The sequence below is a fragment of the Dipteris shenzhenensis genome, chromosome 20 (assembly GCF_047967505.1).
Source record: "Dipteris shenzhenensis isolate YYH24624 ecotype China chromosome 20, Dip_SZ_1.0, whole genome shotgun sequence".
In the NCBI taxonomy this organism is placed as follows: Eukaryota; Viridiplantae; Streptophyta; class Polypodiopsida; order Gleicheniales; family Dipteridaceae; genus Dipteris; species Dipteris shenzhenensis.
Window position 1 is genome coordinate 51,669,441 of NC_141615.1, and position 144,179 is coordinate 51,813,619.

General features: G+C 43.5%; 2 protein-coding genes across 3 annotated transcripts; one reads left to right on the forward strand and one right to left on the reverse strand.

Annotated features, from left to right (window-relative positions):
* Window positions 1-614: 614 nt before the first annotated feature.
* Window positions 615-60,133, reverse strand: LOC147889825 (uncharacterized). Its single transcript, XM_087391702.1, has 4 exons — window positions 59,002-60,133; window positions 35,279-35,356; window positions 1,810-2,496; window positions 615-1,706 (listed from the first exon to the last, which is right to left on the reverse strand). Exons 1-4 carry the CDS (start codon window positions 59,947-59,949, stop codon window positions 852-854), a joined length of 2,568 nt encoding a protein of 855 aa, XP_087247828.1. The 5' UTR covers window positions 59,950-60,133; the 3' UTR covers window positions 615-851.
* A 79,368-nt stretch (window positions 60,134-139,501) lies between these two features.
* LOC147889826 (serine/arginine-rich splicing factor SR45a-like) lies at window positions 139,502-141,993 on the forward strand. Of its 2 annotated transcripts, XM_087391800.1 has the most exons (7): window positions 139,502-139,604; window positions 139,780-139,802; window positions 139,901-139,987; window positions 140,093-140,195; window positions 140,308-140,457; window positions 141,342-141,396; window positions 141,527-141,993. In XM_087391800.1, exons 1-7 carry the CDS (start codon window positions 139,602-139,604, stop codon window positions 141,715-141,717), a joined length of 612 nt encoding a protein of 203 aa, XP_087247926.1. In that variant the 5' UTR covers window positions 139,502-139,601; the 3' UTR covers window positions 141,718-141,993. The 2 variants fall into 2 exon arrangements, with proteins under 2 accessions (XP_087247926.1, XP_087247928.1); XM_087391802.1 differs by lacking the exon at window positions 139,780-139,802 and having other exon boundaries at window positions 139,521-139,604.
* Window positions 141,994-144,179: the final 2,186 nt, after the last annotated feature.

Sequence of the window (144,179 nt, forward strand, 5' to 3'; positions counted from 1 at the left end):
GCTGCAGACAGAGATCCAGATATTTAAAGAGGAGAAGACCAAATGGGCGCAAGAGAGGATTTAACGAAGAATAAGCAAGAGTCTCAGCAAAAACTGATGGAAGCCCAATCCGCTGTGGAAGTCTTACAGAAACAGAACACGGTAATTACTAAGAAGACACAGGAACTGCAGAACTTCTTGGTACCGTAAGCACTATGGTACAGGATATTCAACAGTGGCTGACAGATATGAAGGGTGCCTTGTCCCAGCAGGTAGATCAACTTATGGAAGTTGAATGCAGAGTTGAAAACTCAGAAAGCGTTATTGCAGAGCAGAGTGAATGACTCATCATCAGTGGAGCCCAAGCTATCACATGGGAGCTAAGTGGCTCATGTTCTCTCTCTGATCAAGAGATAAGCATATAAAAAGATGCATGGAAAAAATGATACCTCACCTCTGGATTGGTTGCTAATTGAAGGCTTGCAGTTTACAAAGACAACAAAACTCCTAGATTATATTGCCACAAAAATGAGACTACAATATTCATTTCATCTCATACAAAGAAAAATATTCTTGTCTAAGTCGTACATTCAACATTAATCAAAATCCAACTACCCTAGCTCGTTTACTTGCGTATGCAGTCCCGTTCCCTTGCAACAAATTTAATGAAAAGCAAATGGCAAAAGACCTTAATTTCAAGGCTAAAAGAACGTCAAACACAGTTCCAGTCAAGAGTCTCATGCATGCTTTGATCCTGTTATTGCAAATAGGAAGAGCTCATTAAAAAGCAAACACCATTGCTGCATCTCAATCAAATGTATATGTACGGCCTCTTTCATTCACAAAACATTAAAAATTCCTTGAACAAGAATTTATCTATACCTCGGACCCTGATGAGGGCCCATCCTCTGATTGTAGTGTAGAGGTGTCTGCTCAGATGGCTGCTGCTGCAAAGAAAATGCAGGGGTCTCAAGGTGAGGCTGTGTACGCCTTAATTGCTCAGGTGAGCCCCACATAGGGGGCAGTCCCTGAGCAACATTTCCACCATATGCATTTACAGCTGGTAAAGTGGGGGCCGAAGATGAAAAACTATGATTGTAGGGTATCTGCTGAGAATAATTGAAAGGGGAACCTACTGGTCCAGCTGGAATCCCTAAAACCGGACCAGGAACAGCAGATGTTTGCATTCCTGCATAAACACTGTTCGTTGTAGCTACAGTGCGAAGCGGTAGATGATTCCTCAAGGGTGTCCCAAAACTGGAACCTACATGGGCACCTTGTCCTGATAGCTGAGGCTGACTAGATGAAGGGAACTGTGGTTGATTGGTAAAGGGCATCCCCAGGGCTGCTTGTCCTGGCAGCTGTGGTTGACTTGGAGAAAAAAAATGTTGCGAAGGTCTGTGCTGATAACTGGGGGACTGGTATGCTGGTAGGCGCTCTGAACATTGTGCAGAAGCAGGCAAGGCTGTCTGTGGCTGACTGGTCAAGGGCATCCCCAGGGTTGCTTGTCCTGGCAGCTGTGGTTGACTAGTTGGGGAAGAAAAATGTTGCAAAGGTCCGTGCTGATAATTGGGAGACCAATATGCTGGTAGGTGCTCTGAGCTTTGTATGGAAGCAGACATCGGTTGCAAAGTTTCCACTCCTTGATTTCTTGATGGCTTTTCACTGTCCTGATAATGCAATTGTGGCCCATGATTCCTAGGAGGTCTGTAAGAAATTCCATGTTCCTACAAGCATCACATTTCATAAAATAATTAGCCCTCCTGTACGAAATTCAGTATCAAAAATATGGACACACGTCTAACACAAGGTCTTGGTATAGAGCATTACATAGTTGGCATAGTTGGACTGGGAGAAATTTCCATTCCCTCCTGTCATCTGACGTCTGTTGCTGCGCTCTGTGGGCTGTTCCCCCTGCCTGTCCAGACTCAAAGAACCTTGAGAGAGGCCTGGACTGTTCGCCCTGCCTTCGTCTGAAATCTGTTGTTGACGTCTCTGGCCTTTCCTCCATGAGTTCTTTTGTCCAGATCCCTTCCTTTGACGTCTGTTGTTGACCTTGCTGGGCTGTTCCCCCTGCCTTCTTTTGTCTGAATTCCAGGAGCCTTCCGACAACTTTTCATTTTCCTGAATAGATTTCTCCAAGTTGCCCCTCTTCATCCTTGCTTTTGATCGCTTGAATTCTGCTTCTCTTTCATCATCAGAGAAATCTATTTCTGCATCTAAAAGCTCCTCATCATTCTCACCAGATGCATCATAACCTTTTTTGAACAAGTTTGGGTTGTTCAGCACAAAATCAGCAAACTCCATAACATACGACACCTGCGCTCCTTCCTTCGCCTCCTCCGGCACTTCACTTGCTTCATTGTATCTCACAGCATAGAAGGGCTTCTTTACAGGTCCAAACAATTCATCTACAATACCCAATGGTAATCTGTGTTCTGTCAACCATAGGATCGAACCCTCATTTAATGCCTGCTGACCTTCAATCCCCTCAACAACCAGATACAAGCCCACTACCTGTAAATGATACAAATGTCAGTGAAAGCAAAAATACGGTGCTCATAAATTTAGCAAGGTTTTAACCACTGCACAACCAAAAATAGTCATTTATAAATTTCTTTTTGTGAAGGAAACAAAATCATCCTTCCAAAATAGAAAAGCTACTCCTAGCAAGAGAAAAAAACAGAGAACAAGTAAGCTCCATCCTGTCTGTCTATGTAAGCGCCCAGGAATCCCAGGGGCCAGGGCAAGACACAAAAGAAGCATTAAATACAAAAATCTGGAAATGCCTCCAAGGATGATATGCCAGCTTAACCATTGCATCACTAGTCAAAAAGAGGTCCTGAAACCTAGTTAATAAGAACAACTGCCTGATAATTCTGCCATTCAGGAAGATCCTGACTGGCTGTGGTCCCAAATCCCTTCTTCTGGCAGGCTGTGAGAGTCCCGGCAATCTTTAAATAGAGACGTCTGTAGGGGACGGTTTCCTTCTCCTTTTGTCTAATGGTTGAGGCTGAGAGGTTCCTTGGGCGGTTATGGATACACAATCATCAGGCTTCACACATCATAATAGAATATGCACTGACTATAGGCCAACCATGCAGTTTCCTACCAAATTAAAGTCTCGTAAGACCATACTTCACTCTAAAATGCAGCCAACCCCAACCAAATCCTCCTCATGGACAACCATGCCAATACAATGTTGTAGACACCTGCTATGCACATTACGCTCTTGACAGACCTTCACGTGCTCCCACTCCCCCCCCTGCCCCCCGCCCGGGCACCCTGCAATGACCAAGGCGTAAAGCCTTGTTGCTTTAGTTTGAAACCTGACTACACACTAATCTGTGATCAAAATCTCTATCATCAAGAATTCACCCACGCATGTCATACATCATCTTGAAGCTCTGATCACGCTCTACAAGACAGCTCTCAATCTGACTCTCATATTAAATGCTAGCACAAGAAAGATTGGCACTTTATAATACTAAAATAACCAGCCAATGAAGTCAGCGATACATTGTTCCCAAAGATTGGAGTTTCCAGAAGTTTCTGAGCATTTGCTGCTTCTTTATGAACAGATTTTGATAGCTCTGAAGTCAAATTTTAAAAAGAAATCAGAAAGCAGCAAGCATACACTACTTTCAAGGCCAAAACTCCATTTCCATAATTCATTAGAGTTTGAATTGCTTGATGCTTCCAATTTCCAACTTCCACAGTTCAAAATGCTTTGATATAGCATTGTTCCAAAGTTCAAATTCCAACACAAAAATAGAGCTGAATGGTTGTCACCTTGAAGTCTGGTTCAGGGCTAGGAAAAGCTAAAGCAACCTGAGCAGGGAAGGCTGAAGCAGCCTGAAGTCAAACTGGGCAGTAGGCAGCTGGTTCGCCCATGTGCAGGTTTGAGCCTCAGACCAATTGTGGGGCTGCAAACAGCAGTATAAGTGGAGGGAGGAGAGGTCACTGTCAAAGAATGCGCAAATGACATATAGATGGCAAGGACATGCATCAGTGGCAACACACGCAGACACACACACTCGACACCTTCCAAATTGTAGTGACACTACTTGCCAACCTCCAAGCTATGTCGATAGCCATCCTATTTGGTCGATTCCCACACCAAAATGAACCACTTACTTTATTTTGCAAACCTGCATATCCTACTCGTCCAATATCCAAGGTATGGGGAGACAAGGTCCATATATAATATGCATGGCTTTCCTTTAAAAATTTCAAATGCAAAGGAAAAATATGAAAATTTCATGTCCCCCTCCCACAAAATATAAGGTATATACCTTGAAAAATATGCAAGATTTTAAGATTTGTACATATTTTTCATAATATGTGAGGCCCAAAGGGGGGGGGGGTCTTTTGGATGGGGGGGTTAAAGCAAAAAATACACTAAAATATGAAAACCCATCTCCTTTCAAATTAATGTAACTTTTTTTTATGTCACTTTGTGTCATAAGGACCAATCAGCCTACGTGCCATATTGACCACTATCACCTTCCATGGTGATAGCAATGTAGTAGTGGGTCTGAAACTATTTTGGTTCATGCCCAAGCATCGAAGCTTCCAAGCTCATTAACTCGTGTATCCAATTCACAGGAACACGGTTTACCCTCCAACACATAATGAAAGGCTCCACTCATCACATGGCTCATGTGTTGTCCAACACCCCCAATGTGTCATGACAGTTGGAGCAAGCCACACCTGAGCTTGCATAGAAACCCCAAGTTATCAAAGAACGTCTCCTTCACAGACTTGTCTAGGGTAATTCCGAGCACTCACCTAGCAAGTCTTACCAAAACATAGTAATAAATATCCAATGTGTAATCAAAGTTTAGGATGGATCCAGGTTTTCTAGCTAAGCATGTTCAAGGTCATTCTATGTAATTGATTGTAAGGATAGATGGTGGGAAAATTTTAGAACGTTTAGTTAACCCAAATTATTAGATGAAAATTTAGTTGTTATTTGAAACACATGCCACCCATTAGAATGTGCACGTTTTGTCCTAGATTAGCCTACTTTCTTGCTTTCTTAGCTTTTAATCTATGCTTTTTGTGAATGACTACACTGGACTCTCCTCCCTCGCCCTCACCTTCAGCTTCACTTCCCTCTTCCCTTGCATTGCCTTGGGTGCCTTCTATTGCCTTGTAAATCTTCCAGATGACTTAATTCTTTCCTTAGGTGGGAATCTAGATGCTCCGCAAGTATTGTGAAAGAGATCAAGAGTTGACGAGTTCTTGTCATCATGAGTTTTTTTTTAAAGATGACTTGCCTTTTAACATTGCTCACACCCATCCTTCCTTACCTTTGTTAATTGCGGTGGCACATGCAGGTCCTTCGATAAACCTATCGATGCAGTTGCTCATATCCTCCATCCTCTTTGGAGAAGAGAGGATCAGAGAGATGATGCTGAGCTGAAAGTTGGGTGATTTACCTCTCTTGAGCAAGTCCAAATGGACCCCACTTTGCAAAACAAACTTGAGGATGAGCTTCTCATGTTTCGAAACTCCACTCAAGAGTTTGGCACATCACGAGCAAGACTCAAGGAGGCACAAATGAAGCATGTTACTAGGTGGGAGAAGTATGGGAGGGAAGCACCTAACTCGAGGGTTGTTGCCATAAGAATCCTCTCGCAAGATTATACATCTAGAGCATGCGAGAGAAGTTGGAGGGCGTTCTCCATGATTGTACAACTAGAGCATGTGAACCCTAACAAGCTACTTGTGCAGTGTTAGCACTTAGCCCTGGTATGGCCTTATAGGCTAGTCTTAGGACTCAGTCAACCATTAGGTTGACTTCACTATTCAAACATATGGTTGACTATGGGGCCATATGGGCCACCCCTTTGTACTTTCTCATTATCCATTTGCAAGTACTCACGTTTGCTTCAGCTTGTTGTTTCCTCCCTTGCACTCCACTCCCATTCCATTGCTTCCCACACCCAGTAGTGTTATCAAAGCATCTAGATTCCAACCTCCCTACCACCCTTGCTGGATGCTTCCTTTTGGCATTGGTTCTTTGTTGGAACACCTTGACATTTAGCTGTTGGACGTTTCAATCTACTAGCCACTGCATGTGTTCAAATCCATCGCTAAGGGCCGCCACACTACATTTGGAGCATTTCCATCGTTAAGGAAGCCATTCCAAATTCCCACGCTGCCATCGTTGTACACTGTGCTCCACGCTGCTGCCAATTCGTCCATGCAAAATTTGCGCCACTCTGCAAATTTGTCGTATAACCGTACGATACCTGCCGTACACATGAACTGTATCTACCGTACAACCTACATACAATCCTTTCATTGCGAAGTTGTCCATACACCCCATTGTACTGCATGTGTGATCGTCCGTACAATGTACGGAATCTATCCATACAGATAGGCATCATCGTCTGTACAACCCTGCTTGATTTGCCCGTACATTGCTGTAATCACCGTACAACAGGGTTAACTTGCTATTTGATTATTTCTACGTTAAGCGTGTCATACAAGTGTTGTACTTGACTACAAATCGTCATACTTTGCAATCAACACAGCAACATTTGTCACATTTGGGGCTTTTACAGTATTTTACCTTTGGTGGCTCAATTTCATTCCAAAATTGGGGCTTTTGAGTGCTTTAATGTCAATTGAGGCTGTGACATTTGCAGGGCACTTTTTTTGGGGGATTTTCATTTGCAATGGCAAACCATGAATCTTTTGGGATGCTTGGTGCTGAGGACAAGCCTGATGGAACCAATCCTTGGCAGAGAATGAGAGTGGGGAGAAACTCTTTACCTTCTGCACTGACGGGGGTGAGTACATGTCTTGGGAATTTTCTGAACTTTTAGCAGCCTGGGGATTCATGAATGCACAGTGCCATATACTCCACAACAAAATGGGTTTGTAGAGCATCAAAATAGAACAGAAACAGAAATGGACCGATGCATGCTTAAGGAAACGTATTTCCCTAATAAATTCTGGTTGGATGCAATTATGTGTGCCAACTATGTGCGCAACCGAGCATCCACTCAGGCATTGAAGAGCAGACTCCCTATGAAGCATGGACCAGTCGTAAGCCTGTCATTTCTCACATGCAGGTGTTTTGGTCTCTTGCATATGTGCATGTACACTCTCAATTGAGGCATAAGCTTGATGATAAGGGTGTTAAATGCATCTTCACTGGCTACCACTCACAAAGCAAAGGTTACAAGTTGTTTCAGCCTAGCACAGGCAAGGTGATTGTCAGTAGCGACGTGGTTTTTGCTGAGCATGCCGCTTTACCTTGGCTGGACTAAACACAGCCTTCAATGGAAGCCTCTGATGTGTTTGATTCTATTCCACCTTTCATAGACACAATGCAGAGAAACATGCCACATGCTTCTAGCAGCTCCAATCCTCCTCCCGTTGCTCCTGCTCAACCTAATTTTCTACCGCCCGGTGGCCATGCTATCGAGCAAGAAATTCAAGAGGAAAGGGCTGTCATGAGACAGCAAAAATCGGGCACAGCAAGCAAGCTAAGCCTTTGCCTGCCTGCACTAGAGGTGCGCACAAACAGATGCAAGGCAATTTTTTTGGCTGTAGCTTTGATTGCCACTGCTTGTAATGAAGAGCCACTATGTCATAAGGATGCTTCTGACAACAGAGAATGGATGGATGCTATGAATGCTGAACTTGAGTCCATTCATGCAAATGGCACTTGGGAGTTGTGTGACTTGCCTGCAGGCAAGCGTGCTATAGGCACAAAATGGGTGGGAATGTTGCACTATCACTTGGGCATCTAGTTTGCATATGTTGAGGGGGGTATAATGATGAGTCAGCCCAAGTTCATTGGATAGCTCGTAGAGCGCTTCCAGTTTGCATATTGCAAGCCATATTCTACACCATTGCAGCCTGGCTGTTGTTTCTCCTCCAAGGATGGGAGTATACCATTTGATGCCACCCTTTATCAGCAGGCTGTGGACTGCCTTATTTATTTATGTCATACCCGACCTGATCTTTAGTATGCCGTCTCCCAATTGAGCAGGTACATGCACATGCCTAGTAGACAGCATTGGCAAGCCCTGAAGCGGGACAGCATTGGCATTGGTATAATGATGAGTCAGCCCAAGTTCATTGGATAGCTCGTAGAGCGCTTCCAGTTTGCATATTGCAAGCCATATTCTACACCATTGGAGCCTGGCTGTTGTTTCTCCTCCAACGATGGGAGTATACCATTTGATGCCACCCTTTATCAGCAGGCTGTGGACTGCCTTATTTATTTATGTCATACCCGACCTGATCTTTAGTATGCCGTCTCCCCAGTTGAGCAGGTACATACACATGCCTAGTAGACAGCATTGGCAAGCCGTGAAGCGGGTCTTCCGTTACTTGAAGGCTACACAAAACTTGGGCCTGTTCTATGGTGATGAGTCTGAGTCTGACAATATGGATCCTGCGCATCGAAACGACATAGGTTACCATGGTTGGCTTTGGCATCATCCATGAGTCTCTCACATGGAGGAGACGAGAGGGGTTGGTATGCACAGACACGTAGGTGGCTTGAGAGATTGTGACTCCACTTTGGCAGCCTCCTTTCTAGTACAACTTAGACACTCCATCTATCCCACTTGTGTACCATGAGGTGAACCAGGTCATTTGAGAGGACCTTTTACAGCTACACACTTTTAAAACCTGGTTGGAGCCGAGGGAGCTTCCAGTGAAGCTTAGCTTCTACTTGGATCACTGCCTCCACTTCTCGGAGGGGGGTTTCGTTACCCCTTAGAGTACACGCGGATCCATCTACCGCACTCACTGAGGATGCCATCGGGCAATTTCGAGTGTCATTGCACAGACTCCATATTGAGAGTGGATGAGCTGAGGGGATCCCCAGGAAGGGCCACATATGCACATTGTGTGATCGACAAGAGATTGAGTCAGAGGAGCACTTCCCATTCAAACACCCTGTATACTATGAGATCCGTGGACAACTCTGGCAATGTGAACATATTTATTTCCTACAGCAAGAAGTGAGGGAGCTAAAGATATTACTGGCAGAGGTAACAACTGGACTTCATGTCCTTGAAGGGCTTGGACAACAGTTAGTTATAGATGAAGTTGTGAAGGTTTGCAAAGCTTCTCCCCCTACCCCCCAATTAGTCTCCATAGTCAAGGGTTTAGTGCATACCGAGGTTCAAACAATTAAGAAGGAAGTGAGTGTGGAAGTGGACACAAAATTAAGTAAGACCGACATTCAAGTAGAGATTAAAGAACATGAAGCTAGACAAGACAATGCGCTGAAAATCAGAATAGGGGGACTCCCAGAAGACTAGTACAAAGAGGAGGACACATTCAGTGAAACACTAACAAAGGTCAAAGCAGCCCTCCCCAACATTGAATGGTCGGATGGTGATGAGGAGGAAGATGATAATTCGAGACCAGCTTATATTAAACATTCTAAAGGTCATGCGATCCTTACATTAAAAACAAAACATTGGGGGATTAAGCTTCTCCGACAATCTTATAAGCTGAAAGGTACCAAAGTATGGATAGCCGAGGAGCTTACACAAGCTCAACTCAAGAACAAGGCAACGGAATTAGCAAAGGTCAAGGCTGCCTGGAAAGATGGAAAATGGGCAGTATACCAGGAAGGAGTAGCACTTGTTAAAGAGTTCAAATCAAAACCAAAAGACTCTCAATCTTAAACTTATGTATCGCTAGCTATATATGTGTATGTTTTATCTAGGCTATTTCGTAGGGGTACTTGATAAAATTGATGGAAATGGGGAGAAGGTGAGAGACACATGACTGGAGACGAGCTGAGGCACGAACTGATGTGGATTGATTGATTATCACAGCAAGTACATAGCCTCTTTTATAGGCTGGGCAAGCCTTACATACACCTCATAGATGAGGTCACACACAAGAGAATCTAGATCCTATAATCTAGGTGAGGAATCACATGAGGTGGCACAAGTGGCCTCAAGACTCTTCACACTCACACAACTGTAGGACATTCCTAAGACTCTAGGACCACACACACTAGGACTCTGATTCCAACAAACCCCCCCTCGGAGCTAGGGTGAGAGACTATGACATCATCCAGACTGTGCATCCCAGGCAATCCCAGAGGCTAACAGCTAAGCATAATTCAGAGGTTGAACCAAGCACTCTCATGGCTTAGGTGTCAACGTGATCAAAGACTCAAATCTGAGCATGGATGCATGACCAACTCATAGGTCGAGGGAGTATAACAACATCCTGGAACTCGGCCAGGCCTGATAAAGGAAAGACATAACAACCCCCCCTGTCTCTTAACTAAGTACATGGAAGTAAGTGGAGCCTTTTATAGGACAAGGCACACAAAATGACAAATTATTACAACATTTTAGGGGGACTACCCAAGGCAGAGTACCTAACACGCTTGACTCTAGAAATCCCACTCTTCATCTATCACCTCATGGAGGGATAGACCAGAAATAGCAGCAGTGCAGGCTTGTTCCTCAGGTCCAGAAGGTGTAGCTTCATCGTCTTTGTCCTCGCTCTACTCCGCAACCAGATTGGCATGTTCTTTGGCTTGTACCTTTGCCATTTTCTTGAAGCAACGATCCTCTGGATGGCCAAGTTTCTGACAGTAATTACATTTAAGAGGTTTTCCGTTCTTCTTGGGCTTATTCTTGAGAAAGAATGCTTTGCCAGATTTGAAGGAAGATTTTGCTTTCTCTATAAGCCTACGGTCCTCATCAATGAGATGAGCTACCATATCCTTAAAGCTCATATTGCGGCTGACTCTTAGGACAACAAGGATCTCATTGTACTAGGAAATGTCTTCAATACTGGAGAGAAGTACAGCAACTTGATCATCATCTTCAACAATGGCTCGGATGGCAGATAATTGTTGGAGAATTGACCCAAGATTGCTCAAGTGTTCATTGAGGGTTTCAGTTTCCTTCATCTTGAGATTGAAGAGTTTTTGTTTGAGAAATACTTTGGAATTATTGATCTTATTTCCAAACAAATTCTCTAACTTTTCCCAAACGTCGTTTGCTGTCTTATCAAAATCCACATGGTGGATAAGGTTGTCAGCTAAAGCTAGGCCAATGATAGCCATTGCTTTATCATTTTGATTTTGCCACCAACTGATTCTAGCATCATCACTTTGGGGTTTTGGCTCCTTGCCATTGGTGATATTCCGTATCCCTTCTCGCATAAGAAGAAGCCGGAGTTTTGTCTGCCAAGTTGGGAAATTGCTCCCTGAGAATTTCTCGATGAGCAAGGAGTTTTTTATGCTATCCATTGGTGGGAAGGTCTTAATTGTTATTACAGCCAGTGTCTAAATCCCTTACAATGTTTACTCAGATTTCAAAAAGGGCCCAAATTTTACATGGTAGAAGCTTCAATTATGCCAAAGGAAGACACAGAACAGAAAAGCCCTAAATTTTAGGGTTAGGGTTACTGCAAAAATTAGGGTTTGCAGAAAATTGGGGCTTTTCAAAATTTCCTAGAGCATAGTGTTCTAGCAACACTAGGGGAGCTTCAGAGCATAAAAGCCCCAGCAAATTCACCCAAAAATGAGGCAAAAATCTTCAAAAACAAAATATCTCAGACGGACTGTTTGCTGGTCGATGGAGCTCATGTGGAGAGGCGAACGAAGAAGATCAACAGCGTAGAGCAACAACTCAGATCTGTTGTGCGAGTTGATGGCCACAGCCCTCAGATCGCCAGTCGTCAAGTCAGCTCCATGGCTGGCGCCGTCGCAGGTCTAGCTACGTGGGCAACCAGTTGCGTGGGAGCAGCAGGTTCGGGCAGAAGTCGGAGCAGCAGGTGTTCACGTCGGGTTCACCACGGAGCAGCAGGTGTTCGGGCAGCAGCAGTAGAGACTATATGGCGCGCAGGAGCAACAGCGTGAGCAGAGAGGTGCAGCAGATGACAAGCAGAGAAGCGGGTAGAAGATCCGCAGGATGGCACAGCGTAGAGCAGAAGCGGGAGCAGCAGCGCGGAGATTCCGAGGCTGTTTGGTAGGCGTAGAGCAGAAGCGGGAGCAGCAGCGTGGAGATTTCGAAGCTGTTTGGTAGCCTGCTGTACGGCAAATCGTACGTCAGTACGGCAGATCATACAGCAGTACGACAGATCATACAGCAGCTGCAGAGATCAAGTTGTACGGTGCCATTGTACGGAAGATTGTATGCTGCAGGTACGGTCGTACGGCAGGCAAGCCGTACAGGCTGTACGGCTGATTTGCAGTGGGCTGTGCGATCTTCTTGTAGATCGATGAAGGGGCTTCTGGGTTGACTAAAAGATTGACCATTGGTGAGGCGGGAAGGAGGTAAGGCTCAGTCAGGGAAGACCCGCTCTGATACCATTTGATGGAAATGGGGAGAAGGTGAGAGACACATGACTGGAGACGAGCTGAGGCACGAACTGATGTGGATTGATTGATTATCACAGCAAGTACATAGCCTCTTTTATAGGCTGGGCAAGCCTTACAGACACCTCATAGATGAGGTCACACACAAGAGAATCTAGATCCTATAATCTAGGTGAGGAATCACATGAGGTGGCACAAGTGGCCTCAAGACTCTTCACACTCACACAACTGTAGGACATTCCTCAGACTCTAGGACCACACACACTAGGGCTCCGATTCCAACAAAAATGGCTGCCTCTCCACTCCCTAGGAGCTGCCATGTGCCCACCCTAGCGGACGTACTAGATGGTTTTCATGTTGTCCCATAGACCTCTTGGTCTCCCGTGGACGTTACTCTCTCTCTCTCTCTCTCTCTCTCTCTCTCTCTCTCTCTAAGAGGTCTCCCGTGGACGTGTTACTCTCTCTCTCTCTCTCTCTCTCTCTCTCTCTCTCTCTCTCTCGGTTTCTTTCTTTCTAGAGGATGACTCTGATGATGATGAAAAATCAGCTTAAAGATGTCCTTGTCCATGAGCATCTTGTTGAGGGATATGCTGCTGTGCAGCTTGCGCTACAACAATGCGCCCTCAACCAGCAATGGATCAAGTTGCCCGTGCTAGCTGAGCTCTCTCCTTAGCAACGAAAGCATTAACATCATTGTGTTTATGCTATGGATGCATCGCATCCTTCCTTGCAGCCTACATAAAGCAAGCATATTGCATAGATATTTTGAAGCTATTACTCTAGCATGTTCCATATTACAATTTACGACGACAAAATTATAAGAAACTAGATAGTAGAAACTATGAAAACTTAGGAGTCAAGATACCTGCATGTTGGGTGCGGGAAGCAATGGAATGGGAGTGGAGTGCAAGGGAGAGCAAACAACAAATTGAAGCAAACGCGAGTACTTGCAAATGGATAATGAGAAAGTACAAAGGGGTGGCCTATATGGGCCCAAAGTCAACCATATGTTGAGACGGAAAAGTCAGTGATGTGTGATGCGAAGGCAAGGGATCCCATGATATAGCCAACTACGCTAGAGCACCCTCGTGTAGGAAACAAGTGAACCCACCTGAAGAGGTGTTCGAGGTCAACATCTCCTGATGTCACCTAGAGAGAGGGCCTTGCTTGTGGGTGTGATTGCCCAGTGAGTAAGGATAGCGTAGAGAGTCAGGACATGTGTTGTGGGTGTGCCCACCCCTCGTGAGAGTGGTTGTTCAGTGCCATGGAGGTTCCCAGGCGAGGTATGAAGGGGGGGGGGGGGCTACATATAGGAAGCATCGGGTGTGACAGCCCTAGCATAACCTAGTCTTCGTGGAATCTGAATCTGAAAGAGGTCTGGTACAAATACGGAGGGATGGGGCTAAATAGTGGGCACCTCGAGCTGAGTGAGATGTGGAGATGAGTGGGAGGTCATCCCAGATGCATGCTGAAAGGGTGGCTGACTGAGAAAGATAGGCAAGGGGAAAGATCGAGAGTACTACTACGATTGGTGATAGTATAGGATCAAGGGCCCTCAGAGACGAGATCTGAGTCGATGTCGAGGCTGCTAATGACGCTGAGGATGATCCCATAGATATCCCTGTAGTCAAGGCTGCCAATGTTAGCGGTGAGGTCAATGTCAACACTCTGGTACTAGGCGAAGGACTAGGAGAGGTTGTGGTCGAAGGTGAAGCCGATGTCGATATTGAAGTGGATGCAATGCCCTTGTGGACCGCAATGCTATCTACCTAGAGCCCAGTATTTGAGCACTTGTTCATGTCCTCGATCCTTGTTTGCTTCATGGCTTTCGCCTCCTCCTTGGCTCTGTCTTGGTCTTTCCCCGTTCCACTGTCACGAGGACGCAGTGTACTACGAGATCCAAGGTCGCTACCACTGCCTCTTCAGAGACGGCTCCGGGCTCCTTTCCAAATTCCTCGCCTACCCAGATCAGAGATGCCTCGCGGCCTTCCTTCACGAGGGAATCCGACATAGAGAGTACTTACTCAGGCGACGGCGAGGCTTGGCCACATCATCAGACACCTCTCAAAGAAGGATCACAGAGTTCTTCCCATCGAGTGACATTGATCGTCCAGTCTCTAGCCGCCGACGTGACAGAGACCTCGACCCAACGATCGCAGCACGACACACGAGACATCGAGGGGACACACAGATCACTCTGGGGGACCTCCCGTCATTGTTTAGACTCGGGATACGTCCCACGGGAGTCACGGTGGCTCTGGTCTTGCGTCAAGCCTCGTCTAGGAGACCGAGACGCACGGCACCCCTTGACGGGCACCAACATCCCATCACCGGCTATGCGCCAACCAGGGGGACATGACATACGGAGGATTCCGCTCCGCTCCAGTCCTTTCCTTTTCATTGTTACATCCAAATGTATTTGATTATGTATGATCAGACTTAGGATTCAGCACGGGTGATGATGCTCGTTTCAGTAGCTCCACCCTTACTGTGATTTGTATCAGGTTTTCTTTCAACCTCATAGACCCATCGGTCTTCCGAAGACTCTAATAAAATTTATTTCTCTCTCTCTCTCTCTCTCTCTCTCTCTCTCTCTCTCTCTCTCTCTCTCTCTCACACACGCACACACACGTGTGTGTGAGCATGTGCACACACGCCAAAGAGCTCCAACTGTCATAGGCCAGAGAGTCTCTCAAAGGTGGTAGAGGCCACCATGTAGTGTGTTGCATGAGATAGTGCCACATGGCACTTGCCTTTCTACCCCTCCATTTTCACCACCCCTTGGAGGTTTACCACACAAATACTAAAGCTAACAAACCCACCACAAACCGAGAAGGTGTTGCAAACCAAAATTGTCATTAATGCAAACAAAAGACAATGATGAATTTCCGATGCCATAACCAACTCCTACTACCACTAGCTGAAACAACATGTCACTAAAAAGTATAGGCATTTTCCTTCTCCAAGTCAATTACTTGTTTGTGCAAAGGTTGCAAAGTTATCCCCTTGTTCTTCCTCTTCCACAATGCAGGCCTTCTTATTGGACTCTTTCTACTTCACATCAAATCCACAAATGTAACAGTATTTCTATGTGTCCTCCTCTACCACAGTAGTCACAAACCAAATCTTTCTTCTTGCCTTTTCCCTTATCTTTGACTATAAAGTTGGTTCGCTTGTACCTGCCATGTCAACCTCCGCCCTCCTTTCTTCACTCAGAAGCATGGAAACAGCATCATGAAAAGCCAATGGTCTCTTAGGGCCCTTTGCCCCCTCTTTGGACCAATCAACAAATTCAGCCCCAAGGCAATAATTCCTAGGGGGCCTTACACACCTAGCAACCCATGGCCTTGCCCATTATTTCCCAACGTCCTGCCCACATGCAAGCCTTACACACCTAGCAACCCATGGCCTTGCCCATTATTTTCCCAACGTCCTGCCCACATGCAAGCTCCAAAACTCACACCCTCGTGACAGAACCTCTACTCAGGCGGTACCTACTCGATAAACGACAGCCACGCCCTCCGGGGACAATGGACAGCCTGCAAGGGGATCCCTCGCCTGATCCTCTTGGGAGTGAGAGGTTGTGCTTTCTTCCTGCAATTGGCCCGTTGTCGTTGATTCTTCGTGGCCCACTTGCTTGGTTTCTTTTTTTACCTTTTTCCCACCGCAGTACACCTTCCCTCATAGGGCTCCACCTAGGGAGTCTGAGACCCATGGAACCCCCGGGTCGTGTACGTTTGGGGCTCCCTATGTTCCCTTTGTTCATCCTAGGCAGGGGGGGGGACTCTCACCTTTGGTGCAATCCCTAACTATCTGCCCCGAAGACATTGTCATAGTAGCTCAGATATATGTAGCCTCTGTCGGCCCTCAAGGGTTTCAAGGAAAATCACCTCCGGAAGAAACTCTGGATTCTCTACGACCATCCCAAGCCAACAGACACCATCTTCTAGCCAAAACTCAAGCTGTAGTCTCCGTGGGAGACTCCAACATGATACCAAAAGCCTAACTGATGCAAGCAAGGATGGCTTTGTACTCCCGCGGGAGCCCCGAGAATCGAAGTGTCACCAAGAAGCACGGGACATGGTGGGTCCAAGATGGTGACCGAGGAGCTCAACTGGAGAAGGAAGACGCCTCTCCCGTAGATGGTGACCTCCTGAATGTGGTCCCCTTCTAGTGCCAAGCTTGCCTGAATCCAATCTTTCACATGTCTCCTCGTGAATGTGAGGCCGACTATTCTGCCCACTATCGCCATGTCCTGAAGTGACTGCACTACTTGCTTAACATGTTGCTTATCAGCTAGAGAAAGAAGAACCTTAACAGCTAGAGGGATTCGAGGGTGCTGCCATGGATCCCCTTTGGAAAACCAAGGGTCGCCGCGAATATTCTCTTTCCCCAAAACAAGGAAGAATGCTGCGCTTCGAGCGAAGAGGAAAGGGTGGAAAAGAAAGAAAAAGGAAAAGCCCTTAGCTAAGGATAGCTGGCACAAGCCTTTAGACTTTGAACAAAAGAAAAAGCCTAGAAGAAAAGGGAGGAGGAGGAAAGCCACAAAAAGGCTGCCACTGTAGGATCGATTGAGAGAAAGAGTGTGCAGATAGCAAAGCGTCGCACAAGTCTTAGCCGTCACGTCAAAACTTGGATAATGGAAAAAGAAGGAGTACAAGGTACAAGTACCTAGACCTAGGACTAAGTGTCCTAGGTGTCACATAGGACTAAGTGTCCTATGAGGCCTAAAAGGCACTAACACTACAAGTGCCTATATTTATGCCTACAAGGCACACCATGGCCTATAGGGCATCACTAGAACCACTAGGAGATGGCCTACAAACTCCCCTCCATGGGATGGGCTGAAGTACTTTGGAAACGTCTCAGAATACCTGGTATTTTTTGGTATGGTGGCACATGTTCATCCAAAAGGATATAGCTGCCTATGAATGTACAAGGGATGTCAGATCATGTAACAAAGGGAACCAAGTGTAAAGCCTGTCAAAAGACTTCGAACTTGGGACGAGGAAGTGCCTTTGTAAACATATCTGCTATGTTGTCCTCTGTGGGAAGATAGGACAACTCTATGTCTCCTGCTGACAACAGCTCCCGAACATAATGATAATGAAGTTCAATATGCTTGGTACGCGCATGAAACACTGGGTTACGCGCAATGGCCAAAGCACTCTGGCTGTCTGTGTAGACAATAGTGGAGGATGTCTGGCGAATACCAAGATCTGTAAGTAACTGTCGAAGCCAAACACACTCTACTGTAGCGGTGAAAGCTGCCCTATACTCAGCCTCACAGCTAGATGTGGCGATTGTTGGTTGCTTCTTGCTGAGCCAAGAGATACATGAATTGCCAAGCAAAAAACAATTGCCAGTACGTGACACTCTGGTGTCGGAACATCCTGCCCAGTCACTATCCGTGTAAGCATGCATGGTAAGTGAACCCTGATCACCATAGAAGAGGGCTAAATCCTGAGTGCCTCTGAGATATCTAAAGACTCTCTTCACTGCCTGCCAATGCTGTGAACTGGGCATGTGCATGAATCTACTAAGCTGAGATACTGCATACTGTAAGTCAGGTCTCGTGTGACATAAATAAATAAGGCATCCAACAGCTTGCTGATAAAGAGTGATATCACATGGTGGGCTCCCATCATGAGCTGAGAATTTGAAACCAGGGTCCACTGGAGTAGAGATTGGCTTGCAATCCTCAAACTGAAAATGATCAAGGAGCTGTCCAATATACTTGGACTAAGACATCATGATACCCCCCTCAACATGAGCAAACTGAATGCCCAAATAATAGTGGATCTGTCCCATGTCTGACATTTCAAAAACCTGCTGCAAATCAGCCTTGAAAGCTGCAATTCGCTGAGTATCTGGGCCCGTGATGAGCATATCATCCACATATAAAATCAGCACTAAAAAATCAGATCCACTCCCGCAGACATAAAGAGTGGGTTCTGTGGGGCTATTCTGAAAACCAAGGGATAGTAAGTGTGCATGAATTTTGGCATACCATGCCCTGGGTGCCTGCTTCAAACCATAAAGGGCTTTTCTAAGCCGGCATACCTTATTTTCAGAATTAACAACCTCAAAGCCAAGAGGTTGTGTCACATATACTTCTTCTTGCAAATCCCCATGAAGAAAAGCAGTCTGGATGTCAAGTTGGTGCACTTGCCAATGATGATGGGCTGCAATGGCAATGACACATCTAATGGTAGTAATCTTGGATGTGGGAGCAAATGTCTCCTCAAAGTCAGTGCCCTGTTGTTGGGCATACCCTTTTGCAACAAGACGGGCTTTGTATCGATCTATGCTGCCATCAGATTTCCTTTTTAATTTGTAGACCCACCAGGTACCAATGGCATGCTTGCCGAGAGAGAGATCTACTAATTCCCATGTGTCATTTTTGGCAATGGATTGTAACTCAGCTCTCATTGCATCCATCCACTCTTTGCTGTCAAAAGCATCTTTATGGCACAAGGGCTCTTCATTGCAAGCTGAAGCAAGGAGTGCAAATTCAAGAAAGTGACCATGCATCTGTCTATTCCCTGATCTTGTCCGGGCAGCAAAAGGCTGATCTTGTTTGCTGTCCCTCAATGTATCAAGAAGCCATCTGGAAACTTGCCTTTGCTGTCTATTTACAGCTCTTTCTTCAATGACTGCATCACGAATAGTGGGATCATTTTGTGCTGGAAGAGAAACCTGCAAATCAGCATGGGGTAGTGGCTGATTATTGCTTGGTGGAGGGCCTGCAGGAGGCTCATGTTGCTGATCAAAGTCCTCTTCTGAGGATGGCAGAGGTAACCAAGATTCAAAGGCATCAAACATGTCAACATCTGGCTTAGCTTTGCAGTCCACAAGAGAAGAAGCTGAATGTTCAGCAAAGATTACATCTCTACTGACAATAATCTTCCCAGTATTTGGTTGATATAACCGATACCCTCTGCTCTCCTGGCTGTAACCAATAAATATGCATTTGATTGCCTTATCATCAAGCTTATGTCTCAGCTGAGATGGTACATGAACATATGCAAGAGACCCAAAAACTCTCATGTGTGAAAGTGAAGGCTTCCTGCCTTTCCATGCTTCATAAGGTGTAACAGTCTTCAATGCCCGTGTAGGTGATCTATTCAGCACATAGTTGGAAAACATCACTGCATCAAGCCAAAATTTATTGGGCAAAGACTTGGCCTTAAGCATGCATCTGGCCATCTCCATTGTGGACCTGTTTTTCCTTTCAGAAACAAGATTCTGCTGAGGAGTGTAAGGAGTAGTGCATGAGTGAATAATGCCCCGTGAAGACAGAAATGCATCAAACTCCTTAGACATATACTCTCCCCCCCTATCTATGTTGAGGGTGACAAGCTTGCATCCTAATTCATTCTCAACCATATTCAGCCACCTCTGAAAGCATAAGAAAACTTCAGATTTGGCTTTTAAAGGATATACTCAGCAATATCTTGTGAAATCATCAATGAGAGTCATAAAATATTTGTACCCCCCAATGGCATTTGTCCTCATTGGGCCACAGACATCACTGTGTACTAGATGCAATTTTCTTTGTGAGAGTTTTGGACAATTCTTTTGAAAAGGAAACCGATGCATCTTAACCAAAAGACAACCCTCACACACATGTTTGGAAACTCTGTGAGTTTGAGGTACATCATTTGCCATCTGCTGTGAATGTAGCTTTGCAAGAGCTCTATAATTGAGATGACCCATTCTCTCATGCCAAAGATGAGTTTCAGCAAGCTGTGAATCTGAAATAGCAAATGCTTCAATAGAAAGTGCCTCTGAGTGATGATCAAGGTGATAAAGCCCCTTTTGCAAAGTGCCAGTGAGTCAAGTTGACTTCAATTCCAGGCACAAAAAGAACATTTGTCAGAGTAACAGGATGGCTTGAAATGGATGTGAGCTGCACATCTCCAATTCCTTTTACAGCATATGAAGCATTATTAGCACATGTGACAGTCCCCCCTCGAGGTGCATCAGCTAAAGAATGAAACAACTTTCTGCAAGATGTGACATGCTTGGAAGCACCACTATCAAAGTACCAGGACTGAGCATCATTAGCAGTAAAGAGTGCATCAGCTTTGGAGGGATCAAATGAGCAATGGACAGCTCATGCCCAATCATCCTCAAGAGCATGTGCATGTGAAGCATCTGCTGGCTCATGGGATTCAATAGCATGTGAGGCATTAACTATCAATCCTGCTTTCTTTTTCTCCGAAGCAATGCGCTTCCTGCATTCTGAAATGTCATGTCCAGGCTTGCGACAATAGTTGCATCTTTTCTTCTTTGACTTATCTGCTGTATTTTTAGATGCATGGGAGGAATTGCAGCTGCTATGCGCAGATTTTGGCTTGCCCATAGGCTTGGAAGCCTTGCCTCTTCCTGTCTGCTGTGAAGCAAATGCATGATCAAGAATAATGGCTTGTCTATTAGCTCTACTTTGCTCTTCCTGCAAAAGCAAAGTAACTAGCTGATCAAAAGAATAGTGGTCTGGATTACCCATGGCCACTAATCAAAGGGTTGTAGCAAACCCTTGATATGTATCTGGCAATCCATTCAATGTGGTGCTGACAAGCTGTGAATTTGGCACCACCTCATCAATGTTGGCAAATTGTTCCATGAGGTCCTTGACCTTTGTCAAGTATGCATCCATAGAGTCACCTTCATTCATGCTGACTTCCTGTAATTGCCTTCTCAAATATGCAACACGTGCCTCATTGCGAATCTAATAGAGAGAAGCCAATTTATCCAAAGCATCCTTTGCTATCCTGCAAGACCGGATGTGTGGAATAATGATTCTCTTGCATAAAGCAATACATGAATGTGCGTTTGCATCTCTTGCATCCCATCTTGTTTGTTCCTGAGTTGGAAGAGTAGTAGCAGGAGTGCTAGAAGATGAGGCATCAGGAGGAGTACCCCCTGCAGAGGGACCAGCAGTAGAGGCAACCACTATAGCATTGGCTGGCCTCAGATCAACCCCAAAAACAATATTCCACAAATGCTTTGCAACAAGAATATCTTTAATGAGATAAGACCACATCGGATAGTTGGTGCCATCCAACTTATCATCTTCACGAAGAACGCCAAATAGATCTTGATTGTTCCCAGACATAGCAAATGTGATACCCTAAAAGAGACCTGAAAACCCAAAAGCCTCAAGGCTATCACTGCAAAAAACTAGCTGTCCAAAAATGACAGCAAATATCTGCAAATTTCCGACCCAAATCAAAAGGGCAAATGCAGATCTGACCCAAATGTGACTGTGGCAGGCAATGTTCACTGCAAAAACAGCAAATCTGGCAAAAGCCCCAAATTTATTGAGGGCAAATAGGCCAAAAAGAGGGCAAATGCAGAAAAGCCTTGTTGCTGAAATTTTTGCAAATGTGACCCAATGTATGCAAATCTGACTCAATGTCTTGCAGAAAAAGACTCAATGTCTGAAAATCTGGCTCAATGTCCTGCAAATGTGACTCAATCTGTCCCAATGTATTGCAATCAAAAGAGAAATTGCAGACAAAATCCCAAAAAGATTAGCCTCAAGGTTTGTAACTGCAAAATTAGGACTTGCTGTCCACAAAGTGACTGCAAAAATGCAACTGTCCCAAAGTATAAACCTCAAGAAACAGGCTTTCAAAACTGTTGAAATAGTTTGATAAGACTTCAAACAGTAAAAGGAAGTGAAGGACAGCAAAAGTCCTCAAAAGCCGCAAGTTTTGAGAAAGTCCACACGAGCTGTACGGACAGCTGTTCTGTACGGAACATGTACGGTGCAATTGTACAAATGTACGGAGCAGGTCCAGTGTATGGTGAACGTACAATCGTACGGATTAGGTACGGAGCTGGTACAATGTGCAGATGCAGAGTGTACGGCTGTACGGTAACATGTACTACGCTGTACGGTGTACGGATCGCAGTACGAAGAGCAGTACAAAGCCCAGTACGGACTGCAATACGGGACGAGTACGGAGCCTGTTACAAGACCTTCCGTACACCTGTACGGAAGATGTACGACGATGTAGTTTCAAATCTATACGGCTGCTCAAGTAAGTTGTACGGAACACATGTACGCTCGCACGTGAAGGTACGGCGTGGCTTTGAGTACAATCGTCCATAGCAGCCATACAGATTTGAAACTACATCGTCGTACATCTTCCATACAGGCATACGGAAGGTCTTGTAACAGGCTTCGTACCCGTCCCGTATTACAGTCCGTACTTGTCCGTGCTGGGCTCCATACTTCTCTTCGTACTTGCTCCATACTGCGATCCGTACACCGTACAGCGTAGTACATGTTACCGTACAGCCATACACTCTTCATCCGTACATTGTACCAGCTCCGTACCTAATCCATACCATTGTACGTTCACCGTACAATGGACCTGCTCCGTACATTCGTACAATTGCACCGTACCTGTTCCGTACAAAACAGCTATCCGTACAACTCATGTGGACTTTCTAAAAACTTGGGGCTTTTGAGGACTTTTGCTGTCCTTCACTTCCTTTTACTGCTCTGATACCACTGTAGGATCGATTGAGAGAGAGAGAGAGAGTGCTGATAGCAAAGTGTCGCACAAGTCTTAGCCGTCACGTCAAAACTTGGATAATGGAAAAAGAAGGAGTACAAGGTACAAGTACCTAGACCTAGGACTAAGTGTCCTAGGTGTCACATAGGACTAAGTGTCCTATGTGGCCTAAAAGGCAATAACACTACAAGTGCCTATATTTATGCCTACAAGGCACATACCATGGCCTATAGGGCATCACTAGAACGACCAGGAGATAGCCTACAGCCACAACAAATGTAAACCTCGGCCTGCTAGCACTTCACCAAGGGGCTTGAAAGAGGGGCCCAAAACTAATCAAAAAAGACATACAACAAGGAAAAACAGCCCCAAAGGTCCCTCAAAGGTGGACGGGCAGTTCTTGAAACTTCAAGGATATAACAAGTTGTAATTACCAAGGGAGGAAGCTGCGAGCTCTGCAAAGCTCAGCCACAAAACAGGCTTTGAAACCCAGCTCCAAAACTGGAAGTTACAGTTGAACGAAGCACGCCTTGGAGGGAGCTGTCTCTACCACAGCCTGGGCTGTGGCCAGTCACGAAATGGCCAGTCACGAAATGGCCAGCCAGAAAAACCGCTCCAAGAACCAGCTGTGCTAGCAGCCAAGCTCCTCTGCAAATGTGCTCCCCTCTAATGCCCACCATCTGAAGACCCACGGGAGTGCAATGGGCTGCCATGTGACCTCATACCAACTCCAAACAACGAGCGCAACCCCTTCCAGACAGCATGGGTTGCATGAGGCAAACGCGACCACAAGAGGGAGGGACAGAAGGAAAGGGGGGGGGGGGGGGGGGGGGGGGGGGGCTAGGAATTGTACTTGTAAGACTATCTATGGCATCCAACTTTTATTGAATAGATTGCTTCTCCATGAAAGCACTACTTACCCAGATTAGCCTTGCCTTTCTTGGTATTGCTCTTTCCAAGTGACCAAAACCTCATCCACGCTAGCTCCAATCTTAACCTAATCAATACCAAGTATCCTAGTTTCAACCTTGGTTGTTTCCGACCTTTGGATTATCCCTAAACCCTAGATCCAACTAGATCCTAGCTTTAACCCTAGATCTTCCAATCATAGCCTTGGTCAATCCTATTAGGCACATAACATTCTTCCCTCTTGCAAAATGTACTATTTCTACCATTTGGAACATCCAACAATTGGTATTTTTAAATACCTGGATGAGTCCAAGAACATGCCCAAACTCATCCTCTAAAAACACGACATAGTGTAGTTTCAATCTCATGATAATCACTCATAAGGTTGGAAACCATAAACTCCATCATGCATAGTAGGGACTAGCTACTATGACATCCCCACTAACATCATCAACGCCCAACAATGGGTGTAGACCATAGTATACACATGCTCCCACACATACAAATCCGCACACCCACACATACTTGAGCATCCATAATTGGTAATTTACAATATCGAGTATCCAATCACCACATAAGATACATTTACACCATAAGCTTTGGTAAGTCCAGGTTGAAAGCAACTATCCCCATATGTGATATCCAAAATAAATGCACTTTTGTCACTTCCGTAAATCTTGAGACTATCCTAAAGCAACTCCTCCCGACTATTGGTTTTCCAAAGTCATCAAACTTAACAAACGAGATCAAATGAGATAAAGTCAATTATTTTCTTTCTTCCTTTTTGGAATCCTCTTACCATATATCTCCGTATAAGAGAGAAACTAACCCAAATATTCTTTCACAAACCTATGTAATGTTTAATTTTTGACATGATGGTGTCCCCATCTCTCAATCACCTAGCCACTCCAAGGACCTTTCCCCTTAAAATGGATCGGAGTATTGGAGGTCCCTATCACCATGGCTTCATATACCTTGGGTATTTGCCACTTGTCACATCTAGGTGAGGTTCTATCGCCCTCTCCCTTCTTGTACCTTGCACCACTCTATACAATCATGATTTTGCACATTCTAACAGAGCCCTCCTCAATCATGACTCAAGTCTAGCTTGCCATTGACTTCATCTTCACGTGCTCCTTTCCGCAATCCGTGGCTCCAACTTGTCATTGGCTTCACGATGTCAGCTTCGTTGTCCTTCAACTTTTCACTTGTGCAAATCTTCCATTGGTAGATGATTACTACATCTGCCACTTGTTCCTTTCGTGGGCATTCGTTGCCAAATTTGGAGGACCTCTTGGTATCACACTTTACTTGCGTGCTTTTTAACTTGGGAGGTAAATCCTTTTGAGGGGCTATCTATTCCATTCGTATTTCCTTCCAATTTATTTGCCAAGAGGATTGCCAGTCCGCTTGCTAATTTTTGCCACGTGCCCTACGTGCCACGTGTACATCCACAGGCTGCCTGTCTACTGTCAACTGCCCTGGTCGTCGCATTGCCACATGGCACATCTATCACGCCTTCTATTGCATAACTTCTATGAGCTGAGCCATTCGCGTCAGCTCTGTTCTCTACCCAAGCCCTACTCTTCCAATTGCTTTGCATCAGACTATCCATCAGTATGTTCTCCCTACCGTCAGCCATCCTTGCTGCAGTTCTCTAGTCGATCTTCTACAACCCACACCGCACTGCCACATCATTGGTGAGTCAGCCCACTACAGCTCCCGCGTCAGTTGCAGTTCTTTGGTCAAGCTTGCAACTCCTTTTTGGCCACGTGTCTTACATGCTGACTTTTTATTGCAGCCTATGTAAATTCTGACTTTAATAAACTTTCTTTATTTCTTTCTTTTCACATCGTTGAGTTTGTTGCCGCATCAAACCCCACTTTCAATGCTCTACTCATGACCTCGACCAGTCTATACTTCTACTATTGTGCTCTAATGTCGCATGTCCATCTGGTGAGTGTCTGCACGTAGTTGCACAATCCCTCGGACACCCATCAGCTCCTTGGCTTTTGTGCCCCACTGCGGGTTCTTTGGTCAACTTATTTGTACATGTGTCAATCTGCCAACAATTTTGGAAGTATCTCATTAGCTAACCAAGTCTTCTCTATTAACACATGGCAGAGTCTCCATCAACTCCTTTTCCACGCTCAATAGAGTGAGGCTCTGATAACATGTTGATATTTTGACATGTGGCTTTCAATGGTGGAGCCGTGTCCACAATATTGGAGGTCCCTATCACCAAGGTTTCATATACATTGTATTTGGGCACCCAGTTTGTTATGAAGAATTATTCCCTTAACACATTTTGCCACTTTCACATCTAGGTGAGGATGTATTAGCCCTTCCCCTTCTTACTCATGATTGCACACATTCTAACATGTAAAACACTTAGTGTTTTTCCTAATAGAATTTTGCTTAATCCAATGCATAGCCATTCATGCGCATCCATGGAGATGACCTCGCCAGCCTATCTATAGACAAAGAGCAAGTCATCAGCTAAGATATTAATGAGGCTCTCTCCTTGACTCATTCATGACCAAAGTTGTTGCCAAAGGACAATGTTTCGGAGACGATTGCCAGCATCACAGCCTGGAATATCTGGATTGAAGTTGCAATCTTGTGAAGAACTAATGAACGGGCAGCACATTCAATCCATGGCTACCTAGGTCAATATCTAGCATAATATCATTTACACTCTGCGACCTATCTAGAAGCAAGGCACGCAGAGTTCCAAGAAGACTGCCAAAAGGTGTGACAATTTCTAAATAGCATGGTCTACATGTATCTTCTACAAGGAGCCAGGTCTCCATTGGTTATATAAACCCCCACACTGGCTATTGGCACCTACTTCCAAAATACCCTGGGCAATGAGTTGGGACCTTAAGAGGCGGGCTGCAAGATAACCATCTCTCTTTTCAGCACCTCACGGGTTGCTGATTTTATGTATTGTATTCAAAAATTATAATAGACAGTACTTTTTGAAAAACTGTAGAAACGTTTTTTGTATATTATTTTTCATACATATATACAAAATATTAAAAACACATGTGTGTAATATATTATAAAAGTAGAAATAAATATATAAATATATATTCAAACATACACACAATCGCACAAACATTCATACACACAATTGCACAAATGCAGACGTACATATACGTACGTATGTTTGAATCTATTTCTTTCTTTCTTTCTTTATTTATTTATTTTTACTTTTATATTAAATTACACACGTGCGGGCAGGCAAGCAGGCGTGCGTGCATGCGTGCATGTCTGTGTGTGTGTACGTATCAAGATTATGTATATACAGAAAGAGAGAGACATGCACGCATGCACCACAAATGCACGCACACATATGTACATGCATGCATACAAACATACATATTTGTGTGTGCAAACGCAAGCGCACACGCATGCACACACACATATGGGGACATATCAAGTTTCACCTCATGGCAGTCACAAATTGCAAAACCATAATGTCCATCACTATAAACATGCGATGTCAACACACAGCCTGTTGGAAAGGTCACCTCCCCATCTGAGGAGAGCATTGGGGGGGTGGGGGACTTGGATCCTGAGGGATGGCCACATGGGCAGCAAGATGGCTGCCATGGGGCAGAGATCAAAGAGAAAAAGGAAAGCACTTGGACACATCAAAGTGGCTGCAACACATGGCGTCAAGACCATGGCAGATGACGATGCATACATGGCATGGATCAGTCATCTCCTGGTCACAAGCTCCTGCGAGCCCTCCTCCCTCCCTCCGTAGCCTCTACCTCCCTACCCTCCTCCGCCTCCCTCCCTTGCCCTCGCCCCCCCTCGCCCTCGCCTTACCCCCCTCGCCCTCGCCGCACACCCCTCGCCTCACCCGCCACCACGCCCTCGCCCCCCTCGCCCCTCGCCCCTCACCTCGCCCCTCACCGCCTCGCCCCTCGCCTCGCCCCTCGCCCCGCCCCTCCGCCCGCCCCTCGCCCCGCCCCTCCGCCCGCCCCTCGCCTCGCCCCTCCGCCTCGCCCCGCCCCTCGCCCCTCCGCCTCGCCCCTCCGCCCTTCGCCCCCCCGTCCCTCCGCCTCGCCCCTCGCCCCTCGCCCCCCCGCCCTCCGCCCTCGCCCTTCACCCCCCTCCGCCCCTCCGCCCTCTGCCCTCGCCCCTCGCCCTCGTCCCTCCCCCCCCTCCGCCCTCGCCTCCGCCGCCGCCCCTCTCCCTCGCCTCCGACCTCCGCCCTCACCTCCGACCTCCGCCCCCTTCCGCCTTCCGCCCTCCGCCCCCGCCATCGCCTTCGCTTCCTCCGCCCGCCTCGCTTCGCGTCGCCTTATCCTCCTCCGTCACACCCAAGCTCCATCCTCCGTCTATCTCCCCCCCTTTTTGGTGGCAGCCTCTTCTTCATCAGAGGTCTCGCAATTTGTCTTGGCGGTATGGCGGCTCCCTGCCCGAAACCGGAGGCCCAGTCGGACCCTCCCTCTCCAGATGCCTACCGCGTGATCTTGACAGAGCAACAGTCGTCTCGGGTACAACAGGTTGCCAATGACTTTGCCCTCACTTCCGTCTATGGCAGAGTCATTGGACACTCTCCCTCCAGATCAGCCATCAGGGACTAGCTCCAGTCCACTCTTATGCTAGAGGACAGCCACATCGAGGAGGTGGCCCTTATGGAAAGGGGCATCTTCTGGCTTAAACTCTCCACTGCGAAAGCTGCGAGCAACCTGGTTGTTGGTTCCCCCACTTCTGTGCATGGAAAGATCATCATGATAGTCCCTTGGTACCGAGGATTTAGCGCAACGGACTTTGATGCTCGTTTCCGCATCCCTCGCCACCCAGTGACGCTAGTTTTTCCAGGCCTTGCTGCTGAGTTGCGACCGATAGTCAGGGACCTGGGTTCCCATTTTGGCTGGGTGATGCATGACACTTTCGTCGACGCGGTTACTGCGGCAGGAGCTCCCAGAGTCCGTGTGGCTGTGGCAGACCCTGCGTCCCTCCCTGCAGTGATTGAGATCGTGACAGATGTTGGCAGCATTACTCAGAGCATGGTAGTCACAGGACAGCCAGGCCAGTGCCTGAGGTGTCACGGCTTTGGGCACCTGGCTGCTGCTTGTCCACGATTCTCCAGCTCCTCTCGGCCCCCCCGCCCCCCCCTCTGTCCCCTCCCCCCCTCCGGGCAGCCACGTCAGGAGGAGCAGAGGCAGCCGGAGTTCGGTCTAGAGGTGGCTGGCGGCTGGACCGAGGTCAGAAGGAAAAGAGGAAAGAATAAGAACATTTCTGACAAAGGCAAGGAGGCAGAGGTTACCCAACCTGCAGCAACGCCTCAGAGACCTGACAGGCAGCCGCCCCAGGGTCTTGGGAGAGCTTCTTCTTCGTCTATAGCCCGCCCTCCGCAGCCTCAGGTCCCCCTCTCTTCCGATCCCCAGCTCCCTTCCACTCAGCCCCAGCCCCTTCCCCAGCCGCAGCCCCCTCTTCCCGACCCGCAGCATCAGCCCCCGTCTCTTCCTCTTCAGCCCCCTCCTCTTCCTCTTCAGCCCCAGTCCTAGCTCCAGCCCCATCCCCCCTCCCCCGCCCCTCTCAGCTCTTCTGCAGTGTCAGCTGCTCCGGTGGTTCCTCAGCCGCGGGCAGCCCCCACTCCCCCTCCTCCGCCCCCCCCGCTAGTCGCTTCCGTGGAGTCTGAGTTGCCTACCCCTCAGCCTCCTTCCCCTTCCCCACCCCAGGCAGGGCATCCCGAGTCAGTCTTCCCTGTCTGCTAGCCCGACCCCCTCAGTTGCAGACTCTGGCAGGCCTCAGCTTCAGGAGAGAGAGCTTCCTCGCGACTTCTATAGATCTGGTCCCTGGGATTACTTGGATGTGGCCGACCTCGGGACCTTCCCTGCTTGCCTCGACATCAATATCTTCCTGCTCCGTAGAGGGGCGGATGGGAAGATCGCAGCCTTGGCCCCGAGGGATGGCCCTAGCTTTGCTTTCACCTTTCTCAACGATGGCACCGAGACTTGGACAGACGACTCGGCCTGGGAGGCTCTCAAAGAGCAGACGCACGCTCAGATTTGCTCCTAGATAGGCCCGTCGGGTGGACAGCTTCTCGAGACTCAGTGGTCCAAGGGTGACGTGCGCTTGCGGTGGCGTTGCGCCGCCAAGCGTTTCAGATTGATTGTGATCCTCAGGCCCCCTCTGTCGTGGCCCCTTTCCCAGGATGTCAGAGCCTGGACTCCTCAGAAACTCCGAGCCTTCTACGGGATGACTACCTCAAAGATCTCGAGTTGGCTCGAGAAAGCGTTTGTCCATGGCACCAAAGGCCTCACGCCTTTGCTAAAAGTTTTGAAGAACGAGCAGGATGACCCCGCCTCCCCCTCCAAACCCTCACAAAAGCGTCAGCGCCTTCATTCCGAAATTTCAGCTTCTTCATCGACCTCAGCCGCGAGTAGACAGTTGTTCGCAGCCTACCAGTCCTCATCATGAGCTTACACCTTGTCTCCTGGAACGTGAACGGGTTTCATTCTTCTGGCACCCGTGGTCCTAGGAAGCTCATCTTGAGACAGGAACTTCAGCCAGCAGTGATTGGTCGCTTGGATATACTCCTGCTCCAGGAGCATAAGCTTTCAGTGGCTCATTCCCGTAGCTGCGAGAAGATCCTCCCTGGACGCTCTCACACTTATTGGGAGCCCTCGATCGGTGCACAGGGGAGGAGTGGCGGTGTCTGTACTTCCGTTTGCGAGTCGTTTGCCCAGGGAGTTTTTGGTCATGGTACGTTGATCCCAAGCCGTGCACTTTGGGTTGGCCTAGAGTTGGAGGGCTCCAAAATAGGAATCCTCAACATCTATGCACCCACAGACCTCCGATGCAGAGCCACTTTCTGGAGGACACTCACAGAGATTCTCCCAGACATGGATTCGTGGATTGTTGGAGGTGACTTCAACAATCTGGAGACTTTGGAGGACCAGCAGGGCAGAGGACCAGAGTTTACAGGTATAGCTCAGGCAGAGCAGTCCACTTGGGACTCCTTTATCTTCGCGACAGGAGGTAGGGACAGCTGGAGAGACCCGTCCTTCCGCCGATGGCACGGGAGCTTGGACTTCTCGTGGGGCTTCCGCAGGGAAGGAGGCAAACTCCTAGAGAGACTGGACAGATTTTATGTCAGTCATTGGGCCATCAGCAGAGGTGGTCAAGTGGGTATAGTGCCAGGGACGACACTCTCCGACCACGCGCCTGTGCTCTTATCACTAGACTCGGCAGCTCAGTCCCTTCCTCCCCATTCGTGCAGGATTCCTGATTCCATCTTCTCTAGGGAGGTGGTGCGCAGTAGTATCGGTAGCCTTTGGGACAGAGATTGGGGCGAGTGCGTGGATCTGGTAGAGTCGGTGGCGCAGGCTTTGCAGGAGTCCAGCCAGATTTGCCAGCTCGCAGCCCTTCAGGTTCGCCAGGAGTGGTGGGGCAGAGAGAGAGCTCTTCGTAGGGACCTCGCCTCCATTCAGCGACTCCAGCAGGCAGCTCCGGGTTCGGAGGAGCTTCGGATCCAGGCCCTTCGAGCCAGAGCCCTTCTTGAGGAGACTCTCCAGCGTCGCTCAGAGTTTTCTTATCACGCCTCCCTCTCCTACTGGGCTCGAAAGGGCGACCGGATGAGCAAAGAGTTCTTCAGGATGCATGGCTAGAGGGCAGCAGGTGATCAGCTCCGGAGTCTTAGGACAGCGGAGGGGCACATCGTTACTAATCTGGAAGAGGTCTTGGGGTTGGCTACCGACTTCTACAGGACTCTTTTCCAGCAGGAGCAGCTTGCCCCCCGTACTAGACGTTCCCGCGAGGAGGTGTGGAGGCACATTCCAGCCCTTGTTCAGCCCAGCATGCAGACGACGTTGATGGCACCGTTCACTACTATCGAGATGCAGGAGGCCTTGATGGCCATCGATGGGCAGAAATGCCCTGGCGAGTATGAGCTCTCTCGCGCTTTCTTCACCTCTTTCTGGGATCAGATCCATCAGCCCCTCCTAGCAGCCCTCCAGAGGATTTTCAGCAGCGGACATATGCCAGAGAGCCTCTCTTCGGGTTCGATTTGCCTCATCCCGAAGGGAGGAGACCGACAGGAGATCCGTCAATGGCGCCCGATCACTCTCCTCACCACTGCCTACAAAATCCTTGCCAAGATGATCAGCGCCAGAGTTCGGCCACTACTTCCTGACCTCATTCATGACACTCAGACAAGCTTTGTCCAGGATCGCAGTATCCTGGATAATGTCTTTACCTTCTCAGAGGCGACGGAGTGGGCTCAGCACAGTGGGTCGCACCTTGCCATCCTACTTCTCGACTTTGAGAAGGCCTACGATCGAGTGGACTGGTCCTTCCTGGAGGGTACTTTGGAGAGACTAGGATTCCCAGAAGGATGGATTCAGGGTATCTCAGCGTTATACATGACAGCTTCCAGCAGGGTCATCATCGGCGGCAGGATGGGAGAGCGATTTCGATTTGAGAGATCAGTGCATCAGGGTTGCCCCTCGCTCCTTACCTGTTTCTCTTCTTCGCCGAGGCAATGACATACTACCTTCGGGCGAGGTCGACCAAGATCCGAGGTGTTCGCCTTCCCATCAGGGAGGACACGGAGCTCCTGGACTCGGAGTATGCAGATGACACAGCGATGTACGTTCAGGATGATGAGATGATGCTGGAGAGGGTGAGGCTAGCCTTAGAGGTCTTCTGCTCGGCAGCCGGTGCGAAAATCAACTGGAACAAATCAGTTGGTTTTCTCACAAACCCTGGGGCATGCTCACAGTGGGGGAGGTATTTGGGTTTCAGATGGATCCCGCGGGGACAGACAGCTAGATATCTCGGCTTTCAGGTCGGCCTGGACATCACGCCAGCTCAGCAGTTTCTCCCGGTGCTAGATTCCATTCGACGGAAGCTAGCTTTCTAGAGCACTGCTAAGCTCTCTCTTGCAGGTCGTGCTCTTGTAGTCAACCAGGTTCTCCTGGCCACGGCCTGGTATGTGGCCTCTTGTTGGTGCTTCTCGAGATCCAGCGTGGCACAGCTCAAGAGGATGGTCCGGAATTTCCTGTGGTCTAGGGGGGATGGCCTCAGAGATACCACAGCCAGGGTAGCCTGGCAAACAGTCATTCTTCCGCAGGCTGAGGGTGGCTTGGGGGTCATTGATCCTAAGCTTCAGAGTCAGGCCCTGCTGGGCAAGTTAGTTATCCGCGGTTTGACCCCGGGGGGGCAGACGTGGAAGATGTTACTTCAGCAAGGGATCAGTTCTTGCGTCCCGCGCCGAGGTGGAGAGTGGCTACCATCCCTCCGGTGGATCTTCACCTCTGCACCACTTACTCACCCCCGCTCCCCGCTCATTCGTAGCCTTCTCATGGTTTGGAGGCGACTCCGTCTCAGTCTCCTCTAGTCCCCTCCTAGCTGTCAGGAGGAGATCGACCGCCAACCGCTCATCTGGAACGATCAGGTCAAAGATACCTTGGGCCTTCAACTGGGGGAGAGGTCACATATCCTGTGGGACGGTTGGATGCGGGGGCCAGCCCGGTCCTTTCGAGTTTGGAGGGACACTTACAGACACTTGGAGACCGTTGCTCTAGCAGCCGCAGCTAAAGGTGTCCGTGGAGCTCAGGCGAGACGCACAGAGATAGACGGAGCGATTCCTACCGGTTGGTTGGTTCCACCTGAGATTCAGATCCTCATGCCTGGTGATGACCGTTGGCTTGGACAGTTCACCCCCCGTGGCATCCCACTGGTGGTTGCAGGCCGGATGGACGACACCTCTGTTTCCTTCTTCGTGGTTTTGGGGGACGGCCGACACAGGAGAGAGGGTGTGCTCATCGACCCCCTTCTCCCGTGGCAGAGGGTTCGGGTCGTAGGCCTCGAGGGGAAGGTTTGGCGGATCGATCCTAGTATAGAGCAGGATCAGCTGCAGTTATGGCGACTCTGGCTTTGGGAGGGGCGGGCCTTGTCAGAGCTTAATTGGGACCCAGGTGAGTGGAGATGGCCAGAGGTTGTGGCAGGCCAGGGGCCGACCCCTTTCTTCGCTTACAGCACGACATTGGGCAGGAGAGCTCTCGGGAGGATGCAGAGCCGCCCGCCCACCCAGCGGCCCAGTTAGTATGCTCAGGGTATCTCCAGGCTATTTTTGCAGGCCTTCTGGAAGGCCTTGTGGGAGAGCTGGCGGCCGCGGAAGATCTTCTACTTCCTTTGGCTACTCGCCCACAAGGGTCTTCCAGTGGGGAGCTGGTTGCGGCAGATTGGTCAGGATGGACTTTGTCAGATTTGTCATGAGGACGAGGAGTCACCAAAACACTGCCTGTGGAGCTGCACTCGCGCCCAGGAAGTGTGGAGGTGGACCTTCGGGATCCTTACTCGCGCAGCACCGGAGCTAGGTTTGATCACCTGGGGCGCGTTCTGCTGGTGCAGCACCACACCTGGCTTTCATCAGTTGTTCGAGGCAGGCCCGCAGGACCCCATGTTTCTTATCACACAGGGGACTTGGGGGCCGCTCGAGGGCATCCCGCCGCACCTGGCAGAGGCGGACCCAGGATCTCAGGAGAGGCAACCAATCTGGGAGATTATTAGCAGCATCGCTGGATGGCACATTTGGACCTCGCGCTGCGCGCAGATCCTCGGTGGCACCTCTCTTTTGACTGCCCAGGTCATGACCGACATCTGGAGTGAGATTATACACACATTCAGAGGCCAGTGGGACCAGATACAGGGAGATTCCCGGGCTGGCCGGGAGAAGCGGAGACGTTTCCTCCGAGATTGGGATACGCAGGGCCTCTTCTTCGAGCATACTTCTCAGGGCCTTCAGTGGCGCTATTCACCACCTCTTTGGCTGTTTACTCACACCCGCCAGTGCACAATGAGCTGGTAGGACCAATGATCAGATAGGTCCAATGAATGCTTCAAACATGGAGGTCTTTGCTGTGTCACATAAATAGAGAGTCGTTTCCTAGGAAAGCAGGCCAATATGTTTCCAACACTTTTCACAGATTTACAGCTTACTCAAAATGATTCATATGGGTACAGGGAAGAATAGTATCATGAAGAAAGAATAAAACTCTCATGCAAGTGGCTAGTTGTGTCTTAAACACAACCAGCTATCCTAAAAAATTTGACGCTCCAAACATAAACCTCGGATAAAATCCCTACAAGGCTTTGTGGGAAAGAGCCAAAGTTGATAACGCGAGACAGTTTTAGGTCAATTTGCATACAGTTTGGTTCCCAAGCAAAAGAGAACAAAGCTTGACGTCAAGGGAGTACAACGCCTATTTGTAAGATACATGAATGAGAGTAAAGATAACACTCTACATCCCAAGACCAAACAGATCATCATGACCAGCATGTTGCATTCCGATGAACGTAAGAGCATATAATCCACTATGACAATTGGTACATTAACAGCACACTTACTTTGGGCTTGCACCATGCTAGAGACCGTGACCTTACACCTCACTGGGCTCAGCTTGTGTTTCGTGGCTCCATTCAAAATAATCCACACATGGACAACAAAAAAGTTGGTGATGCTTATCATATATATTTTTCCAGAAACACTTACAGAAGAGATGAATCCAACTGGAATTGTCTTATGATGTGGTTCTAAAGTAACAGATACTCGAGGCACAGGTGGCTGCTCCTGCAAAACACCCAAGTCCAATCGTGAATGCATACGAACCCACATCAAAAGATGTTTTCTTCAGCATACGCAGAGTACTCTCACAAAGCATCCTACTTTATCCTTGTAATCGTAGCCACTTTCACTCTCTATTGGCGATAACATTCCCATACAACCATACAAAATATCGCCAAAAACCAAAAAAAAAACCTGTAAACGTGCAACTGTCTGATGTGCTTTCCACAAGTAAATGAGCCTCCTAACATGCATAGGATCTTTGGTCCATTGTAAGCTTATATACGTTGATTCCAATCAGTGGGCTATGCAAAAGGTGCCAAAACTTCGAATAGGTCCAACTCATGGTAACATTCAAATGAGCTGCAACTGAAAAAGCGTAACAAACTACTTCATCTCCATATAAAAGATATGCCTATAGAACCCTCGGGATTCTGTTACCTTGAATTTTCATGCAAGGTGTGCCTGACAACTCAATCAGCATAGCTGATGAGGTTTTGAACATCGAGCTCTGAAATTCAAAAAGCATCCAATCCCAATAATCCATACCAACTACTTTAAACAAGATAGAGTCGACCCTGCAGCATGCATCTGGCCACACCAAGGGGCTTATTAGCAGAACAGACCCTGATTCATGCTGACTGGTATGACACCTATTTAAGGCGCAAAGGATGTCCCATTTGCTGAGCTCTTCAGCCCCCACATTGCCCTTGCTAGAGGGCCCGTCTTCCCTCCATGAGGGGGTCCTGCAGCAGCTCCATACATCACCCAAAGTGCCATTCATGTGCTGTCCATGTGGCAGCCATTCTTGCTGCCCACATGGCAGCCACACTTGTTTTTGCCTCTGCAGAACCCCGAAGCGCTCTCCTCCACTTTTTATCTTCCCACGCGGCATCTTCTAGCTGGTCATCCTCCCCCATGTCCTCCTCCTGGATAAGGTTTTGGCATCTGGATGGGCACTAGATTTAAAAAAATGGTTCCAAAAATGGGAGGTAGAGAGGTACTTGGACTACTCTCCAGAGGAGGTAGATGAGGATGCCTTTCATCATGACCTGCTGAATGCACTACACAGGAAATGGCAAACAGCTGAAAACAGAGATAAGTTTGAGTACTACCGTACATTTATTAACCCCGAATATTGGGCTACTTATACAGGAAGAGAAACAGCCACGCAGAAGTACATTTGCACACCTATGGCAATACATAAGCGAAGAGCTTTGGCCTCACTTCGCACCCGATCACACCAGCTGCAGATTGAAATAGGAGGATGGAAAGATATGCCAAAAGAGAGCAGAATATGCCAATTATGTGACCAGGGAATGGCAGAAACTGAAGAACACATGGTAATGATATGCCCTTACTATACTCACATCCGGAAAGCATTTAGCTCTCTTCTCGAGGGACATAACAGACTGGCTGATATGCTACATAGCGGGTCACCCCCAGCTTTAGGAACGTTTGTCTATAAGCTTTTCAAGCACAGGAACTCACCTAAGACATAAAGGTAGTTTCTCTTAATACCCTCCCCTCCAAGGGAGGAGTCTTTGTGTACGAGGATTTTGTATTGCTCAGGTCCCATAGGCCGATTTTTTGGTCTTCAGAGGACGATAATATATTCTTCTTCTTCTTCCTATGGGGGCTCACAGGTGGGGAGGTGACCCCTGGACCCCAATAGACAAGCTATACGCTTTAATAGTTAGTGATTGCTCTTGCAAACGATTACCCGAGCTAGAATCCTTTTTAGGACTTGCAAGTACAATAAGCACAAGCCTGTCTCAGTAATGCTAAGTGCTGAAAGCATTTGCCACCTTATTAGTAGACCCTTACAAAATCTAACCTCACAGTTAAACTCTTGCATCAAATATAAGCATTGAGCTTTTCTTCCCCTCAAGTTGTTGAAATTACAGGAACACTTAGTTATCGACATACATGACAAACATAGAGCCGTACAAATAGTATCTCCAGTTTCTTAAAGCATGCATAACTGCACACAGTTCCTTTTCATGCGTAGGCCACTTAAATTGAGGCTGAGTCAACTTTTTACTTTTAACTGGTCTTCCTTCCTGCAACAATGCTGCACCAACATTTAAGTCACCCTGCGTCTGCTGTGATTTCCTATTCAACTGACAGAGCATGCATCGAGCTCTGCCGTCCATACCACCCACTCCGATGTGGTTGTGAACTCGTACCCTATTTCGATCTGAATAATGTGAGATGAGATCCTGATCCATGTTGCACTCGAGAGGTGGATCTGTAGACACCCCGACACTATGATAAAGCCATCCTCACCCCAGTGAAGGAAATGCTCCTTGTATAGGGCCATTTTCAATATATAAGGCTGCAAGAGGGATATCCATGCTGTGTGAATGTAAATTTTCCATAAGTGACCCCAAATGACCTGATGGACCTCCTCTCTATGTCAGACGCAAGATAAGAACGTCCAGTGAGTACTGATATGGAAGTAGATGATGAAGGAGTAAGAACCATCTAGTAGCCCGTGCACACCAACAATGTTCATCCCCTCGTATGCAAGCTGTATGGATGATGAGAAAGCTCTCCAAGGTATTCTCCGTATGCACATGTCTGTCACTACATGACTCGGCCAAAGCATGTGATGATCTGAAATGAGGCATCCATGCGGAGTCTCACTACAAGCTTGGCCAAGATAATGTCATATGGACTGTATCTCTCTCTCGAATCATGTGAGACAGCAGCATGATCTGTAACATCTCAAGCCAGGCAACTCATTCTCTCTAAGGTCTACTGCCTAAAAGGCACCTGCATATGGAGCAGTTCATCACACTAGAGTCTCAAAAAAGGAGAGACTTCATATTCATGTGTTAAACTATGCCTAGAAGCACTCTCTCCAATCTTGACAATGATGCCTACCCTCTGGTCGAACATCCATCTACTGTCACGTTCACGGCAAACTTGTGACCTGTAGAAGTACATCACAAGAATACATAAGAACCGGTTCCCTTTTGAAAGTGAAAGACTCACATTGAAGTCAGTTTGAAGATCATTACCTTGGTGTTACCCACATTGACCCTTGTGTCCCAACTCTTACAAATGGTCTATAAAAGCTATCAAATGTCTCAGATCAAGACCACACCATCAATGTCAAGCAAGATTGATATGAGGATTTGTGGTAGGTTTGATCCACCGCCACCTAGTGTCTCACAAAAGAAGTCACCTCATGTAGAGACCAAAGAGATTAGGGGACAAGGAGCATCCATATATAACAGGAGACATCCCGACAGATGCAGATGCGTGAGCTCTTTGCATCTCATCAAAGAGCCATCATGGAGCTTGGATACGTGGGGCCAGTTCATGCACTTGGGACTCTAGCTCTGAGCACTTGATATCTTCATGCCTCTCGTGATATTTTGCTACTTTCTTTGCTATTTTGTACTAGTATAGCATTTTAGTACTCAGCAAGGGCCTTCGTGAGCCCTTTGCCCCGACCCACAGTGGTCTGTATGAGTTACTAAATTCTGTACGTTGTCCCATAGGCCCGCGAGGCCTCCCGTGGACCTTAATCTCTCTCTCTCTACGTTGTCCCATAGGCCCGCGAGGCCTCCCGTGGACGTTAATCTCTCTCTCTCTCTCTCTCTCTCTCTCTCTCTCTCTCTCTCTCGTGTAGGAACAAGAATGGAGAGGAGTTGTAAACACAAGACAAAAAGAAGTGAACTCCAACTGAAATGTTCAACCAAATGAAGTACAAGTACTTGGTATATATAGTCCAAGTACTAGAGCACACAAAAACTCTAAAATAGACTAAGTCATAGTCTATGGTACACCACCATATCATTGTATATATCTCACCCATCCACAAGGCAGGGGATTCCATGAGCCCGAAGAACTACAGGACCGTTATGATTGGACATGTCATGTCCAAGATTTATGCATCAGTACTTGACTCCGAGGTAAGCAGACTTGCAGAGTGTCGAGGACTTAGAGCAGAAGGACAGGCCGGATTCCGACATGATCATGAAACCATGGGCCACATTCTCACGCTCAAATGTATCATCGAGGAGGCGAGGTCACGGAAGCAAAGGGTTTATTGTTGCTTTGTGGATTTTCGCAAGGCATTTGACACGGTTCCGAGAGCCCACCTTGTACCGCGCCTACAAGACTTGGGTTATGACCACGAGATCATTTGGGCTGTCATGGCACTTTATGAGAGAGTTTCAGGCAGAGTTTAGGCAGGATCCGAGTGGATAGACGAGATCATGAGCACCATCGGGGTGAAACAAGGGTGTCCTTTGTCGCCTACCTTGTTTGGCCTCTACATTGACGAGCTTGAGACAGTGACGCAAACACAAGGGGGTGTAGGTTGCTCTCTTGCGGACATGCTGATCCAGATATTGCTCTGCGCAGATGACGTGGCTCTCTTTGTCTTCCTCAACAGAGGGGCTTCAGAGACACCTAGACGCACTACAATCCTTTTGTGAGTCTCATGATTTGAAGGTCAACCTGGGTAAAACCAAGGTCATGATCTTCAATACATCTCGAGCCATCATGCATCAAGAGCAGTTCACATTTGAGGGGTCACCTGTTAAGATAGTTTCATCATACACTTATCTTGGGGTTATCTTCTCCGGACCCAACTTCACTATGAGACCCGCGATGCAGGCACGCTTGAGCAGAGGGTGAAATCCACCCAATTTCAAAATTCCCAAAGTGCAACTTTTGTCCCATTTTATCTAATACGGTGTTGAATGCTTCATTGGCCAAACTAGAGAGGCAATGCTTCCGCTCACACTTTCAAGATCCACACACCAAGGGGTTGCTTTTTGACTCCTTGGTTCGCCCAGCGAGGATGTACAGCAGCCCTTGTTAGGAGCCAGACTTGTCGGATACAGAGTGGGCCGATGTGGAGTCAACCAGGTTATCCGTGAGGATCTACTACAGCTACACACATTTCGGACCTGGTTGGGAACCAAGTGAATTCCTAGTGAAGCTTAACTTCTACAGAGATCACTTCTTACATATCACAGCGGAGGGTTTCATTGACCCACCAGGATACACGCAGATTCACCTACCCCTCGCTGAGGATCTCTCTTGGATAGTTCCGGGTCTCTTCACACAGACTTCGCATCGAGAGCAGCTGAGCAGAGCGACTACCCAAGGAGAGGCGCATATGCACACTATGTGACATGCAAGAGGTTGAGACAAAGGAGCATTTCATCTTCAAGTGTCTTGTCTACTATGAGATCCGAGGGCGTTTCCACTGCCCCTTCAGGGATAGTTATGGGATTTTGGCATGTTTCCTCTCCTACTCAGACTAGTGGTGTTTGGCAGGTTTCATTCATGAGGCACTTAGACACCGCGAGAGGATACTCCAAGCACGGAGATAGGAGCAGACTTCTTCCTCGATTCATCCCTCTCAGAACTCTATCGCAGAGTTCTTTCAACTAGATCACATGGACCCCCACGAGACGAGGCCTCAACATGACTGTGACCCGGAGCCTATGACCCGACAGCTCAGACAGAGGATCGACACACGGATCACACTTGGGGACATCCCCTCCTTGTTTAGAGTCGGAGCCCGACCGATGGCGGTCATAGTAGCCTTGGTCAGACGCAGAGCTACGACCAGGAGACGTGCCAGGACCGCACCTCTAAGAGGCCGACAGCACTACCTCATCCATCCTGATATCTTGCTACTGCCGATGATGATGATAATGATGATGATATTGATGATGATGCTGAGATTGATATATAGTCGACCATCAACATGACTATGTTGTACTTAGGACTTAGTACTGCCATTCTGGATTTTTTCATTTTGCATTGGTATGGATGCTCGTTTAGTAGCTCCACTACCATAGCTTGTTATATCAGGATTTTCACAGTCTCATAGACCTATCGGCCTTCCAAATACTTTAATAAACTTTCTTTCCTTCTTTCTTTCTCCAAATCCCCTTCTCAATGATATGGCTGAAATGCTCTGGAATGATCTCAGAAGCACCTACAGTACTTAAAGTACCATGTTTGCATAAATCCATCCACATGTGGATATGGGAGTACAAAAGAAAACAATGTCATTTACAACCCCCCTTGACATTGTTTGAATGTCTCGTATCCCCAATCCATCTCAATGCAAGACTTCAAAGGCAGCTTGGGATAGAGTGAAAAGTATGTGGAATGTGAAGAATGAAGCAAACAGCATTACTTTGAATAATAAGACCAATTTCTTGTCTTCCATATCCTCATCAATAGCTGCGAGCTCATCCCGAATGTCAATAATCTTTGCAATATGAGCTGAAATAAGTTTGACCTTCCTGCATGGACAAGTCATTGAGCTTATTATTCAAAGCAATGCTTCTTGCTTCATTCTTCACATTCCACATACTTTTCACTCTATCCCAAGCTGCCTTTGAAGTCTTGTAAGACTTTATAGTGGACTTAATGTTTGTCTTCACAGACAATGCAATCAAAGACAAAGTTTGGGCATCCTAGAAGATCAAACCTCCTCTGATCTTTTGTGGGAGCGACATGAGTAGTAGCAGTAGAACCCTGAGTGGTAGTGGAAGATGCACTAGAGCTAGGAGCACCAGGTCTAGTCTCATCCCCATTCACGATGTCCCATAATCCCTTTCCAACCAAGATATTCTTGAGTGTAAACGACCACAAAGCATAGTCGGGTCCATCCAACTTATCTGCCTCAGTCATGCTACCAAAATTCTCATTGAGAGACTTGATTGCAAGCTCAAGAATAAATGCAAGTGTAACTGCAAAGGAAAAGACAGCAAATGGACAACTAAAAAACCACAGACTGCTATGCAATCACTACAATGGCATTCACTGATAGTGGCTGCTCTGAAATACCAGTAAATCTGCCCCAAAAATTCTGCTCAAACCCCAATCCCTTCCGGGATACAAAATGCAATCAACCACAATATTTCTGCCCCAAAAAAGCTGTCCTCAACCACAGCCAAACACTGGCTGAAATGCAATGTGCTTCTGCCCCAAAAATCAGCCTGTATCTCAATAGCAAACTCTTGCTCAATAGGCATCCAAAAGTGCATCAACTTACAGCCAACACTTGGCTTCAAAAATGCTGCCCCAAAAAAACTGTCCTCAACCACAGCCAAACAATGGCTGAAATGCAATGTGCTTCTGCCCCAAAAATCAGCCTATATATATCTCAATAGCAAACTCTTGCTCATTAGGCATCCAAAAGTGCATCAACTTGCAACCAACACTTGGCTTCAAAAATGCACGACACCTGAGCAATGACTTGCACTCAATGTGTAGCCAAAAACTGTCCCAAAGTCACTGACACCTAAGCAATGCAATCTACAAGACACCTGCGCAATGCTTTCTGAAAGAACCAACTTGGACAGGCTGAGAATGAGCTGAAGCAAATATCTCAAGCTGGAGCAAGAGCAAAACTCGAGCCACCAGGCTGAATCCAAAGCTGGAGATGCGAATGGTGAGATGGAGAGACAATGGGCAGCAATTCACATGTCCAAATTCGATGCCATTTGAAGCACTGGCTCGACTAGTCCTATCTACTGAGATGATCCACCGCCATAACAAATCGGTCGGTGTCCATCATAAATACAAATACATGTTACACCATCGGCGAATAATATATAATAATGTTTTAATGTCTACTAATCACGGATTAGTGATTTCTCTTGTCATGACACTCCGTCCTGCTTGAATGGGCAGAAGTCCTCTTCTGGATCCTTTCTTGTCTCTTTCTCTTGTGTACGCTTTTCTCTTTTACTTCTTAATTTGCAAATAGTCTTCTCCTAGTAGTACACGATCTCTTTTGAATCATAACTTAAATCTCATCTTCAAGTTCTGGTTCCTCTTGATGCTGAATATTCAAAATGCAGAAGTACCACTGCAGTGCCTCTTCAATATCTCTTCATACTCAGAACTCTCTTCTGAATACCAAGCTGCTGAAATCTCTTTATAGTAACCTGCTCAATAAGCAAACTGGTCAGTATTAAAACAATTCTCTCACCCAAATGTTTCATTGAACTAGGTGGACCTTGGCCATAGTTGATTTTGCGATGGAGAACTAATTAGTCTATAGAAACTATAGACCTTCAATCTCTTTTTCCAGCTCTTCTATTTCAGCCCTATTCATCCTATAAGACGCTCTACAAGGAGGAGAAAAATATTTATTCTTTGTCCATACTCTACAATGAATATGCCTACTCTCTATTTAGTTCACACATCCATACACCAGTTTTGGCTGAATGGATAGCATTTACTCTTGGTTCTATGTTCATCGTAGAGTCTTGGGATGAGGAGGTAGAAGCCTCACCCTCCTGCTTGGATGCTTTGCCTTTTCCTTTTACATAATTTGTTTTGGCAATTTTGGCTAATAGAGTAGGACATTTATGCCATGGATGCCCTGGCTTATGCTTCTTACATCCGAAACATTTACCCCCCTTAATTAGCTTTTTCTTCTCATCGTCAGTCATGGAAGGAAATGGTATCCTCCCAAGACGTGATTGGCTGTTACAATAGCTTTTTCTTTTCCTTTGTTAAAAGGCTTCCGAGGATTCAATTTCCTCTCAGCAATCTCTGCCGATTTAGTGAGGTCTTTCAAGGTGGTTGGGTTGAACATTTCAACCTCATACCTCACTTTCGGGGTAAGGGCTGCTAAATACTTCTTCCTTCTATCATCCTCGCTCTTCTCAGGTAACTCTAAAGAGAGTTTCTAGAACCTAGCTGTAAATTCAGCGTTACTCTTGTTATTGAATTTCCTGAACCTTTCCCACCGGAAGGTCAATTCTTCTTCATGCCTCGAAGACATGAAAGTGGCCTTAAGTTGCTCTACAAATTTGGACCATTGAAGAATAGGCTCTTTTCCTGTTTGTGATAAGGACCACCACATCAAAGCATCCTTTTGTAGATGCAGTGTGGCAAGAGCGAGCTTCTCGTGGTTGGTCTTATCTTGATGGGCAAAATATAGCTCAAAATGGTGAATCCAATTGAGGATTTTATGCGCCTCTCTTGCTCCATCCAACTTAGGGAATTCTATTCTCTCTTGAGGTTGGAATTTGGCTCTCTTCAAGGGGGTACCTAAATCTTCATCCCCAAAATTCAGCACTCTCTTAGTTCCTAATTTTGTCATAATGGACTGTTCAAACATATGGCTAAGCTGAGAAGCCAGCTTATCAATGGGGGACTCGTCTCTCCCTCTTGCACTTGAATTATAATCCATGTGTACAGGATTTTGAGTTAAAGGCGAACACTCAGCGGTTTGCTCTTGGATGGACTCGTTTCTCTCTTCATTTTTGAAGGAAAACTCTCTATCAAGAGATTCTTAAAGGAGAGATGAAGGTAATTCTATATGTCGGTTATCATACTCAATATGTGTGTAACTCTCTACATTATCCTCTTTAGGAGGAGGTGATGGTGTTCTCTCCCTAGCTCCTTCTGGTAGTGGAGAAAAAAGGACAAGTTTATTAATAAATATCCCTTCCCCTTCCATTCTTTCCTTTTAGTAATACAAGAGAGAAAATGACTTGCTGTAATTTCAGAAAAGGGGTTTATTTTACAGCAAATGTCAAGTGTTGAAGAGTTGGTGGTACTTATCCGACTCCCGCTTTGTTTGTGTTGGAAAACCAATTCAAATGATCTCTTCTTCCTTCTCTTTTAGGCTTTTCTTCTTGTATTTCTGCTGTAAACTGGTGGGCTCTGTTTGGGCTACTTATTTTGAGTGGATTGGAGCTCTAGATACCGTTATAGGGGGTACTTGATGGGTGGATCACCCCCTTAAAATCTTGTTCCAATCCGACTTTCCGTTGGGAAGAGGGGGGGGGGGGGGGGGTCTCTTTTCCTCACGGTTTAAGGATTTTAAGGGTCTATTCGCCCCGGGGGGGGGGGTCACTCCATTCCCCGTCCAAAGACCAAAAAAATAAAAGCCCTTGCCTCATTTGGAAAATTGTTGGCTACCACAAAGATGGTCTACACCGACTGTTGGGCGATGATTGTCCATTAGGATGTCATAGTAGCTAGTCCTTGCTATGCGTGGAGTTTGTGGTTTTCAATGAGTGACTATCATGAGATTGAAACTGCACTACATTGTGTTTTTAGAGGATGACTTTGGGCAAGTTCTTGAATTCATCTAGATATATACCCTCTGAAGCCTTGAGATTAGTGAAGGGCTCTAGAAGGGGCAAGTAGGTCCTGCATATCAGCCTAGAAGGAGCTTTGGCAAAAAAGGGACGAGCAGAAGTCTCTGCAGACAAAGAGGAATGTGAAGGCTCTCCTCTTTTGAATGAAGCAGTAAAATAATTTCCATCTCTCATCTGCACACATTTGCATTCACGAGAAGGCTGTCAGGCTGATGTGGCCGCCTTGGATGACTTGGCTTCCTACGTGGCAGCTTGTTGACATGGTTGCCTACGTGGCCAGCCACATGGACCTGCATCTGCTGACCTAGCTGCATGCATGGACTGCTGACGTGGCTCTCTACTAACGAGGCAGTCCAACATGCCAAAGACAACAACAGTGAGTTTAGATATCAGAACATCGGATAAGTGGGCACTCTCCCCTCCACTTTTTCCTTCCGACTTAGACCCTCCCACACGGCCCGAGAAACGGGAAAAGACAAACTCAAGGACAAGAAGGACAAGGAGAAGGAAGCCGAAAAGGGTACGGAAAGTACCAAAGGTTAGCTTGACGCGAGGATGCCTAGTAGCGAGAATCATGTGGATAGCACCCCCACATACTGAGATGGATCTACCTTAGCTCACCCCCTTCCTGGAGACTCTTCTAGCCTTAAGGCCCTTTGATGATTGCCTCCACATACAGAGAATGATCTCCCTCAGCTTATCCCCCTCCTAGATCTCCCTCAGCTTATCCCCCTCCTAGAGACTCCTCTAGCCTTAGGGCCCCTTTGACGATCCCCCTGGCTCACTTCAATCTCCAACTGTGTCCCCTTTGCCCTCACACGGTGTTTTTCTCTCCTGCCCAAATGCCATCCCCCTCCATACCCACACCATACCAGACTCCCCTGATTGGGCTTCCACCATCCCACCCCTTGCCCTCCATCTCCATGATGTACGCATACCCACCACAATAGCCATTCGCCTCCCCGGGTCTCTTATAGCAGCTCCTTAGGGAGGTCCACACACATGCGAGCTTGAAAGGTGAACAAATAAATACTCTCAAGCGTGACTTTCTCACAATCCAAGCTGAGGGCTCTAATCTCTGGAAGGAGGTAGAGGACCCCCGCTGCTGAGCAAATTTGACCCCAAGGAGCAGCCCCATTGTACAAGAGCGGATTGCCAATGAAGTCCGCTATTAAGAAGGCCTCCAAGTGGGTAAATGTCATGAAAGGGGAGCTCGCGAAGGGACAACAGTAACAGAGAGTCCATAGGTCTCTTAACATCAAATTATGTGGGTTTCCCACATCCAGCTACGCTCTCACTACCTTTGTGAGGACGAGACATTCTCTTGTACACAAAGACTCACCAAAGCCAAGAGCGTTCACTACCACCAGTCTATGGATGTCCATGTGAGTTTTTTTACAGAGGATTTCCATGTGAGTTAGCCAATCATGACAAGAAAAACAGGCAGGATACAAAGAGCAGACGGCGTCACTGTTCTATACCAATCATCTCTCACTGGAATGTTCTTTGTGGAGCGACATGACCCGCATGCCAAATTCCTATGAATCCAGATTAAGAGTGCATCTTTGTGAGACACCCTGATCGTAGTTTGTTACTTTTTCCAGAGACCTCACTTTGCCAAGGAACACCCGGAGAGGAGGGTGAGGTGTCACGATGGATATCTTAAGCTCTAGGAAAGTTCTCCTCCTTGGAAACTTCAACCTCAAGACTGCTAACCGCAAGGTATTGTTCAATGATTTTCAGCATGACTCCATTATATTGTTTGAAAGCTGGACCATATAGTGAGTTGGAACGTGCACAGGTTCCACAACCGTGCTCGTAGTGAGCCACAGTACCTAACAGGAGTTACAGAGGGTAGTGGTAGGGCGGGTAGTGGACTTCCTTTGATACAAGAGCATATGTTCTCAGCATCAGACATTAGACGGGACACCACCTCCTTCCAAGGAGAGGCTCGAGGTGTAGTCCTCTACCGTAGGACGGAGTAGAGGGGTCTGGATCTCGAGCTCGCAGGCGGTGGCCCCAAAGGTCTATGATCAAGGTGAGCGTATCCCAGGACAGGCAATTTGGATGGGAGTCAAGATGGGAGAGTCCAAGATTGGGATCCTGAATGTGTATGCCCCAGCATGCAAACAACACCGTCCGGCCTTTTGGAGGAGGCTGATAGAGTGTCTTCCAGATGTTGACTCATGGATCGTTGGAGAAGACTTCAACAACCTGAAGTTTGGGGAGGACAAGCAGAGCGGTGCCTCCTTCCCTGAGATGCCAACAACAGAGCAGAGCACCTGGGAGCAATTCATCTTCACGATCAGTGGCAGAGACCCATGGCAAGAACCAAAGTTCAACAGGATACCTGGCAGCCTCCTCTCCTCTTTCGGCCAGAGGAGACATGATGGACTGCTTAAAATACTGGATCGCTTCTACGTTGGGGACTGGGCACTCCACAGAGGCGGCTCTACCGGGATTCTAGCAAGCACCACGACGTCAGACCACTCTCCAACAGTACTCTACCCCGCCGGAGTCTTCCCCAAAAGGGGGTCCGCATTCCATAGGACCTTCCTTAGACGGAGGAGGGCTCTTCAGGAGCGTGAGCTTGCACTGCAACGAGACCTCACCTCCATAGAGAGGCTCAAGGAACAAGATCCAGGATCTCACTGGCTTAGCGACAGAGATGACAACGCGCGCCTTTAACTCCAAGACACGGAGGTTTGGCGGGCTGAGTTCTCCTACCACTCCACCCGGGCCCATTGGGTAAAGTAGGGGGACAGGATGACGAAGCAGTTCTTTCATACCACTGGACCTTGATTGGCACGCACATAGTTACAGCGTTTACAGGATCCGTAGGACATTATGCATACCAATACACAGGAGATTCTAGAGCTGAACACAATTTTCTATAGTCAGCTCTTTCAGGCAAAGAGGATGAGTCCAACTTGCCTAGTGGCACCGTGAGCTAGTTTGGGACCACGTTCCCACAATAGTCTCGCGGGAGTTGTGCAGGAGTCTGGAGGAGCCTTTCAGGGATGAGGAACTCTGGGAAGCCCTCAAAGCCCTCCCGACCCAGAAGTGTCCTGACAAAGACGGCTTTACTCCGGCCTCCTTCCGAAACTCTGGGAGATCATTTCCACCCCTTTCTGTTTAGCTTGCCAGGAGATCTTCGACATGGGCTTCCTTCCTCAGGGGACTAAGGAAGGGGTGGATTTGTCTAATCCTAAAAGAGGGAGATAGGTCAGACATTCGGCAATGGAGACCGATCACCCTACTTGATACCTCATACAAGATCCTCGCCAAGGTGTTTGCAGTTACGGCGGCCTCTGGCAAGCCTCACAGGGTTGAGGCTCCTAATCAGACAGGAGAAGGAGTTGCTAGACTCAGAGTGTGCAGATGACACAGCTCCGTACGTAGAGGGCACCATAGCGAGGCTCACTTGTTTTCCGCATGAAGGATCCAGTGTAGTTGAATACCTCACATGCCTCTAAAGTCACAAATTTATATATCCCACTGCCCCCACCTAGAGCCGACCATACCACTTCTATCACCAACACATACACCACCTATCAAGTGATTTTCTTTGATCGCAAACTCTCTCATATACGTTGCCCGCCTCTCTACTATGCTTGCTAATACCAACAAGATGAGTACAAGTACTTGTGAGCACTGCCCTGTGTAGCTTTATGTATGAATGGTGAAATTTTAGTAACTAATGTCTCCTTTTTTAAATTTACATAAAGAAGTTAAAATCAGTAAACTATCTTAGCATCTAGACAAGCAAAAGAAGTCTTGTCCGAGATTCACTTGATGTAAATGTGACTGCATTGAGCTATAAAATTTGGCATGGGATATGCGTGAAGGCGGAGAGCCTCTCCGCAATACAAGAGCTGCTGCCCTATGGCCAAACTGATAGGTCTTGTTTTTCTCTGTTCAGATAGAGCGAAGGGCATCTTGGAGGCCGCAAAGGCGACAATAACAATTTATGGAAGCAGGGGCTAACACGACGCATTTGCCCTGGGTGGAGGGGTGGTAATGGATACTGTGTGGGAGGATAAGAAGTTGTGGAGGCAGCGAGGACGAGAGGATGCACCTCTGAAGGAAACAAGATATCTGGGCTGCAAACTAAATTTAAGAGGCTGATCTGTGGCACTGGACGAAACACAGTAGCTGTGTCATAAGGGATCAACAGAGTGAGGACAAAGGGCAGCGGAAATGAACGGGAGAGAGAGAGAGAGAGAGAGAGAGAGAGAGCACACCTCACACAGACACACACACACACACAGAAGGGGAGAGAGGAGAAAGAGGCACAGGAGAACTGCAAGTGATCTTGTAAGAAATCCTAGATTTACTATATTTAGAAATGTGCTAAGGAACAGAAAGGAGACTGAAATAGCAGAGAACAAGGAATAATTGTATTGCTTGAGTGTCTGTAGTGTAGCTGTAGTGTGTCATCCATACAATTGGGCCTCTCTTATATAGAGAGTGAAGAGTCACACATGAAAAGGTGTGTACTCCAAAGTGTATGTGCATGAAGAGGTGTGTACCCCTTGTGAAGGGGGTGACCCTTGATGAGAGGGTACATTACAATAGGAATGTTCTCTTCAATAGAATGTCTCTTGTGAAGGGTTGTGCCTCATAGGAAGTGTCCCGTCGAAAGGGCATACCCTTCCACAAGTGTCCATTCATCAAACCATCCATAAGTCTAAGGTACAGAGAAAGGAATACGTCACCTAAGACCCTGGTGGAGATAATGAACTGATGTAGAAAATATCACGGTAAATTCTAAAAATACTGCTGTAAAATGTCACGGTACTGCTGCAAGTCTTCATCAGATTGCCAAGTAGCGTCGGAGTCGTCCAGATCTCGCCAAAGCACAAGGAATTCTGTGATAAGTCAATGTCAAGTCTCTCGCTGTCGATGGTCCAGAATACGCTCAGGAATAACGAGAACATAATCGTCTTCGGATTTCTGGGACATAATCACTTGCAGGAGGAACTGCTTCATCGCCTGGAATGTACGTCTTTAGCCAAGAGATATGAAATGTCGGATGGATTTTATCCCATGATGGTGGTAATTCCAATTTGTAACTTAAAGGTGAATTTTTCTTAACGATCCGAAAATATCTTGGTCGCAACTTAGGAAACACAGACTTAACCGTCTGATAGCGATGTGGGGCTACAAATAATAGCACCATGTCACCAGTGTCAAATTCCACGTGACGTCTATGTTTGTTGGTAGACTGTTGATACCGCTCTTGCGCTTTTCGCATATGATCCCTGACTTGGAGTAGAATGTCTTGCATTTCTTGAACCAGTTGATCAGCTAGGGCCACTCGATATTGAAGTACAAAATTCGTTGGTACAATCGGAGTGTGTCCATAAGCTGCTTGGAATGGAGTCATGCTGATGGCACTATGGAAAGAGTTATTATAAGCAAACTCAAGGAGTGGTAGATACTCTTCCCAAGCTGCTAGGCGTGACTGAATATAATGTCGAAGCATTTCTTCCAGAACTTGGTTGACTCTTTCACTCTGGCCATCTGATTCTGGGTGGTAGGCTGAACTGAACAGTAGAGTTGTACCCAAAGATTCGAACAGTGAAATCCAAAAGTGACTGGTAAACTTAGGATCTCTGTCGGATATAATATTCTACTCCAAGTCGGCAATCCATGGTGTCGGAAGATGTGTTGTATGAAGAGTTTGGCTATGTCCGGAGCCTGTGCACTGCTTTTGAATCAACAAAGTGTGCCATTTTGGACAATCGATCAACAATTACCATAATCTGAGTGTTACCTTTGGAGGATCGTGGTAGTGTTGTAATGAAATCCATGGAAATACTTTCCCACCTTTCAGTTGGAACTAGAAGAGGCTGAAGAAGTCCTGTTGAAAGTCGTCGGCTTGCGTTCATTTGTTGACAAGATAGGCAAGATGTAACCATTTTGATGACGTCGCTTTTCATCTGAGGCCAATAGTATGTTGCACTGAGTAACCTATAAGTCTTGTTGATGCCTAGATGGGCAGCATAAGGAACTACATGATGCTCTTTTAACAAAAGACGTCGAACATCCTTGTCATGTGGTACACAGACGCGATCTAGATAATACAAAAGGTCGTCCGTATAAGAATAGGATGAGAAAATCTTCTGTTCGGAAGTCGAGGGTTGATCTTTGGAAAGAACTTGTACTGCTGTGCCGAAGTCTTTATCATTGAAATACTTCCCTTTGAATGAATTCAGAACATCCCCAGATAATGTAGAGATTACCATAGCTGATGCTAGAGTTAACCTGTTGAGAGCATCTGCAACTACATTGCGTAGTCCTGGAATGTACTCAATGGTCATGTGAAAGTTGGCCAGGCACTCAACCCAACATGCTTGTCGAGCTTTCATGACTGGCTGAGTAAAGATATACTTTAGAGAGTGATGGTCTGTCTTGACCACCGAGTCAGCTCCCATGAGATAATGTTTCCAAGAGCGATAAGCATGTACAACGGCAAGAAACTCCTTATCATAAACCGGGTATCGGGTGTGGATATCGGAATGTTTATGGCTGTCAAAAGCAATAATTCTGCCTTCTTGCATCAAGACTACTCCTATAGCGATGTCGGAAGCGTCGGTCATGACCTCAAATGGAAGGTTTGGGTCAGCAATAGCCATAACTGGTGTGGTAGTGAGTGCTTGCTTGAGTTGTTGGAAACTGTACTCTGTTTCGAGAAGCCACTGAAAAATTGCTGTGCTTTTCAATAATTCAGACATAGGAGCTGCGATTTCGGAAAACTGATAGACCTTTGTATGGTAGAAGTTTGCCAATCCGAGAAAAGAGTGGACATCATGAACATTCTTAGGAGTACGCCAGTTTCGGATTACCTCGACCTTCTTGGGATCCACAGAGATGCCTTGAGCTGAAATAACATGTCCCAAATATTCGAGTTGGGTCTTAAAGAACTCACTCTTCTTAAAACTTGGTGAAGATGTTGTTTGTGCTCATGTAGGGATCTGCTGAAAACGAGGATGTCATCGAGGTAAACGATGACGAACTTATCGAGGAAAGGCCTGAAGATGTCGTTCATTAGTGTCATGAATGTGGCCGGGGCATTGTTTAACCCAAAAGGCATGACCAAACATTCATAGTTTCCATACTTTGTTCGAAAAGCTGTCTTCTACTCATCACCTTCTTGTATGTGAATTTGATGATAACCTGCACGAAGATCAATCTTTGAGAATTGTGTTGCGTGTAGAAGTTGATCGAAGAGGTCATCGATGCGAGGCAATGGATACTTGTTTTTTATAGTGAGCTTGTTGAGGGCTCGGTAGTCGATGCAAAGGCGCATTGACTTATTCTTTTTTTCCACAAGTAGTACAAGAGATCCGAAAGGGCTGCGACTGGGCCGAATGTGACCTTTGTCGAGTAGTTCGGTCACCTGTCTTTGGATTTCTTCGTTTTGAGTGTAAGAAACCCGATAAGGAGGTTTCGACGGTGGATTACTGCTGGGAATAAGTTCGATTGGGTGATCCACTGGTCGTTGAGGTGGTAACTGCTTTGGCAATTCCTGTGGAAAAATATCCAAGTAGGGCTGGAAAAAAGGTTGGTTGAGGTATTCAGGAGGATCCTTTGTTGGTGTCTCCTCTACTGTCATAACCAACAGAAGTGAAGTCTTTACTTGACGTTTACAAACCCACTTCTTTACTTGTAGAGCAGAGGCAACTGGGGTTGAAGGAGAGTCCCTAGAACTAGTTAGCTTAATAAGTTTTCCCTGGTGGACAAACTGGATAGTATGGCTACGAAAACTGATTGCTGGATCATAGTCGTAGAGCCACTGTTGTCCAAGTATGACATCGTACCGAGAAAGAGACACGATGTCAAAGTTCAACTTGTCCGTATAATGTTGGATGCGAAAAGACAAGTTTTTGATCCTGGTGTTGCACAAGAAGGTTGTTTTATTTGCGAGTTCAATCTGATAGTCCATGAGACTAGGACTGGTGGTCAACCGAAGTTTGTCGACCATAGAACTAGCTAGGAAGTAATGAGAGCAGCCACGGCCCACTGTCAATGAGGATAGTGACCGTTGTTCCACGAATCGATCCTTGAACACAAAGTACTTGAGTGGCCATGGAAGGTTCGGGGTTGCTGGCAAGGCTCAGGTGGATGGTATTTGCCATTCGAACAGCTTTGCCTTTCTTGTCTTGCGCTGGGGTAGCATCTTCTGTTTGGGAAGTGCTAGGTTCCATATTGGAATTTCGCTTTGGTCGCTTGGGACAATCGAACCATCTATGGTCGCCTGTACAGATGGTACAAAGTCCTTTTGTGCTAGAGTTGTTCTTCTTGTCAGTGGTTGCACCTTTATGTTGGGGATGACGGTAATGACTTTGTGAAGAAGAAGAGGCGCGAACCTTGGAGGAGTGCTTCTGTTAGAATCTAGCATATGATTTCTGAGACTTGTGGGGATCTTGAGACTGTCGCTGACCTTGATTACTCCAGTTTTTTCTAAACCTGGGGTTATCTTGAGGGCGAGCACGTTTGGCCATAGTAGAGTTCTGTGTTCGATTAGCACTCTGCTTCCCTGTGTTTTGGAAATCTGTAATGCGCTCTGCGTAAGCAATAGCGCCAACTGTGGTGGTGATGTTTGCTTTGAGGACATCAATGCGTAACGAGGGATTTAGGCCTGAGATGAAAGCATGAAGGCGATCATCCTCAGTTAAACCATCAATCTCCAGCACCAATGTGGTGAACTGAGAGATGTAGGAAGACAAGGAGCATGTTTGCTCCAACTGTCGGAGTTTTGAACGTGCTTGGAAGTCCGCATTGGCAGGTATGAACTGCTTACGGAGCACGTGTTCAAAACGTTCCCAGGTTAACACACTTTTGCCATACTTTAAGCGTCATTGCAACCATAGGAAAGCTGTATCCTTGAGGAGGGAGGCTGCCAAGGCAATCTTTTTACCTTCAGTGAGGTCAACAGTATCAAAGTACATGCGCAATTTTGCGAGCCATTGGTCAACTGTTCGGCGATTTCGTTGACCAGTGTAGGCTTCCGGAAGTTTAATGTCAAGTCTTTTAGTTTTGGAAGCTTGGAGTAAACGGTAGAGGGCACGGAGTTCGGTGTTTTCTACCTCTGGTGGGAATGAGTCCACATAGTCGTCTGGTTGCGTCACGTCATCCTCGATATGTGTGGTACTGCGAGAATCTTAGAGTAGTTGGACTTTTTGGACCAAGTCGGAGATGCTGTCCTGAAGCTGGGAAATTTGAAGCTGCAGTAGTGTTTCGCCTTGTACGTTGACTTCAAGGGCCTTTTTTGGACTTGAGTCGCTGATCTTTGGAGAGGCTGCACGCGACCGTTGCGACATATCTGAGGTCCCCGTGAGAAAAGCACGAACCTGCGCTCTAGTTTGTACCATTCCTGTAAGAAGATTCGGGCTGCTCCCTGAGGTTGCTCATGTTGGAGGGGGCAGGCGAGGCAGGATGGAACCACCCGTGGAAATCTGGTAAAGGAGGTCCTGTGTGAGGTAACAATGGTGATGCCGAAATGGGTGTTACTGCTCGTGAGAGTATAGGAGTAGGTTGCAGAGTCCACGGATCTGAGAAGGGATAGGGAGCTGCTGTCGGAAGTGGAGGATATCCAGGAGGAGTGCCTTCAGAGTGTAAATACTGTCTTGGGGAAGGTATAACCTGTATAGGAGGATATCTGGGAGCTGAAGGAGGTGGAGAGTACCCTGGAGATGCTGAAGCTGAGGGGTAAAAATCTCTCCAAAGATGGACAGCAAACTCGTGAAGAATATCGGGTTCTGGATATCTTCGTGTCTCGTGGAACACAACCTGGACTGTGCTGAGGAAGTAATGTAACTGAGGTGCCTCACGCAGAAGGTATAGGATGTGGTCCAAATCACTAGGAGGGCATGTGACACAGAAGACCCACGATGCCAAAGCTCCGAAATGGGCTGGTTGTGCAATCTGAACACGATATTGTGTGGTAGATGATCCGATGCCAAAGCTCCGAAATGGGCTGGTTGTGCAATCTGAACACGATATTGTGTGGTAGATGATGCATGAGGTGTCCTTGAAATGCCAGGTGAATTACCAGGGGTTTCCATGCTTTAAGGAAGCGTCTTTCATTTGCTGAAATTTGATAATGACAAGAGAATCCTTAGAAGTAGAATGGAAAGAATCCACCTGGCATCGATTTAATCTGCCAATTTGTTGCGTAGAAAAGGCCTGCAAATCGCTGTCCGGAGGTCCATACTGCTGTCCTTGCAAATCCACGTGGCTGTGTGAGCCAGAAATAGGTGCCGGGTAGACTTTCGAGGCAGATAGCGACGTTGGCAAAGGCTGGATGCAGAAAAGGCAGATTTCCTGCGTTGATTTCAGAGAACAAGTGCCTGTGGGGTGCGAGGAACAGAGCTTGGCCTGGTGAGGAACAGAGCTCGGCCTGGTTGGACAGGACTGGAAGGCAGCAACAGGGCGAATTTCACAGGCTGTCTTCATCGTGATAGAGGGGCTGAACCGCTGCTGATCTGGCAGGTAAGGTGGCGAAAAAGAGGGGGCAGGCTGCGTATGGCGAAACAGGCTGCGGCTACCAAGGCTGGATCGCGATAGAGGGCTGGCGAAACAGGCTGCGGGCGATCAAAGGCTGATGCGCGGCAGCAATGGCAGGTAATCTGGCACTGATCTAGCGCTGCAGGCTGGCAGGGACTGGCAGGAAACCAGGGCAGCAAACCGGCCAGGGGGGGTTGCATATGGCGTGGAAAGAGGGCTGCGTAGGGAGGCGAGCCTGCTTGACGAAATCCGTACGGGCGTCAAAATGGATCGTCCCTTCTTTTTTTTTTTCGTTTGTGGCTGCCTAGGTTGGGTGGTTGCCCAAAAAATTGAAGGGTGGGTTTATTTGACCCATGGGTAGTCTAGGGTAAGACCTAAGGTATGGGGCTGGGTTTTCCTTTTTAACCCCTATAGGTACCCTTTTTATAAGGTGCTTGGTTCCAAAAGGTGTGCCTATTCGAAGGGGTGTGACCCTTGGAATAGGTGTACCTTTTCATGAAGGGGGGTGACCCTGTTTTCAAAAGGGGTGTCCCCACACGAAGAGGTGTGGCACGGTTGGCGCTAAAAAATTTTACGCTCATTCTCTCCATCTCTTCCATGCACAATGTGCACGGATATCCTTCTAGCGGAAAGAGATGTATCAGATAGGTGCTAGAAGGTGGGGGGCATTTCCTACAGGCAGGAGCGAAATTTGCTCTGATACCACTGTAAGAAATCCTAGATTTACTATATTTAGAAATGTGCTAAGGAACAGAAAGGAGACTGAAATAGCAGAGAACAAGGAATAATTGTATTGCTTGAGTGTCTGTAGTGTAGCTGTAGTGTGTCATCCATACAATTGGGCCTCTCTTATATAGAGAGTGAAGAGTCACACATGAAAAGGTGTGTACTCCAAAGTGTATGTGCATGAAGAGGTGTGTACCCCTTGTCAAGGGTGTGACCCTTGATGAGAGGGTACATTACAATAGGAATGTCTCCTCAATAGAATGTCTCTTGTGAAGGGTTGTGCCTCATAGGAAGTGTCCCGTCGAAAGGGCATACCCTTCCACAAGTGTCCATTCATCAAACCATCCATAAGTCTAAGGTATAGAGAAAGGAATACGTCACAGATCGTGACAGATCTCTGGAGAAAACCCCGCTACAACTAGGGGGAAACCTCGGAAACAACAGGCTGCTCGAGAGCTCGGAACACACAGCTCAACAAGCAAGTGAAGGGAGCACTACGGAGTGGATGAACTGCTCCACTACCCTGCTCCTCAGGTGCACAAGAGGGCTGGCTCTGCTCCTCTCAGGCCCTCCAAGAGATGATGATCTGCTCCACAAGATGCACTGCTGAAAGAACTGCTCCAGCTCATAAGATGATGAAAAGAGGGCTTGAGGGAGGGCCTATATATATCCTTTCAGCCCCTCCCTAGTCGGGTACAGCAGGCTGGTCGACCAGCCTGCATGGAGACCGACCCACCTGCCTGGAACCAGCCGACTAGAGGCCTCTAGAGGGCCGACCCCCAGGCCTATAACTAGGGCTGCACAAGGCCCTTGTATGGGCTGCAGCCCTGCCAGAAAGGGCCGACTACCCTGCCCTCCTCCATGGCCGACCAGCTCATCAGGGAGCCGACTCCCTAGGCGCCTCAAAAGGAGCTGCCACGCGGCGGCACAGCATGCCTCAAGAAGGCCCTCGACAACCCCGCATGTGGGCAGCAACCCCTCCAGCACTGGGTGTCCTGCCAACCCTACTCTACCTAAGCCTCACAAGAGGGGCGGGCACACCCACAACATTGGCCCTCACTCATCTACCTTAGCCTCACTCACTGGGCGAGCACACCCACAAACAAGGCCCTCTCTCTGGGTGACATCGGAGATGTTGACCTCTAACACTTCCAACATAATCAAGAAAGGTTGCAGTGGTGTAGCAATGGGCATTCTTGAGTTCTTGCAACAACGCATTGAAATCTGTATTTGGTAAGTGAACGACCAACAAGCTCGCATGGAGAGCAGCTATCAACGCAACAATGGTGAGGAGACCTGAAGAGATCTGGGAAACATATTGCACAGGAGCAGCTGCTGCTGCTCATGAATCATGCACTTTGAAGCGAGAGCTGGGCCGGCTGAGCCTTGGCACAGGATGGGCAACAACGCGGAAAAGTGGTGAAGAGGGGCTCGGCAGCTTTAGTTAGAAAGGTGGGAAACTTTTTGCAAAAAAAAAACGTGGAGCTTTGCCTGGAAGGCAGTGCCAACAATAACCTCCTACTAGAGGATAGGGCTGCCCTTATCACCAGCTCCCTTCGTACCACTAGATCCCCCCCCGCCGCCCAGGATCAGTCCCCTGCAAAAGCTGGTATGAAAATAAGTGTAAGGCCTTGCACCATCAACTAAGATCCAGACAAAGCATCACCTTCCAATTGAAACGGAGACCAAATGAGAGCATCATCATCTAGTCTGTTGGAAAAAAACTTTATAGCCATCCTTGCAGGATATGGAACCATTCTCCTTCCCTGAACCTCCACTGCAAGCAACGCCTTTAATTCTCTTGACCAACGCTCTAGTGGAGATAGTACTGTCAAGATCTCAACCATTCCATGAAAGACCATACAAACCGATTCTGATGCACTGTCGCCTCTTCTTGAAGATCTCTCCCAAGTTTGGCCGTTACTCCATGGAGAGAAGCAGAGCCATCTGTAACCTCCTCCTGAAGATCTCTCCAAGGTTTGGCCCTTATGCCATGGAGGGAAGCAGAGCCATCAGATGCTTGCAACCACCCTCTTGAACGTACTTACTTCACCTAAGCATCTACTCTGCTTTCTGTTAGGGCAAGAACCTTAGTCTATGTTATGGTGTTAAAAGATGTATGTAACCCTATTGATCCAACAAAAAAGCTTCATCTAAAAGTCTCCGCGCTAGATTTACCACATTGACGAATAGAACAAGGTTGTGTTTCTGCCCCAGTTCCTGAGCTTTATTCTTCATTATCAATTACGATGACTTAAAAGCTAAGCAATATTCTATGCAAATAAACTTCTAGCGTACCTTCATTTCGTTCCTTGATCGAATTGGTTCCTTAGGTCCCTCGTCTTCATCACTGGCATCGTCTTCTGCAATTCTTAACTTTTGTCGAACTGGAGAGTCCTTCAATTCGCCCTCCTCGTAATCCCCCGACTCTTCCTCCATCTTTTGACCGTCTTTTTGGTCTTCCTCATCCTCCTCATCCGATGAGTCTTCGTCTTCTTCTTGTACTTCATCCTCATCCTCGTCAGAAGAGGAACTGTCAGATGACTCTACTACTTCATCTTCATCGTCCCGATTTTGCTTCGCATCCTCTTCAATGGAGGAACTTTGAGGTAACATAAAGTTGATGTCTGATTTCTGCATCGTAATCCTTGTTTCTTCTCCATTTTCTTCAAGGCTACTAATATTACCCTTATGGCCCGTTCTAACAGCATCCAGGTCGCTGCTTGGGAGCTGGCCGCTGTCGCTACTCCCCGACTCCATGGCCGACTCTCTTACGAGCGTCGTTACCTCTCCACCATTTTGGGGGCTGCCACCCGCGCTACCGCCCTCATATGTTCCACCGGCAATGCCACTGCTGGGAGCATGAGCGATAGAAACTCTGCACAAGTCAGTCCGGACAGAATCTACTAACGTGCGCTGCAGCACCTCGTTTTCATCCGGGGTTCTGTCGTTGGGCTTCTCCTCAATAAGGCCGAGGCGGTCGGGCTTGTCCGGCACGCCGAAGGCCTCAGAGGGATCAAAGACGTCTCCTTCAAATGGTTCGTGACGAAGCGGGAAAGCAACGTCCTCAATGGGGAGAGGAAGGGAATGGAAGGAGTCAATAGGAAAATCAGCAGAGTGAAGCTGGGGTAGAGGAGGAGGGAGATTGTCGAGAGAGGGAAGAAAGGCTACGTGGTTGACAACGGGGAAGGGAGAGTGAGAAGGGGTGTCCCCGGGAAGGGAGTCGAGGGAGGAATGGTCCGTCATAACACAGACACAGACACAGACACAGGGCTGATTATTGATTGTGCTTGCAGAGTCCAGTGAGAGGTTGAGCTGCTCAAAAACACACTAGCATCTTCAATTCAAACCTCAACACTCTCGTTTACTTGGTTCACCAGCACCCCTCCCTCCTCAACCATCATCTCCTTGCTCCTCCGTCAGTCTTCGCGCCCGGCCCTGCGTCACCCGCCCCTCCCGTTCGTTGCCAACACGGACAGTAACCACCTTTTGGAGGCCGACGCGTAACCTCCGTGCCAGTCTACACAAGGCGATGGCCATCGTCTGCCGCCGCCGCTGTCCAGCACCACCCCTCCATCCAAGCCCTGCCCAAGCACTCAAAATTCAGACGTGACGCTGTTAGGTATCGAATGAATGATCATCCTCCAGCAATATCTCTAACCTCCCCATCTGAATATCGTACGACGATGACCATCCTCCCAAAGGGGGCTTTGGCATCGCCCCCATCTGAACCTGGCCTCATTGTGTCACACATATTCCAAAGTGACCAAACTAGATCTGGGCAGGTTGACCAAACTAGATCTGGGCAGGTAGCTGTATTGAGCTAGAATATATATAAATGAATTTAGTGCTATTTAGTAAAAATTGTTAAATAATAATTTCCATCTTGACTTCATTGTTAAAGTGAATTTAGAACTTAGATTTTATTATAGTAGTATTTTTTGAAATACACTATAATATTATTATTAGAGTAATAATAGATGAAAATTTATATAGTATACCTAAAAGTGGTTATTATTGGAATTGTTATAAATGGAGTTATATATCACTAAAAACATGACGTTTTTATAAGCATTTTTTAATAACAGTTCATACATGAATTATTTTATGTGTATTGAAAAAAAGTAGTAATGCTTTGAAAACGAAAGAAATTGAGTAATATAGGTTATGAATTAAGAGTCCTTCAAGAGTATGATTTAACTATAGTTTGAAATAGGAAGTCCTTTACATGTATTAAAAATGGGCTTCTACCTAAATATACTAGATTATGTCTCTATTTTTGAGAAAGTAAAATTTTTTTGTAGATGCTGGATTTCCACTCAGGTTATTGTAGCCATATTTCGAGTCAGTTGTGTTAAGTTCTCTCATGTATTTCTCTTCGAGTGTATGTGCTATCCATTTTTCAAGATTTCTAGTTTGTCCAATATATCTTTTTTCTGTAGTAATACATAGAATAGAATATATGTAATATGGGCCTTTTGTGTCTTTTTCTTTGTCTTCTTTGCGATTTCCTATTTGAAATAGCAAAATGAAGTACGATGAGTTTTTCTTGTGTGTTAGAAGATGAAGTTTATATGTATTTTAAGATATGGAGTTAAAAATGTACCTGTAGGGGGCTAAAATATGTTGTTCTTTGGTGGAGTTGGGAAAAACTCAAAATGTTCGCCATATGCTTCTTTTGCAAAATTTAAATCAATAATGGAAGTTATACCTTCTATGGTAAATGGCAACTCTTTTGCTTTTTTTTTATCATCTGTTTGGAACATGTTGTTGAACTCCTCTAGTATGACATTTCCAGTCTTACGATCTATTTTAAGGAGTTCGGCTAAGCTTACATTGTAGCCAAAGTTTAGAAGTTCAAGGCAATAAGTTGAAATTCCTTCTCAATGCTTATCTATTATAGCTTGTGCTTCTGTTCTCAACATCATTGGAGTAATGATATCGTCCTCTTTTGTGATTTTTCGAATTATGTACTTAGTTAGACCTGCATTATGTTTGAATTGATATTATGTATATGTTATTTATTGTATTTTAAAATTTAAAATTTAATCATTTTTTATAAATAAAATTGGGTTACTAACCGTTTGCTCTCATTTCTTTGTCCCCATGTTCTGCCTTCCATTGTTGTACTTCATGTTGATTGTTATCCATGAAATTCCTAAGGTCTTGCAATGTGCTCCATCCATAAATGTATTCATTTGGTTCCTTTCCAGCCATGTTTGCGAGACGAATTTGAGCTGTATACAAGAAATAATTTTGTCCCTTTGTTCTTTTTGTTGATTTCTCTTGATCTTGTTGAGCCAATCGGACTTTACTTTTGAATTGATTAAAGATCTGCGAAATAGTAATCTATTATAAATTAGAATATAAACTAATGTGAAGAAATGCTACAATGCTTAATACTGAAAACGTACCTCGTCTGATGTTGCCATATTTTATTTTTGGTTGTTCTTCAAATAAGTTTTTTGATAGATTCTGCATATTAGTTTGTATATCAAAAGTTTCTTTTCTCTTATATTGATGAATATTTAATAAAAGGATTTTCTATTGATTACTATTTTTGTAAAGTTCATGTAAGCATTGGAATGAAGTCAGATGGATTTATTTTATTTAAGATTCTTAAGTTGTTTCGAGTGGTGACTCGTGAAAGCATGACATATGTTAGTCCTAGTGCAAATGATTTTTTAATTACTACAAGAGCCTTTCCTTTGAGTGTGCATCCTTGTGACTTGTCTCCTGTAATTGCATATGCTAGTGTGATTGGAAAAGTTGTTTTGTGATACCATATTGAGTCTAATACCTTCCGTTTATGTTTTGATCATCTTAGTGTGATTTTTTCATTTGTTAATAAGTTCTTGGCATGAATTTTTAAAATGTTTGTGTTATTATCTATTTCTAGTGATATGACACTTGCAATAGCGCCATTTGTAGCTCCGATTGTGAGATCTATATTTTCTGTGATCATCACTTTCGCTCCTATTGCTATTTGTTGTATGGAGTGGAAATCTGGATGCATTATCCATCCTTTTAATTCTAAGATTTGATCTGCATTGGATGTCACAGTGACACTTTTAATTTGATGCTCTTTGAATTTCTTATGTAGTATGAGCTCATTACAGTATCGTGTGTCTTTTTTATGGGTGCACAGTATAGTTGTGTCCTTGTCAATGAAATCGTTTACTTCACTATCACTTATGATTAAATTACCTAGGGAATACTGAATCTCTTCTACCGTTGGTTGTCTTATTCTGATTATGTTTAAGAATTCTATGTATATTGGATCTTCTAGGTGACGTATTGATGTGTGTAGGAATAAAAAGGTTGCAGTTGTCTAGAAACCCGAGTTTTCAATATAGCATTTTCTATAAAATTCATTTTCTTGCAACTTGCATTTACATACTGGAGGCAACTGGGACATATCTCCGAATAAGAGCATCTTTTTATTTTCAAAAGGCTACAAGATTGTTTGCTTGCAAGTTTCACACAGTTGTCTGATTACTGTGTTTAATGTTTGGCATGTCATCATTGAGATCTCATCAATTATTATGATTTTTGCATTTTGTAATTCTATGTATCGTTTGTCTGACACTGGTAAGGAGGCATGAAACATATCGTGTCTCTTTGGTAGAGCAAACTAATGATGGACAGTGTTGCTAATCGACTTAGTCTCATTGCAGCAGCTCTTGTTGTTGCTGCTAGAACAATTGATTTTCCTTGTTTTACATAATTATAAGTAATGTACTTGATCATAAATGTCTTTCCTGAACTAGGAGTACCACAAATGACATGAAGTCCTGTGGGTGATCCATTAATCTTTTTGTAAATTTCTTGTTGTTCAGAAAAAAGAGTTGCATTTTCGAAATCCTTGAACTCGTTCATCATTTGAAGTAATTTTGTGCGTGTTGTGTTATGTATATTGGTATCTTCATGAAGGTTGGTTCAAGCCATGAAAGAGTTTTGAATAACACGTAATGGGCTTTTTTGGAGTATCATGTTTGTTAGTTGTGGCGATTTTGATCTATTAGCAAGTGCACTTTGCAATATTGATTGATAAGAGATTCGATGTTTTCTCTTGTTTTTACGAGGTCTCGGATATGGCATTCTAAGAAGTAAAATTTCGTATGATTGTTTTCAGAAATGAGCTCATTCTCATTTCTAAAATTTACGTTCTTTAGTAGAAGGTTGTAAAAAAATCCTTCAAAATGATGAGCAGGGTGGTAATCTATGAAACGTACAATCCGTGTTGGTGGATATACAATGTACATAATTTCCAAAAGAATCTACGATAGTTATGTTATCTTTGTTTTTTTTCTTTGACTTTTGGGGCCTCCTTGACATCACCATACACACAATCTCCATGCTTCTAGAAATTCAAACAATTAGTTCCAATATCAACCCATCGTGCCTCCTCTACATCATTGTACACACAGTCTCCATGCTTCTGAAAGTTGTGATGCTTTTGGAAATCCAAACAATCAGTTCTACTAAAAAATGAGCCTACAACTTCGATTTATGCATTTTTCAACGATAACACACAATCACTGGATTGAACCTGTTCTCCCACCAGATGCATGGATCCAATAGAAACATCCTTGTTGCATGTGATTGCGGTTGTTGTTGCTCTCATTTCAACACACAGAGGAAGGAGAGGAGGATGAACATCTTTGAAGATTAATTTTATAAGACAGTGAAGGCAAGTTGAGTCGAAATCGACAGATTGTTGGTCGACAGCCTGCAAGCCCAAGTAGTGGGAAAACTCCTTCTCAGTCAGATCAAAGAACTGGGTAGGGAAAACTCCTCCTCAATCAAATCATTGGTCGGCAGCCTACAAGCCCAAGTAGTGGGAAAACTCCTTCTCGGTCAGATCTAGGAACTGGGGTAGGGAAAACTCCTCCTCGATCAAGAACTGGGCAATGCCATGGACAACAGAGGGGTCGAGGCGTCGAGTGGAAACAGGGTGGGCCTGAGAGGTAGATGAAGCATTTGAAGAGGTGAGCGGCATCGCGGAGGGAAGGGGTACCTTGATGGGGATACTGGAGAGGGAGGAAGGGGGGTGAGGGAGGGGATCAGTGACGTGAATGAAATCATCAGGGGAGGCCATGGTGGGGGATAGGAAGAGGAAAAGAAGGGGGCAAAGAAGGTGAAGAGGAAGCAAGGGAGCTATGGGAGCTAGCTTCAAGATCTTGGCTATGGCGTCCTGTGCAGAACCCCCTGATCAAGAAGGCATATGGACATGAGCAAGAAAGCTGTGAGGCAGACGACAAAGGGGGCAGTTATGTTGGAAGGGACTATAGCCCATCACAAAAGAAAAATAAAAAACTTGAGAGTTAAAATTACAACACATGGCTCAATGGGAAGCTAGAATTGCTTTTTGTCCCACAATGCTACCTGCCTAAACATCGGTTTGAAGTCCATCTATAAAATACAATTTTTGACGAAATATGTGTGTGCTATGTCTTTAGATGCACAAACCAATTAATGTGGAGAGCCTCCTTAAAAGGTAGTGCAATAGTGGAGAACAAGTAGGGGACCCGTGCATTGTTGCTTTGAATCAATCCTAGAACAAAACACAACATTGCAAACATTGTTACTGTGTATGGGTAGTAAACATCAACCATTGCAAGTCGTTAGGGGCTAGGAAAACTCCTTTTAGTGATTGAAACAAATTAGTAGGGCACCATTTTTCCTTGTAGATGGCTTTTTAATCAATCCCACAAGCAAATGGAAGCAAAAGGACAGTCAATCTCAATACCAGCATCTTCCTTGTCCAATTGCTAAATGAAATGTCTTTGAGCTATGCGAAATCTAGCATGGATGAAATGGCATGTTCCATCTTTATAATGCCAGGTTCCTCCAAAATCCTATCGTGGTTCTCATCAAATGTGTGATGTACGCTTTGCATAGTGTGTCTAACGGCTTGCAAGATGGGGTGTCTACGTGAGGGAGGGAGAGATGGAGTTGGATAATTAGCAGGGGTGGGGAGTGGAAAATGGTGCTAAACACTTAGCTTCAATTGTGACACTTCTTGGACCACAACACCTTTGTAAAAACCTCATATTAGAAGATTATGTAGGTGACACGTGTAGAGTGAGTGTGTCTAGTTCTAAATAAATAACAATATATAGTATCAATTGGATTCCCCTTTGTAAATTTCCACTTGTAATTTTTGAAAAAGTAAATTAAGCTTGGCTACTTTTATGGAGATCATTCTACAAAGCTTATACCTTCGGCTAAAGCTGCCCATTAAAAACACTCTAACATCGTTTGCTTCCTCTTTGCATCCAAAAGCACCGCTTACCGCTATATTAGGAGGTAGGGCCCACATGCACTTGTTTTGATTGATTGGGAAAAAGTTTTTCCGCTAGCACTAGACCACATATCGATTGTACTCATATATGCAAGAAGGGGGTCACATTATCTATGAAAGCCTCATTACCCAAGTTTGAAACTTCTTTTTTGGAAACAAACAAATTTGAAACTCTCTTGGAAAACCTCAAATTTGTTCTACTCGTATATGCAAGTATGTACTCTTTGAAAATAGAGCTCCTTATAAAGCCTGAATCAAAAACTTCTAGACATCATCTTAACCAAAGCTGTAATCTAGCACTCCACCTACACAAACACCTTAGAGGGTTTTGTACAATTGAAAATTTTACGAAATTCTTAAGCTACAGGTCTCATCACAAAAGAGACAAAAGGGCTATTGAAATAGCATTTTATATGGAGGCTATTATTTCCCACACACACACACATGCACACATTTTTTGTGAAATCACACATGCACATACACACACAAAAAAAAAGGCTAATCCATGGTGGTAAGAAAATATTGGCTTAGGTACCACATTTACCTACTTTGAGCAAAATTTATGCATTAAATAAATATTCATGTTATCGCTATCATTTTTACATTATTCAAGATTTTTCATTTCCATGCAACAAAGAGTCTAAGGGATGATGTGTAGAATCCACACCATCAAATCCACTAGCATGTTTTTTTGGTTTTTCATATTTTCCACCATTTTTGCACTTCTCATCCTTGACAAGGGGATAGCACAAAATCTTAATTGATGGCATGTAGGTCAATGAAGAGCCTTCCAAAAACATGGTCTTGCTTTACTGCACTTCGCAATATGCTTCCTCATTCTTTTTGGCCTGCCGTAGGTCCAGGTCTTAGTAAAGGCTTTGCAGTAGAAATGAAAAAAGGAGATTTTGTGTATTTTTCAAAATTTTGGATTATTTGGTGTCTAGTTTTAGTTAGCATCATTCCTTTCTTGTCATTCAGTCCTCCTTGTTTCTCTCTCTCCCCCTGCCCTCTTCTCCTTGCTATGCATCCCATTGTCTTGTTTTTCATTTTGGATCTCCAAGGCATGCCACTTGAACTTTGTTCAGTTTGTTTTCATCTTTTAAGGCTTCTTGTTAATTCTTCAAAATTTTGGAACCACCCACCATAATTTTGCACAATTAACATTTTCTTATTGGACTCCCTTGCTTAGCTAGCATTTTAGGCTTAGTCTCATCTTTCTTCTACCTTCATCTTGCACCTCTTCTTGGTCTTTTTTGTTTATTAGCATTCTAGTACCTCTTATCATTTGGTAAACTTGTAGTCCATCCCAATTCATTTGCTTATCGTCTTCAAATTGTGGTCTACATGTTGGTCTTCTTTTCATGCTCTCAAACCTTTAATGTAAACCCTCAATGCACCAAATGATTTACAAGTGGTAATGGTGTGAAATTAAGCGTGGTGGGTTTGCTTGTAATAAATTTTGCTATAATATTTAGGAAATATGATAGCAATAGCATGATCAAGGCGGCACTCTCTAAAATACATTTAGATGCTTTTTCAAAATTTTTAATTTCATGTTCTACAGTGAGAACCTCTAACCAAAACTCTTTTTATCAATCTATTGACAAGACCCATTTTACATGAAGACCTTGGATTTCAACACCAAGTGTACTTTGAGGTTAGAGAGAAAACTACTAGTTTTTGTGGGAGATTAAAAGCTAGAGTATACAGTGAATTTAGCTCAAGAAAACATATATTTTGGACTCAAATTGAGGCATGATTGTTCCACGTTGATACAAGACATTGAAGCCACAATGTGTTGAGCTACATCTGTCAGAGAAAGAAAATAGCCTTAGAGAAAATATGTTAAGGATCATTTACAAATACCCTATGAATAGTGGCAACCCATACTCTTTGGGTCATGTTCAATTCACATTCATGTGCATTCACTACGTAAAAACCAATATAACGCATGCGTTCAAGGGGTATTTATGAAACTACTACTTATGGGACTTTAGAACCTATATACAACCCTTTTGTAGAACTTTTGTAGAACTTGGAGATGTTAAAATTATCATTTCTATACTATCGAAATTTTTTATTTCTGAGGTTTTAATTTATGTGACTCTACAATAAAATCCTCTTCTATGGAATGCGCTACCTTAGATATTTCTTAGTGAACTCCCTAAGGTGCCAACTGAATTCGCACACTTTTGTTTCTAAGGCCTCGAAAGGCATGCATGTGTTGTCCATGTCTATCCTTAAATATTGGTGAATGTGATACTCATGTGGCCGCAGATCCATGCATGTACCTAAGCTTACCAAACATCCCTATCAACCACCTACATCTACCTTGAGGAAGGGAAAGGGCTACACAATCATCATCACATGAAACATTGAAGAGCTCAATAGCTTGACTCACATGCTCTTGAGTAGCAAGTAATTTAGATAACCTACCAATGCTCATTAAAGGATTTTCGATGCACAAAAGGAAACCTACAAAACAAGTGAAACTTACCTTTTCCTTTACAAAGCCCTATGAATCTAGCAAATAAACACTCTTGATCTTATCTTTCAACTCTTGATCTCTAATGAAAAGCATTTAAGGGAAACTCACATCACTAGCCACACAAGTGATACCATGTCTTATTTGTGTGATTACATGTACTCTATACACCAAGTGAGCACTCATGCACATATCTAGGGTACATACCCATCCATGACAAGAAAAGAGACAAAAGGGCTATTAAAAATTTTACAAAATTCTTAATCTACGGGCCTCATCACAAAAGAGACAAAAGGCCTATTGAAACAACATTTTATATGGAGGCTATTATTTCCCCCCCGGCCCACACACACACACACACACTTTTTGCGAAATCACACATGGTGGTAAGAAAATATTGGCTTAGGTACCACATTTACCTACTTTGAACAAAATTATGCATAAAATAAATATTCATGTTATCGCTATCATTCTTACATTATTCAAGATTTTTTTTATCCATGCAACAGAGAGTCTAAGGGATGACATGTAGAATCCACACTAAAAAGGAACTAGCATTTTTTTTTGGCTTTCATATTTTCCACCATCTTTGCACTTCTCGTGCTCGATGAGCGAATGTCACAAAATCTTAATTGATTGCAAGTAAGGTCAATGAAGAGATTTCAAACATCATGGTCTTACTTTATTGCATTTCGCAATATGCTTCCCAATTATTTTTTTCATCTTTTAAGGCTTCGCGTTAATTCTTCAAATTTTGGAACCTCTCACCATAATTTTGCATGATTAACATTTTCTTGTTGGACTCCCTTTCGTAGCTAGATTTTAGACTTATTCTCATCTTCTCTATCTTCATCTTTCACCTCTTCTTGGTCTTTTTTGTTTATTAGCATTCTAGTACCTCTTATCATTTTGTGAATTTGTAGTCCAGCCCAATTAATTTGCTTATCGTTGTCAAATTGTGGTCTACATGTTGGTCTTCTTTTTATGCTCTCAAACATAAAGCCTCAATGCACCAAATGATGTACAAGTGGTAATGGTGTGAAATTAAGCATGGTGGGTTTGCTTGTAATAAATTTTGCTATAATATTTAGGAAATATGATAGCAATAGCATGATCAACATAAAGTCCAAAAAGTTACAAAAAATGGAAATAGTTCCATGAATTCATGCCAATCACTCAAGGTAATGGAGGAAATCATAAGGTATTCTCTATAAGTACAAATTTGAGAACAAAAATCCAAAACTATAGCACTTAGCTTAAAGTCAACTTTTGAGTTGACTGACCAGTAGCTTGTGATTGTCTGCATAAAGAAGTTTTCCCAAATTCTTAATATGCCATCATAGGTTCTTAGATGATTTGTGGGAGAGACCATAGCTATAAAAAACATTTATGCTAATTGTGTATTTTAATCCAAAAAGTGTCAAAAAGGCATTTTTAAGACCCAAAATGTTGCCTAAGGGCTACATGTACCCAATTCAACTTCATACCCTTCAAGATATCATGGTTCTCTATATTTCTCAGTCCTTGCCTAATATTCATTAGGTAATCCTTAGGATAGACTCGAGAAAATTACATTGTGAAAAACAAGACAAACAATGCTCATAGACTATAAAAGGGAAAAAGAGACGCCAAAACCCTTCCAAACAAGTGAAAGGGGAAATAAATGGCATCCTTGCTCTTAAATGTAAAGATAACCCACACTACTAGGGGTGACCAAGTCTCCACATCATATTGTGAAGTTGAAAATAAGAATTATAAGAAAATTGCATCCTTGCTCTTAAATGTAAAGATAACCCACGCTACTAGGGGTGATCAAGTCTCCGCATCATCTTGCGAAGTTGAAAATAAGAAACATAGAGTGCGTATCTAATGGCAGAGTTTAATTAAAGAAATTTCCCTCGAATTATGTGTGTCATTGTACTGCTAATCATAAAGCCTTGTAGCTCCAAAAACCCATCACTCATACTCTTGAACTAGAATTCCAAATACCTAGAGCCTATCCAAAGCGCTATAGTCTAAGCCACTTACGGGATAAATTTGAGACCAAGTGGCTGAACATAGCCAAAGATATTTTCTTTTGAGTTGATTGAAGGTTGAAAGACCTTATCGATGCCATGTATGCAAGTGAGATCAGGAAACAATTAGAGCTCGATATACAAGTCCTTCCCACCAACAAGCAAATATGGTGGAATAAAGAAGCCTGGGGTGCCAACTCCCTTTAGTAAGAAAACCTATCAAAATCTTGAGTATGAGATGAATTTAACAATATGTCATGAGTAGAAATTATTCAAATTAACATGGCTGTGTTCTACACTAAAAGAGCTTCAAATATGTCTTTACACCTTGAAATTTGGGTATCACATGAAAAAGTAACATTAATTTTAAAGGAGATGGGTTTTCATATTTTAGAGTATTTTTTGTATTACCCCCCCTCATCCGAAAGACCCCCCCCTTGGGCCTCACATATTATGAAAAATATGTACAAATCTTAAAATCTTGCATATTTTTCAAGGTATATACCTTATATTTTGTGGGAGGGGGGACATGAAATTTTCATATTTTTCCCTTGCATATTTGAAAAATTTAAAGGAAATCCATGCATAGTATATATGGACCTTGTCCCCCCATACCCTGGATTTTGGATGAGGGTAGTAACATATTACATATTGAGTTGGCGCCCCAAGCAAAGAAGTAATAAAGCCAAAATCTACTAGGATAACACATATCATTATAAATACATCCAATATCTACACAATGATGGCAATGATAAGAATAATGAAAGAAGACATTTAGGGAAACTTTAATTCCCCAAATATACTAGGAAACCTGTTCCTAACATTCCTTTAATTTAATACAACTTGCAGAGACTAAACATATGAAAACAAAGCATTATCTTTCCCATGGCCCTAATAAATAAATAAAGATTCCAGTTAATAGCAGCCTAATAAATAAAATATTCCCATGGCCCTAATAAATAAAGATTCCAACGGATAATAGCTTAACTTGGTTGTGGAAAAAAGAGCCACGTACGATGATTTATTTGCACAATTCAAAAGGAGATTCTAGACTCCATGATGACCAAAGTATTCAATTGGGAGAAAACCAAACAAGGATGGAAGTTACAAGCCAAGACTATTTGTGAGAAATGAAAAGATTAATTGCTGATCCTCATCGCAAACTAGATGCTAAATATCTATATGTTGATTCATAGCAAGTTTATAAAGCCAATCAGAAATTAAATGCAACAAAACAACAGTTATGATAATTGAGAAGAAGGCCATGAAATGGCCATTTCTAGGGGCCAAGTCATGGCATGCATGGTTGGGAATGAGTGTGAGGAATTCACAATGAATGCACAAACATTGGTAACAAGGTGAGCAAACAGGTTCCTAGAAATGAATAACATATAAAAGAAAAGAATGTAGTCAAGTGAATGGTAGAAAGAGCTTTCCATTATAAGGCCCCTTGGGTAATGAAGGTACAACTTCCTCTTTGATTGAACTCTATGCACCCACTAGTTGCATAGGCAATAAGATGCCCCTAATTTCCTCACATCTACTCTCTTATATACAAGGCCTTTTGACAAGGTCCGTATTACCCACCTACATTTACATTTGTTAGAACCTACCCACGCTAGGTTAGTGGGTCAAGCCAATGCCAAAATGCTCTAACATCCCTTGACATAGGTGGCCCCCTTGGCTTGATTTGGCACACTATAGAGTAATGGGATTTTTGAGTTAGTGTGGACAATGTTGACTTGCACAAATGGATCGACCCTTGCTTTTCTTGACTCAATGGTTCACCCTCTTCCTTGTGCTTGTGCCTTGTGTCCCTTGGCCTTCATCCTTCATGTGGCCTAGGCCTGTGTTCTAAAATCCCATGTCTTCATTCAAAGGGCTCAGCATTAGCCCCAACTAATGTTCAAGTAATGCCCTCATGATTTGGATCTCTGTTGGTAACACTACTTTTTCTTGGTTCTCTCCATCATGGTAGTGGGGATCCCCCCACTATGAAACAATTTGTATATCTATGAACTTTGACCTAAGACATCAATTGGAAATTCAACTTTGAAAGTAGCAATTGTAGCTCCATTTGAGAAGGCACACCATTCTTGATAGTGTTTGGAAGGTGAAGGAGGTCCCCTTGTTTGTCAATGGGGAAGACACACTGAGAGCTAAGAAAGTGGGCGTTCAAGGCCAAAAGTGGATTGTAGCCTTCAATTTGAAACTCAGATTTACAAGTAGCAAATTGTAGTTCCCTTTGAGAAGGCATGAGATTTTTGATTATGTCTAGAAGGTAAGAAAGCCTCCTTGGTTGTCAACGGGGAAGACAAACTAAGAAGCACGAGAGTAGTGTCCCCAAGAAGGGACACAAGGGAGGAATGCTCCATCATAACAAAGGCATGATTGCGTACTTATGCATGCAATGAGTTTGTTGCTAACATTTGGATAGAGAGTAGCAACTTTGAGATCCAAGTGAAGATGATCCACATGGATAAATGCCAAATTCAGACCTAAACACTCCTTCAACTGGGTTGAAAACCTTGTAACTGTATTTAGGTAAAAAGTATTTCCAAACTTTTGTCACCTTTTTGTCAAGTTGCTTATTAATTTCCTTCAACGTATGCTAGCTTAAGGAAGTATGGTGAAAAGACCTCCTTAAAAGTAGGGAGAATCACCACTAAAGCAATAAGGCTATGAAAGTCTGTGGAAGTGGTGGAGGGGATGGGGTAGGTGGACAAAAAGTGGGGATGGAGGGAAAGAGCTTGATGGAAAAAGTGGTGGTGGAGGGGCTAGAGAAGGTGGAGGATGTCAAACAGAAAGTGGAGGGTGGAGGGAAAATGGGTGTAGGGGATGGAGTAGGTGGACAAAAAGTGGGGATGGAGGGAAAGAGCTTGATGGAAAAAGTGGTGGTGGAAGGGCTAGAGAAGGTGGATGGAAAGTGGAGGATGTGAAACAGAAAGTGGAGGGCGGAGCAGAGGATATGTATAGAAAAAGTGGTGGTGGAGGGGATGGATAAGGTGGATGGAAGATGGGGGATGGAGGGGAGGATCTTAAAAACGAAAATAAGGTTGGCATCATTCCCCAAACATTCAGGAGTCTTCCAGCCATTTCTTAACATCAATATTATATTCAACCTCCAACACTTAATGAATTGGACAAGTGAAGAGAATCCACGACTCAAAAAAGAAGAGTTCACCATAATGTGATACTATTTTTGAGATCATATTACTCACTCAAAGGAGTTCACCACTTACTCCAGTAGAGTTCACCATAATGTGGTACTATTTTTGAGATCATAGTACTACAAACAAGTATTAAGGACATATAAGAAGACAATCAAATTGCCAGTACTTTAAATACTAGTAAAGACAAATAGCTCTACTCAAAGAGTACTAGCATATAGCCCCTTGACCTATCTAGGTCTAGCTTTTCAATCACTGAATGCTCTTTGGAGACAAAGAGCTCATGAAAGATCGTGTATCATACTCATAAATATTATTAAAATTTATGAGAATTAGCTTAATCACATCATGCTTATTCAACATTCAATCATAAAATTCCAAAGAGCCCATGAAAGATTGTGTATCAAAGTCACTAATATTGTTAACATTTATGAGCATTGGAATCATGCTAATTCAACATTCAATCATAAAATTCCAATACAAAATAAGTTAACAAACCAAAAAATATGGAAATAAGAAAGCACACAGTGAAAAGGCTTACAAGTTCATTTGGTGAAGATTTGCAAAGAGGGAAATCTCACTTATCTTCCTCAAATCAATGGCTGTGCAAAAGTATCATCCTTTGGTCTCCTTATATTCAATCACTAACATCCAAGCCACAGTCATATGGTTTCCCTCCCACACATATAACATTTTCCTTGAAAGATAGTGCAAATTACCCCTACTTCAAATTTGATCTCAAATAAATTATCACCACGATTGCATCATGGGGATAATATAACCTCTATCTCTTATTCACTCCCAATACAAATAGAAACTATAAGAGCACCATTATTTAGCAAGTATCCCTTGTATTGGAAAGAAATTTCAAGGTTAGCCACATCATTCCTTAAAGTTGTCACCTTGCACAAATAACAAGTCAACTCAATGGGATTCTAGTACACTCATAAGAACTAAGTAGCTTGCATTTAGTTATCAAAAAAGAGTAAATTAAGGGGGGGGGGAAAACTACATTTAGATATGATATGTTGCCACCCCAATAAGATCAAGGATACCTCTTTTCTTTAGAAGACTTTACCTCTTTCCCTAGAGGGGGCATGAAGCATTTCTTTTGACTCTTCATCTTTCCTTATAAAGAGAGGAGATGGCTTTCCCCCTTTTTCATTCCTTTGCCGTTTCCTCTTTCCTTATAAGGGGAGAAGATGTGTTTTCCCCTTTTTAATTCCTGCATAAGAGTATCCATAAAGTATACACAACTTTAGCAACTTGAGTATGCTGATCTGTTTGATGAGTTGGAAGTACGGTTTTCATATGACGGGTCTCAAGATTAGTGCACCTTCCTATAGGTTTTTGGGTAAAGGTTTCTTCTCAATTGAATTGGGGTTTGAAGCCTGCTAGAATCGAGTAGTATCCAAATATATAGCTTTTAGAGCGGATGTTGTGCAGGTAGGTCAACCAATATGCTAGAAGTTGCCTGATGAGTATGTCTAAAAATCCTATCAAAAGACTCAAAGACAACCTCATTGCCTCTCTTATCTCTACAGTGGTGTTCCCCTATGGTTAACATGTGACTTGGGTCAGGTCACCATGACTTGGGTTGAGCTAGCTCGGATTGAGACTATGCAAGTGAGTGGTGAAATAATTTAGCCAACACCAATCGACAGGTAATGCAGCTCCCAACTTTACAAAAAGAGAAGGGTCAAGAGTAATCACAGGCCAATCATCAAGAGTGATCTAGTAGATTAGTGGAAACAAGCTAGGAAACGAGCAGATTAGTGGAAACGAGTTAGGAAGGTGGTTAGCTCAATCACCTTAGTCCTAGTAGAGTGTCCAGTATATAGGAATAAAATTTGAGTTGTATAATGGACTCTTTTGCCATAATAGATCTAGTCTAGTTGTAGGAGGATTGAGTTAGAGTTGGTGTGCTCATATGGTCTTGTATCTCAAGCCGAGGTGAGCAAGAGTGAGTGTGTGAGTCTTCTATTCTAGTGCTACGACTAGGAGCCGTTTGTATTGTAGACAAATTGCTTTGGATTAATACAAGTATATTTGCATGTCTAAATTGTATTTGTGCAGACTACTTATATATGGCTCAAGTGTTATTCACCCGATCCCATATCATTTGCCCACATAACACAATCCCTCACTATTAGTATTTTATTTTTGGCACCTATTTCTAAGCCGAGGCAAGTAGGAAGCCTTGCAAAGTAGCCTTAGGACTACAAGAGAAATTCACTAAGCAATATATGAAATGTGCTCGGTGAGGAGAGAAACATATGTGGCTAGGAGAAAAGAGAACCTATGCCGAGGCAGAAGAGGTTGGTAGATTCTAGATGACTAAGAGGCTGAGATGAATTATGAGACAATAAGAAATGATCATTGGGACCAAGGTGGGACCAAGGTGAGGCAGTAGAGAACCACCTGCAATGGAGAACTTGAGGTAGTAGAGAGCCACCTACAATCCAAGAGTCTCAAGACTGACACTTGAGGTGGTTCGTGCTTGCATTGCACCCACAAGGAGTCATTAGGAGGAGAGATTCCCTCGGCATTCCTTCAAGATCCCCACAACACGTGAATCCATTATGGCCATGCAAGCCTAGGGCCAATAGCAGGATCAAGAAGAATAGTAGCAAGGGGATGACTAGACTAGGGAAGAACTCTATGATGATCTCCTTAATTTTGAAGACTCAACTAGCTTGACATCTCAGCCTCAACATCCCATCCCTCACTTGTTAAGGCAGATTGCCTCTCTATCTCTCAAAGGCAAGCAGCCGATTGGAGAGGTAGTAGGACCCTATGCTACCAACTGGATTGATGTATAGGAAGCTCTAAGCCACTATGCAAGCCCGCACTCATGCATGCTGACCTTATGGAAGATCAATTCATGGACTTCTTGGCCTAGGGCATCCATATTTCTCATAACATCTACAACACATGGCAAGAAGTCAATGGGAAAGCCTCAACCACGTGGGCCTAGGATAGAGAGCAAATCCATTGGCTAACCAAAGATCCAGTTGGCAAAATGCTGTATCATGGCATCAGTGAAGACACCTTCACTTTCATTTTAACATTCTTAGGATCTCTTCCATTTAGAATCATTTAGATCTCACCAACCCCCTTCCACCTACCTACATTTTTGGCATAATCCATCGCTGCCACTTTGTACATGCACATCCCATCTTAACAATGGATTTTTTCAACAAGGACTATTGTCCCTGTTTTACCCAAATGCAGGTTCTGAGGGTGTTGATCACCTACAATCGTGTCATTTCTCATTGTAGCATTCGTGTCATTGCTCGTTGTAGCATAAGTGTTCACAAGTGTAGCATAGGTCCTTGGGTCATGTCCGGTGAGCAGTGTAGGCTAAAGCGTGGAAAGCAGATCATGCATGCGTGAATGAGAAAGAGAGCTTGATCATAACAACTGGTGGAGGCTCTCGCCTCCACAGGAGTTCAAGGGTTTAGAGGGGGGTTTCAGGGTTCAAAGGGAGATAGGGTTGAGAGAGCTAACTAGGAGTTCCAGGGTACAGAGGGGGTTGCAGGGTTTAGGAGGAGTCCAAGGTTGAGGAGTGGAGAGCTAATCTCCTTTGCAAATTCGAGGGGTAAGGGTTGAGGAGGAGGGACAAGGAAGGAGTAGGAAGGAGGAGGAGGAGCAGGGAGGAGAAGGAGGAGGGAGAAAGAGGAGGGAGGAAGGAGGAGGAAGGAGGAGGAGGGATTAAGAGGAGGAAGGAGGAGGAGGAGGGAGGAGGGGAAGGAGGAAGGGAAGGAGGGAGGAAGGAGGAGGAGGAGGAGGAGGAGGAGGAGGAAGGAGAAGGAGGAGGAGGGAGGAAGGAGGAGGAGGAGGGAGGAAGGAGGAGGAGGAGAGAGTACAAGGGTAGAGAGTGCAAGGGTAAGGGCATGCTAGAACATGATAGTGTAAGAGAGCATGGACGTAATGGAGATCAATTGCATGAACACAATAGTGAGCTTGAACATTGAACCCCAAAGAGTGGGAGCTTCATTCCATTGAGAGATATTTATACATGTTGGTCTCTACACAATCCGTAGGTACCTCCGTGGTGGGACCTCTTTTGTAGGAGACCTTTTGGACAGGAGTCCCTCCACTTTTGGGGGGGACCTTCTAGGTCTCTACACAAAGTGGGGGGACCTTTTGGGTCTCTACACAAAGTGGGGGGACCTTTTGGGTCTCTACACAAAGTGGAGGTATCTTTTGGGTCCCTACACAAAGTGGAGGGACCTTAAAAAGTGTAGGCTTTTAGTCTTTTCTCTCTAGATCCTGATTTTGCAAGTATGATTGGATCTTTTCTAGAGAGGATTTTGGCTATCCTCATCCTTTAAATTTATCATACCATCTTTCAGGCTCAATATATTACAAGCGGAGCTTTGTTGCTACTCTACATACACAATGCTCTCATAGTTGTTGTCCTAGTCTGCACTTTTGGCCATTGTTGCCACAGGGTTAACAACTCCCCTAGACCATCCTCGGGTTATGGTTGAGTCTGTAGATGATGCTATGCCGTGGTTGTCTTTACCCAATGAGTATGGTAAAGATGGCGGCGGTGATAGATGGAGCGAGCTTGTTGTCGATCTTTTCCATGTAATCCACGAACACCGTAGATTGATTGCTCAATTTTTAAGAAGCCAGTGTTGACTATTTCTTCAAACAAACACACATAATGCCCTTGAAGAGATATGGCCCTTTGAAAGAGGCGACTTGTTGTTTGAGCATCTATCTGTTGATTTGGATTGAAGCTGAGGTTGGGCAAATGGTCATCAATGGTGAGGGACACCTCCAGGATGACTGCTAAGGCTTCACTGTATCTTGCACTTTCCTTGAGTGTTTTGTCATAACTACTTTGCATAATTGATGCATGTTTGTCCAAGGCTTTGATGAGTGTTTCTTGGCGTGTCCATTTGATTTTAGAGTTTCTATTGATTAACAGCCAATTGCGAGGAGCATCTGCATTATCTGGATCATGATGATTGGCATCCCATAAGTAGCGATGAGATACCGCATCAAATGTGGGATGCATGCAAAAGGAAGATGGAGCTTGTATGTATTCAAGGAGGTACTTTTCATTGAGTAGCTTTGGTCTACACCAAGTAGGCTATGGCTCCAATTTCATGCTAATGTCTGGAGTGACTTGTGCTTGGTGGATACTCATTGAAATTCCAGAGAGGTCCCATCCTCCTCTTGATTGCATGTTTGGATATTGCCTCCAAAAATCACCAATGGGATTACCGGGCATGGGAATCCTATTTGTATCTTGTTGCAACTCCCTTGTGGGTGTGCGAATTGGATTATCCAATTCTTGAAGTTCATTGATGGAATCATTAATGGTGTCTTCCATTGAAAACTCAAGGGAGATTGGAGGAACATGTGATCTTGGGGGAGAGGAAGGGGTTATAGGGGAAAAGCTTGAGGTCGAAGCAAGTAGTGAATTTGAGAAGGTAGAAGTAGGGATGTTGGTGGAAAGTGGAGGGAGAGCAAGGCAAATTGATTTAGCAACTTGATAATCCTCAAGGGATGCATTATCAAGTGTTGGAAAAAAGCTAGGTGTAACTGGATGATAGGAGTTAGATTCTTGGATTAGGCAATAGTGTTGAGAGGCATGGCAAGGAATATGGATTAGCTTGGATTTCTGAAAAGGTATGGAGGATAGTACTGGAGTTAGGGAGGGATATGAGTAGACTGAAATAGAGAGTGGCAAGATAGGGGAGATTAGATTATAGGTAGACCACATATTCCTCTGGCAGATCCTTGTGGCTTCTAGTAGGCATTGACAGCTTTAATTTTGGATTTTTTTGGGAGTTATATCCCATGGAAGTTGCTGGTGATTGTTATAGTAAAGGTAGGAGTCTGGCTACTACTCGAAGAGGGGCATTTCCCATGAAGCATTCATATTGCAGTATTGCATTAGCCTTTAACTGTATGAGATTTGCATGCACTGAGAGACAGAACACATTCTTCTCGCCTTCATCCATATGCTAGCATAGATCTTAGAGAGTCTTGGTGCTTACTGGTCTGGTCCAATCAAGACTAGATACTGCATGTAACATTTTGATTTACAAGTGTTTCTAGAGTATGCATATTCTTCCTTCAACCTCTTGCTGGAGGATTGCAACAAGTTCTTGGTATAATGTAGTGATGCCTTGTAGTAGCAGAAGATCTTGTGTTGACCCCCCTGCATCGTCATCGGCTTGACCTAGTAGTTGAATTTCCAACTTGGAAATTATTGCCTTTTGATTTTGCCATTCCATGCACTTGGCTTTATACTTACCCAATGTGGAGGTGTATGCAAGCTTTAGACTATTGAATTGTTGAGCTACTTTTGGATGCCCTGGAAATTGATCATAGCAGGTGATGTGGCAAGAAGGATTTTAGCTTCTAAAAAAGACTACCTAGTCCCTTTGACTGCAAAAAGTTGTAAGCATCGGGTGACATGGCGAATGTTGAGACTGTGAAGAGAGTGGGAGAGAAGTAAGGAGTCTCACTTGTAGCTTTCTCACATACACAATGGGGGAATACACACAAAGGTGGAGGTTGAAAACAGTTTTCCTCTTCTTAGTTGTGAAAGCCAAAAGAACTCTCTCTAAGTACAAAAGGAATAGGTGAACCCTATATGTGGGTCTCAAACCAAACTCAGCTAACCTAGGTGGCAAACCTGTCATCTAGCGATTATTCATGGGCAGTGTACCAACTGCATCTGCAGCTAACAAGTTGGTGACATAAATGCACAACGGTCACCCTGGCATATCATGAGTGGAGCTCGATATCTCAACACTCCCCCTTGAGCTCAATCCCAATTCTTGCACACCAAGTAGGTCTCTGAACTTGCACAGCTTCTCTGTGCCCAATGCCTTCGTGAATATGTCAGCTACCTGATCCTCTGTGTTAACATAAACTAGATCAATAAAACCTACTAGAACCTTCTCCCGCACATAGTGATAATGCACCTCAATGTGCTTTGTTCTAGCATGATAGACTGGGTTATTTGCCAAGTGTATACTGCTCATGTTGTCACAATAAATGACAACTGGCCCATCTGTAGACTGATGCATATCGTAAAGTAGCTTACGCAACCAAGCTACCTCACATGCAACCATTGCTGCACCCCTGTACTCAGCCTCTGTGCTCGACGAGGCAACTGTAGGCTGTTTCTTGCTGCTCTAAGTGATTGCAGCACTCCCAAAAGAGAACACATCTGTATCTGAACCCCAGTCTCATAAAATAGTCCATACTACAATGTGGACTTCACATACCTCACTGTGTCTAGCCGCATCCAAATGCGGTTTCCTTGGAGCCTGCATAAAGTGACTTACCAACCCAACAGCATAGCTCAAATTTGGCCTGGTAATAGTCATATAAATCAAACTTCCTACTATGCATCTGTACATAGTAGGGTCTTCCAGAAGCTCACCTGCATCTATGCTCAACTTCACATTTTGCTCCAAAGGAACTGAAATAGGCTTACAGCATGTCATCCCATATTTGGACAGCATGTCCAATCCATACTGCCTCTACAAGAGCCATATCCCACTTGTGGATCTAATCACCTCAATGCCCAAGAAGTAACGCAGCTCTCCCAAATCCTTCATCTCAAACTTCTGCTTCAATAGCATTTTCATATCTTCATCACTATCACCTATGATGATCAAATCATCAACATAAATGACAAGCAGCATGATGCCTTTCTCTCTTTTTCTCACATAAAGTGAGAAATCTGCCTTGGAAATCTGAAAGCCAATAGTGACAAGATATTGTCCTATCTTGTCAGACCATGCTCTGGATGCTTGCTTCAAGCCATACAAGGCTTTCTTCAACCTGCAAACAAACTCAGGATGAATAGCATGCACATAACCTGGTGGTTGCTCCATATAGACCTCTTCTTGCAAATCACCATGCAAGAAGGCATTCTTTACATCCATCTGATGTAAAGACCATCCCTTTGATGTAGGCATAGCAATGACTGCTCTTACGGTTGCCATCCTTGCAACCGGACTGAATGTTTCTTCATAATCAATGCCATATGTCTGTGCATACCCCTTGACAACTAATCTTGCCTTGTATCTGTTCACAGACCATCTGCATTGTGCTTCACCTTATAAACCCACTTGCAGCCAATTGCATTCTTGTCTTTAGGCAAAGGCACAAATTCCCATGTAGCATTTGCTTCCAAGGTATCCATTTCTTCATCCGTGGCTTTCTCCCATTTTTCTTTTCCCATGGCTTGCTCAAAAGAAGTGGGTTCTGGTTCTTGTATCACTTTGACCATATAGGCATAGTGAATGACTGTAAATCCATCATATTTCAGTCTATCCACATGATACTTAACTCTGGTAGACCTACACAAAATAGGCTCACTACCAGGTGCTCTCAAAACATCCCTTGTCTTCCTTACTCCAGGTGTAACAATAGAAGGAATACCCAACTCATCATCAAGGCTCTGTTCTGAGCCACTGGATTCACCATCCACATAAGAGTGACCTGCATTCACATCAAACATGGGCTGATCTACTTTCTCTTTTCCTTTTTGTGATACTTGCATACCACTATTTGCATTGCTTTGAGGAGATCCTCTTGATCTCAATCTGCCTGTCCATGGCAAAGTATGTGAACCACTGCTAGAGGACACTATAGGTCCACTAATATTTTGTGATTGCTGCTGTGAATTCTGTGCAGCATTACCATTTTGTGCATCTACATCATCAATCACATTTACTGGTTTATACCAGCTGCTCATCTCATAAAAACCAACATCTCTGCTTATTGTAAACTTACGAGTAGAAGGGTTATAGCATCTATACCCTTTCTGCTGTAGAGAATAACCAATAACGATGCACTTCTCAGCTTTTGGATCCAACTTGGCCCTCAACTCATCTGGCACATGAACATAGGCAATGCAACCAAAAACTTTCAAATGAGAAATATCTAGTTTCCTACCAGTATACCTCTCCTCTGGTGTCATGCCATGTATTGCTGTAGTGGGAGTCATGTTCATTATATAAACTATTGTAGCAACTGCTTCAGCCCAATAATAATCTGGCAGGTCTTTTTCGTTGAGCATGGCATGAGATACCTCTCCAATATGCCTGTTTTTCCTTTCTGCAAGTCCATTTTGCTATGGGGTATGACTGCATGAATATTGCTGCTTTATGCCATGCTCCTATAGAAACCTTGCAAACTCATTTGAGAGGTACTCTCCCCCTCCATCTAACCTTAGGCATTTTATTTGCAAGCCTGTTTCTTTCTCAACCATAGCTTTAAAAGCTTTAAAATGCCCAAACACTTCACTTTTCTTTTTCATAAAATATACCCAAACTTTTTTGCTGTAGTCATCAATAAAAGTGACAAAATAATGACAGCCTCCAATAGATGAAGCTTTAGTAGTCCACACATCAGAGTGGATTAATTTCAATGGCCTCTTACTCTCTTGAACATGTCTAGGAAATGGTTTCCTTGCCTATTTTCCAAATTGACAGGCTTCACATACCTTATGCATTTCTACAACCTTACTTAGGCAATCCTGTAATAATATTTTGGGCCTGCATTAATTTAAGTCGTTGTACATTAACATGACCAATGCGTTTATGCCAGATATCAATATCTGCAACTACATTGGTCCCATGTGCAAACATTGCTGCACTCAATTCAGGCATGTCTGCATACAACGTAAACATCCTGCCCTTCTTCTTCCCTTTTGCTATCAAGCGACCTTTATTTTTCATATCCTTAACAAAGCATCCATGAGGATTAAATCTGACATGCAAGCCCTGCTCAACCATTTGACCAATGGAAACCAGGTTCTTGGTGATATTCGGGACATGAAATACATCAGACAGGTATTTCTTTTTCCCATCCTGCGTAGACAAAGGAATTTTACCAATCTGCACAATAGGATGTGCAGTATCATCACCAGTCTCCACCTGGCTTCCGTATTTGTGCTATACATTTTTGTCAAAGTATCCCATGCCTCCTTTGGCGTGCTTGCATCCTGAATATGCACAATCATAGAATCTGAAATACTGATAGATAGCCAGCCTATAAATGCCTGCAACTCTTGTTGATTGGGAACATTAGGAATAATTGGTTCTTGTTCAGCTCCAGTAATGAACTCCCAATAGCATTTTCCCTTAAGGAAATTCGTCATTCTAAACTTCCATACTTGGAAGTTGTTCTTGTCAAGCTTTTCAGTGACTATCTGTGAAAGACCATCAGATGCCATTACAGAACACTGCAAAAATATTCTGTCACTGCAAAAAAAACTTCTTCTGCCTCATAAGGGCAAATCTGCAAAATTGACGAAAGTGGTATTTGACCACATAGTCACTTCCTAGTGATAATTTTGCATCAATAGCAATAATAATGATTCTATCACTCCCAATATCTCTGTGCACAGGCATACGATGCAATTTTTGCGGTAACTTTTCACCGACCTGTGGAAGAGTGGTCGCATAGCAAAAAACAGGGCACTTTTCTAAGTGCCTACAGAAAAATTCTGCCACCAAAACGGGCCCTGAAATGGCCTCTAATAAAAAAAATAACATCACTTACTCGCAGCATATACTACCCTCTTGCCACACTGCAAAGGGCATCCCAATCAGTGCACTCTTTCACTTTTCGGTTGTGCTATCCGCAGAGATTTGCTCCCAAACTCGAAAAAGGAAAGCAACACTGATCCTCTTACCAAGACACCGCAAACTTGGTTTGCTTTCTTGAGCTCCTTACCATGAACCAAGCTCTGATACCATGTGAAGAGAGTGGGAAAGAAGTAAGGAGTCTCACTTGCAACTTTCTCACATACACGATGGGGGAATACACACAAAGGTGGAGGCTAAAAACAGTTTTCATCTTCTTAGTTGTGAAAGCCAAAAGAACTCTCTCTAAGCACAAAAGGAACAGGTGAACCCTATATGTGGGTCTCAAAGCAAACTCAGCTAACCTAGGTGGCATACTAACTGAGCCACTAACTAGAGTACATAAAGATAGCTGTCATCCAGCTATTATTCATGGGCGGTGTACCAACCGCATCTGCAGCTAACATGTCAGTGACATAAATGCACAATGGTCACCCTGGCATATCATGAGTTCCTCTATTCCTTCTGGTTCTTCTCCTGTTTGCAATCGTGACATGTGATCGGCAATGAAATGTTGAGCTCCTTTTTTCACCACGATTTTGAAATTGAATTCTTGTAGCAGTAGAAGCCATTGAGTGATCAAGGCCAGTTCACAAGATATAATAAGGCTTGATGATCTATGTAGAAGATAAAGTCAGTAGCCAATACATAGTGTTGAAATTTCATCACGCTGTAGATCATTGCCAAGGCTTCTCTTTCTGTTGTGGTGTAATTCACCTCCGCATCATTTAGCTGTCTACTTGCAAAGTATACTAGGTAGTCTTTGTTGTGTTTGCTAGGTTGAGATAATACACTCCCTACTGCATAATTGGCACCGTCAGTATGTACATGAAATTCTATGTCCCAATTTGGTGCCATTAGAACAGGGGTTGTGATCAATCTCCACTTGAGGGTTCGAATGCTTGTTTGCATTCATATGTCCAGATGAAGTTGGCTAAGAGCTTACCTCAGTATGAATCTTCTATAGTATCCAGCATGTCCCATGAAGACTTGGATTCCCTTGGCATTTAGTGGGGAGGGAAGTTCCATATGATGATCTTTCTTTTGTCCATGTCAGTTGCAATCCCATGTTGAGAGACTATGTGTCCCAAGATAGTACCGTGTGTCACCAAGAATTGGAATTTTAGAGGATTTAATGAGATTCCATACTCCCTGCATTTTTTCAGGACTTCTTCAAGGCATTTCAAGTGATCCTTTTTTCTTGAGTGTACGCACAAGTCGTTGAGGAAGACTTGTAGGAACTTGTTGAGAAATTCCTTGAAGGCGGTGTACATTACCCTTTGAAAAGTAGATGGGGCATTGCATAAGCCAAATGGCATGACTCTGTATGCAAAAATGCCCCATTCTATGGCAAACACTTTCTTTGCCTAATCTTGAGGTGCAATTTGTACTTGGTTGTACCTGCTGAACCCATCCAAGAAGCTATACACTTCAGATCCTGCTACCCTTTCTAAAACTGTTTCAGTCATTGGTAGGGGATAATGATCTTTGATTGTTGCTACATTGACGTTCTTGAGATTCACACATATTCTGAGCTTCTTGCTTTTCTTAGGAACAATCACAATTGGTGACACCCAATCGGTATGCTCGATCTCATAAATGAAACCAACATCCAGTAATTTTTCTAGTTCTCCATAGACATGGGTGCCATACTTGTGGGATTTGTCCTGTAAGGTCCACATACCTTTGGTTTGGATCCTTCCCTTATTGGTATGGTATGTACTACAAATTCTGGGGAAATCCCTTTCATTTTTTTGTAGGACCAAGCCATGCAATCTCTATATTCCATTAGCAATGCTTTCAATTCTTTTTCTTCTTCTAGAGTGAGCTGTTCACTGATGTATACAGGCTTTTCTTCTTCTTCGTCCAAGGCAAGATTCAGTTTCCTTGTCTTGGCTGGTCCTTCATAAACTGGGGTATCCTCGATATTCTCTATTTCTTTGAGGTCTAATTCCCTGGCCTAGGCATTGCTATTGTTGCTTTTCCTCTAGTGTAGTTTTTGAAGTAATTGGGAACTTCCCTTAGGCCTTCATGGCACTTTGAGGTGCTTGCTTGGCTGCTAGCTCCACTAGAAGATATTTGGTCCACATCACTTGTGTTCCCTTGTTCTTCTTTTTTGTTACTATTCACCATTTCACTCTTCATTCTCACATTGGGTTTGAGCTTTCTAAGCTTTTTGCTTTGTGAGACCAGTGATGGATTTTCAATAGGAGTCGCACTCCCAAGAAGTGGTTCTTCAGCCATACAAACACCTTCAAGCCCTTTAGGATCCCATTTAAAATTTGGGGACTCAGGTGCTTTTGTGGGCTTAGTTAAGTACAATTCAAACACTCTGGCTTGCATTCTTTTGAATTGGTTGAAGTGCTCTATCTTGGTCTTTTGGTGCTACTATTGGATTGTGCTGGAGGGTCGATCTTGGGGCATTCAATGGCCATGAGTGCGTGAAGGATCGCCAAGTCATTGTCAAATACTTGGCCTTCCAAGGTTACATTATCAGCTTCTGTTTCCATATCCCACTCTATGTCGGCACCGTAGCCTTCTATTATGGACTCTTTAGGGTCACTATCCCATTCGATGCCTGGCATGAAGACTGGCATTTCCACTACTTCTGATTCATCATCCCAGATTGGTGCTTCGGGCATCCACATCTGGCAACATTAGATGTGTTGTTTTACAATTATCTTTTGTAGCCAACGTTTGTATCCAATTATTGATGTCACTTTGTGTATCCCCTTTTATGGGCTTTAGTACATTGGTGGGTATAGGGGATGCATGACTGGTGGCTATAGTGGAAGAAGTGTCTTTAACATTTCTAGGAATAGTGGGTTTGATTTCCCCTATTCCTAGATTTATCTTGACAATGGTTTCTCTATTTTGGATAATGATCCTATCGGTGCCCCAATCATGGAGTACCGATGCTTCCCAAAGCCATGGTCTTCCCAATAATATCTGGTATGTTGTGGCACCCTTGGGAAGATCCAAGATAGAGTAAACTGGAGCGTGAATCTCACTCCAACAATTTTTGTTGACACATTGTCAACGATACCCAATGGCTTCATTTTTGTGTGGTCAGCTAGGCAGATGTTAAATGTGGCCTTCTGCATTGGAGGTAGACCCCATTCTTCATATAGCTCTTTTGCCAGAATGTTTACTCCGGCTCCACCGTCTACTATTGCTGGGTATTGAACAAAGGCTTTATGCTCCAGCAGGATGGTTACATTTTTTATGTCATCCCGAGCACCAAATTTTACTAAAATTACCTTTTCCTCTTCTTCAGGTAGGGGAAGTATTGTGAATATTCGATCCATCCCTTGAAACTCTCCCACATTGTAGGGCAATTTCTTAGTAAGGTCCTAATTGGCATTGTGATGGGGCAGCTTATCAAGCTTGCTAGTGTGGTGCCATCCAATTGGGGATGTTTTGCATGTTGCTCTATTACTTGTTGGAAGTTGTTGGGATCAATCACCGTGTCAATGCTGGGTACTGATGGTGCTCTGACCTCTGCTACTGTTGCCATCCTGTCTGCCTCAAATTTTTCCTATTCTTGTTGAACCCATTGCTTCAAGGCTTGGTAATGCATCTTTTTAGTTTCAGCATTGGGGTATGCTTCCTTGGCTCTTGGTTGGCACTTTCCATGGACGTGCTAGGCATGGTCTCACTATGTTGTGGGATTGGCATGGCTTGTCTTGCCATAGGGCACTTTGATTTTTGAGTGAAAAGGAGTTTTTACCATGCCACTTCTTTTTGTTGTCTTGTTATGATCAAGACTGGCTATGATGCCACACTTCATGTTGCCACACTGTGATTTTCCACACTTATCATCCCCAGGGGTAGATCAGGTTTTACTTCCGTGGTTGGTTGAGGCTTTGTTCTGAGTGGGCAATTCATGCAAGCATACCCAACTCTGCATTCCTTGCATACAGTTTGGAAAGAAATGGGGTTACCCTTGTGTGGGCATTCTACTATGCGGTGGTTTTCTCCACAACCAAAACACTTGATGGGTGTTCAATATGTGGTGGGCTTTACTTAATTAGCATACACTGGGATCAGTCCTTCAGCACCATCCATGTAGTACATAGGGTATTTTGTTTCATACTCATAGTGAGGTTCCAACTCTTCAGGTTGGAGTTGTTGCACTGAAACTACTAGAGCAAGATTGGGAGCCCATGGGTATTGTGAAGGATTGGGATTCCTCATTAGTTGCGGCACTTGTGTTCTCATCAGGAGTGGGTTGAGACGTGGCACTTGTGCATTAGGTGCCAATGCCGGTTGTCTATACACTGGGATTGGTGGCTATTGGTATTGTTGGGACCGGGGTTGTGCTACCCTCATATTGTAGAAACAAGTATTTACATCATGCCTTGCAACATTGCAAATGGGACACCATAACCATGGAGGCTGAGCCACTTTTGGTGGGTTTAGTCTGTTCCTCAAGATTGGGCATTCATTGGCTGTATGGTTGGCCATACAATGTGGGCACCAAACATTTTTTCTCTGTGGGTACTTTGGTGGCTGAGAGACATACAACTTTTGCTCAATGGCTTGCATCATTTCATCTTTTACTCTTAGGGCCATGGCTTCCACTCTGTCCTTGGTGGTGCAATCTTTGTGGGAAGTGCTTCCCTTCTTTGAAGATTTCTTGTTGCATTGACTTGATTTATAGCCATCACTATCACTGTTAGAATCGGTCATGCCATCCTCAATGTCAATTGCAGTTTCATCAGCATCATTGAAATGTGCATAGCTGCTGACTTTTTTCATGTCCTTGCGAATGGATTTTTTTAGGCTAGAGATGAACCATGCTATGAGGTATTTGTCATCCGGACGGGGGTCACACTTTGCTATTAATCTTTTCATTCTTCCCAAGTATGTTCTGACCTTTTCTTTCTTGTGCATATCTATATTGCCTAGTTTTAATGCAGGGTCATCTTGCAGCCTTTCTGTTTGGAATCTTCTTCTAAACTGGTCAGATAGCAGTACCCATGTGGCTCTTTCCTCTACGAGAAGTTCGAGGTTCCATTCCGAAGCCTCATCGGTTAGGGCCATTGGGAACCAGGCGGCTTTGGTTTCATTTTGACTGGTCGCCTCCAGCACAACATGTTGCATCGAAGAGTTGAAGGAACCTAGCAGGGTCCCCTAGTCCATTGTACTTTGGCATTTCCAATTTACCAAAGTGTCATCTGCCATTGTTGTTGTTGCAGTTGGGTTGTTCTTTAAGGTGTTCTGAAGGATTTTGATCGTCGCTACTTATTTCTTCTTCAATTGTTAGGTCCTCCATGCTGCTTGTCGATGGTGAGAGGTTGAATTCTTGAAGAGCATCGAGGGCTGAAGAAAGCTCGCGAAAGTATGCAGGGGCTAGTCTTGATTAAGATTTGAGGTGCATACACAATGCTTAAGTGTATCCTTTCCGTGAGTGCTTTTGACTTTGAAATTTGCAATTGATTTCGACCTTCATAGCCCGATAATGGCCCAAAATATGCAATCGATGAGTCAAAAGAAGTGCCTACATAATGGTGACTACCAAGATTAAAAATGATGGTAAAAAGACTTGAAAATTATCGTTTGAGATTGGATGTTGCGTGAGTGAAATTTGGCATCAATTGGGTGCGATTTAGTCTTCAAACGGCCATGATACGGGCTCCTAAAGGAGTAAAAATTGTTAGGGAGGTTAGTGATGCGTTAGTGTCCTAGGGACCGTCATGTTAAAAATGTGCCTAGGATTGTTCCATGTGAGTGGGAAAATGTGCCGGTGCAGAAGGATTGTTAATCGGAGGTCATGGTGGAATCGTATGAGCAAAATAGTGCAAAAAAGGGGCCCACTTGAGGGTGCAAATTGACATGTGTTATGGATGCCTAAATGGTGTTGGATTGGTCGAAAAAAGTTCTCGTAGCTCAATGGTTCCCTGTGTGAATTTGTGGTTCAATCTAGGTCTAATTTGGGTCCCAAACGGGCAAGATATGGAGGGTTAAATTGGGGTGAATTGTGGCCCTTGGGGGGTCCTAAGCTTTTGGTGTGAAGGGTCCCTAGACTTAAAGAAGCCCTTAGTTAGAAGAGAACCAATCCTCAGTTAGTTTAACTAACTGTCAATCAAGTCAGTTACTCTACTAGGTCAATTTAGTTACCCTAACTAACCTAACTACTGTGCGAACTAGCTCTACTACTAACTACATTTAGTCTAACTATGCTAACTAACTACAGCTAGTCTAACTATGCTAAATAATCACAATTAGACTAACCTAGTATCTTACTAACCTAACCTAGGTTAGAAATAACCTTATGCGAGTTAAATTAACCTAGCTAAAGTTAGTTTAGTTTAGGTTTTTTTTTAAAATAAAAAAAATAAAAAATAAGGAAATAACAAGGGGGTGTTGAACGACAGAGGCTTTTTTTTTGGGGGGGGGGGGTTGTGTGAAGATGCAGGAAGGGAGGGGGGCTACGAAAGGAACAGGGGGGGGGGGGAGACCTACGTAATGGAGGGCCTTAAGGCCCTAGTGGAGGGTAGGTCAGGTTGGTGAGCACCGTCGCGTGGTGCATGGCTCCTTGCCTGGATGGCACGCGGGCAGCCAAGCCCTTAGCCAAGGCAAGGCCCCTAACGGCCTTGTAGATAGAGAGAGGGGGGAGAGGGAGAGAGGGGGGGGGAAAGGGAGAAGAGAGAGAAGAAAAGGGGGGAAAGAGAGAAGAGAAGAGAGAGAAAGAGAGAGAGAAGAGGGAGGTAGGGGGTGGAGGAAAGAGAGAGGGGGTGGGGGGAGAGGGAGAAGGGGGGGGAGAATGGAGGGGGGGGGTGCAGGGGGTGAAAAGGGGGGGGGTTGGAGGGGATGGAGGGAGGGGGTGTGGATGGAGGGGATGGAGGGGGGGGGTGGAGGTGGAGGGGGTGAGAGGGAAGGGGTGTGGTGGAGATGGGGGGGGCGGAGGTGGAGGTGGAGGGGGGGAGGAAATGGGGGGTGGAGGAGGAAAAGGGGAGATGGGGTGTAGAGAGAGATAGAGAGATGGTGAAGTGAAGGGTGATGGGGGTGTAGAGAGAGGTAGAAAGATGGTGGAGTGGAGGGTGATGGAGATGGGGGGGGTGGAGGTGGAGGGGGAAAAGGGGAGAAGGGGTGTAGAGAGAGGTACAGAGATGGTGGAGGAGAAAAGGATGGGTACCTTGAGTGGGGGAGATGGGGGATGGACGAAAAAAGTGGAGGTGATGGGGAGGAAGATGATGGGAGGTGGAGATGGAGATGGAGATGGAAGGGGGGGTGACGAAAAAAGTGGTGGTGGAGGGGGTTTTGACGAAAAAAGTGGTGGTGGTGGTGGTGGATGAAAGTTGGAGCACGGAAAATAGAGATAGACAGAAAATATGGAGGCTTAACAGAAGAAGGAAGTGGCTAGCAAAAGTGTGGGGAAAGAAATGAGGGGGGTTGGTGTTGCTTTTATAGGATGTGGGGGGATTAAGGGTTAATTTTTGGTGTTTAGCGTATTAATGTGATTTTGTAAGTCAACATTATCCTTTTGCATAATTTGGAAGAATTTTTTCACTCCTTTGCCTTGAGGGATGTATCTTGAATGTTTTTTCCAAGGGGGTTCTTTTTCACACATTCAAACACATGTTTCGCTTTTGCTTTAGGCGCTTACCTCCCCAGCAGCAGCGGTGCCAAATGTTGTCTTTGTTTTACCCAAATGCAAGTTCCGAGGGTGTTGGTCACCTATAGTCGTGTCATTGCTCGTTGTAGCATAGGTGTTCACAAGTGTAGCATAGGTCCTCGGGTCCTATTTCGGTGAGAGGCATAGGCTAAAGTGTGGAAAGAAGATCTCATGCACGTGTGAATGAGAAAGAGAGCTTGATCATAGTGATTGGTGGAGGCTCTTGCCTCCACAAGAGTTCAAGGGTTAGAAGGGGGTTTCAAGGTTCAAAGGGGGACAGGGTTGAGAGAGCTAACTAAGAGTTCCAGGGTTCATAGGGGGTTGTAGGGTTTAGGAGGAGTCCAAGGTTGAGGAGTGGAGAGCTCGTCTCCTTTGCAGATTCGAGGGGTAAGGGTTGAGGAGGAGGGACAAGAAAGGAGTAGGAAGGAGGAGGAGGAGGAGGAGGGAGAAAGAGGAGGGAGGAAGGAGGAGGAGGGAGGAAGGAGGAGGAGGAGGGAGGAGGAGGAGGGAGGAAGAGGAGGAAGGAGGAGGAGGAGGGAGGAAGGAGGAGGGAGGAGGAGGAGGAGGGAGTGAGGAGGAGGGAGTACAAGGATAGAGAAGGCAAGGGTAAGGGCATGCTAGAACACGATATTATAAGAGAGCATGGATGCAATGGAGATCAATCGCATGAACACAATAGTGAGCTTGAACATTAAACCCCAAAGAGTGGGAGCTTCATTCCATTGAGAGATATTTATACATGTTGGTCTCTACACAATCCGTAAGTACCTCCATGGTGGGACCTCTTTTGTAGGAGACCTTATGGACAAGAGTCCCTCCACTTTTGGGGGGGACCTTTTCGGTCTCTAGACAAAGTGGGGGGACCTATTGGGTCTCTACACAAAGTGGAGGGATCTTTTGGATCTCCACACAAAGTGGAGGGACCTTAGAAAGTGTAGGCTTTAGTTCTTTCTCTCTCTAGATTTAGTATTTCTCTCTCTAGATCCTGATTTTGCAAGTATGATTGGATCTTTTCTAGAGAGGATTTTGGCTATCCTCATCCTTTAAGATTTATCATACCATCTTTCAGGCTCAAGATATTACAAGCGGAGCTTTGCCGCTACTCTACATACACAATGCTCTCATAGTTGTCCTAGACTACACTTCTGGCCATTGTTGCCAGAGGGTTAACAAGGACCTTAAGCTTAAAGAGGACCATGACATCTGCCACCTCCCTCTCCACCATTCTCCTATACTTTCATAGCTAGTGCAAATGCTTGCCAGAGTCCTCACTTTTTCTTAGTGACTTGGAAATTCTAGAATTATCTAAGCCTAATGACCTCCCTACTTGAGTGTGCATTCCACATTCCAAGGCTGGAGGCCTTGGGTGGTTGTGCGAACATGGTAGAGAGAAAGCATAGAAAATGTATCACTATCTTTTGGCTCATGGGGTGGTACAATATCCTCCTGTGGGAATAATCCAACTATACAATAAAGTCTTAGACCCTATGCAGTGCATGCTTGATGAAGGTTTTAACCATTTTGAAACCAAGCATGTCGCTTATCCCCACTCCCTAACTAAAGAGGAAAATAATATTATCATTGCCATCTTTAACTCCACTACCCACCCCAGCACGGCTCAACTCCCCCATCCATAAACTAATCCCAATCGCCTCGCTGCTTCCCCCCTTAACACCTATCTTATCTTTCCTAACCCCACCACTTCCACCCCCTCTACACAACCTTCTTCCACCTAGCCCTCCTCTTCTCATTCCTCCACCACCACACACATAGGGTCAACAGATGCTTCCATCAAGACAACATAGGACCCTCCCAATGACTTGACACCAGAGTAGGTACAACACATCTAGTGGCCCACCTTTGTGCCTACGGAAGATCTTCCATAGCAACTGCCTTCCATTATCCATAGACTTGGACCACTTCCTAGACGATGGCAAGGATCACGTTGAGAACATCCCAGAACAAGATTTGAGGTGTTACCGAGTCTTGTACAAATGCTGCCCCTTCGAGGACCTCACTAATCTTAGCTTGTGGAAGGGCAAATTATAGAGCTTTGACCTCAAGGCCTTGGACATCATAGAAGTATGATCACTTACTGCATTCATTGAGAGGATGTTCCGCCCCAACATGGTTCTTGCCTATTGATGTAGCACCAACATGCACTTGGAGTGTACCCTTTTTGAAGAAGTAGGAATTTTGGTGACAATACTATAATGCCTGCCGCTTCTTCTGGCGTATTCATCCAACATATATGCCGGTGCCCCACAGATGGAAATGGTCTATTTTTCAAGCAATGCAAGAGAATGACTCTAACGCCATCTACAATTTTCCCTGCTTTAACTTTCCCTACCATTGGCACAGCATACGAGCTTACCACACAGATGAAGGACTACATCGATCAGTGTGAAGAAGTCCCCGATCTAGCAATGGTCGCTTCAATCCACTACTTCTACCTCCTACTTATTATGTTACACAATGTTTTGGAGAAACACCCCATGCTTAAAGAATGGAATCTCCAAATCCGCCATGAGATAGTACATGGATGAAGGGCCTACTTTCAAAGAGGTCATCCACTTGTACCTTAGAGTTCACAATCTCCATGCCCACCACATACAAACATTCAAGGACATTCATGACACACACTTTTGGGAGATCTGATTCCCTTTTTTTGACATCTCACAAAGGCTTTTCGACTGCCACTCTCTTGTATATTCAATGCTAACCATCGGCCTTCTTCGCATGACTTGATCCAAGGGTGCACCAACGATAGGAAGGGGGGCATGTTACACCCCAAGAGCAAGAGTAGAAGAAGGATTAGAATAGGAATGGATTCTCGGCTTGGCATGGACAAATGGTCATAACATGAGAAATAGGGAGAGTGGTGAGAAGGAGTAGGGTTGGCCCTCCTTCAAAAGGTGCTATGTATATAAGCTAGAAAGTTGACTTTTGGTCTTCAATTGTAAGTATGCAAGTTTGAGGAATAGAAAACTTCCTTCTTTTCAAGTGGTGTTGTCTATGTTTCTCATGCTCTTGCCCTTATGAATGCCTCTCACCCCCTTTCCCCTTCTTTCTCCATGCATTCCCTTCCCTTCCCTCTCCCTCTCCTCCCTTCTTCATCTCTCTCCCTCTCTCCATTCCCCCTTTGAGTATTCACATTGTTATAACTCTAGAAGCCATTGAAGTGACACCTTGGATTGCATGGGCATGCATTGCTACCACAAGGAGAAGTAGAGGTGTGGAGTTCCTTTGGCATTCCTCCAAGATCCCCTTTCCACATGAGTCACCACCGAAGACCACACAATGATCACAGCCTTGAAGTATCAGAGACTTGTGTTCAAAAGATGCCGTCTCTACTGGTGGATCCCCCTCAATCCCTTGAAATGCCAATTTTGGGTGAAACACGGGGTTATATTTGGTCATGTCCATATTGATGCATCAAAATTTGCAATAGGGTCTGTGTTGGCACAGCCAGGTGAGTTCAATTTAGACTACCTGATATACTTTGCAAGCCGCCAACTGAATGATGCAGAGATGAAATATACTATGACTGAGCGGGAGGGCTTGCCATGGTGTATGCAGTTAAAAATCTTAGGCATTACTTATTGGCAAACAAGTTCATCTTCTTTGTAGATCACTGAGCTTTTCTCTATCTAATTAATAAGCCATGCATGACTAGATGCATCACGTAGTGGATGCTCACTCTTTTCGAATTCAATTTCACTATCACTGAATAAGAAAGGATGTATGCATTTTATGGTTGATCACATGTCCCATATTCCCAATGGTGAGCCAGCAATAGCAGTAGAGGATGATCTCCAAGATGCCCCACTATTCTTGGTTGATTTAGTTCTGGAATGGGCACAAGATATTAGACACTTCTTAGGCAATGAATTCCCCCAGGACAAGGCCCTTAATAAGGATAGGGCCAGGAAACTTATCAAGGATGCAGCCCCATATCCATCGATAGCAAGAAAACTCTACAAGATGGGGAAAGATGGCATAATGCACTGCTCTGTCTGAGAGGATGAATTTGAAGATTCTAGATAAAGCTCACTCGGGCATTGCAGGTGGACACTTCATTGGAGAGCTTATGGACCGTAAGGTATTTCAAGATAAATTATGGTGGCCTATGCTCTTTGCAAATGCTGTCAAGTTTGTTAAGCACTATGATCCCTGCCAAAAAGTTTCCATTCCCCATAGCCAAGATTACTTGCCCCTAATCGGAGTCCTTATAGATCAACCCTTCAAAAAGTGGGGTATTGACTTTGTGGGACCGATTAATCCAGCCACAAAAGGGACCTAGGCCGGCTATATTATAGTGGCTACATATTATTTTACCAAGTGGGCAGAGGCCAAGGACAAAAGGAAAGCCGATGCAAGGATAGCCACTTCCTCCCACTAGAAATTGTAAGTGATCGGGGAACACACTTCATTAACAACTCGATTTGCATATTGATGAGTGAGTTCCTCATTGTTCGCCAAAAATACAAATCCTATTACCCTCAAGCTAATGGACAAGTCAAGAGCTCAAACGAGACTTTATGCCACACAATGATGTGCACGGTTGAGGCTAGTCATAATGATTGGGAACATAAACTCACCGTAGCACTTTAGGTATACTGAACAGCATATAAGTTTGCCTACCAACTACACACCTTTAGCCTAGCATTTGGGGTGGAAGTAGTCATGCCTATGGAATTCATCGTTCCAAGACTCAGAGTGGTAGTTAGAGATCGAATACCAGAAGAGGCGATTCCAAAAAGTTTAGTAGAGCTTGAATGAACAAGATTAAGGGTGGCCTATGGCATAAAGATTGACAAAAAATGCCTTAAAAAATGGTTTGACTGCAACCTCCAAAGCAAGGACCTAAAATAAGGTGACCTCGTGCTAATGTTTAGTGTAAGGAACACAAAGCGTAAACTAAAATATTGAGGAATGGTCCATACCATGTTGTGGAAATCACACCCCAAGGGTCATACAAAATCACAACCCTTGATGGTATTAAAATAGATGGTTATATAAATGGTAGTAAACTTAAACGCTACTATGGCTCATTAAGGCTTCAAATGCTACAAGCCATCCATTGGAAAAGGGAGATAAGGAAAGAAGTCTCTTGAATAAAGTGACACGCGATAGAGGAGGCTAGGGCATGGCAAGTGAAAGCAAACATACTAAGGTTGATAACAATTTGCAAGGCATCCATGGAAGGGTTAAACCCCATGGAGGATCTCACCATTGCCCCTGCTAGGGTACAAGCAGACCTTCCATTGTGTAGAAATACTATTTGATCTATTGAAGCCTTCATCAACCCTAGCACAAGCCATAACCTAATTTCATATGAGATGTGCATCATGCTTCTAACATTTAAGGTAACCCTTGAACCTACACCTGTCATGGTACGTGTAGTAAATGGAAAAATCTCACCCGCCATAGGTTGTATTGAATTACCTATATCAACTAATAACCATAGCATGGCTAGTAGATGCTATGTTATGTCGATAGGTGCTAACAACGAACAAGTTATCTTGGGGAGGACTTGGTGTTGGGTGGTGAACATCCAAATTGATTGGCGGGAACACACTACAACCTTGACTAAAGAAGGCTGCACCTCAATCATCTCAATTGACAATAAGACCATAGGTCTAGTACTTCCTATGATCTAGGAGCCCACCAAGAAGTCTAGGAGTCCCATTGCCTCAATGGAAGCTTCCTCATCCACTTTGATTGACATTCCAATGGTAGTAACATTTGTGCAACAATATGATCCCCTGGCAGCTCTAGATACAAAGAACAATGGCTCAACAAACATCCCACCAATCCCTACAATGGCTCATACATCCAAAGGAAAGAGCTCCTATTGGCATCCAATGGATACCAAAATCATCGTGGCAGCTTCGTCTCTCCCTTGACTCTCTACAGCAACAACAGTTCAAGTTGCTCAATTGAGGAGATTTCCATCAAGAAGACGTAGGACAATAAAGCAAAAACAAAAGTACCACCCCAAATGGATACCCAAGCGGTTGCAATAGGCTAAAGGTTTCTATGAGGGCAACAACTTCATATGGATGCCTAAAGCTCTGTTTTCATCAACACCTCTCCCTCGTAAGCCTTCTGTTAATACCAAGTAGCTTGTAACATCATTCACAACTAGGACCGTAGTAGTGCCACAAGAACCCACCTCTAAAAGGAGGCATACATAAAAGAGCCTACTGTTGAGACCTCAGACCAAAATATTTATGAGAGGAAACAATCGAGTACTCCATTCTATCCCTGAGTGATTATGCTACAAGAATCGCTACAGAAGCACTTGCATTAGTCACAGAATAACCTATCCCTAGAAATGGGCCACAACACAAGAAGAGCACAAGAACCTACTGCACCAAAAGAAAAATGTGAGGCTCCTTTGGTTCCAAAGTGTCACCCACCAAGGATATCCTATACTCCCATCTCAGCACTGGCAGGTGCGAGCACCAACCTTCTCACAGGTACCATAGAGACTCGAGGGATTACTCAAGTCTATGCCAAACTTCAAGACGTCCTACTACCAATCTAGGAGGGTGCTTGACCCAAGCAATTTGACACTAACAAGCTGATAGCACTATTCATGCATACGTCATGGATGTAGCTCTCCATGCTCTTTATAGGTGCTCTAAGTAGAATCATGAACAATGCCTGAAGTCTCCCTTGAAGTCTGACATCATGAACCAGACAAATCCAGGGATGGATTGTGAATAGGAAGGGGGACATGTTAACCGCAATGGTTAACATTTCACATGTTGTAATGACAAAATGGACAAGTAGGAGAGGGTGTGAGGATTAGAATATGCTATCTAACTTGGAGCCATATAGGCCCAAGTGGTCGCAATACGAGAATGAGAGAGGTACAAGAGAGTACATAGGTTAGTCCCCCCTTCAAAAGTTGGAATGTATTTAAGGTCAAAAGTTTGACATTGGTCTTCATTGTGTACTTGCAACATTGGAAATAGAAGCTCTCTGTTTCTTTGCATTCTCTTGCACTTGAGTCTTCTTGTCTCCATTGAAGATTGCCTTATGATTGCTCCTCCTCTTACATACCCATTCCCTTCTCTCATTCCCCTTCTTCTCTTCCCTCCCTCTCTCCAATCTCGTGGAATCACTTGAACACAATCTGGTAGACACTTGGTGACACGAGTGCGAGGCTTGTGCATGCAAAGCTCCCATAAGGAGTTGTTCGGTAGTGGAGACTTTGAAGCATTCTTCTAAGATATCCATGACACATGAGTCATTGCCAAAATACACAAAATATATATTGAACCCTAATGTGGGTTTCCCTAAGTCCATAAGGACTATTCATGTAAGGAATTAGGATCCCTTTTAGAGTCCTCTATCCTCCAATCCATCTACCCATATACACAACATATGAACATATGTGACAATATATGTACATGGATGTTCACCAACCTAATGACCCATACTTCAATAGGCTTGATATAGGATTCATATGATGCATTCTTTCCCCTTGGGCACCTCTCCCAAAACTAATGTAAGCCTTTATCCTTGAATATTACTTAAACACATGATCTCTTGCACATTGAGCCATTGGCAAAAGATCTCGATAGCCTATTGGCAACAATGCAATCCCTCACTGTCTTTCTTCTATAGTGCAATTTACCCTTCTATGGGCATCGAATTTGGTGATTTTGGATGCACTTTGCACTGCATCATAGGTATTCTTGCATGAAAAATAAAAATTGTAATGGTTTTGCATGACGAACTAGCATATCTTGCCCATCGCATAGGTAGCCATCCACATAATCCTTGACGTTAGGAGCCCATGTAAGAACAAATGGTAGTGGCAAGGATGATGTAGGTTTTTTAAATCTATCCATCAAATGAGGCAAACCCATGCAAGAAGAAATGATAGTGGTAAGGAAGATGTAGATTTTTTAAATGTATCCATCAAACGAGTCAAAGTACATGTATTCCCCACTCTTAATATCTTAGAGAACTTGTTGAAAGGGAGAGAGACTAGCATGCTTGAAGTCCTCCCAACGTAGTTAATATGTGAACTTCCATCATGTCTATTGTGTTATACTTCTGCAAAACAAACAGTGACAAGAGTGAGCTTACAAAATGCTGACACATGTTTGTGTTAAAGACAAATGCAGTAAAGAGGCTCTAGACAATGCCATGGCAACTTAGACAGCAGCAGTAGGGACACCAAATAAGCTTGTAGAAAAAATGTTCTCACTAGCCTCAATAAGATGTGCATAGCCCTCATTGAAAAGATCGATAATTTGGAAGACACTAATGTGGCCTTGCTAGCTGAGAAACCACTTGTAGACAAGGTATTAATTGAAACAAAGAAATAGGGTGGGAAGATGCAGGAAGAGTGGAGGAAAGAGAAAGCAAGGAGAGAGGAATGGGGGAAAGACAAAACCATCCTACAAGATAAAGTACACACATTGAAAGTGGAAGTACATCAAATCAAAGAAATGAAAGGGGCCCTACAAGAGGAGACATGCAAGGCAATAGAAGAGCTCAAAGCAAAAAATGCCAATCTCAAGAAAGATATTGTAGCTATGCAAGCCACAATACAAGGGAAACACACTGAACTCAAACAACAAATTAGCATGGGAGAGGCCAAGATTTTGGAATGGAAGGATGTGGTTAAGAAAACCACATGTGACCCTAAAAAGGAGATGTAACAGTGTTTGTGACCCATGTTTCATGTTGGTGTTGTTCAATAGGTGCAACCATCATGACACATGAAATGAGTTGCACATGAAAAGTGTATTACATCCAAAAATGTCTTGGAATAACCCCCGAGCAAGAATTCATGTGAAGGTGCATATCTTTGAAATTGAAACACAAAATCAAAACGTTGGCCGACCATAGTCAGAGAACCTCTTAAGGAGGATGCATCCTTTTGTTATTTTTGGATGTCTATTACAGCCAGTAGGTTTAAGAGCTAAAAGAAACTTCATAATAAATTGGATTAAAATTGGGACAAAAAATGATTTATCGATAGGTCTTGTAGTAAGCCAAGGCAGCCATTAGAGTCCTACCAAAGAAATACCAAGGGGGAGGCAAACAAAGCAACCATCTCCTATGTGCTTATAAGGATATCGGTAAAAGAAAGTGTAGTTGTAGTGATCTTGAGTGAAGGATTGTTGGAATATGAGCTCATCAATAGAGCATTGTGTGAATAGAATTTGATATGGAGACTTTTGAAATAGACACCATAGTTTTGACCAAAACCACTTCTAGCCAGATACTTTGTGTAATTTTAATCGAATAGTTAATCATAAGATTAGTCCAATTGTAAGGGTTAAAGGTCACTGTGCCTTTACCCCGGTTATGTACAATACTCAAATGCATATATAAATGAATGAAAAAGAAGATTAGGGTGTTCTGCACCCACCAAAACTTGTGTGGCTCTTTGTCTCTCTCTCTCCCTCTTTCGTTCTTGCTTCCGTTGAGAGCACTCTCAACTGGTATCAGAGCCCGGGTGATCTAGCTGAGCTTGCATGAATGATTGGAAGCTCAGCAGCTTTGTGGGAGGAAGGAGAAGCTCTGTGGGAAGCTTTGTGGGTGACTTTACTTGCATCCGAGTGTGCAAAGACCTTGGAGGAACTTTGGAAAAGTCAGTTTGGTTTTGCAAAGTGGTTTTTTGAGAGCCTATTAAGTGTTTTCAAAGAAAAAGTCGTTTTTTGAGCTTTTCCCTATTCCGTTCGATGACAGAGACTCCGTATTGACTTGTAGGGGCAACTATTGCTTGCTTTTGATGTCCACTTCACTTCAGGAGCTTGGAAACACCTTCATTCTTGAATCTAGGATCATTTCATTGGATTTCCACAAACACTCTCTTCTTTCTTCCATCCTAGTGCTTCTCATTAACTTGTATTCTTCCATCCTAGTCCTTCCATAAACACTCTCTTCTTTCTTCCATCCTGGTCCATCTCTCTTCTTTACATCTCCCCACCCATGGATGTCCTTGGCATCATTGAAGACGTGGAGTCCGGAATTAATAGTCTCAAAGAATGGATTGCTAACCAAGAAGTATAGAGAGAGGTCATAATTCAACAAGGCTCTCCATTGACATGGATGGAGAGAGAGGAATTTGATGCATAGAGGCGTACAGAGAGGGAGGATACTCTCAAGATAGTAGAGAGTGAAAGACTTTTAAGACATATTATAAAAGCACGACAAGATCTCTTAGAGACTTCTTAAGTAACCTTTGTTATCGTAGCTCTCATCATGGGCGATTTGATGCAGATGCTGAGAGAACAATAAGAGCCTCACAGAGAAATGATAAAGAAACAATCTGTGACTGCTTAAATTTCTTCCTTACATGTAATTATGTTGAGGATACAGATGTGGAGGCAGTGGAAGATTGGGTTATTGAGAAGATAAGAGAGTTCAATGATGAGATCTTCTAGACTTTGGGTAGTGGAAGATTGGGTTATTGAAAAGATAAGAGAGACCAATGATAAGATCTTCTAGACTTTGGGTTATTGAGAAGATAAGAGAGACCAAGATGAGATCTTCTAGGGCTGAGCTAATGTAAGGTGTTTTTTGACACCATATGGCTTTGAGTTATATGATCTACTTCTTGTACAAATGTGATGTGCTCTTTTTTAAATGTACTCTAGTTTTAATAACATGTCACATCATTTTTTCTAATTTGATTTTTTAAAATCTTACTTTTTGTCCCTTTTAACAATGTGATGTCCTCTTTTTTTAATATACTCTAGTTTTAATAACATGTCACGTCATTTTTTCTAATTTGATTTTTTGAAATCATCCTTTTTGACAATGTTTTATTTTTAAAAGCCTCTTTTTAAAAAATGTTTTATCCAAAATTATCTCACAAAACCAATTTGGATAGTGCACCAACCCAAAATTAATGAAATAGGTGTTCTTCATTGTTTCATCTTCTATCCCTCTAGACCATTTCTTTCTCCCTTGCAATCGGATTGCAAACTCAAGCCTTCACTATTCCATTTCCTTCACTGTTTCATCTTCTATCCCTCTAGACCATTTCTATCTCCCTTGCACTCTTCTTACAACTTCTATCCCCTCTCGTAATGGACCCTGCACAGTCTGGGAGCTTCTTACACAATCTTTCCTCCCCCTCTTCAACATAATGTGAGAGCCCCTCCTCCCCTGATCTTGAAATCATGACATATGGGAGATCCTTTCTTGCTCTTCACAAGCCCAATTTGGATGCTCTCCAAAATTTCATTAGGTTGGTATAGGAGGTGAACATGAAGGAGGGGCAACTCATATGTCAAGGTCAGAAGATTACCATCAATGAAAGTTTGGAGCAACCATTTGCAAACTGTCAGTTCCAGTGGACTCAAGAGGTCCTAAAACTTCTATGTTGCTCATCATTCACACTCCGGTGGAGTTTACAAACAGCTCTGTTTCCAAAAATGTTTTTCAGTCCGTGTGTTGGACCCAGTGATTGAGACCACAGTTTCTAAAACCGTCTGTCCCATTGCGTTTCGGACGCCCAAAAACCCCTGCTTGTTAATTCTTGCATGATTCGGTGGAGTATTTTTAGAGTTATAGATCTCTATGTATTCGATTTCGTCTCTCTGTTATGCATTTTTCATTCTAAGGTGTTGAAAACTTAGATTTATGCCACATGGCAGTGGATAAGTGTTGACTCCCAACACTCACTCATCGGTTGGGATTTTGGAGTTCCGGTAGAAGAGAGATATTTGCAGATTTTCTTGCTAAGTCCGATTATGCAATGGCGCCCATGTTTTGAGGCATCTCAGGTTTTATTTTCAGTAGCGGTCTTTTCCGTGGGACCATGATTTCTTGAGCATACCTTATGCAGATCACTTTGTTGCAATTTGATCCATGTGCGCTCATTTATGGTGTGCATTGGGTTGCAGTGGATGATTTATAGGCCATTTAGATGCTTGGCGATCCTTATTAGATGCATTGATAGGTCCAGATTGCCTTGTGGGATGCTATTTTTATGGACACTTTGCACATGGATGCTATTTTATGCTGAGGGACAGCTTTGACACATTGCAGATGATGCACTGATAGTGTTATGCTCTCTTGGATGAGATATTATTGATGTATATGCCCATGGACGGTGTTTATGCTTGAGCCATTTGGCACTTATTGGTATTTTGGATTGCCATTGCAGTTGGCATTTTCTTTTGGGCCAGATTTGCTCATATGGATGCATAGTACATGCACATGAGTCAGCTGCATCTTTTGATGCTTTGAGGTTTGAGTTTTGGTGATATTTCAGTCTATTGTGGCATACACATTTGGGTGCACCTGGTATTTGGTGTGATTCTCTCTTACAAGCACTAGCATTTGGGATTTTGCTTTATTTGCATCATGGCATCCTCTTCCATGTCTGGAAAGGAGTTTTTCAACATTAAAAAGTTTGATGGGACAAAATTTTCTTTGTGGAAAGAACAAGTAAGGAATGTGCTTATTCAAAAGAAGCAGATTAAACCCTTGGCAGGGATTGAAGCTAAGCCTGCAAATATGTTTGAGGATGATTGGAATGAGTTGGATGCATTAGCAAAGTCTACTATTAGACTTCATCTTGCAGAGTCAGTTTATTTCACAGTAGTAAATGAGCAGACTACAGAAGATTTGTGGAAGAAACTGTGTGCCACTTATGAGAAGGAAACTACCTCTAATAAAGTTTACCTCATGAAGAAGTTGTTTGAGCTGTAGATGAAGGAAGGGGCCTCCATTGCTTCTCACTTGAATGAATTCAATATTATTTTCAGCTAGCTTCAGGCTCAGAAGATGAATTTTGATGCAGAGACTAAGGCAATATTTCTCTTATGTTCATTGCTATCCTCATGGGATACCTTCCGTATAGCTGTCAGTAACTCTACACCTGGTGAAGTACTAAAATTTGATGATGTTATGGGTAGCTTGTTGGCCAAGGAGATTAGACGGAAGTTTATGGACGGCAACAAGCAGGATGCAGCCTTAAATGTGCAAAGGGGCAAATCACAGTTCAGGGGGAAGTCCCAAGAAAGAGGGAAGTCTCGTAGCAAATCCAGGGCACAGAACATTGAGTGTTACCACTGTGGCAAGAAGGGCCATATGAAAAAGGATTGCTGCAAGCTAAAAAGAGAGTAAAAGGATAAGAAAAAGAATGCAAATTGGGGTGCAAATCAGAAGGAAGAGAGTCCAAGGGAGGACAAAGGAAAAGTGAAGATTGAGGAGATCAATGCAGTCACACATGATAGTGACAATGACATTCTCTTCATGTCTAGTTTATCTGCAGAGTTGCTTACCACTTCAGATGATGCATATTCCCAGGATTGGATTTTGGATTCTGATGCTTCATTCCATGTTACTCCCCATAGGGAATGGTTCTCCACTTATGACAGTGGAAAGACATGTTGTGTGCATCTTGGAAATGACTATGCATGTGACATAGTGGGAGTAGGTGACATGAAGTTTTCTTTTGCAAATGGGTCTGCATTTATTTTGAAAGATGAGACATGTGCCTAAGTTGACCAAGAGTCTTATTTCAGTGGGTCAGCTAGATGATGCTGGTTTTCACACCACTTTTGGCTTTCAAAGTTGGAAAATTCAGAAGGGCTCCATGCTTTTGGCCAGGGGTGCCAAGTGTGGGACTTTGTATCCCTGACATGTATCAGGGGTATTCGATGATGTTGTTGCAATAACCGAGTAGCCGAGCACTTCTTTGTGGCATTGCAGGTTGGGACACATGAGCCAGAATGGAATGAAACTCTTATGCCGTTTGGGTTATGTACTGCATTTGAGTTTCTCTGATTTTGAATTTTGTGAGCACTGTCTCTATGGAAAGTAGACTAAATCAGCCCATAAAATAAGGGGAAAGAAATAGTTTGAAAAGCTTGATTTGGTGCATTCAAACGTATGTGGTCCCATGCCTACAAGGTCATTAGGCAGGGCTGAATACTATGTGACATTCATTGATGATGCAACTAGGAAAGTGTGGGCTTATGCTATAGCTTGGAAGAGTGATGTGTTCTAGGTAATTCAGAAATGGCTGGCCTTGGTTGAGAATCAGTCAGGTAGAATGCTTAAATGCCTACGGACTGACAATGGTGGAGAGTATCTCTCTCATGACTTTCAGCATTTCTGTGATACATGTGGGATTAAGAGGGAGCTCACATCCCCTCGTACTCCAGAGCAAAATCTAGTTGCAGAAAAGATGAATCGTACCATTCAAGAAAGGTTGCAATGCATGCTTTCCAATGCAATTCTTTCTGGTGGTTTTTGGGCTGAGGCAATGAAGTTTGCAGTGCATGTGATCAATAGATCACCTAGTAAGAGTTTGGATGGTGGTATTCTTGAAGAGGCATGGAGTGGCAAGAAGCCCTCTTACTATCATTTGCATATATTTGGGTGTGAGGCATATGCACATGTGCCAAAAGAGCTTCGAAAGAAGCTAGATCCTAAGTCTAGGAAATGCATCTTTCTGGGTTATGGTGAAAGTGGAGAGATGGGCTATCGTCTCTGGGATCCAGAAGCAAAGAAGATCATATGCAGCCATGATGTAGTCTTCAATGAGAAGAAGATGCATAAGGCACCCATGAGGGATGTTGAAATGAGGAGAATCATTTTCCAGGATGTGAATCCACCTGCATATGTTGATAGATAATAGCAAGCTGTCCATGCACCAAATGTGCAAGAAATGGTACCACCAAATACTCCCACAGGTATACAATCAAGGGTAGATGATGGATCATCTATTGGTGGAAATGATGAGCCAAATGTGGTTGATATGCAAGTGGGACAGCAAGCTGAAATGCCCTTGAGAAGATCATCTAGAGTGTCTAGACCACCTGATAGGTTTGTTCCAGGGGTAGACTATGTGATGCTTATTGATTGCAGGGAGCCTTCTTGTTATAGAGAGGCTATGATGTGCGAGGATCAACGCAAGTGGGAGTATGCTATGCAATCAGAGATGAGTTCACTTAAGACTTGGGACTTGGTTTCTTTGCCACATGGAAAGAAAGCATTACCATGTAAATGGGTCTACAAGATGAAGGTCACAGGTGATGATGTGCCTAGGTACAAGGCCCGTTTGGTCACCTAAGGGTTCAAGTAAGAGAAGGGTGTGGACTTTGATGAGATATTCTCTCCGGTTGTGAAGATGACCACACTTAGATGCATGCTTGGACTAGTGGCATTAGAGGATATGGAGCTTATGCAGATGGATGTCAAGACAGCTTTCTTGCATGGGGATTTGCATGAGGAAATTTACATGGTGCAGCTGGAAGGCTTTGAAGAAAAGGGTAAAGAACATTTAGTTTGCAAGCTGAAGAAGAGTCTCTATGGTCTTAAGTAAGCGCCTAGAGAATGGTATCATAAGTTTGATGCTTTCATTCGGTCCTAGGGTTTTAGAAGGAGTGAAATTGATCACTGCCTCTACACTAAAAGGGCTAAGGATAATAGCCTGATAATCCTGGCACTATATGTGGATGATATGCTATTGGCTAGCAAGAATACTTATGAGCTAGATACATTAAAGGCCAAGTTGCATGAGGCCTTTGATATGAAGGATTTGGGACTTGCAAGTCATATTCTTGGTATGCGCATCACGCATGATCGGAGTAGGAAACTCCTTTGGCTTTCACAGAAGGAGTATGTTAGAAAAGTATTGTAGTGTTTCAATATGGAGGGGGGGAAGGCAGTGAGTACTCCATTGCCTCCATATGTGAAACTGAGTCATACAGATAGTCCTAAATTAGATGAGGAAAGGGCCATGATGGCCAAGGTTCCTTATGCATCAGTAGTTGGGAGTCTTATGTATGCTATGATAGCTACTAGACCAGACATTGCATTTGCAGTGGGAGTTGTTAGCCGGTATATGGCTAATCCAAGAAAGAGGCATTGGGAGGCAGTTCAGTGCATCATGAGGTACATGAAGGGTACCAAGAATATGTGCATCCACTTTGGTAGAGGATACATGCATGTACTTGGGTACATAGATTCAGACTATGCAGGGCATGTGGATAGTAGGAGATCCACTTCTAGTTATGTGTTCATCTTTGCAGGTGGTGCAGTGTTGTGGATGTCTCGTGCATAGAAGTGCATTGCTTTGTCTACCACAGAGGCTGAGTATGTTGCAGCCACAGAGGGTTGCAAGGAGGCTATATGGCTTGATCGGCTAGTGGGAGATTTGGGGATTCATACAGGTGTACCGACATTACATAGTGATTCCATGAGTGCTATTCAGCTAGCACGAAATCCGGTCTTTCATGCAAAGACCAAACACATTGAGGTCAGGTACCATTTCATCAGGGAGGTACTTGAGGACAAGCGCATAGAGCTTGTCAAGGTTGATATAGATGATAACCCTGCAGATATGCTAACGAAGAGTCTACCTAGTCAGAGGTTTGAGTATTGTCGTGTATTGATGGGCATTGGATGGTATGCTCACTGGTTGTTCTCCCTTAAAGGCACATTGTCCTTTAAGTGGGAGGTTGTGGGGGTTAAAGGTCACTGTGCCTTTACCCCGGTTATGTACAATACTCAAATGCATATATAAATGAATGAAAAAGAAGATTAGGGTGTTTTGCACCCACCAAAACTTGTGTGGCTCTCTGTCTCTGTCTCTCCCTCTTCCATTCTTGCTTTTGTTGAGAGCACTCTCACCAATGTAATTAGATACTCTATCTAATTTTAATCAAATGTTTAATGATAAGATTAGTCCAATGCAATCATATTTATAAGATTAATATATAATTGCTTTGGATTAATAGAGAATTAAGAAGTGTATTATTAATTTTGCAATCATAAATGGCAACAATAAAACTCATAATGTTTGCCATTCTAGCTTGTCTACTACATCTTCGAAGTACACTGGGACAAAATTAGAACAAATAACATCTTGGAAAGACAACAGAGCATAAAAACATATATGTATTCTCATTCTCTTTTTACAATGTGAAGTTAAAATTGTCCCCAACTTCACGTTAAAATTGTTCCCAACTTCACGTAAATCCAAGAGAAGGGGAAAAGTACAAGGCTATCTATGTCCAATCATAGTAACATCTCCTTTCACCTAATTCTTGATACCACCTCATAACATACATTGTCTTTGTATCTAACTGTGTGTTGATGATAGTGTTATACAGTAGCTTGAGGTGACTTGCAGCATACTACCACCTCCATATCCAATCAATAATGGTTATTTTTAGAAAGTTTTGAAATTGCAGAGGTTTTTGGCTTGTCATCTTTGAAAAGATGAGGTATGAGCTTGGCTTGTTCCACATGAGCTTGTATGGAGTGTCGTTAAATATGTTTGGGTTGAAATCAAGCGGCAAAATATTGGTTTAGGGCCAATGAAAATGGATGCTTTTCCACACAATTGGCCTATGACACATTGCAACCATTGAGTAGGCAATTCCCCTTCACCAATTAGCAAAACAGCTCCAAATTTGTACTTGAAACCATTTGAAGCAAAAGTCAAGAAAACCTCAATGTCCATGTGTACTAGGTGGTTTAGTGTAGGGTTCTTCTTCACAATCCACATATACTTAGCATAATCCAACATCACCTTTCCAAAATTTTAATTGACTGATCTCAGAAGTAGACCGTTCATCTTTAGAATCAATACTTTCCTTTCTTGCCTAAGCGATGCTAGTGGTGGTTGTGGTCATAATCACAACCATCCAATTTCTTGATGCCAAGTTAGCAAAACATTTGGGAAGAGCACTGAGTAATCCATTTTATATTTATTTGTTGGGAGATGTTTGGTTCCTACATTAAGTCTACTCTGTACCATCTTGAACAATTCCCTTGCCAAAGTCTAAAAGAGAAACACATGAGAATTATTTAATGATAAAACAAAAAGTTGTCCATAAACCCCAAAAATGTAGACATTGCATAACCAGGATAGAATGAACATTTGAACTTGATGATTGACTTGATCAATTGATAGAAGGCAACACAATGCAGCATATTTGCATTGGTCTTCCAACAAGAAACCAAATTGCAACAAAGGATCTGAATTGCATGGTGGTTGAAAGGGACCCTAAATTGGTTTTATACCTACTATATTACATGTATTATATTGTACTGCATGTATTGTATTGGTATTATACTAGTGTTAGACTGAAAGATGGATGCAACACATGCCTGTTGATAGAAGTATTAACAATAAATATAATGCAAACATACTACAAGATGTTTGTTCCACTAGTTGTGTTATACTAAGATTAAAATGTAATCAATAGCCTCATTAACTTGCATGCATTCTAGTCTTGTTACAAATATACATGCCACTTGCATTTACAAACATAGAGTAAAGTAAAAATGATGGAATATAGTTGGATAGTTTAATAAGGAGGTTTACAACATTTTGGAAGTTGTCATAATTATGACTACATGCATTTGCAAGATTTGGGTTTATGGAAGCATTTCCATCTACTACTACTTTAGGATTAGGGTTAGGGTCATTCATGCTTCAAGTCATTGCTTCACTAGCAAAGGGTATCTTTTTCTTCAACCATTCTTTGCCATTTTCCCTCTTCTTCTTGGCGATCTGAATGAGTGTCTCTGGTGATGTAGTGTTTCTCTTCTTCATCCATGAAATGTGTTCCAATGTCTCATGGTGCCCACCATTAGGTGATCCAAGCCCCTCATCTTGAATTTCAATTGTCATTGATCGCATGGAATGAGTTAAAGGCTTCTCCCCTTTCTTCTTGAAATTAGTTCATTGGTATCACTATCATTATGGGTTCATGAATTTATTTTCTAGGAACATCGATATAGGCTCATGGATTGGAATTACGGTGCTCTAGATTGGCAAATATATTTGTGTGCCTTGAGCTAGTTTGTTCTCAAGAGTAGCACATGTTTGTGTGTTTTGAGAATTTTTTAAAACTTTTCAATGACACATGTTTGTGCGCCTTAAGCGTGTTTGTGCTCTAGAGTGGCACTTCTTTCTATGCCTTGAGTTATTGGATTACATAATAGCTTATTCAAAGAGTTGCAAAACAAGCCTGGATTACTACTTTTTGCCATGAGTTATGTGAGTGTTTATTACGTGCTTATGTGTGTCTTGTGTATTGCTTCCATGTATTGTGAATCTATTGTTCACAGGGTTGCAAAACGAGCTACTAAATCTGGTTCATAGCAATCCATGGGAATATGAGCATTTCGAAGGGAGGGAGGTGATTAATTTAAAAACCCAAGTTTTTCTATCAAGTCAAGATGTGTAATGTGTGCGACAATGTTTACTCTCTGTGTGTTTTGTGTTTGCATTGTTTATGTGATGTTTTGGTATGTTAATGTGGTGCACATGTGTAGCATTATTGTGTATGCTATGTGTTTGTGCTTGGAGTTTGGTGTGTAGGTCGTATGATATGCATGAGCTTGTGAGGTTGATGGCATCTTTAAACAAGCCTTTTTCTATGGTAGTTCAATTCCCACTTGCATAGCTATGCTTTGACATGATTTAAAGCTCTTAGATTCTTGAGTTTCATATAATTTCAATACAATTAAGGTAACCTTGAAGTTTGATGCATCTAGTTCTTCACAAAAGAAGTTGTCATCTAATGAATGCATGAGTTGCCCCATCCATACCAATATGCATATGTCTAAGGAAGATTTTCCTCGGAGATTTGAACATTGGGGAAAATAATGGCAAGAAGATTTTCTTGGAAATTGGATGCTAATAGCCATCACTTTTTGAAAGAAGGTAGACCAAGGTCACTTGTAGCTAGGTATAAGCATGGAGCAAGATTTAAGAGCCACACTCCAACCCCAAAGAAAGGTATAGGTTAGTTGTTCTTGATCTATATTTAATGCAAAGTTTGGCTCTATAGTTGTGACTCTAATTTGATATTTTCTTCATGCATTGATTAGAAAAACTAGCCTAGGAAAGTACTATATAGAAAAAGGTTGGGAGAATCCCCATGACTCATTCCATGCATCTGATGACAGTGGAAGTTGAAGAAAGGAGATTTGGATTAATGGATGGTGACATTAACCCATAGCTAGAAGGGTTGGGCAAGAAGAGAACAAGACAAAATTTCCAAGGGGACACCCAAAAAGGTAGACAGATGAGTTTTAGAACCACGTATGGTCCGTTTGTAATTGTTGCAACTACTCTTTAAGTCTTCATTATTTCCAATTGATATTATAGGAATTTGAATACCATACTTCCATAAGGAAGCCTATTTGCCCATGGAGAAGATGCATAATAAAAAAAAAGTCCATCTATCCATGAAATAGATCCATAAATAAGACTCAAGTTTCTCCAAACTATAAGCCAAATCAAAAGCCACACTAAGAATAGCCAATGTCATGATGATGCATTAAAATAAATAGGCCAGACAAATAAAGTCTCATAAATGAAATCGGAGGCATAATTAAGAATAGCCAATATCATAATCATGTCCCAAAGTAAATATGTGAGACAATTAAGTCTCATAAATTGAAATACCTTGTACTTGACACTGGCACAAGATGCAACCATATCACCAACATAACATGCTGATCCATAGATTGTACAAAGTTCTTCCTCTATCACAAGACTTCGTTTCCTTAAGGAATAGGCAACATGGTATCCCTTGCCATTTGGCCTTACAAGACTTGCTCTTATCTTGTCCTGACAGCCAATGGTCAATTCATTGAGGGTCAACTAATACACCTAGACTATGATAATCATACTACTTGAGTCTACAAGTGTCAAAACACTTTGTGTGAACTCACCATGGGTCTTCTGATCATAAGACTACTAAAAACTTAGACCATCATTGCATGTCTAGTATCACACAAGGTACTAGTCTTAAAAGAATCCTAGATCTAGACCCACATTGGCATGATCAATGGAATCCTCATCCTTCACTGATGAGCAGGTAATGTTGAGCTCATGTTGAGTAGATCAAGATTGTTGCAAAGGCATAGAGATCCATGAAAGCAAAATTCATTGCATACTGCTTGAGTCCATTAATACACCTAGACTCTGGTAATGCCTACTTGCTAATATAGCTAGACTCTGGTAATCATATTGCTGGAATCCACTAGTGTTAAAACATTTCATGTGAACTCCCCAACAACATGAGTCTTCTAATCAAAAGACTACTAAAAAACTCAAACCATCATCATGAATGTCCCATACCACACGAGGTATTAGGCTTAAAATCCAAGAATCCTAGATCTAGAAATGTTAAGAACCACTATGCTTGTTTGAATCAATGGTCAAACAATTGGTCAACCACTTTGGAAACATTAAGAATCACTATGCTTGTTTGAGACTCAATGGTCAACCACTATGTTTCTTTAGGTCAACTCCCATGCTTGTTTGCAACCATCGTACAGCATCGAGAAATACCATGCAACCATTGAGAAACTACCATAGAGCCATAGGCACTCAAGATGTGTTTGAAGTTCCATTGGCAGGTGAAGACACTTCAGACCTAGCTAGTGGAAAATCAAAATATTCAACTTGCACATGATGATGCACAACAACTTTTGGATGCCTATATAGCTATCTATCAAACTCAATAATGGAATGATCTAAGTTTTATGAAAAACTCACATCTCTACTGATAACAATCCTTCTTATCCTTAGATTGTAGAGATGGTAAGCCTTGCTCTCAAAGTTGCAACCAATAAAAATGCATTTAATTGGCTTATCATCTAGCTTGCTTCTCAACCAACTACGCATATGTGCATAGGCTGCACTACCAAACACCTTGAGGTAGACCACCTTGGATTTTTTATTGTGCCAAGCCTCAAAGGGAGTCATAGTTTTCAAGGCATTGCTTGGGCATTTGTTCAAAACATGTGCTGCACACATTTTTTCCTCCAACCAAAATCTATGTGGTGGTAACCTCGTTCATCATGCATCTTGCCATTTGCATTAGAGATCTGTTCTTCCTTTCAGTAACACAATTTTGCTGAGGTATATAAGGAGTTGCACACTGATGCAAAATCTCCCTTTCCTTTGGGAATTCTTTGAACGCATCTGATATCAATGCTCCACTCTCATGTAACTACGTGGGAACCAGCTAACTCTACTTCTAAGCCCCCCATATGAGGAGAAGGCATTTGAGTAGCTCGGTTATCTGGTAGGTCCTGGTTTAGACACCAGATGGGGGCCATGTGTGGCCTGATGGCTGGACGGCTTCAAATAGAGTTGGCACACCGCCAACTAGGCTACATGCAAGTGCGGGAAGGCATCCCTTGACTGACCACACTGAGGGTAGACGGAGCATTTCTCGGGGCAGCCCACTCTCGGGTTGCGGGGCCCGTTTGGAGCCTTAGATGATCTCGGATGGTTGTGGGCCAAACGGAGACCATAGGTTAGTTGCTCTGTTTTGCACACCGGTTCTATCGTATGGTCGATGGCCTATTTCGGACAATCGATCGTTTTGGGCGGACTGGGTCGGCCACCCAATTAAGCCTAACCGACTATGACTGGTGAAGCCCATTTCATCACTGGCTATAGCAACCCTGATTCCTTAGCATCCAACCTCCGTCTTCTACTATTTCCAGCATGCCATCGAAGCTTCTTTCACAGGAGCGCACAGTTGGGAGGCAACGCCATCTATTGTATCAGTTCTATAGTAATCAAATTTTTGATTCTCCATACTATCTTGTTTTCTCTCTTGCATACGAGATCCTGTTATCTATTGAGCATAGACGTTGTATTATTTTCTTACAATTTGCCCCCCTCTATCCGTTCTCAAAGTTTGCACATTACACCTAGACTCATTCTCAACCATAGCAACAAACTTCTTGAATTACTGAAAGACATCATATTTTCCTTTCAAAGGGTACACCCATGAAAATCATCTTTGAAAGTAACAAAATATAGATTTTGTCCCAAAGATGGTATGCTCAAGGGACCATACACATCATTGTGTATGAGCAACAATTTTCACTCCATCTCTAGGAAAGGCATTCTTGTGCATTTTTCCCAATATGCACCCTTCACTGAACGTGTCTAGGAGAAGTCTCCAAAGAAGGCTATCATTTACCATCACTTGCTGTAATAACTACAAACTACCGTAGTTCACATGGCCAAGTCTAGCATGCCATAATTCTACATTTTTCATTCCTACAGCTAGTTTTACCACACATGCATTAGATGTGTTATTATCATGTTTGTCCAACTGGTACAAACACTGACTATCTGGTAGTGATTCTTCTCTATCCATGACAATGCACTCATCATCTTCAAAAATAACAGCCAAGCCTCATTAACCCAAATGAGAACACATAATGTAAATTCTTCTTTATCCTTAGCACATAGAGGACATCTAGAAGGCATAAAGTAGTCCCATCAATTGATGACAACAATGTCCCCCCAACTCCTTTCACGTGATGTGAAGAATTGTTTGCACAAGGCACTCTTTTGACAACAATAGTAGGGTATAAATTTGCAAATAAGTTCTTCTTGGAAGTAATGTGCCTGGAAGCACCACTATCAAAGTATTATACAACATTTGAGGCATCACTCACACTAAGTGAAGCAACTTCATGGTTGGCATCACACCCAGCATCATAACTGCAAAGTTTGAAACTATCATTCCAGTTTTTTTCTTTTTCTTTCATTCTCTAATATTTTCTTGCATTCATTTATGTTGTGTCCAAGCTTCTTGCAATAATGGCATGTACCCTCTGACATACTTTTTTTGAAATTTCCATTGATGGCCTAAGTCCTATATTGTGAGCCACCAAAGTGAGGCTTATTTTTTCTTTAGCCAACAAGTCTTCATCATCATCTTGCACCTTAACAAACATATTTTTTCTTGTACTTTCTTCCTACAATAGCCCCACAAGCTCTTGAAAAGTGAGCGGAGTTGTACTACCCATAATGGAAAAATCCAAAGGAGTATGAAAACTCAAATACGGCTTTGGTAAATAATTCAAAATAAGAACTTAGAGAATAGCTATTACTGAACATGGACAAAGTCATACTTGATAGTTGACTTATATCTACAATGGTGTAACATTGAGTCACCCTTTAGCATCTTAACATTGACATGTTCTCCTTTCAAGAAAAAGACGTTGTCCTCATTCCTTGCATGTTCCATATTCTCCAAGGTGTACCAACCTTGCTAGGAAGTCCTGATGGAGTAGATATGACATATGAGGAAGCTTTTTATAATGGTCTCCTCTAATCTCGTGTAGGGACAGCAAGTGCAACTGGCACAACTTCCCTCAGCTGAGCTCGTTGTCTAGAGGGATTACCTCCTTGCTGCATCTCCTAGTCAGACATCTTCACTAGTCACAAAATCCCATAGACTCTTTATAACCAAAAGATTCTTAACCATAAAGCTCCATAGAGAATAACTGGTACCATCCAATTTATCCTCCTAGGTCAAAACTTCAAAAACATCTAGATTTTGATTTTGATTTCTTGCCATTTTCAAAGATGAATGCACAAACAATGCCAAAAATTCACTTGATATGGTTATACTATGATAACAACAGAACGATGTTCCACAAGCCAATACTTGGGTAGGCAAACGTAGCTTAAAATGGATTGTTTGAATAATTCAAAAAAGAATCAAATCTACCCCAAACAAGTCAATGCTTGGCTCAAACAATCCACTAAATTCTAATTGTACCTGAAAAGAGAATTCCCAAGACATGAAGGCCTATAAATGCGAGCAAAGTAGATGAAAAGGAAACTCCAAATGCGAGCAAGGGATGATTGAATTCTTACCCGAAGTAAACATCAAGAATGGGTAGCAAGTGTCTCCAAAGACAATCCAAAGAATGACTAAACATCGCTCCCAATGAAGCACGACTATTCTCCTTAGTCAAAGCTTGACTAATAAAAAAACTTTGTTTTGGTCATGCACAAGGATGCACAAGAGAGTGCCAAGTCTGAGCAAAATACTGACTAAAATAGGTCAAAATCATTTATTAGATAGCTCTAAATGCCTCAAAACAATCCCCAAATCAGTCGTCCAGCAAGTAGTCAGCAAACACATTTTTAAATGAGCTAAAAAATCATGCTATTGAGTCAAAATAGGGACGACTTGTCTAGAAACGTGTGATGCAATAGAAACCTCACCAAAATGTTGGTCGACATAAATAAGCTCCGATTGAAGCGGCTAGCAAACAAGCTCCCTCCATGAGAGGGGCGACTACTGAAGGATAACAAAAACATTAAAATAGTGGTGGCTAGCTCTAGAAACACCACCAAGATAGGCAAAGGTTAGGCATCTCATTGTAGCAAGGCTCCAAGAGCACTCCAGTGTGCCAAAAATTAGGGCAACATGCTATGTTGAGGTGATTGCTCGTGACAAGCTAAATTTATTTGCGACCAAAGTGTGCAAAAGTGAGCTCCCATGCTTACAATGGACTAGAGAGCAAGGGGCAACCTATTCTGACACTAAGTGTGAGAAATCTATGAAATGTGGCACTCAACTAAATTGAGATTGCAAGAATGAGATACAAAAGGGCTATCAACATAATAAATCCCCTAAAATCCTAAGCTGAGCCCAAGGTGAGTGAAATTGTTTGTATTACTAACTAAACCACTAACTATGGTTGAGGGAAAACCTTAGAAGGAAAAAGTGCCCCTAACCCTCCTAATCAACTGATACATTGCCCTTTGACTTAAATATTATTCCAACAAGGCATACCTACTACCATAACAATGATGATGAAAATGATTGATGTCCTATTGATTGATGCCATAAACAAAACCCTTCCTTTAGAGGAAAATGGTTAAATTTGGCAATGGCAAAATTTCTACATCTTACAGAAAGAAAGTGTTCATTGTTTTATATTGCACAAGAGCTTTAACTTTTATGCAGAGAAGAAATTTTGTTCAAAGAAATCCAATCATTTTGTTCTACAAAGAATTCTATGAGAAATGTAGAGGAATTGCATTATTGTAAATAAATAGCATTGTTCCCCAAGCCAAAGCTTGTCGCTAATAGAAAATATTTTAGATGGACATTAATATTACTTTTCTAAAAAGATACAATTGCTGAAGAGGATTGGGTCTTGCAGCCAAAAGGTGTTGCATCTTTATGTGAAAACTGAACCAATTTGCTAAACTTGTACAAGAAAGTATTATATTTCAAAGATGCGGATATTCCTGTGGTGTCATGACTAAAATATTCCCGTGATGAAGACAATTCTCCTTTGGTAGATTCTAATTGAAACAGGAGTACAATTGAAACGTTGACCATCTGTATCAAGCTCTTTATAATTATTTCCCAAAATGAGGGATTTCTTGAGTAAACAACATCAATAGCTCTAGGTCTACCACCTAGGTATTGCTATTCTCTTGGCTGTTCAGACATTTGCAAAGCACAATAACGACTTGATAATATTGCTCATCCATAGGACTCAATCCATAGTTCTATTGCACTTGCTAATAATCATGCATTTTATGCTTAATAATAGAATGATGTACAATTATTCTATTGCACTCTATAACTCATGCTTTTCATGCTTAAAAACAAAACATGTATTGAATTTGATCATCAATTTATCTGATCAGTATCAAACAATCCAACTTCATCGCCACTAGCAATAGTACAAAATGCATCTTTACCAAGCCTAGGGTGCATGGGACGTGCCATAAATTTAGTCAACTAGTCTTCATCCTTGCAAAATTCTCATGAGGAGGGAGGATATAATACCCAAGGTCAAACAAAACTCAATCAAATTTAAGTATGGTCGGTAATGTTGTACAGAATGGTTTGTTATTGTAATACAAGTGCTAAAATGTAAGTGGAGATCGAAGCATGCCTAAGAGCATTCCAAAAGAAGAGAACACAACAACAAAATTACTAAAAGACAACCAACAAATGAAGATAAGAGTTGAAGTTAGTATAATGTGTTACACCACCCCTTTACATCCCCTCCATTCCATCATATGAACACTCCATCATGGAGATTCTAATTTTGGCAATACATCGTTTGTCATGAGGGCATGATTTCTAGCGCATGCATGTGGGCTTGTATGTGGGTAGGACCATAGGAAAACAAGGAGTCGTTTGTTACGAGGGCATGATTTCTAGTGCATGCATGTGAGCTTGTATGTGGGTAGGACCCTACAATTCAAATAACTAAATGCCATAAGCAAATCACTTTGTGCTTAAGCCATTCGACTTGCTTCTTTCTATAACATTTACGTAAATCAAAAAATCAAAATAAAACATGCTCTTCATAGTCTCAATCATCAATACAGCTACCTGCCTGGATCTAGTTTTCACGTACCCCCATTTCTACCCGTGCCACCTGATCCAAGGCCAAGGCCTTCCTTCCCAAAACCATACTGCATGGGCATGCCACATGGTAGCCCACGACTTATTTGCTTAATTTTGCCCCCCGGCCCTATGTGGTCAACTCCAATGACCAACTTGAGGCTCATTTTCCCCTTGTCCCCTCTAGTGGGACCAAACCAATGACAAACTTCAAATTTCTAAGGTACTTTGGACCCCTCTTGGCCCTAGACCTCTCAAAATTCATCCCCAAGGCACAAATGCTAGGGGTTCCGACACATCAAGCAACCCATGCCCTCACTCCTTGTTTTCCATATAACATTTTTCAATTTGCATTCAACACAAGTTATTTGAATTTAGCAAATACCAATTTAAATTTAACACATAGCACTTTGCTTTTAGAAATTCCAATTTAGCATATAGCAAATTGGATTTGGTTAATAACTCTTTGCATTTTACTTATAACAATTTGCATTTAATCTTTGCACATAGCACTTTGCACTTTGCATTTAGCAAATAACCACATGTATAGTGTGGGGGGCACAGCTGTCTGATTACTGTATTTAATGTTTGGCGTGTCATCATTGAGATCTCATCAATTATTATGGTTTCTGCATTTTGCAATTCTATGTATCATTTGTCTGACACTGCTAAGGAGGCATGAAACATATCGTATCTCTTTGATAGAGCAAATCGATGATAGTAGTTGCTAATTGACTTAGTCTCATTGCAGTAGCTCCTGTTGTTGCTGCTAGAACAATGGATTTTCCTTGTTTTACATAATTATAAGTAACGTACTTGATCATAAATGTCTTTCCTAAACCAAGAGTACCACAAATGACTTGAAGTCCTTTGGGTGATCCATTAATCTTTTTGTAAATTTCTTGTTGTTCAGAAGAAAGAGTTGCATTTTCGAAGTCCTTGAACTCGTTCATCATTTGAAGTAATTTTGTGCATGCTATGTTATGTATATTGGTATCTTCATGAAGGTTGGTTGAAGCCATGAAAGAGTTTTGAATAAAACATAATGGGCTTTTTTGGAGTATCATGTTTGTTAGTTGGTGGCAATTTTGATCAATTAGCAAGTGCACTTTGCAATATTGATTGATCAAAGATTCGATGTCTTCTTTTGTTTTTACGAGGTCTCGGATATGGCATTCTAAGAATTAAGATTTCGTATGATTGTTTTAAAAAATAAGGTTATTCTCATTTCTAAAATTTATGTTCTTTAGTAGAAGGTTGTGAAGAAATCCTTCAAAATGATGAGCAGGGTGGTAATCTATGAAACGTACAATCCATGTTGATGGATGTACAGAATTTTCGAAAGAATCTATGATAGTTATGTTATCTTTGTTTTTTTTCTTTGACTCTTGGACATTGTATTGTTTCCAGAATTCATAGATGGTCAAGTTCTCCATGACACCTGGACGACCGCAATATGTATCTATAGGATGCATTATAGAAACACAATGTTCACGAAGGTATTTATGGCGCATAGATGGGGGAGAGGAGTCAAGGAAATGCACAGATTCGCTTCTTTGAATGGTAAATATTTGTAAGCATGACAATGCTGCCTCTGTTGGCTTTGAAAGAATGTATGCAGATATCATTTTTAATTTAATTGGATCTAGATTATCTAGTCCTAGAAGTTCCGCATCACCAGGATTCAAGTTCATGTGTCCTATGGGTTCGGTTTTTATAACATATCTTAGAAGATAATATGATAGGCTTGTGTTGGTTATTTTTTGAATATTCATATGTGCTTGCCACAAGAGTAATATTTCTGCATGGTATGGAACGACATTATGATGTTATAGGGATGGATGGAAGTAGATCCATCTTTGTGTGAGAGGATCTAAAGTAGGTTTAGTCTCTAAATGTATAGGATATGGAAATCCGCATTTGCATTTGTGGTTTGTGCTTGAGTCAAATAGATTGCATGTTGGCCTACATGTGTGGATTTGTTTTCTCTTTACCATATGACAAAATATGAAGAGGGGAGAGGAGAAGAGTGGAGATGAGGAGAGAGGGCACAGCTAGAGAGCACACCGCAAATGACTAACTGTACACTAGAATTAGTTGAAAAAATAGAATATATACAAACCCTTTTAGGGTTAGGGTTAGGGGATCTAACCCTTTCCTTTATAGCACTCTATAAGGTTAGTGCTATGCACATATGATCACGTGATGGTGCTATGCACACATGATCACATGATGTTGAGCGTGAACTCTCAACACCTTCCCTCAAGATCAACATCATGAAGTAGGCCTTCCCTCAAGATGATGATTCTGGGGAATCGAAGAAGGACTGAGCATTACATTCCATCACACCCCTTTAATGGGAATGTCCTTCCTCTGCATCAAACCAAGAGCTAGTCGGTGTTTCTGGAATAGCTCTTTACCGAGTGGTTTGGTAAAGATGTCTGCAACATTTTCTTTGCTATCACAATGCTGCAGTGTGATGTCACCAAGTAACACTCTTTCTCTGATGAAGTGCTCTCTGACATCAATGTGCTTTGTTCTGGAGTGATATACTGGATTTTTGGCCAATGCTTGAGCTGATTGATTATCACAGTATATTGTTGTTGGCTTTGACTCATCAAAGTAATTTGTTTCTGACAATAGTCTTCTGAGCCATATAGCCTCACATGCACCTGTAGTGAGTGCTCTATATTCTGCTTCAGTCGAAGACAAAGAAACAGTTGGCTGTTTGTTTGACAACCATGATATAGCACCTTGACCAAGGAAAAATGCATATCCCTGTGTCGATCTCCTGGTCTCATGATCTCCAGCATAGTCACTGTCACAGTATCCATGCAACCGTGGATGACTTCCTCTGTATTCTATCCCAAATTGTCTTGTACCTCTGATGTATCTCAAGACTCTTTTGGCTGCATTCCAATGAGACTGTTTTGGATTTGCCATAAACTGTGCTAGTGAGCTTACTGCATAACAAATATCTGGCCGTGTGATTGTCAGATATATAAGAGATCCAATGAGTTGCCTGTAGTATCTGTCATTGACTGTAGGCTTTTCTGAATCTTTAGTAAGTTTCAAACTTTGTTCCATGGGAGTGGCTGCAATCTTGCAATCTGCCATATGAAACTTCTTCAGGAGACTGTCAACATACTTGAGCTGACTCATGAATGTGCTATCTGAATCTCTCCAGAACTCAATTCCAAGACAATAGTGCATAAGTCCAAGATCTTTCATGTCGAACTCTGCAGATAAGTCTTGTTTTAATTTTCTGATGAAGCTATCCTTGCTTCTTGTCACAATCAGATCATCTACGTACAAAAGTGCAATAGTAATATCTTCCCCTTGAACTTTGTAGTAGAGAGTATGATCTGCATTGGATTTCATGTATCCCAGATCAGCAAAATACTTGCCAATTCTGCTGTACCAACTTCTGGGTGCTTGCTTTAAGCCATAGAGACTTTTCTTGAGATGGCAAACCTTGTTCTCCTGTCCTGGTTCAACATAACCGGCTGGTTGTTGCATGTAGACTTCCTCGTCTAGATAACCATTGAGAAATGCATTCTTGACATCGAGCTGATACACATTCCATTTACTGAGTGTCGCTAGTGATATCAAGAACCGTATGGAATCCATCTTTGCTACTGGAGCATAAGTCTCATCATAATCTTGACCATATTGTTGTGCAAATCCTTTTGCAACTAATCTGGCTTTGTATCTCTGAATACTGCCATCTGGATTGTACTTTACTTTGTATACCCATTTGTTGGCTATGGCCTTCTTTCCTGGTGGAAGGTCGCATAATTCCCAAGTGTTATTTTTATACAAAGCATCCATTTCTTCATTCATTGCAGTTTGCCATTCTGGCTTATCTACTGCGTCTTCGAAGTACACTGGCTCTTCTGTAGCCATGATGGTAGTCATAAGAGCATAGTTGGTGGTTTCCACCTGAATTGCTTTGCCTTTCTGAGCATATGTCAATCTGGCTGGTGGTCTGCTTTCCCTAGTAGACCGTCTGAGCTGCTGTGACGCTGATTGGGGTGTTGCTGGCAATTCTTGCTCTTCTTCATCAACCTGTTCTATAGATGACTGTGAAGTCGATGCTTCTATCTCCTGTGTAGGTGAGGTTTTCCATTCTGATTCCTCATCGAAGATTACATCTCTGGAGATAATGACTTTGCGGTTGATGGGATCATACAATTTGTATGCTTTACTTGCTTCACTGTAGCCAACCATGATGCATTTGCGTGACTTCGCATCCAATTTCCTGCGATGATCATCATGTATGTGGGCATATGCTATGCAACCAAATATGCGGAGATGCCCAATGCGTGGCTTGTGTCCAGTGAATGCTTCATAAGGAGTCATACCTTGTATCGGTTCGGTAGGAAGCCGATTAAGCAAGTAGTTAGCTGTAGCTATTGCTTCTGCCCAATACTGATTCGGAAGATGCTTTTCACTAAGCATTGCTCTAGCACTGTCTGCTAAAGTCCCATTCTTCCTTTCAGCTATTGCATTTTGCTGAGGAGTATCTGCACATGTGAATTGTCTTCGAATGCCGTGAGTTTTGCAAAAATTCATGAAGGCTGAAGACATGTATTCACCTCCTCTGTCTGATCTCATGACCTTGATCTTTCTGCCTGTTTGGTTTTCTACCATGGCTTTGAATTCTTGAAATCTGGCAAACACTTCAGATTTCTCTTTCAGAAAGTAGACCCAACAATATCTGCTGTAGTCGTCGATGAAGGTCAAGTAATAAAGTGAACCATTGATGCTGCGGGTCTGGGCATAACCCCATACATCTGTATGAATTAAATCAAGAATACCTCGTGCACGAGAGGTACTTCTGACAAAGTTGGTTCGCTTTTGTTTGCCGAAGCAGCATGCTTCACAAACTTTTCCAAGAAACTGTAGCTTCGGAATCCCAATTGCCATATTTTGATTCCTGAGATCTAACAAGTACTTGAAGTTGACATGACCATATCTCTTGTGCCATTTTGCAGATAGTGGCATCTGTTGCATTTGAGCTGACATGGCATGCTTATCTGGTACTGTAGCTAGCATCCTGTACAAGCGTCCTTCCTTGACACCTTTTGCTACTAGCTGACCTCTTTTGGATTTGTCTCTGATAGTGCATTCATCACCGTCGAAGATGACTTTGTAGTTGTGTTCCGTCATTTGACCTACTGACAAAAGGTTCTTGCTGAGCTTCGGAACATAGAGCACATCTTTGACTAATCCTTTTGTACCAGTGAAATTGTTCATAGGGATAACACCTGTCCCTTGAACCGGATTCGGTGTATTGTCTGCTGTATAGATGACATTCCTTTGACCTTCTAATGGCTTCATTTCTGTGAACCATTCCTGATGATTTGTCATATGAGATGATGCACCGCTGTCGATGTACCAAGGATTCTGTTCCACTTGGTCGACTTGATAGCTGAAATCCTCTTTGGGATTGAAATCAGTGTCTGGGTGCATTATTGTATCAGTCTGATGCAATTCCTCACTTGCAAGAAACATATTCCCATGTTCATTTGCAAAATGACTGTGACTAGAATGTCCACCACGATGATTTCCTCTTCCTCTGGAATTCCCTCGATTACTGCTGGATTGACCGCCTTGGTCATACTGCTTCTTGCGGCAATCTCTTTCATAGTGTCCGAACTTGTGACAATAGTTGCATTGAATGTTTGACACATTGGTGGATGCATTCCCTCGTCCTTGGAATCTTCCTCTGTTGGAATGATTTCCTCTTTGCTGATTTTGATGTTGCTGAGGATGCTGCTGATGCTGATGCTGATTCTAACTTTGATTTTGACCACTTTTCTGATATGATCTACCTCTGTTTCTGCCTTTGCCTCTGCTTATGTCTGAAGCGGTGAATGCTTGATCATTAGAATGACCTTTACGTGCTTGAATGGCCTGAGTCCTGAGTTCTTCACCAAGTAGAACTGACTGAAGTTCTTCCAGTGTTGGAATTTGCCGTTGGATGGCAATACTCTGGACTAGATTCTCATATCCTTCTCCTAGTCCATTCAGGATTACTTGAACCATTTCTGTGGGATTCATAGTCTCTCCTGTTGCTGCAAGTTGATTGTTGTAGTCTTTGATGCGGAGTACATAAGCATGACCGGTTTCATTGCTATTGCGGAAACTCTGGTTGATTTGGTTTCTCAAGGTGAGAATCCTGGATGTGTTCTTGGACTCGTAGAGAGCTGCGAACATATCCCATGCTTCTTTTGATGTCTTGACTGTGTTGAGCTGTCCTAGCATGACATCTTGCACATTCTGCTTGATCAGGTGATAGGCATACTTGTCTTTCTTATCCCATTCTGCTTGAGCTCGGGCAATGGCAGGATCTGCTACTGGTGCGGAAACTGTTTGTGTAGATGTAGATCCCGATGTAGATCCCGTTGCTGGTGCTGTGACAACAGATGGAGTAGAGCTACTGGTGGCTGGATCAGCCAATGGTCTAGGTATGGATCCATCAACATACTCCCATTTGTCCTGAAGCACAAGAATGGTCTCCATTCGGTATTTCCATGTACCGTAATTGGAGTTGTCTAACTTAGCAGATGCCTCCAGATTGAGGTTGCTAGTCGACATGGTGCAAACAATGTACTCAAAAATGTCCTGAAAAACTCTGTATGAATCAACTGCAAATACACTGAAGATGCCAAGTGAAATCTCTGTACCGTCGGTGAAGATAGAACTGCAGTAAATAAGATCTGACCTGTGTTACAAGGCTTGTGGCAATGATGCCGGGAATAGCCAAGAGGCTTTACAAGGCTGAAAAATGATGTGCACGATGCCGTGAGATAGCCAAATAGGCTTTACAATGGTGGCATGTGTGTGTGAAATCAAGTGCTATCTGCCCACTGAATCAATCTGCAATGCCTCTGAACTCTGAAGTCTGCTCACTGAACTGATGAACGTAAGGTTTCAGGTAATGTAATGATGTGAAATCGGATGTGAGCGTATGGACTGACTCCGAGTAGGTACTAGTCGGGAATTTCGGGCATGGCTTAGATTGGCAACTTGGGGAATTCAAAGCGTCCCCTCTATGGCGATCTAGTCTACTCTGATCTAGATCTAAACCAACCGTTGATCGATGAAAGAGCAGCAAATAATTCCTTTTCCTTTGTTCTTTTTAAGTGCTGGGTCAGATGCGTCGATGTAGAGGCAAATGTGCGTGAAGGAAGTGGTTTTGTCGGCGAGGCTCAAATGTGAGTGTAACTTGCGCCGAAATGTGCGCGTGATGTAACGAGCGCGTAGAGCACGAAAAATCGAGCGACTTTCCTTTTTGGAGCACCCTCAAATTCTTCCTGGATCAAGAGATATGACTTGATCTAGGTGGAGGGGCAAAAGGAGTGCAAATGGTGTTCAATGATGATGTGTCACTGTGAGTCACATGCAGTGATGATGTGGCACTGTGCTTAGCAAGAGGTGTGCCAGTGAAGCTCTGTGCTGAGGTGGCAGTGCTGAGGTGTCACTGATGATGTGGCACTGACGACGTGGCACTGATGACGTGGCACAGATGACGTGGCACAAGTGACGTGGCAGATGACGTGGCACAGATGACGTGGCCAGATGACGTGTCACTGATGACGTGGCAAGTGACATGGCTGATGACGTGTCACTGATGACGTGGCAGGTGACGTGGCTGATGACGTGTCAGTCGGTGATGACATGGCAGTCGGTGCTGATGTGGCAGCTGACGTGGAGTGATGACGTGGCAGCTGACGTGGCAAAGGTGACGTGTCAGCTGACGTGGATTGCTTACGTGGCGCTGATGACGTGGCTCCGATGGTGACGTGGCAGATAAGGTCTGCTGACGTGGCAAGATAAGATGCCACGTGGATCAACCCTATCCTTTCCTAACTGCACCTGGGTTAATCTGAACCCAAGGTGGGTGTGGTTTGAAGAGTGCCACGTGGCCTTATCTGCCACGTGGCAGTTTCTCTCTCAGAGAGGAGCTTCGACGACACAGGCATGCAGCCAGTGCCTGCGCGATGGAAGGGAATTTGCGAGACGACTAACGATTTCGGTCCCGCGCTCTGCAACAAGAAGCTGATAGGAGCTCGTTCCTATCAGCTGGACCGATTAACGAGACTGTGGAGTACAGGTCTCCGAGAGACAGCGATGGCCATGGCACTCATACGTCCTCCACAGCAGCTGGGAACTACGTCGCCAAGGCGAGCTTGCTGGGATGTGCCTCAGGAACAGCAAGAGGAATCGCTACTCTTGCTCGGATTGCTATGTACAAGGTCTGCTGGAAAGGAGGCTGCTACAATTCCGACATGCTTGCTGGATTCGATCAAGCTGTGACAGATGGAGTGAACATCATCTCAGTGTCATCTCAGTGTCGATTGGAGGTGGAGTAGTGCCTTACTTCATCGACCCCATAGCCATAGGCAGCTTCGGAGCTATGGAGAACGGGGTGCTTGTGTCTACCTCGGCTAGTAATGGAGGCCCTTCGCCGCAGTTCGCAGAGCTAACCGATAAGATCGTGCCTGTGGCGGTGTGGTAGATGCTGTAGCCGTTGCAGCCCGTGGCTGTTGGAGACGAAGAGGAGCGCTAAGGCATCTAAGTGCTTGGAGGAGAGGCTCGTAAGGAGCTACGATGGCGTTGGCGTAGGAGCTATTCGTTGATGCGCTTCTGCCGCTCCTGGCTTGCTTGTTGAAGGCCCATTAGCCGTCGTTGCTTTGAGTCGCAAGAGAGATTGGAGTCCTTCATATGGCTGTCATTTGGTTCTGCTGGGCAAAGAGAGCCGTTGGCGTTGGAGCTTTGCTTTGGCTCATTGGAGAAGCTCAGCCGCCCTGGATAAGAGAGACTGAGAGGTCTCTGCCAAGGAGTAGGCTCGTATCTTTTCTCTCTCTCTCTTTCAACTCAAGAAACACTCAAAGGAAGGAACTAAAATCTCTCAAGAATGAACTCAAAGAAAGAAGAATGGACGGAAATTTCTTCTCAATGACGGAAATTTCTCTCAACGGAAGTGAAGGGAAAGATCTCACAATCACTCAAGAGAACTCTCAATCTCACAATCTCTCTCACACTCTCAAGAAACTCAATGTCTCAACGGAAGACAAGGGAGCTCTGATACCATGACAAAATATGAAGAGGGGAGAGGAGAAGAGTGGAGATGAGGAGAGAGGGCACAGCTAGAGAGCACACCACAAATGACTAACTGTACACTAGAATTAGTTGAAAAAATAGAATATATACAAACCCTTTTAGGGTTAGGGTTAGGGGATCTAACCCTTTCCTTTATAGCACTCTATAAGGTTAGTGCTATGCACATATGATCACGTGATGGTGCTATGCACACATGATCACATGATGTTGAGCGTGAACTCTCAACACCTTCCCTCAAGATCAACATCATGAAGTAGGCCTTCCCTCAAGATGATGATTCTGGGGAATCGAAGAAGGACTGAGCATTACATTCCATCACCATATAGTTAAGCTTTCTTTGAATTGAATTCTTTGGCCAGTTATTAAAATCATTTATGTAAGGGATATATGCATCTATCTGGTTTGATACGATGTCTATGTCTTGTTCATCTACCCATGGGATTATGTGCATGCATAGATCCTCGATTTTGTACCTCATATCTTATGATGTGATGGTTGACTCTACCTAGTAGTCCTTTATCACACAGAATATATCTTGCTAAGAATTGTTGCTATCTAAAATGGAAGAGCACTGGGCATTCCACTGGACAATCTCTCCATGTGAAGTTTTTATTGAATTGTTTAGCAATGGTTTCTATTTGATCGATTTCACACCATCTCATGGTTGATACCTCACCTACAGTAAGTGTAAGGAATATATTGGGAAGGCCCCATGTGTCAACCATTGCCATTAGATCTTTTAAGTTCCTACGGTGCCATGAAGGAGATCTAGGAATAGGTTTGGAAGGGGAGGGGTACCATCCCAAGCAACAAAGGATTAACTGATGTGGAGGACCTGGTGATAAGCCAAGCTTCATCTATATGGGCCTTGCTGCATGTTATGTATGTCTTATATTTAATATCCACTATTGCTCGGGATCTCAGTTTTTATTGCTACTAGCTAAGAAGGATTTCAATATCCAAAAGAATTGGTGTGGAGTTGTCATGGTCACCTAGCATCAGCATGGACAGTGGCTGATATCAGCAATACAAGTCTTCATCAATAGTGCAGGTTGGCAGCCAACTCGAAGTTGCCATAGGGCTTACACAATAGATGCAGTACATAGCAGACATCTGACTACCACGTGGCAAGTTGGGCTGCTCTAGATCAGTTAAGAATCACCAAGGATCCTACACTTACCATACATAATGATGGTCAGCACTCTAGACCATTTATATTGTGGCAGGTTTCTACAAAAGCTGAAAATTTGAATGTACAAGGTTTTATCACATCCTATGTTTTGAGTATATAATCTTACAAGCCTATCGAAGCATACGATAACTTTTCAAGGGAGACACAGAGAGCTGCACAACATTATGGGAAAATATGAAAGCCAAAAAGAGTAGGATGCAGCCCAAAATGGCTCCCTTTTCACTGTCGTGCTGCTTTAATCTTATTAGATATAAATACAATCTCTTTATGGACACCCCATAAGAAACATTAATATGGACATATGTCTAGGGACACCTCCGAGCGAGTTCATAGTAGACACTGCTTCATACTTGTGACTTGTCCCTATTTGGGCTTGTCTCAGAATGCTATGGGAGACACATCAGCATATCGTGCACACTTCCACCATTGAAAAACAAAGTGATGACCAAGAGATCTTGGGTGTGTGAGTACCCCAATACTCAACAGACAGCTCTATGGACAACTATCATTGCTAGCTCATATTTTAGTGCCAGATGAGCATGGGCATCGTCTCTATTACTCCTCTTGCCAGCATACCACGATGTTGGCCTAAGACCTGGGACACCCACAACCTATATCCTAAATACCTTCCCTTCTCCTCCCTTGCCCACTAGTTCATGCAAGGTCAACGCTTGCAGTGAAAAGTCTACTATGTGGGAGCACATGTCGGCAAATGCAGTACATACTTCTATCTGTGCTCTCCCTTCACCTTAGCCTAGGTTGGCATTTGCTTCTGGAGCACTAGCCATATTGGTCATATGGACCAGGGCACTAGCTGTTCCCTTTCCAACGGACCCTTTCTCCTTTTGGTTTTTTCTACAATTAGATATTTGCGATGCCTTCCATTCAGTCATATAGAGTGCAAGCTTTTCCTCTCCATTGATAGGCAAGGCTACATTGTTCACCTTCCTATATAATTCCCATCGTCCTACTAAATCTCCAAACACTCGAGGGATAAACTGATCAAGTATCACTTTAACATCCGACTGTGTCATTCTCAACCGCAACCGGGCCAGCTCATGTAGATAAGATCAATTATTCGAGATACCATTTGATCGCGTAGAAATTTTGAGCTTGCATGGGCTCGGATTTCTTCTTCACTCAATCCTATCAACAACTGCTCAATCAATCATTTTCTTACAGACAAGCATTTGGATCTTAGTCTTCAACTGCTCTTGCATTGCCATCAAAGATGGGTGTGTAGACAGCACTTGTAGTGATCTAGTGCATGCAACGATTGTTTTGTAAGCGCTCAAACTTCAAAATAAAGAACATCCAAAATACACATGCAAAATTGCAATGTTGGTGTAAAATAAATTCCACTCAAAAGCAATGTGCAACTAGCAACATCATTAACCTTTCTAAATAACTTCTGATCCAACTACTAACTTTTCAAGGTAATGGTATATTACGTCAAGTAATTCGTGATCTCGCAACATAATTTACTACTATAGCAATCTACTATTATAGAGTGAATTCCATAAAGTCCCTATCGAGTGCCCAATCTATCAGCTAGTGGAGGCAAGAACAGAAAACATATAACAACATCACATAACCAAGATGATCTAGATCAGCTTTGCCAATCACACATCCAGTTGGGAAGAGTTTTATCATCAGGAACCCCGACCGACAAAAGCGGGCCATCATCCGAAAAAAACTCAACTCTACTGTCTCCTATGTACATAGATAAATATGATATATAAGAAGATGGAAGTGGGGCGAACTAACTAGGAGATGCGGGCCATCACCCAGCTTCGATCTTTACTATTCCACACATCAATCAAGGCGAGGCAAATCCGATTGGCCAAAGCGGATCATCTCTTGGCCTGACTAATACATAAACAGGCATCTCTCCCTCTCTTTCTTTTACTCTCCCTCTCTCTATTTTCCTCTCTCTCTTTTACTCTCCGTCTCTTTCCTCTCTCTCTTTTACTCTCCCTCCCTCCCTTTCCTCTCTCTCTCTCTCTCTCTCTCTCTCTCTCTCTCTCTCTCTCTCTCTCTCTCTCTCTCTCTCTCTCTCTTACTCCCTCTATCTCTCTTTCACTCCCTCTCTCAAACAACCTACTAACAGTCAGCCACACGAGGCTAATCCAACCGGTCGAGGCGGGTCATCACCTCCGACTGATCGACACTAAAAGCTCTAGAATCTTACCAAAAGGATTGGGAGACAATTGCGGAAAGAATCGACAGAAACCGACAGGTTTTGGTAGGGCAGTAGTGTTGGAATCAGGGTCTTTTTATAGGATTTCTCATAGACACTGCGCGGTACTCTCTTACACCATGTGGAATGCTAGCATTTAGGATTGTGTATCCTTCCCAATCAGACGATCTAAGGTCTCACACATACTAATATGGCATGTACGGCATGGTATAGGTAGGGTGGTGTCTTGCGGCACCCTAAAAAAAACTGCACGGTGTAGATGTGAGACCGTGTGGGGTAAATGATATTGCTTGGTATGGATAGATACCACATGGTAGTCAAGTCATGATGATGTGCGATAAGAGTATAAACCGTGCGGCATGCTCCCGGTTGACAACCGGTGTAAAGAACCACATTTTTTTGCATTTAGGGTGTTAGGCCATGATCTTTAATCGAAAAGTATGTATTTTAATTTTTAAAAACGTATTTTTTAAATCCCTGAATCATGTGTGGCATAGTCTCTTCAGCTAATGTGCATGTCCAGTTTGTTGATGCTTGCAAAGCCTACATTTCTTTGGCTGTGGCAATGCAACTATTGAGATAAGTTTAGATATGATGACATTGCATCACATACTTGGCATGGCTATCAAAAGTTTCTTAACATAGATATTGTAAGAATACATCACATACTAGCCACAAATTCCTTGTCCAGTTTGTTGATGCTTGTAAATCCCACATTTCTTTGGATGTGGCAATGTAGCTATTGGTATTGTTTTAGATATGATGGCATTGCATCACATACAAGCCACAAATTCCTTGACATAACTATCTTCAAGCCATCAAAAACACACTCAAAACATAGAGATGGGTTTGTAAGTCCACAAACAAGGGTAACGAGATTTGGCAAGCTACATTACTTAACATTTCTTTGTGTTCTTGTAAGAGTAATTTCACAAGGAAATACATGACCATAGGACTCAAAGCCTTAAGTATTTGACTTTTAAATTGGTTTGTATCAGATAGAGCTTATGGGTCTACAGAGTGCATTGTGCTTCCTCAAACGTCCATGGCATGATCCAAACACCTATATAGTACTTGCACTCCGCAGCTCTCCTCATAACCACTCTTGTGGACCAACTACCTTGTATTCACTAGTGAGACAAACTAGATATAGAAAGCACCCAACAACAACTAGGAAATCTAGCACAATAGGTTAGTTACATGCCAATTGTTGATCATCATCATGCTCATAGAGGCTCAATATCTTAGTTACATGCCAATTGATCATCATGATCATAGAGGTTTAATGTTGAAGTCTCGTGTGGTTTGGTGATGACTTATGTATCATGGGGTTCTTGAAGAAATGCTGAGGGAACCTCTCCTCCTACTCCTTGTCGGAACAATGCAAACACCATCCTCCAGTGTCACTCTTGAGACTCCTATATTGTTGTAACGTGTTTCCATGAGAGGGAAAAAGGGAGGGGGAGAGGGAAGAAGAGAAGGGAGGAGGACACTAGAGAAGAGGGTAATGAAGGGGGGTGGAGTGGCAAACACAAAGGCACTACAAAGGAAACAAGAGAACACTCAAACGCTCTTGGAGTGAAAAAGAGCTATATTTTAAACTTGTGCATACAACAATGAAGACCAAAGTCAAACCTTTGGCTATTTATATATTCCCCCTTTTGAAGGGAGGGCCAATCCTCTTCTTTCTTACCACTCTCTCTCTCTCTCTCTCTCTCTCTCTCTCTCTCTCTCTCGTTCTCTCATTTTAGCAAGGCACTTGGGCCCATACGGCTCCAAGGTGTATTTCTATCATCTTCCTCTCCTCCTCTCTTCCTTCCATTGCACACTATTTTGCAAAAATATTATGTTGCTTGCATCAATTGCTAAACCATGGCAGTTAGAATGTCCCCCATCCTACTCACGATCCATCCGTGGATCAGACTCTGTGCATGACATCGTACTTGAGGGCATTGTTCATGATGCAGTAGTAGCCTAAGAGCCTTTGGGAGATGCGGCAAAATGGATGGAGAGTCTTTCGAACATATCTTTGAAGGTCTAAATGTGATGACCATGAAGATTGTGGACATGTCATAAGTAGAGGCGCATAACTTATGGAAATTTGAGGGTTTTGGTTGAGGTCAAAGATGATTTTTGAAGTGGAGCCATTGAGTGTTTTCTTCATTGTGGGATTTTGTGTACGAATGTCCCATAAAAGAATTATGAGCACGAAGAAAAAATGCATGGTAGGCACAACTACTAGATCTGAGATTATCGCAAAAGTGTTGTTGAATTCCTCCATCTGAGCCGCAAGTGCATAGGAGGTACCCATTGTAGTATATTCTAACCATGGAAAGTTGTACACATATCGGAGTCAGAGGCCGTCATGGCTTCAAAATCTTTCCATGACCGGAATCTTCGAAGAGGCATATATGTGGGTCGACTCATCGTTCCACGCCTACCCAGTAATAAGTATGCCAAAATGCCTCATGTTTTCAAAAATGGGAGCTGCCATTGTGGGTGTAGCCCTACTTCTTTGTCTTTCTTGGGCACTTTATTTGGATCTGGGAAGATGTAGCCTCCACGGGTCTGTATGGGATGGTCTCTTCGCCACGTGTGAAAACTTCTTTGTAATAGCTTAGTGGGGGTGCAGACTTCCATGACGTCTTTACAACTTAGTTGAAAAGTGTGAAGTTTTGCCCCGCCAATAGTTTATATTTAAAATATCATCAATCACTCTAAATGGTGTGATCACCTAGTACCATGTGTTGTTGTCAGCGGGGATTCCTGTGGCATGGGACTTGAGGATTTTATACCATGTGGATGTGCCCAAATCCTCTGGACCCTTGGGGCCAATAGGCTCCTATTGCATCGCACATGTGTGTGTGTGTGTGTGTGTGTGTGTGTGCATGCATGCGTGAGTGTGTTTGTGAGCATGTGTGCATGCATGCATGAGTGTGTGTGTGCGTGAGTGTGTGCATGTGCATGTGTGTGCAGATGCACACATGCATGTGTATGTGTGTGTGTGTGTGTGACTGCCAAATTGTGAGCTAAATTTGTTACCAGTCACAGCATCATTCTGCATCACTATAGATCTCTGTGTTTGTGGGGATTTTGTGTTTGTGTTTCAATAGAATGTCTATCTGGATGCTACTGAGAATAAATGCATGGTTGCTTGTTCTAAACGAAGCTCCCTAGCATTGAAGAGTGGTTTAGCTTGATGATTGATATTTCTTGAGAACATGAGATTTCCCCTTCTTAGCAAATAGCATCTTGATGAGGATGAAGACATGAAGTTTATTTTTAGGCCCCCCCCCCCCCCACAAAAAGACATGAAATTTTCCCTTCTTAGCCCATGGAATCTTAGCCATGAAACATGAGGCACATTTCCTATATTGTTTTTGAGACATAGGCACTCAAACTTGGAATACTTGATTATAGCCCTTGTAAGCTTGTTTATCACTACCCAAACTTAGTAAACTTGAGTAGATCTTAGTCTTTTAATCGAAGCAAAGACCCGTCCTCCTTTATAGGCCATTGGAATACTCTTTACATGAGCACAAGAGTCAATATTCCCTTCTAACCAATTCGGAGAAAATTTGAATTAAATTATGGCGGTGAGGACGTTCTTTCCAAAAGAGGTTCCACCCCTCTCTAAATTTCATTTATCTTCTTCATAGGATATGGAGGTTGGATGTTAGCATGAGGAAAATTCTCATCTAGTCTTTTTTTTTTTTGCTCCTTTTGTGCTGGCATGATCAATCACAACAAGACAACTATAGACACGCCTGATAGACGCGCAAAATAGCAGGCACCTCTATAGGCACAGATAGAATTAATCAAAATATGTGCATGTCTATTAGTGCAGTTATTAATGCATCTATTAGTGCGATGCATCACTGCCGTCCAAACATTGCCCATGATTACCAAAGGACATAATTTCTAAAAAAATTAATGCTACGCACGTGTCACACATGATAATATGCTTTTTGGCAAACGCACATATACAAAAATTAAGTGAGGTGAGGAGAATGAGACAATATATAAAATAGTTTTGCCAATATGTAAGAAATTTGGATAAGACAGTGATGGGCTACAGTTTGATTCAATGAGATTAACCCTTGCTAAACTATCTACTTTAATATCCAAACCAATGTGGAGATCTACAAATACATTCAGCCCACTACTACTTGTCCTATTGTGCTCATCAAAATCAGCATCACCAATGGCATCGTCCTCATGGGTAATGGCCTAAATATATGTATCTCCTATCTCATAATCATCCTCCTCTCTCGTATCACGATCATCATCACCTCCATGGCCATGATCATCCTCCATACGCTCTATATTAGAAAATGTACTATACATCACTTTGGAATGTGGCATTATAGGTATGATGTGCCACCACCTATTATTATCCACCATTGGTTGATAAACAACCTATTCAAACACAAGTATAAACATGTTATTTTCCTTGCATCAAAAGGTATCAAATATAAAAGGTGAGTATGTTTATATACATGTACAGTACCTGTTCACATTGTTGCGGTAGTACTAGTGTGTCCTTCTTGCTTTGCCAAAACTAGGTGAAGTCAATGGTTACAAAGCCACTTGCATGGCATTTGATTGTCGCATTAGGACCTCTTTCCACCACGTCGTTAAACCACTTGACATCCAAAACACAAAGAAGCGCCAAAATACAAGCTTAATTATATCTTGGATTGTGCCACAATAATCATCCATAGCAGTGGCTCCCTCAAAGCTACCAATGAAGTCGCAATCTTGTGTGTTTCTCTTATCATCAATCCGTTGTTTCCAAAAATGCTTGCCCTCACATCATATAGCATTGAACAAAGTACACTACACAAAGACAAAATCAATCGAATAAGCAATCTAAATTGTTGAAAGCTCCTAACTTATGCATAACATTCTATATACCGACCTTTTGCATGCATTCTCTAGCATACTCCCATTCTTCCATAGTGATATGCATCCCCTCATCTCTCTCTACTTTGGAAATGTTATGGCACACAAGATCCATGGTGGTTACGAAGGAGGGCCATTTCTCCTTGTCTTCTTGCCTTTGCATCCTCGTATCTTGTCACCCATCTTTTCATCACATCACTATTAAGCATGTAATAGAGATTTAAATTATTAAACAACTCCCTGTCCATTACTTTGCTCCGTCCTATCCCTTGAGGCATAATAGACGTCATTCTTAGGTCTTCTTCATCTCTCCATAGTCATGGAAGAGAGCTATCCACATCAACAAGAAACTCAGAAATATATACAAGTGACTCTTGTACCAACCAACCCTCGGCCATGCTACCTTCGGTCCTTGCAATTGTATTTTGCCTCACCAAAAACCTTCAAGGTCTTCATAAAGCACTCGAGGAAGAACAACTACTATGCATGTACAGTGCTGCATATAGCAATCTCATCCACCAAATGTACTATGAGATGTAGTTGGCTTGTGAGAGTAGAACGTGGAAAGGTCTCCTCCACTAAACAAACCACCTCCGTTAACATAAATTAAGCATCCTCAAATTCACCATATTTGCAAAATAGAAAGCTTACTTGAGTAATGCATTCAAACTTGCATTGCTCCATCAATAAATGGTCTGCAAGTTTGGTAACTCAAGGGAGGCATGTAGAATAGAGAATGTGCACCCCTCAAATACTAGTACTGATGTTGTAGTAAAGAGATTGTTCTGCTCCATGCTATCATCCCTAGCTGTTTATGATGGGTAGATAATTCTCACACCATATCATCAAACACCTCCTCTTCCACGTCCTCGTGAGGTAATGGTGGAGGGCTACTATCATCGTCACTTCATGCATCCATAATGGTTCCTCCTAAAGATCCCATCTCATATCGTCGACGCTTTGCCTCCTCATGACGAGCATAGGGCAACATATACGGGTGTGGCACTGCATCCTATATCAAACTAGAAAAGGATCATATATCAATCAACCTCAATACTTTAACACTTACCATGGATATAGTCTCATCCCATTCTCCATACTTTGAGATGTGACTGAGTGTAATTCCACGTGCACGATACAGGTCTCCTCGACATTGATCACACATACAATTGAATTTTTGCTCCAACCACATTTCTTGATGGTGGATATGGAGGGATTCATCCTCACTAGAGGTGCTCTAAAATGGAGGAGATTTGAAAATGTCAATGTTGAAGGATCCGATAAAAAGAGATGGCTACTGTCATATAAGAGCAATCAGCCAAGGGAGCTCACATGATTCAATCCATCCCAAAATATGTGCTTCACTATTTCCATGGCCAGCTGGTAGGATAAGCAGTGCCTTGCCAGTTTTCCCCATGACACTATTGTCTCTGTCATATATAGACTTTACTCAAAGTTATTCATTTCAAGAATAAAATGAGATACAAAGTGCTCACTAGTACAACAAGCACATAACAATTTGTGTGCATAGCACATACAATCATTTCCTTAATTCTTCCATGCCTGATGCCAATCTACTTGCTGACTCATAGGAGTCCAGGTCAAGTTCAATGCACATACCATTTCTACATTTCAAATGATAGGGAACATGAGAGGATTACCAAAATTCGAGCGACTACATTCGAGCGAGGTGATGGTTCAAGCGACGAATTTCATAACTTTTGACATTCTAGTGTGATGTTTTATGTTCAAAAAGTAGCATTCATTGCTTACTTTTACAGTTGTCTCACCCATGATATTGTGAGTAATCAATTGTCTAATAGACAAACAACAATTTGTGAAAATGTTTGGCAATGTTTTTCAAGGGTCAACGAAGGAGGGGTGGAAGAAAGGGGTCAAAGTATGTGTTTTTCTTGTGCAATTTCCATTTTCAAGGCAAAAAAATAATGGGAGGAGGAGCCTCCCTAGAGGCCGCGATATCGCGGCCTCTTGGGAGGCTCCTCTTGCCAATTTTATTTGGGCCATAACTTGGTCAATTGGACTCCAAATATGGTCATGTTTGTAGTCAAAACGATCGGAATGATATGAATGAATACATTTATCATGTTGAAGTGTCAAAATCCTAGATCTTTAGAAAGTTTATACTGATCTTTGTTTCATGAGAGTCGGACCTTATCAAACTCTATATTTAATTATGACCATGGATTTTTCTCATATAGAGTTTGGGTCCTTGGTTTCCTCCCTCCATCCTAGAGGTGTATACATGGTCAAGGACATATGAAGGTGATCCATATTTAGTTAGCATCATCATGGTCATAAGGTGATCAATAATTTATTAGTTCCATAGTTTAAACATTTTATTCATGTGATCATTTTATGTACAAAATGGATCAAATCATGTCGGTAGCATAAAAATCAATGAGCTACAAATAGTTGTTTGTGAGAGATTTTGCTAGGAGGAGCTTCTATATCATCAGTGGAACTATTGTTGCCATGTATGTAACTCCATAAAATAAAGAAACCTGTTCAACTCACCTGCTACCTTACATGATTTTGAGTGATCGCCTCGAGGTGTAGACATTGCAACATTTTTCCTTTTGTATCTATTGAATGATTGCTAACTTGCATGTATTTATGATTTATCGAAGAATAGGTTTTCTCTTTGTATGTTGCCAAGAATTTTCCCTTTGGTATTCATTGAATGATTGCTGACTTGCATGGATTTATGAGTTATCCAGTAGTAAGTTTAATCTTTGTAAGTTGCCAAGAATCATACAAAAATAATTTAAAACAATCTGTAATAGTGTCATGTAGATTCAACCATTTTTACTAAAAATTTATTGCTCCTACAGGTTTAGACAAAGTTCCTCATAAGTGTCGCTCGAACTTTGGGCTCGCTCGAACGAGGTCGCTCGATGTTTTGACTTACCCAAGGTTGGGTTAAGTATATGTCTGAAGATACCGCTCAAAGTTTGGGATTTCATTCTTTTCTTTGAGCTCCTGTTCGAAATTTCGAGGGTTTGCTCGCCATCTTCGCATTTGAGCCGTTTTGCCTCGATTCGTCATGGTAACATCTCCTTTCCGACCTCCGATTCTTGCTTCGTCTTCTTCATGTCTCGATTTCATGCTGTTTTCGTTTATCCGTCCGTCTTTTTCTCTGTGTTTCGCGATTTGTGCTTGATCGGATTATTTGTAGCGCTTTTAGCGTTCCTAATTTTCTTGGGGACTTTTTCTCCTTGTAGGGGGACTCTCCAAAGCGTGGCAGGTTAGCCTAGGCCATCGGGACTCTCCTTTCGCTGAAATGTTTGTCCGGTGTCTGTTTTCGAAATGCTCATCAGATTTGTCGTTTCCTTTTTGTGCTAGGCAATCGGAGTCTCCGTCACCAAGGCCCAGATATTCGAGATCAAAAAGCCCTGTGAGAATGTACCGGTCAAGAAGTCCCGCCAGAAGGTAAGAGACCTTCATTTCTTCTTCTTTCTATTCAGTCTCGCATCTTGTTCTTGGACAGGGTTGTTTAGTGTTATGGATGAGTATTTTGTGTGGGGATAACATCAGCAAGGAGAAGGCCAGTAATCCTGGCAACAATCTTTATGTCACGGGTCTGTCGACGCGTGTAACGGAGAAGGATCTAGAGGAACATCTGTCTAGAAAGGGGAAGGTGCCAATGCTTTCTTCACTTGACTAGGATTGCTTTTTCTTTCCTGTAAAGTTTTGAGTGTGCTTTTGAGGATTGGTACCATTATTCAAAGATAATTCTCTGTTTATGACAGGTGACTGAATGTAGGCTGGTGGTAGATCCCCGAACTCGGGAATCCAGGGGTTTTGGATTTGTGACGATGGACTCTCTTGAAGATGCCGAGCGATGCATCGAGTACTTGAACCGTTCTACGTTGGAGGGTCGGATCATCACAGTAGAAAAGGTGATTCTTTATTGCAAAATTTTTAGTCTTGTCGCTATATCTAGTACAGGATTTAGAAGCAGGTCCTCGAGCTACCTCGTCTAGTTAGATAGACATGAGATTAAGCGTATAACTTGTTTCTTGCAGTTCCTAATTCGATTGCATTCGGTTTTGGAACGGTTGATCGTTCAGAGAATAAGGTGTCAGGGCCCTCCCCTGCAGCATCTGTGCCCATTATTTTAATTTCTGCATCGGCTCATAAGGAACCAACAAGAATTTCTATTGCTCAATGAGCCATGGGAGCTTTTCATGGCGAATTTAATGGATTGTGCCTCTCCTCACTAAATACAACTCGAATTATTGATGTCAACAGTGCTCTTCTTCAGCATTTTTATTGTCAACAACAGCATCAGTTGACTTGTAGTGCTTAAAGTCTTTTTTTATCTCAAGCTCTGTCAAAAGCAATGCTGAACATTACAAACCAATAGCTGGTACCAACTCCATAGTTGCCGCTTCCGACTCAATCTACAGCAGCCTTTGCGGCTGAAGTCGAGTCCTCCCTCCCCTTTAAACAGTGCCCTTGCCGAGTGTGAGTTTCTCAGTGCGAATGATAAATGGTCGGTAAGGTTGCTACAGTACACACGTGTCAGCTGTGTAATAAGTTAGAAGTGATGACCCTCTGCCTGCTTATTTTTTTTAGTAGCACCATGGCTAATTCTCGGCATGGATCCTGAGAGAGGCTGTAAAATGCTAGTATGACAGCTTTCATTCGAATCAAAAAGGTTTTTACAGTGGGTGGTTTGAAAATCCAGGTGGAATTTCCTAGTATGTTGGTCAGTTTGGAGGCCTACTTATTATCAATGTATTCCACTTTTGGTAAAGTGTTGGTTGTTTTGCTTGTACAGGCTAAGCGCAAGAGAGCGAGGACACCTACTCCTGGTTCATATCTTGGTGTGCGAGGTAGGCTACTGAATGTGTTCAAGTGTTTTTGTAGTAGTACTCATTATTGGGTGATGTGATTGGGACTTGATCTGGTGGAGTCTCGTTTAGACTGCCATGTAATCGGTTATGCTCTGAACGGGCTTTGCAGCTGCCATACATGGCAACTCTCGAAGCTACAACCGTGATAATGATAGAGATCGTTATAGTTCAAGGCGATCTCCTCGATATTCTCCTTATCGAGGCAGTCGTGAACGTGATGATCAGGAGCGCTCTCCCTGGTATTCACGCAAAGGAAGCGAACGGTCTCGCTCTCCACAGTATTCACCTTACCGACGGTGACTGCAGTAGATCAGACTAAGATTCTGTGTTATGTGCCGAACTTGCACTGACTTTAGATGGGGATTTTAACTTTTAAAAATGTTGTATGTTCAGAGGCAAAATCTTGCCAAGAAAGTGTGAAAAATGGCACCTCTCCTACATCCATGGAGGTAGCTCCTAAATCATAGGAACTCCACAATCATAGGCACCACCCCATGTTGGCCTGTGTTTTTTTTTTTTTTCTTGGGTTTAATGGCATGGTTTTGTAAATCAACTGCTGAATGTACCTAAGGGATGGTTAAATTATGTTTAGGAAAAGGGTGGGAGAGGAAGATCATGAGCTGGATCTTCAACAGGGACTTGTGAGGGGCTGCACAAGGACAGAAGGAAGTCAATCCTTTTTAGAATTCAGCTGAGTATTGAACTCTTGCTGTATATTCTATTTCAGAAATGAAGTACAAGTCATGAATGAATATGCCAAGTACAACTAGAGCCCTTATATAGGTATGGCTTAGGGAAGTACCACAATATTGCTTATGGGATTACCTCCTAGGATGCCACGTGGCAACTTATGGTATCCCTTAAAGAAAGGGAAAAAACACTTACAAGCCAATAAAGGCCTTTCCACTAACTTTAGCCTAAGTAAAAGGTAACCCTTTGTTATAATCCTCCCTCCTCAATTAGAAATTTGTCCTCAAATTTGAAAAGGCTGTAACTTGGACAGACAATGCTCCTTGTAAATCTGAATAGCTCAATTCTGGTCATATTAGTTGAACAATGAAGTTTCTCAGTCAAATACCTCCCTGCAGGCATGTTGATCTGTAAATGGCTCACATAATATTCCCAAGAAACCAAGCAACAAGAGCTAAGCTGTCCAATATAACAGATCTGATCATATAATCCAGTGAGAGAGATGCTGATCTGAGAAAGGATAGTGAATGCTGGTTGCAGCATGTTCATATATGCCATAGAGCAAGAGAAAATTAGATTTGCTCATAAAGATGAATTCTGCTAAGCAATTGAGGGTATTGCTCCACAATCGTAGATGGTTGCCAAGAAGACTCCTCATCAGGTAGACCTCTCCATTTGATAAGATATTCCATGTAGGACTTGTTCCTCAACACATGATCTCTAAATTTAAGGATCTTCTTAGGTATATACTCAATCTGGCCCTCTTCATCCATAGGAGGTAGCTCTTCCATAACTTGCTCCTTAGGCCCCAAATACTTCTTGAGAAGTGATACATGGAATACTTTGTGTATTCTAGGGGATGATGGAAGCTCCAACTCATTAGCCACTCCCTCAACTTTCCTCAGAACCTTGTAAGGTCCATAATACCTATGAGCAAGTTCAACATTGGTATTACCTTTCAAAGAAGCATGCCTGGACTTATGTACTCTGAGAAACACACAATCCCCTTCTTCAAAATGAAGATCTCTATGGAGGCTGTGGCTCTATGGAGGTGTCCCAATTAAGTTTTTGTAGTGGGACCCTGGGGAATGGGAATGGATAGATGAAGGGCACCGAGAGAAGGGCATCCCCTTCTTTCGTTACACGGTCAGTAATGCTAGGAAAATCCAGCTCAGCTCTAGGGGTTGGAAGCCTACCAGAGCTCCTCATTGGGAGAACTTTTAGATTTCTGCTGACTTGCAGAGAATTTTTTGGCAGAGGCTCTGGAAATCCCACCGGAATAGAAAAATCACTCTCTTCTTTTGGCTTTTTATTCATGGTGGGATAGCAGTGAACCGTTGGAGATTCAAGTTCGGAGCTGATCCTTCTTGCCCTCGCTGCCTTTCTGCTTTGGAGACAATACAGCACTGCCTATGGGATTGCAGACAGGCGAGAATCATATGGAAGGGGATTGCAAGACTTTTTGGCACTTTTGTTCGCTACCTTTCTATATGACCTGGGGATCAGTGGCTTGGCTTACTCTTTCAGGGCCCCATGTATTTTTTGAGAGACTTGACTCCTCTTGGGCTCTTCACATCCGATGACACCTTGTGGAGTCGTGCTCTCTAGATGATGTTCCGGCCACTCTTTTCAGGGCTGCTCACTCCTTGGTCGACTCTCCATGGGAGATCCTAGCTAGCATTGCAGCATGGCACATTTAGAGAGCCAGGTGCACTGAGGCTTTAGAGGGTTCTCAAGTTCACCCTTCTCAGATCTTGGCCAGTACTTGGACAGATACGATACACACTCTGATGGCCATTTGGGCGACCATGCAAGGATCATCTCGAGCAGCCTCCTCCATGAGAGTTACTTTTCTCAGAGATTGGAGAGACTCTCCCTTCTTTGCAGAGACTTCTACAGGGTTGAGATCGCATTTTCAGCCTCAGCCTTGGTTTCTTTCTACCTCATTCCTCTGAGGTGTTTTTATTACATGCTTAGCATGGTGTATTTCCGCACAGAGCTTGCTCTAGCGGGTTTCTTTCTTACTTAATAGAAGTCTCTTTTTTGAAAAAAAAAAATGAAGATCTCTTCTA

Excerpts from the sequence above, each read along its gene's own strand:
- LOC147889825 (XM_087391702.1), bottom strand. The coding sequence starts at position 59,949 with ATGACGGACCATTCCTCCCTCGACTCCCTTCCCGGGGACACCCCTTCT. Across the intron at positions 2,497-35,278 it reads CAGTTGGATTCATCTCTTCT|GTAGTGGGCTTGTATCTGGT; the intron begins GTAAGTGTTTCT and ends TATCATTTACAG. Across the intron at positions 1,707-1,809 it reads AGTCCAACTATGCCAACTAT|GAACATGGAATTTCTTACAG; the intron begins GTAATGCTCTAT and ends TGATGCTTGTAG.
- LOC147889826 (XM_087391800.1), top strand. Across the intron at positions 139,803-139,900 it reads GACTCTCCAAAGCGTGGCAG|GCAATCGGAGTCTCCGTCAC; the intron begins GTTAGCCTAGGC and ends TTTTTGTGCTAG. Across the intron at positions 140,196-140,307 it reads ATCTGTCTAGAAAGGGGAAG|GTGACTGAATGTAGGCTGGT; the intron begins GTGCCAATGCTT and ends TGTTTATGACAG.